The sequence below is a fragment of the Panulirus ornatus genome, chromosome 32, assembly GCF_036320965.1.
Source record: "Panulirus ornatus isolate Po-2019 chromosome 32, ASM3632096v1, whole genome shotgun sequence".
NCBI classification, from domain to species: Eukaryota; Metazoa; Arthropoda; class Malacostraca; order Decapoda; family Palinuridae; genus Panulirus; species Panulirus ornatus.
The window spans coordinates 16,337,781-16,481,959 of NC_092255.1; the positions used below are offsets into that span (position 1 = coordinate 16,337,781).

Below are 144,179 nucleotides of genomic sequence, written 5' to 3' on the forward strand. Positions count from 1 at the left end.
TTTCCAACTAGTATTGGCCACTACTATATTTTACTACAAGTTATGTAGCCGGTTTCCTTTTAGTGTGCGAGGGCGTGCATTTGGAAGACTTACGGCCTCCCTAATATATATATATATATATATATATATATATATATATATATATATATATATATATATATATATATATATATATTGCGCAATGAGTACACTGATAGATAATGCCTTCTAACAGCAAGGATTTGAACCCCATGTATGTAACCAAATGGTAGGGTGTTCGATTCCTCACTATGTGGTAGGTATGTGCTGATACTCACGAGGATAGAGACGACAAACCGGAGCGAGCGTTTGTGTAGAACGTGTATGACAGACGAGAGGATTGTGTACGTATATATGTGTGAGTTGGCGGCAGATATGGTGATATGGTATTCGGCTTCCCGTGCCGTTTCGAAGCAGCAGCAGCAAATGTGGACAGCGTTGTTCACCTGCTACAATACAATTGTGGTTCATGGGAACGCCACCACATATACATAGGAAAGACTAGCAGTTGCCTTACTTTTAGTCCAAACTGACGACTGGTGGGCCTGAGCCATTGTGGATTTCAGGTAGACAGCTGTAAATCATGTGATAGACTTGAGATTATCTTACCAGCTATGGTCTCCTATATAAGTACAAAATTTAGGTCAATATTATTCGGTCCAAGCTAGTAAGCATTATCATTCTGAGTATGCTGATGAATATCTTGTAAAAGTATTGCGAATACTGTTTTATTACATCCACAGAAAGTGGATAACCACATTTGTATGAAGTCGGTTGCCGATAGGACCTGGTAAAGTGGATTTCAGAATCAAAAATTTTTTTTAATCAAAACGTCACACTGCTCCCCTTGCATCCATCGCGTGTGGCTCATCCTAAGCATAAGCCATATTTTGCAAAAAAAAAAAAAAAAAAAAACCGAAGGCTGCCGTTTTCAGAATGCTGATACCGTGTTTGTAACATAGGTTAATTGTTAAGCCCTAACGCACCTCCACAACACTGTAGAGCTAAGGGAAACCCTTGCTGTTGGAGAACTTGTTATTCATTGGTTAACAAGACGTCTGGGTTTATCGTTCAGGCAGCCGTGATCCTCAGGGTGTTGAAAATTCGTAGATAATGCTGAACATATCTCAGAGGATTGTAGTTGATACCAAGAGATGAAAATTCTTTCCTTGAACTTATGATCTCGAATTCTTTAGGACTGAGCTGGGCATTAACAGTATCACATCCCGTCCCAACAACACTGTGCAAGCATGAAGTTCCAACCGCTGCAGTCTTAACTCTGCGGTGATGACAAATCTAGCATGTTTTAGTGCCTCATCTACTGGAGATTTTGCGAGATACTAATACTTTGGCCAAGACCTATAATGACATTTGTAAGGTCAGTGGGCTTTGCTAGAACACTTTCGGAACTATGTTGTACTCGCTCCGTAGACTATATATATATATATATATATATATATATATATATATATATATATTATATATATCATTAATTCCTTCGTTTCCGTGACTAATACGTAGCTTCTGTGCTAAAGCTAAGTCCAATTGTAAGATTCCTTCCATGAACTTTCTGTATGAGTTCAAAATCAACGGTAAGTGAAATACAGGGTTGAGTATTCTTAGGTGACATTAACCACGCAAGCATCATGTACGCTAAAAAAAAAAAAAAAAAAATAACACTAAACATATACAATGTTCCAGGTGTTTCGCTAGACTGGCTTTACCAGTTATCTGTGCCCTCAGCACGTACCAAATGCCAAGGAAAAACCAAGACTGCCAAAAGAACGTTTCGTTTATTCTTCTTTCTGCTCTTGGCACAGAACCATCTTTTCAAATATTCTTTGGTCAGCCTTAGAAGTATTCTCTTTGTCTTAATAATTGTCTCTTACATTACAGCAAAACTCTTCAGTTTAAGACTAACGTGTCATAAAAAGACCTTCACCCCTCAGGATGGATGAACAGCATGGTTTGACTGTGGACCGAACACCACAACCAGGATTCAGCCCGATGTGCTCGACCCTGGGCGGACCATGAATGCGTTGAGGTTAGGAAGCCTAACTACTATACCACGGACCTGTCCATCAGATGGTGTCCATACCTGCCTTCGTGTGTTCCCGTGAGCTCCTCAAAAACAGATCCTGATCCAAGGTAACGTATTGTTCTGGAGGCCAATTGACAACTAAGTTGCGATACATTTACATAATTTTTAAAACGGACATTTCTGTTGTGGATGGCAGGTGGCCAACCGTGTCTGCAAATATACTATTAGTCTCTTGATGAAAAGATGCAAGCTTCACCATTTCAACAAGAGGATATACCTTATTTTCTGGTGAGCTGGAATATGCTCTAGCAACCGCACTTGGGATGGAAGATGTCAATATGCTTGGAAAAACACGAACGCTTTCAACCCATTTTTTTTTTTTTCAAGGTCTTCAGTAGAGTGCAGGGTAGAGTGTCTCTCCTCCTAACCTATGGATACAGAGGAGCAAGATCCAGTTCAGTTCAAAACTGCACGTTTAGAGAACAAGGAAGCAGATGTGACTTTAGTACATGACTGGAGCCTTCAACATAAGAAAAAAAAATTGACTCAAAAGTTTGCTCCGAGTCTCAGCAAACCTTGTTTTTTTGGGTAATGGATCAAGATTATGCCACTGATGCGAGCAAAGGATCCATACTTACCACCAATAAAAGACAATAAAAGAATACATGAGACAGTAATGTACGATTAAAGATTTGAAGGCTGTTGGGTCCAGTGCTGTTTGTAAATTTCACTTTTGAGCTCGGGTCACGGAAATATATGATCACCTGATAGTTCATAGATCCACATTCACTAAATGTTTCAAGTTTCTTTTTGCTAAGACGACTACTTCTACCGACAAGTTGTTTGTTCTGACAAACTCGGTGATCAGCTGTGAAATAAAATCTAGATTTGCTAACTTCGACGTAAATCTATTTTGGTTAAGGAAGTGGTCTACTGTACTTCATTTGTTTTCGAGATGGACACGTTTTTGAAAATGGGTTTGAAATGAATGATAGTATTTCTTATAGAGACGTAGCATAGTCGTCAGGAATACACATGGAAGGTGGCTTCATTGGTATGCAGACAGTTGACGCCAGTAATGATAGGACTGTACATGACTCATCAGTCATGTACATACATACATATATTCGTCTTTTACATTTGCCACATTGAAGTACTGAATCGTCTGTTCGGAAATACAGTTCATGCCAGAGACGTATTCCTTTACAGTATCATGATTATGATTGATGGTAAGAAATAACAGTTTTAAGGTTGGAGAAGTAATGCTGCGGGAGCCGCCACCGTCGCGTGCCTGTGAGTGTGCGGGAGCCAGACGGAACGTCGGGCCGGGTCGCTAAGGAATCGATGATTCAGCCCCGTTGTCGCCCACAGCGCCTGCCTCACGCAGGGACTGCCTGCACCTGCTGGACCTTCTAGCCCTGTCGCCCTTTTATTTCGTGTATTTTCATGCTTTTCATTTTGAGTGTGGTGTTTCATGCTTTCCATTTTGTATATGTGTGATTAGTGTTTCGTGCTTTTGTATATGTGCAGTATTTCATGTAGAGTTTGATACTTCTCATGTTTTATGTAGTTTCATGCTTTTCATTTTAAAGTGGTTCATAATATCAACGTAGAGTATTAGTGTTTCACTCGATATGTTTTGCATGTGTTTCTCGCTGTTTCTCTAGCGTCTTAATCACGCCATTCACCTAGTGTTTGAATGCTTCGTGCAAACGATTTTGTGAGTGCTGCAGAAATCTGAGACAACAGATATTGATATATGACATGATTTAAGATGGTGTGATTTTTGTTTTGTTTTAGGAGACTGAGGTATTTTGGCTTTAGGCTACCGAGGACTTCCTCTGGTAATCTTTTGTAACCATTCAGCTATGGTGCAGTGTAAGATTCTGGTTTGAGTCACCAATATTCTAAAGCATATACAGACTACCTTCTTACGGGAGACTGTTTTTAGAAAATGTACGAGCAACAAATGAAAGCTAGGGTCAAGTGCACATTCGACAGTAAATATAATTAAGAAACTCGCACGCAGGAACAGGATTATTGTGAGCTTATTACAGATAGGATACTGTTTGTGCTTTCGCTACCTTCCTAAAGTAAAAGAGTTTGCATAACCTAAACCAGATTCGGAAGTGGGAGGGACGTCTGACAAGCAAAGGTCACGGGAGGTCATCCTATAAACTGTCACATAATAGTCAAAAATAGTTGGGAGCCTTAGACTGACTGGGAACACAACGCATGGATATGGCTTCAGGCGGGCCAGCCGTTTGGTCTAGAAGACATACTTTCTCGAGTCCTAACGGTGTGTTCCCCTTTAGCTCGCCCGTTTGAACTTTGTCTAGGAAGGCAAACTTTTCGTTTTACTTAGAAGCATGCCTTAGTTGCTTTGTCTGACCTTGGTTATTTGGGTATTACGGGGAGTTATATATATATATATATATATATATATATATATATATATATATATATATATATAATTTCCTGACTCTTGTGTATACACACACACCTTAACCTATGCCTCTACCTTGAGCTGGGGTGTCCACGGCGTCGTTGGACTGGTCATACAGGGGTATAGCTAACAGGTTTAGCTGCGTAGTCAGGTACGCCCTGTTTGCCATAACCTTCCCGGCTCTGTGTGAGATCCATGAGTCCCCTCTTTTCCTGACCTGGTCCTGTACAGGACTCGAAAGGCCTCGTTATGCTAGGTGGTGCCATACCCTCGCAGGGTCTCACAGCAATGCTACTTTTACCCCTCCTTGATTGCTAGTGCCTCCACTAGCTGCTCGAGATGGGCCAATGTGCCTTCTACGAAATTGGCTCCGCTGAATTCCTACGAATACCCAGGCATGGCTAGCTCCTGGCGATAATTTAGAACGCCTCTGAAATTCAGGTTTCTTCCTTCAGGACTGGTTACTGAGTTGTCCCTATGTTCCTGATATCGTGGCAGTGGCCAAGTCCCTGCTGGTTCCCACGGTCCTCATCTGTCCCTGCGGTTTCTATTTGTTTGCTCGTTTTTGGTCCACCCTCTCCCCTTGTCGGCCCACCTTCTCCTCCTGGTGACGAGCCGCTTGCTCAAGTCGTCCTACCTGCCTACCCTCCCTGCTGATCCCGCCGCCCTGCCTGCTGCCCCTGTAGCACCTGTTTCAGAGCAACTTTTGTGTGTTTTTAGTGCCTTCCTGCCTAGTCCTGCGATCTGTTCTTTCTCTATGCTAGGCCATATGGATGTTGCTGTAAATCCCATGGTTAACATACCTTACCTCGTCAACTTTGCTAGATAACTACGTCTGACATCTGCTGCCATCATATATCCGTTACTCGGTTAGGTTTGGATATCTGTTGCTGTTGCTGAGTGAGGTTGTCACACATCTACCGCTGATAATAGGTTGTCAAACATCTGCTTCGGTATCATGAAGGCTTCCTGCACCTGAACCGTCCAGTCATCTGGCCCCTGGCCACAAGTCTGTACTCTATGTGGATGTTCCGACAACTTGGCTTTCTTTTACCCCAAACTCCCGCAACCAGTTTGTTGCACTAGTCAATCTCACTTTAGGCTGTACCGCAGATTCTCACTGCTGATGTAAATTTTTGGTCAAACTGAAGGAAAAACAGTCCTAGGTCTTTATGGATCCCTGCATAGACAACATTGAGCTTTACTGGAATGACGAAAAGTTTACATAACCCTAGTTTAGAATGGCAATCACTCGGGGTCTCACCCTCCTCGACACGGTTTAGTTACTTGAAAAAATCGCCTATTGAAATTACCTTATTTTTAAGCACTCTTAGACTCGTAATGGGAAGTTAGGCAAGAGAAGTGAACAGTGGAATATGGGGTAGCACTCTCTTCAGCAACAAAGTTGAGGAGACGACGAACGCTAAACAAATAGAAATCAAATGACAGTATCACTTATTGCGAGAGGAGTGAGGAAGAGAGGCGAATGTACTCGAGGAGGAGCTTGAGTGGTGCGTCAAGTTTAATGCAGTGATAATGATAATAATAGTAATAATGATAATAATAATAATGATAGTATGATTATTATTATTATTATTATTATTATTATTATTATCATTAGCAGTAGTAGTATAAGCCCAAGACCCCTTTTATGGGGTTCTCAGGGCTTCGAGGCTGCTTAACAATGGAAGCAGGGAAATGTTGGATTCCTTTAGAGCAAGAAGTTCCTGAACGAGACTTAATAGTCCAATTCCGTCAGCTACCGAAGTTGACTTTTCAAACTGGTTGTTACCATAAACAGGAGTAACGTCAGACCACAGCTAAGGTATACTTTATCCTAGAATGTCGCATTTGTGGACAAACTACTTTTGCCTGAGCAGCCTGAATAGTCTGTGGTTCAATCATCTCTTGCCGTATCCGTTTTCTATCTTACATCTTAGTGTCAGTCCTTACAGTGTTACTTATTGACCCCAGTACTGTTAAACGGGCAATTTCATGCTTTTTTTTTAAGTTACTCAAGTAGTTGTTTTGCTAGTAGAGCGTAGAAATGCGGTAAACTGACAGGAGTTTACTGTTTGTCTGAGTTACACAACAAATGTATGTTGTCTCTCTCCCAAGACAGACAACAGGGTGAGTGAGCGAGACTAGACACCAAGATGGCACATTTAATGACACTTCCTCACCCTGAACTTGCATCAGTGACTGGGTCACAGACTAACCCACAGGGGCACGAATCAAGTTATGCGGCATTCATTCTGACGTTCCAAAACGTAATTTGACGCTTCACGAGGAAGGAATTGAAAGAATTGAAAGAAGGTCTTCTAGGATCCATCATATGTGCAGACGGATTGTTTTGTTGATACAACTCATACTCGGTGTACACTTATTTAGAACACTGGGAGATGTGCATATTTTTCCAAAGCTGTAAGCGTGAAACAACAAGATGTTGGTCGATAACGTCATAAAAGACGTTGCCCAGAGAAATCACAAACTCGTGCCAGGTCGATGTATAGGTTCATTCCCTCTAAGGTACACTGCCACAGTTCCTGTTGGTATTAAATCTTACAAAGTATCTATTTGTTCAACTGAACATCATTCTTCGCCTGGTTAGCAGCTATCTTGCGAATTATCCTTAAACACATTTCTGTGGTTGCTTGGCACCTGCTCCGACCTTATCATTGCTTACAAAATGGATGTGTACTTTGAAAATATTGTACATCGCTTCCAAGGGTTAGTGGAAGATGTCTTGTACAGATCCTACAACCTGATGGAATACATCATTAACTGTTATGGAATGAGAATAGGGTGTCGGAAGGCAAAGGAACACGAACCCAATTCTCTTATTGATTCCGACAATATCTACAGGTAAGACGCCTAACATGAGGCTCGGAAAACATCAACTGATATTCTCAAGGACGTAAAACTGGTGTATCCTGATATTCGCCAGTCAAAGGGCTGCTTCTTTACACACACACCAATGGCAACCGAGATACAAGCTGACTTGAAGGCAACACCTGGACCTCGTTGGTAAAGCACCTGGAACAAAGCTACATGTGAGCTATGTGTCCTTGTTAGCTTATACACAATGTTGATATCGTTCACAAAAGACGATAGTTAAGGGCGTTTGTGAAAATCTTTAGAAACACAGTCAAGTTGAAGTTGATGACATGTTTCATTAAGATATTTCACACCTTTGCGAGTTTTGGGTCGAAAACTAAAACGCCAGGAGACACACTCTGTGTCCATCGTGCTACTGGGTCCAAAATATTAACTGATGAAAATCTTTAGGCATTCGGAAACAACATTAACCATCTCCGTCAGGGTGCACACCTAACATAGAGTTTGGGAACTGGTATATCTGCGAGGCTTGAATGACTAGGAAAGCTTGGCAACGTATTTTGACGAAGCTTTGGATGAGCAGGTTTGGTAACTTGTATTTACGAGCAAGGCTTTGGATGAGTAGGGGCAGTCTTAGTATCACTTAAAAGACTATGAAAATGAATAAGACCAACTCTTGTACTAGTAGAGTATAAGTAACGGTAAAAGTAACAGCTCAAAAAAACAAATCACGAATTTTCATTCTTCGCTCTCTCTATATTCCGGTTATGCAGAATTTCTGGGCTTTGCATACTCTGAAATTCTACACCCGGGGTAAAAATATAGTGTCTAGGACCATATTGAAGACACATAGGCTTATTACTGGAGCTTTGTACCATATGATGTGTCTAAATCTTCCAAAAGTGACTCCTAAACCCTAAGGTCTATTAACGGAAGGAAGGTTTTTGGTAGCTGAAGATTTTGGAAGTTTTTTTTAAAGTTCTGTGAGTAAGGGTAATAAAGATGAAATTTAAGGGTAATAGCTCCTCGAGCCTATCCATGATGTTCCATCATTTATCAGTCAAATTCGATCCCATGATGAAAAAACGATGAAACTATATAAAAAAAAACTTATACTGTCCTGGTATGTGTTTCTCCACATTCTTTGTCCTATTCCTTCATAATGCAATTTTGATTCTGTAAGTAATAGATAATAGAGGAAAATCATAACTGTGCTTAAGATCTATGCAATGAAAAAAGTTTCTCATAATACTGAAAAAGAACTGCAGTATTATTAAAGAGGAGAGAAGAAAAAGACATCTTTGTAGAAATAACCTTTTCGTAAACATCGGAAAAGATACTCTTGCTAAAAGACGTCACAACAAAAATGTTCTCGTTACAACGATCTCTCTTATTTATTAATCATCAAATATACTGACCGAGGCTTTTGTATTATTGGCATCTGGTGGTGGTGGTGGTGGGGGATGGATGGGGGAGGGTGTCAGCCATGCCTGCAGCGCTGCAGAGGATACGATGTTTTAAAAAATAGATCTTCGTCGGGGGTTAGGAAATGTTAGTAAGTACTTACAAAATTGTTCACATCATCAACCAAATTTTATTTATTGTTGTTATATAGTAGTATCGACAGTAGAAAATAATAGTACTATCGCTTTATTTTCGTATCTTTACAAAACACGAATGAAAGTTGATGGTAATATCTGGTACCTGAGCCGAGTTTAGTTAGCTACCATCAGGCAGCTTGTGGGTCACTCCGGCACCCGCTGCTGGCACGAAAGGTAAGCAGTGTTAGTTGTGCTTTGGTGTTCGAGAATTCTTAAGGGTTAGGGGGATTTAAGAAAAGAATAATACGTTTGTGCACTTAGCCATTCTCCTTGTGCCTTTGTAAATCAGAAGTGCCTGACAGTTTGTAGTTCGGCTGGACGACATGGTTGAAAGATGGACAGGAGCTGGTGGCAACAGTATAAGCGCAAGAATATGGAACTTATCATAACCTTGTAGATGTGAAAACCATCCCGGAGCTAAATGAAACTTCGTCGTTGTAATGAGAAGTGTGCATCGATTTTGTGTCTAATTGAAATATACATCCGAAAATGCCGCATTTGCTCCACAGGGGCTGAGGTGCGACCGGCGCCACAGAGGACGAGTCGACACAGGTCAAGGTGTGAATGGAGCAATCCAGGTCACTGCTTAACAGAATCTCATCCTCTTCATCGCCTTCAGTCCCCCCCAAAAAAACTTTGCAATACTTGCAGGTTGGGAGACGCCCTGTGGGTAGGGGTATGTCTAAGCGAGCAAGCACCATTGTCTTGGCAGGTGCTGATTATCCTGACTGGCTTGAGAGTGAGTTTGAAGGTGAATTCAAGATGCGATTGGGTGAGCATTGGCCTAGATTGCTCCTTTTACTTTTGACCTATGTGGAACTGCCTTCTGTGGCGCCGGTAGCACCGGCCATTAGCCTGACACATGAACATATGTGGATTCAGATCTCGAATTGATTAGAAGATGCATAGATTTACCTACAGAAGAGGCACATTATATTGTGGTCTGGGGCTATTCATGGTCGCCATGTATTCATACAAGAATATAATACTGATATGGCAACTTTAACAGCAATGTGGTTTACATAGCTGCTGTGCACATTAACTGTGACAGATTTTTGTGATGCCATGGAATTTTGACAGCGATAGGCAATTGATAAGGCCATCATTGATTTTGATACTGTTGGGCTAATAACATAGCTGAAATGTATACTGAAAAATACTGACAGCTTTAGAAAGCTGTGGTTTACAAGAGTTTTTTTTCCAGCTTTGATATAACCCAAATTTTGCTATAGTACGTCTCGTCACTTATCGAAACTAGCTCTGGATATTGAGTGATTCTGTTCTTCAATGCTAGTGTTTAGAAACTTCAATTAAAGTTGCTGAACGTGGTTTGGAGCATTATAGTATACTATGCAATATTAGATAAGACGATAGTGGTGAGTGCTACGAGTGTCTGGGGAGAGACTTGTAAAGATTAACAGAACGTATGAAAATCTCTTAAAGCTCAATATTTTTGTCGAACTATACCAGTCACGTCTATGATTGAGTATTGCAACGACTTCAGATGAATGTCGGCATACAGACGAGACATAGTCATCCCCAACGCTTCTCACAATCAGCAATCCATGCAGTCAGAAAACCATATTAATGCTGGTATATTTCTTTTACAAATACCTGCTGCTGAGGAGACAAGGTGAAATTTTCATAGGCTCTATTAACTTTACAAGTGTTTACCATGAGTTAACTCCACGATTTTCCTGGTTTGCATAACCCTCTTCACTTTTTTTTTTTTTTCTAACACTGCAGGGTCAACTGAGGCCCTAATCAAGGCCATCCCATTACTGCTCTCTCTCTCTCTCTCTCTCTCTCTCTCTCTCTCTCTCTCTATATATATATATATATATATATATATATATATATATATATATATATATATATATATATATATATTTATATATATCGACCAACCCTCAGAGGTTGATGAACGGCTGGATTGACTGTGGACCGGCTTCCACCACCAGGATTCGAACCTTTGCCCTCGACACTCGGTGGCCCGTGAATGCGTCACGGTGCAGTATACATTATACATGACAGCTAGAGTGGATATGTGGAAGTGACGCCGTCGCTCACCTCATCCTTGGAACCTTGCTTAAGGGAACTGCAAATATTTAGGCATACGTACTTTATGTGAATCTTTTTGTAAATATATACATGCATGTTGTATTCCATATAAAGATTTTCATGATAAGATCTTGGAACCCCAAACTCTAGGAGTTCGTATAGCTTGAATGCTACGCTACAATCAGTAGCAGGGGAAGATTGGACTCCTCAAGGGAGAGTTCTTTGATGAGATTGTACTCTGAAGATACTGCCTCGCTGAATGTAACTTTTCACTCGGCGTAACTGCAGATAGGCAGAGTTTATTTATATATATATTTTTTTTTTTTTTTTTTTGTCACTGTCTCCCGCGTTTGCGAGGTAGCGCATGAAAACAGACGAAAGAAATGGCCCAACCCAACCCCATACACATGTATATACATACGTCCACACACGCAACTATACATACCTACACAGCTTTCCATGGTTTACCCCAGACGCTTCACATGCCCTGATTCAATCCACTGACAGCACGTCAACCCCGGTATACCACATCGATCCAATTCACTCTATTCCTTACCCTCCTTTCACCCTCCTGCATGTTCAGGCCCCGATCACACAAAATCTTTTTCACTCCATCTTTCCACCTCTAATTTGGTCTCCCACTTCTCCTCGTTCCCTCCACCTCCGACACATATATCCTCTTGGTCAATCTTTCCTCACTCATTCTCTCCATGTGCCCAAACCATTTCAAAACACCCTCTTCTGCTCTCTCAACCACGCTCTTTTTATTTCCACACATCTCTCTTACCCTTAAGTTACTTACTCGATCAAACCACCTCACACCACAAATTGTCCTCAAACATCTCATTTCCAGCACATCCATCCTCCTGCGCACAACTCTATCCATAGCCCACGCCTCGCAACCATACAACATTGTTGGAACCACTATTCCTTCAAACATACCCATTTTTACTTTCCGAGATAATGTTCTCGACTTCCACACATTCTTCAAGGCCCCCAGAATTTTCGCCCCCTCCCCCACCCTATGATCCACTTCCGCTTCCATGGTTCCATGCGCTGCCAGATCCACTTCCAGATATCTAAAACACTTTACTTCCTCCAGTTTTTCTCCATTCAAACTTACCTCCCAGTTGACTTGACCCTCAACTCTACTGTACCTAATTACCTTGCATTTATTCACATTTACTCTTAACTTTCTTCTTTCACACACTTTACCAAACTCAGTCACCAGCTTCTGCAGTTTCTCACATGAATCAGCCACCAGCGCTGTATCATCAGCGAACAACAACTGACTCACTTCCCAAGCTCTCTCATCCCCAACAGACTTCATACTTGCCCCTCTTTCCAAAACTCTCGCATTCACCTCCCTAACAACCCCATCCATAAACAAATTAAACAACCATGGAGACATCACACACGCCTGCCGCAAACCTACATTCACTGAGAACCAATCACTTTCCTCTCCTCCTACACGTACACATGCCTTACATCCTCGATAAAAACTTTTCACTGCTTCTAACAACTTGCCTCCCACACCATATATTCTTAATACCTTCCACAGAGCATCTCTATCAACTCTATCATATGCCTTCTCCAGATCCATAAATGCTACATACAAATCCATTTGCTTTTCTAAGTATTTCTCACATACATTCTTCAAAGCAAACACCTGATCCACACATCCTCTACCACTTCTGAAACCACACTGCTCTTCCCCAATCTGATGCTCTGTACATGCCTTCACCCTCTCAATCAATACCCTCCCATATAATTTACCAGGAATACTCAGCAAACTTATACCTCTGTAATTTGAGCACTCACTTTTATCCCCTTTGCCTTTGTACAATGGCACTATGCACGCATTCCGCCAATCCTCAGGCACCTCACCATGAGTTATACATACATTAAATAACCTTACCAACCAGTCAATAATACAGTCACCCCCTTTTTTCATAAATTCCACTGCAATACCATGCAAACCTGCTGCCTTACCGGCTTTCATCTTCCGCAAAGCTTTTATATATATATATATATATATATATATATATATATATATATATATATATATATATATATATATATATATATACACACACACACACACACGAATATAAGTGCATATGAACGGGCACTTTCATAGAACACATAATACCTTCCAACAGCCAAGATTTGAACCCAGGAGGGTATTATATATATATATATATATATATATATATATATATATATATATATATATATATATATATATATATAGATAGATAGATAGATAGATAGATAGATAGAATATTCATCTTCATGTGGTGTGCCGGATATTAGTACAGCTTCTCCAAAAGTATTACCTGTGTACTCTTGCAAAACTGTACACTGCTTCCTCTAACCATTAGTTAGTAATAAGAAATTCAGGCGGAGAGGAAAAGGATCCATAATATCATGGTCGCCAGTAGATGCTCGATGTGAGTAGCCTGGGAGTATATACTGGTTCGTTGCTGTTTCGCGGGCTGTCATACAGTGGAAAGGCAACGTGGCCGTTGTTTTGCAGCTTTTTCATTAATATAGCTTTTTTTTGTGTGCGTGTAGGCGCACGAAGTGGTATATTATGATAAAGTTGGAAAGTCGTCCTTGTTGGTAAGGCTGGGGTTGGGAGGTTGAGTTGAAGTGCTTGTTCACTCACGCATCTCTCATTCCCTGCCGATTGTCGGTGGTGCTGTAACTGTTATTTTTCAGCATCTGCTTGATTTCAGACGAGCTCCTGAAAGGGTAAGGGTTAAGATGAACAGGATTTGACTGCTTGCTGGAAATGTGTTTGTTATTGTTGGTCATTCGCTGTATCCGTTAAGACAGCGTCCCACATCTGTTCGCTTCCTCTACACCTGTGGAGCCAACATCTGGTTAGAAGATTCGCTATTGAACGTGGAAGCGGATTTTGTTCTCGACGTTTTTCTCTGTGGTGAAGTAAAGAACGGATACTTGATTTTCTGGCGAACGTGTTTGGCGCCTACGAATATTTATCACGTACGTTAAGACAATATATGTGTACGGTTCTCGATGTGGCACATTATGCATTTGGTTTAAATGGCTGTAGTTATTTCAGTGACTCGTAGTATTCTTGACGTTTCAGATATTGCTAATGTTTATGAGGCTGGGGTAGACAACTTCCTTGTGTTTACGAGGCTGGGGTAGACAGCTTGCTTGTGTTTATGAGGCTGGGGTAGACAACTTGCTTGTGTTTATGAGGCCGGGGTAGACAACTTGCTTGTGATTACGAGGCTGGGGTAGACAACGTGCTTGTGTTTATGAGGCTGGGGTAGACAACTTGTTTGTGTTTACGAGGCTGGGGTAGACTACTTTCATTTTAGAACTTAAGGGGTTTCCACTTAGATTTGATTAACTATGGTTTCAGTTTTAGATGCTCAGGTACTTCTTTCATGATACAGTTTTCATCCTTTCAACCATCTAATGATGCTTACAACGTCCTTCGTCGTGTACTCTGTATTGATTGAATTCCTCCAGTGTTATGCATTCATCAAACAATTTTCTACTATTTCTTTATATGTATTGGCATAAAGAAAATTACGTTTTTGGATATAGGAAAGGAAATTGATGTTTTTTTCTCTATTTTCTACCTCCATACATAGACATTCGAGGTCGTGATTCGACAGCAGGTGACCATAAACACCAACCAACATGAGGGAAATTGTTCATCTACAGACTGGCCAGTGCGGCAACCAGATTGGAACAAAGGTGAGAAAGTATTGATAAAGTGAGAGTCTTGGATGAGATTGCATAAAAGAAAATGAATATAATTAAAATGTTTAGGCACTGGTACCTCAAAGCATCATTTGTTCCATCCTACCATTTCCCTCTTCGTCTTCTCATTCGCCTTACTTCCCTCCATTATGGAGGGTAGACCAACGAAGTGATTTTTTTTTCTTCTCTCAACATCGACTGAAGTCCATACCATTTCAGCATACTGTAGTAGATTTTGTCAATTGTATTGTACATGCTACACTTTTCTCCTTAGACACTTTCGTTCCCCTTAGACACTTTCGCACCCCTTAGACATTTTCGTTCCCTTTTGACACTTTCGCTCCCCTTGGACACTTTCGTTCCCTTTGGATACTTTCCCCTTGGACATTTTCATTCCCTTTGGACACTTTCGTTCCCCTTGGACACTTTCTTTCCCCTTGGACACTTTCGTTCCCTTCACAACCAACCTGCCTCACACCACCTACCATCCTCATGCATTTCTTTTCCAACACATATCTTTTGCATACAAGGCCAAAGTAATGCAATAGTGACCTTGTCATCGGCAATGGTTTCAGTAGGACAGGTATTTAGCACTGGTTTGAGTTGGTGTCACCTTTTTTTTTCCCCCACTTTCTTGTAGTTGGATAGAGTGCAAAATTGTTGAGATAAGTTGATACAGATTTTTTACAGCATTTGCAAAGAAATCTGGAGAAACGGTAATAATTTTTGTGTGTTTTTGAAGAATGAAAGGCAATTTCCTTTTCAGTTCTGGGAAATTATTAGCGATGAACATGGTATTCAGCCTTCCGGAGAATACACTGGGACTGACAAAGACTTGATGGAACTTCAGCTGGAACGAATTAATGTGTACTACAATGAAGGTAACCAGGGCAAGTATGTTCCCCGTGCCATCCTCGTTGATCTAGAACCTGGAACAGTGGACAGTGTTAAAGCAGGACCCCATGGACAACTCTTCAGACCCGACAGCTTTGTATTTGGTAAGTTTGTCTCATAGTAAGAATCTAATGTCATATGTTTGCACTCATTTGTCTCACAGAAAGAATTTAATGCCATATGTTTGCACTCATTCGTCACAGAAAGAATTTAATGCCATATGTTTGCACTCATTTGTCTCACAGAAAGAATTTGATACCTTGTTTGCATTCATTTATCACACAGAAAGAATTTATTGCCATGTGTTTGCATTCATTTGTCTCACAGAAAGAATTTAATGCCATGTGTTTGTACTCATTTGTCACACAGAAAGAATTTAATGCCATATGTTTGTACTCATTTGTCACATAGTAAGAATTTAATGCCATATGTTTGCACTCATTTGTTGTACTAAGTTCAACGATGAGGTACTGTTTTCGAGATTAAAGTTTGAACTTTAATGATTCTGTTTATGTAATCCAGTATTTTTTCTGTTTTTAACCTGAATGATGTACTTTTTATTGTAGTTATAGCATTTTATCTATGATTCTTTTGTTTCTGCTTATCCATTCCCCCACCCTTTCCCCCAATCAAATTTTCAGGAATCCAGAGCAAGGTATTTTTTTTTTTCTTGGTTTGTTATGCCATGTCAAATCACTTTCAGGTCAGAGTGGTGCTGGAAACAACTGGGCCAAGGGTCACTACACAGAAGGTGCAGAACTTGTGGATACTGTCCTTGATGTTATCCGTAGAGAGGCAGAGAAATGCGACTGCCTTCAGGGCTTTCAACTCACTCATTCCCTGGGTGGTGGTACTGGATCTGGCATGGGCACACTTCTTGTTTCGAAGATTCGTGAAGAATTCCCAGACAGGATCATGAACACATTTTCAGTCGTCCCATCTCCTAAGGTGTGTTTGAATTTGAAGCCGCAAGTGGCCTCTTGCAAGGTTGATAAGTATGACACACACACACACACACACACACACACACACACACACACAAACACATATATGATAATCTTTCGTGCTTAATTTCATGTTATGTTTACTAGTTATTCAATCCATACATCTCTTAAAGAAATTGTATGCTATGTGCATTGCATCATCAGTCTGTTTTAATAACTCAAAAGTTGTGATCATGTCACCCCCCACCCACGATCCTGTCTTTCATGATGGGCAAATTTAAGCCCTTGAGCCCTTCCCTGTATCAAATGTACTTTCTTTTCTTTTTTTTACAACGGAGTGATTTAACGTGAGGGGCAAATTCTATTCTAGGCCTTACGTAGGATGTGAACAACTTGCTGAATATTCCCTTATCTGTGAACCTGTATACGATTCTAATATTTTTTTTTTCTTTTAGCAGTTGGTCTTATAAACAATTCTCGTAAGGTGGGCCATACAAGCGATGTGTGTTTGTTTTGTAGTGCATTTGTCATTGGAATGATGTGGTTGATTATTTCACTCAAAAGCATATCCATCAAGTAGTGTTGCTGTTGTCTTTTCCCTACAAGAATGTTCCCATTGCACTCACTTCCTAGTAAATTCCCTCAGGGGTTATTAGGGGAAAAAATCTCAACTTCAGCATGGACATCTTTTGGGAAATCCTATTCCAGTTGTTGCTATTGATTTGTGTTTTTCTCTCTCTCTCTCTCTCAGGTTTCAGACACTGTTGTAGAACCCTACAATGCCACCCTCTCAATCCACCAGCTAGTTGAAAACACTGACGAATCTTACTGCATTGACAACGAGGCCCTGTACGACATCTGCTTCAGAACACTCAAACTTAAGAACCCCACCTACGGCGACCTTAACCATCTCGTTTCCCTCACCATGTCTGGTGTCACAACGTGCTTCAGATTTCCAGGTCAACTCAACGCAGATCTCAGAAAATTGGCAGTGAACATGGTGCCCTTCCCACGTCTCCACTTCTTCATGCCTGGATTCGCTCCCCTCACAGCTCGTGGTTCACAGCAGTACCGCGCCCTCACAGTCCCAGAGCTTACACAGCAGATGTTTGATTCCAAGAACATGATGGCTGCTTGCGACCCCCGCCATGGACGATACTTGACAGTTGCTGCCATCTTCCGTGGTCGCATGTCCATGAAGGAGGTTGATGAGCAGATGTACAATATCCAGAATAAGAACTCTTCCTTCTTTGTCGAATGGATCCCCCACAACGTGAAGACTGCCGTATGCGACATTCCCCCTCGAGGTATCAAGATGGCATCCACCTTCATTGGCAACTCCACCGCAATCCAAGAGCTATTTAGACGTGTCAGCGAGCAGTTCACCGCTATGTTCAGGCGAAAGGCTTTCCTCCATTGGTACACTGGTGAGGGCATGGACGAGATGGAGTTCACCGAGGCTGATTCTAACATGAATGACTTGATTTCAGAATACCAGCAGTACCAGGAAGCCACTGCAGATGATGAGGCAGAGTTTGAAGAGGAAGGGGAATATGAAGGGGAATACGCCTAGAATGAATGAATCAAAAACACTTGTCATATAGTTTTTCTTAGCTGATAGTTAGTTATTTCACACCTTTCCCAAATTCTCCACTGCCATCCCAGAGTTGCTTCACGAGTTATCTGTGATAGTGAGGATATCACTGCCAGTTTCAAGCATGGGACGAAGTCATGCAAGGCTCAAGCTAACAGCAGTTTTAAAGGAACTTACTCCAGATGAAGCTCAATTTTTGATGTGTAAAGTGCAGGAGTGGAGTGGGCTTGTAATGTAAGATCATATTGTTAGTAGATTTTCCGTGTACTTTTAATCCTGCATTGTACATTCTCCATATTATTTCATGTATGAATTGTAATTGCATGTTGTTTTATCTTTTACTTCTGTTTTTTTGTTTGTTATACTTAATGCCTAGACCAGTAAAAGGCTTCATTGATGTATCAGAATTAAAGCTAAAACATGACCATGTAAATTATGCATTATACATTACTTTTACGTAGATCAGATCTGAAGATCAATTTTCCCATTGTTTTATTGTTGTCATGTCAGATTGACCAGGTGTCGTCCTGGTCCTTTTATATGATGGTTTCCAGCAAAGAGCAATAAGAGCTTATGCAAAAATTTTTGCAATGTGTGTATCTCTCCTAGCATTTTTACTTTAATGATGCATTGTACATTTTTTTTTATTTCATATTGTATGAATCTGATGTGAACAAGTTATATCTTCCATTTCTATTTTTTGTAATGATTTCCCAATTTTTCTTGCATAGTTGGCACAAATTTTGTAATCTGCCTGCCAATAAATGCATTCCCTAAAGATGAAGTTCTTTACTTTGTCATCCTGTATGTGCATTCCTTCCTGATCCATTCACAGCGAAATCATGTGTGAAGTATGAAACATTTTCTATCTGACTACTGATGTTGCCTGTCTGTATACAACCTAAAGTATTCGAACATCGCTAGAATTTTTATTAACTTAAGTTCAATGCCTTTTAAACACCCTCCCTCTATGCCACTCTACCTTCTTACCTTAGTTATCATACTCTCCCTCTCTGGCTCTACACCATCGCACACACCTCTATACCACTTTCCTCCCTCTTGGCCACTATATTCTGTACACCACTATTTCCTTCCTTTATGGCCTCCAGATCCTTCCCTCCCTCCCTCCCTCCCTCCATCCCTCCTTTCCTGGCTGCTACACTGAACAGCAACACTGAACTCCCCTATCCCTTGCTACCACATGCTGAGCAGTCGATGAAATTTTTCAGTGTAAACCACTATTCCTGCCATTTTTCCTCACCATACCTCCTGTATTTCTGTCAACCTGTCCGTTTGACGAGAAAATGTTTTTTCCAAACATTTTCGTCTAGGCATTATCTATCATACAAAGGAAATGGATGAATTATTTGTCTGAATACATGAGGGTTGTTCATACACCACTCATATACTATAACAATGTTACTTTACATCCTTTCAGACACGTTTCTTACTATATTTCATATAATTTCCTCTGGTTGCTCTGTCCCTACATCTCTAGAAGAACTGTCTATCATCGTTCTTCTGTGTTAAAAACTTGAAGTCGTGATCAGGTCACGCCTTACTCTTCTCTTTCCCAAGCTGGACAAGTTCAAAGCATCTAGCCTTTCCCTGTAACTTTAGCTTTCTTAATTCTGGCACCATCTTTCTTGCCCTCCTCTGAACTTCGTATATTAGTTTTTTGTGCTTCTTTAGCTGCAATGACCAAAACTTGGGAAGCATATTTTAACTATGGCCGTATGTAGGGTATTAATAGTTTGCTAAAAAAAATTCCCCATACTTGAAGGCTATTCTGACATTTGCCAATATACAGTTTGTCACCTTAACTATTCTTCTATAATGAGACACTGGCAGCAGGTTAAGAACAATGTGAACTCCTATGTTCTCACAAAGTTCTGAAACATATTTCCTGGTTGATGATAGTCCTAATGAGACCTTTTTTTTTTTTTTAACTTTGTCTCATCCTATTCCCTTTGCTTGGACTTCATTTCATCAATTATGTACTAGACTAAATTTGGAGTCTGTTTAGGTCCCCTTGTAAGTCGATGTACTTCCTCGTTTTTCACTTTTCTCGAGACATATGCGCACCATTTGCAAACCTATTCAGGAAGGAGTTTATACCTTCAAGGCAAGTGATTTATATAAATCAAGAACAGGGATGGTCCGGAACCAAACCCAGTTTCACTCCACTGATTACCTTATCCTATTTGTGGAGACCGTCGAAATGGGACAACTGTAGATCATGTGTAATCACATAAAAAAGATTTTCCTCCATATTGGATGATTGCTTGTATTTTCAGTTCCAAATCGAGCGTCTTCCTCGGCTTTTTGCCAGACCTAGAGCGGCCCATCCACAGAAAAGTGAGAAGTAAGCCTGACTCCTTTTCCTAAAATAAGTTATGCGAGCGTCCTTTGAGCAAACATTTTTCTTATAGACGAGATGCTAGATGTTCAGCTTTATCTTTCGGCAGTGCTAAATCTCTCATACAAAGTAGACGTGATACAAGAAAAGGGCTTGCATTTTCGAAATCAGCGTCCAAAACTATATATCACGTACCCCAAGAGCCATGTGTGATGAATATATATTGACCAGTGAATTATCAAACGACGCGCCATAGGGTATATAAATAGCTGGCGGGTGTTGCCCCCTAGCGGCAGAATACAAAATCAAGATCCCAGATAGTATTTTATATTTCGTTTCTTTCAGTCATTCCATGCATGCCAAGCGGAGTTTTGTGGGTTTATGACTTCCTCTATAACACATAAAACTTGTATAAAGGTACAAATGAGCTAAAAGAAATGGATATAATAAGATTTGCGCAACCAGAAAATAGACTAACATGGACGGCAAGGGGTGAGACACACACACACATAAGAGTTATGTACAAGGTGAGTGTTACTCTAGTTGTCCCTACATTATGGCGGGAATTCCGCCTTACATGGAAGATATACATGGCCGTAATCCCACTATATGAGGTACTGTTTCCGTTAACGTTGGAACATGAAGCTCTGTCAAATTATAACATACAAATGTGAAAAGTACAGCATGATAAACTTCAACATGATATTACGTGTGCATAGTTCCATCAGTGACAGACGTGAAAAGCATTGGAACTCGAGTTTGAGCAGTTCTACTTGTGAAATGAATTCTATTGGGAAATACAGAATAATACCAGTGTAGAAACTAGCATTCATGAGTGAATATTTTTAGCGTACCTGAGCTGAGTAAGGTATCTTTCTGGAAGCCACTGCTGAGCGGGAACCACACCTCAAGTTAGTAATCTTTTCTGTTTCAATATCACCAATGCTTTCATTTCAACTACATCATCATATTTCAGGTGTTTGGATGATGAACGTTTCCACATTACCGCGAAATGATATTTCCGAGATAATCGACCCTCGTGGTTTGGCAAACTTTTCCTAGAATTGTTGCCATTCGAGTTATCTCTGCTCCTTGATTACCCTTAATCAACCCAGAGTTAGAAGAGTAGGTGTGGCTTCACGATGATGGTCATATAGAATGAGGAGTTGATAGGCCTAAAGAGTTAACAACCAACCACCATCACATACACACAGACACACACATGCACACACACACACACACACACACACTGCCAAATAGCAATTTTCTGTACTATTACTAACAAGAGAAAGTGAGAGGAAAACAAGGAACTTTGGATATGTCAATATGAAAGAATGACATCATTTTCTCATACGTTTCTTTGTATATATTTTTTCAACTTTGCCACCGTCAAGCCGTGTTCCTTAAACGTTCACGGTTTACCTTACGAGAATGAAAATTAAGTTAGATGATGTTTATGTTGAATATTATTTTCTTTATTTAGTAATGATACACGTTTCTAGTTCAGTATTTTTTCACCGTACGCCTTCATCAAATATAGGTGTCCTTTATTATGCATTAGAACACATTTTATGATGTTTAGTGAATGTTTGTGTATTTGTATTCATATTTGATTAGAGGATATATTATATTTTTAGATTGGAAGACATCATGGAAAAGAAAAATAATTGCGTGGAGCGAGAAAATGCGAGAGCAGAAGAGCAAGCATTTTAGAGAACAAGATGATTACCTTGTTAAGCTGTCAATTGTTACCAACTGTCATTCTTTGTTTTGTTAGAATTCTCCGATCAAGAAGTTTCCATAAACTTACTGTATGGAAACCTCTAACTGATGTTACTATAAATTTTTTAGAAATGTTCATGTGAATTCACAAGTATACTTTTTTTTCTTCAGAATAATGGTTATTCTACCAGAATGGAAATATTTCATGTCTTATTTATTAGATAGGGAGGCAATTTATTCAAGACTTGGACAGGATATCTCAGTAGGGTAGACAAAAATCTTAAGTTTAATCTTTTATATATATATATATATATATATATATATATATATATATATATATATATATATATATATATATATATGTGTGTACAGAATGGAAAAAGGTGAGAACAATGGAAGTAAGGGGAGTCGGGGAGGAATGGGATGTATTTAGGGAATCAGTGATGGATTGCGCAAAAGATGCTTGTGGCATGAGAAGAGTGGGAGGTGGGCTGTTTAGAAAGGGTAGTGAGTGGTGGGATGAAGAAGTAAGAGTATTAGTGAAAGAGAAGAGAGAGGCATTTGGACGATTTTTGCAGGGAAAAAATGCAATTGAGTGGGAGAAGTATAAAAGAAAGAGACAGGAGGTCAAGAGAAAGGTGCAAGAGGTGAAAAAAAGGGCAAATGAGAGTTGGGGTGAGAGACTATCAGTAAATTTTAGGGAGAATAAAAAGATGTTCTGGAAGGAGGTAAATAGGGTGCGTAAGACAAGGGAGCAAATGGGAGCTTCAGTGAAGGGCGTAAATGGGGAGGTGATAACAAGTAGCGGTGATGTGAGAAGGAGATGGAATGAGTATTTTGGAGGTTTGTTGAATGTGTCTGATGACAGAGTGGCAGATATAGGGTGTTTTGGTCGAGGTGGTGTGCAAAGTGAGAGGGTTGGGGAAAATGATTTGGTAAACAGAGAAGAGGTAGTGAAAGCTTTGCGGAAGATGAAAGCCGGCAAGGCAGCAGGTTTGGATGGTATTGCAGTGGAATTTATTAAGAAAGGGGGTGACTGTATTGTTGACTGGTTGGTAAGGTTATTTAATGTATGTATGACTCATGGTGAGGTGCCTGAGGATTGGCGGAATGCGTGCATAGTGCCATTGTACAAAGGCAAAGGGGATAAGAGTGAGTGCTCAAATTACAGAGGTATAAGTTTGTTGAGTATTCCTGGTAAATTATATGGGAGGGTATTGATTGAGAGGGTGAAGGCATGTACAGAGCATCAGATTGGGGAAGAGCAGTGCGGTTTCAGAAGTGGTAGAGGATGTGTGGATCAGGTGTTTGCTTTGAAGAATGTATGTGAGAAATACTTAGAAAAGCAAATGGATTTGTATGTAGCATTTATGGATCTGGAGAAGGCATATGATAGAGTTGATAGAGATGCTCTGTGGAAGGTATTAAGAATATATGGTGTGGGAGGCAAGTTGTTAGAAGCAGTGAAAAGTTTTTATCGAGGATGTAAGGCATGTGTACGTGTAGGAAGAGAGGAAAGTGATTGGTTCTCAGTGAATGTAGGTTTGCGGCAGGGGTGTGTGATGTCTCCATGGTTGTTTAATTTGTTTATGGATGGGGTTGTAAAGGAGGTAAATGCAAGAGTCCTGGAAAGAGGGGCAAGTATGAAGTCTGTTGGGGATGAGAGAGCTTGGGAAGTGAGTCAATTGTTGTTCGCTGATGATACAGCGCTGGTGGCTGATTCATGTGAGAAACTGCAGAAGCTGGTGACTGAGTTTGGTAAAGTGTGTGGAAGAAGAAAGTTGAGAGTAAATGTGAATAAGAGCAAGGTTATTAGGTACAGTAGGGGTGAGGGTCAAGTCAGTTGGGAGGTGAGTTTGAATGGAGAAAAACTGGAGGAAGTGAAGTGTTTTAGATATCTGGGAGTGGATCTGTCAGCGGATGGAACCATGGAAGCGGAAGTGGATCATAGGGTGGGGGAGGGGGCGAAAATTTTGGGAGCCTTGAAAAATGTGTGGAAGTCGAGAACATTATCTCGGAAAGCAAAAATGGGTATGTTTGAGGGAATAGTGGTTCCAACAATGCTGTATGGTTGCGAGGCGTGGGCTATGGATAGAGATGTGCGCAGGAGGATGGATGTGCTGGAAATGAGATGTTTGAGGACAATGTGTGGTGTGAGGTGGTTTGATCGAGTAAGTAACGTAAGGGTAAGAGAGATGTGTGGAAATAAAAAGAGCGTGGTCGAGAGAGCAGAAGAGGGTGTTTTGAAATGGTTTGGGCACATGGAGAGAATGAGTGAGGAGAGATTGACCAAGAGGATATATGTGTCGGAGGTGGAGGGAACGAGGAGAAGAGGGAGACCAAATTGGAGGTGGAAAGATGGAGTGAAAAAGATTTTGTGTGATCGGGGCCTGAACATGCAGGAGGGTGAACGGAGGGCAAGAAATAGAGTGAATTGGAGTCATGTGGTATACAGGGGTTGACGTGCTGTCAGTGGATTGAAGCAAGGCATGTGAAGCGTCTGGGGTAAACCATGGAAAGCTGTGTAGGTATGTATATTTGCGTGTCTGGACGTGTGTATGTACATGTGTATGGGGGGGGGGGTTGGGCCATTTCTTTCGTCTGTTTCCTTGCGCTACCTCGCAAACGCGGGAGACAGCGACAAAGTATAAAAAAAAAAAAAAAAAAAAAAAAAAAAAAAAAAAAAAAAAAAAAAATATATATATATATATATATATATATATATGAAGTCTGTTGGGGATGAGAGAGCTTGGGAAGTGAGTCAGTTGTTGTTCGCTGATGATACAGCGCTGGTGGCTGATTCATGTGAGAAACTGCAGAAGCTGGTGACTGAGTTTGGAAAAGTGTGTGGAAGAAGAAAGTTAAGAGTAAATGTGAATAAGAGCAAGGTTATTAGGTACAGTAGGGTTGAGGGTCAAGTCAATTGGGAGGTGAGTTTGAATGGAGAAAAACTGGAGGAAGTGAAGTGTTTTAGATATCTGGGAGTGGATCTGGCAGCGGATGGAACCATGGAAGCGGAAGTGGATCATAGGGTGGGGGAGGGGGCGAAAATCCTGGGGGCCTTGAAGAATATGTGGAAGTCGAGAACATTATCTCGGAAAGCAAAAATGGGTATGTTTGAAGGAATAGTGGTTCCAACAATGTTGTATGGTTGCGAGGCGTGGGCTATGGATAGAGTTGTGCGCAGGAGGATGGATGTGCTGGAAATGAGATGTTTGAGGACAATGTGTGGTGTGAGGTGGTTTGATCGAGTGAGTAACGTAAGGGTAAGAGAGATGTGTGGAAATAAAAAGAGCGTGGTTGAGAGAGCAGAAGAGGGTGTTTTGAAGTGGTTTGGGCACATGGAGAGGATGAGTGAGGAAAGATTGACCAAGAGGATATATGTGTCGGAGGTGGAGGGAACAAGGAGAAGAGGGAGACCAAATTGGAGGTGGAAAGATGGAGTGAAAAAGATTTTGTGTGATCGGGGCCTGAGCATGCAGGAGGGTGAAAGGAGGGCGAGGAATAGAGTGAATTGGAGCGATGTGGTATACCGGGGTTGACGTGCTGTCAGTGGATTGAAGCAGGGCATGTGAAGCGTCTGGGGTAAACCATGGAAAGCTGTGTAGGTATGTATATTTGCGTGTGTGGACGTATGTATATACATGTGTATGGGGGGGGGTTGGGCCATTTCTTTCGTCTGTTTCCTTGCGCTACCTCGCAAACGCGGGAGACAGCGACAAAGTATAATAAATATAAATATATATATATATATATATATATATATATATATATATATATATATATATATATATATATATATATATATATATATATATATATATATGTGTGTGTGTGTGTGTGTGTGTGTGTGTGCAAAAAGTACACACGTAACGAATGTACATAATATACAGGTAAAGTATGTAGGAAACAAACAATCTAAAAACTTTCAAGCGTTTCCCTGTAATATATTGTCGAGATTGAGTCACTCAGTCTTGACAGTGTAATATACGAAAGCGCTAGATAATTTGCATTTGCTGCCTCTGTGGTTTTTAATGCATACCTAATCTTATCTTTCACGCAGCGCTGTGAGTGGGTTGAAGTGGAGTTGCTTAGAGGCGTACGCCCTGTCAGCACTTAAGACCTGGAAATGTTGTGTCTATAATTCCTCATTTTCACGTATGGAAAGAACTTTCCCATCTCGACGAAGGTCGTATCATGGAGTGGTCTACGGGTAAGTAAATGGAAGTGTACGATAGCAACTGATAACAGATGACCCGGTGTTCTGCTGATGGAGGTTATCTAGGTAGACTATCTAATCCGAACGAGAGAGAGAGAGAGAGAGAGAGAGAGAGAGAGAGAGAGAGAGAGAGAGAGAGAGAGAGAGAGAGAGAGAGAGAGAGAGAGAGAGAATTCTGTTGTTGGGATCGGATCCACCCACCACCCATTCCTGCTCCTCAGTGGGATAGTATTGACCTAGTAAGCCCGTCCTTCATCCCCATTAGGATGTTCGAGGGCAAGAGGCCATTACTGACCCCAGGGCTCAGAGTGTGACAAAGTACATTAAGGTTCAGTGTACTTAAGAGAAACTTGTGGACTGAGGCAGTTAGGGGTAAAAGTGTACAGTGTGGGAACTATTAAACAGGCTGGCATGGTTAGAGTTTGACCACAGCGACGTAAGTGTGTGTTGCGGCTTGAGGATAGAAACAAGTGAACACCGAATATATGGGAGAGAAGATGAAAAGGCTGCGTAGGAAACCCCTGGGGCGCCCTTAATGCGCACACATAGAAAAGCTTTGGGTCTACCTTCCTTCAGCAGGAAAGGACGTAAAGGTGTTAATAACAATTATTTTACATTTATTGTATTATTATTATTATTATTATTATTATTATTATTATTATTATTGATATTATTAGTAGTAGTAGTAGTATTACTATTATTATTATTATTATTATTATTATCATTATTATTAATTGTGTTGTTATTATTAAGAGATCTGTGCTGGAACCTGGAGTGTGAGCTAAGAAGAAAATGGCCTCATCCTCTGGAATAACTCCGGACGAGCAGCGGGGCCTCTGGTATTACTGGGCGCTACGGAGCTGTGGTGAGAAGGTCTTGGTCGCTGTCTTGCGCTCGGCCTATCGCGGAGGCTCGGTGGAGATCAAGGACTACGTCGCCGTTGTACTTAGGAAGAAATCCATGGGCGTCACTGAGGATAATAAGGAGCAGCTCTACAAGAAGTGGTGTATTGACGAAGAACTGAGGAAAAAGATCAATGGCGGTTGGTCGTTTAACGACTTCGACATCAATTCCTTGCATAAGTTACTTCGCATCAACGACCTGTGTGACTTGCCAAGCGATATCAGAATCTGGAAGGATGAGAAAAACAAGTTGGAGCACGGGATCCAGTTCCTGAAAGATGAACGCAACACCCTCTCACACCAGAAACTAGTCACGTCAGAGACGGAGTTTCTTGAAAGGATGGATAGACTTACCGTTCTACTGAAAGATCTCCTTCAAGAAGCTGAAAACCGTTTCCCAGCGAACAGCTCGGCGAACTTCGGTCAGCTGTCTACCATTATATGCAATGATATCAAAAATATTCAGGAGACTTATATCGTTGAAAATATGGACCCTGCGAAGAACGAACACTACCAGAAGCTGCAGGAGATCAAAAAGCTTTTTCGTAAACACGAAGAGAAGGATGTTTGGGATGATATCATGCAGAGAACCTCTTCCGAATACAGTCAACTGTGTTGTGTGGTGCTGGGCGATGAACTGTATGTTGAGCCGCATCGCGTGTTCGTCCCCGTGGAACTAGAGCAAGACGACGCGGTGCACACCAAAGGGAAGAAGACGATCATCACCCACGACCAGCTAGTGACCGTGAAGAAACCAGACAGGACAGATCCCACAGTGGTTATTCTCAAGGGGAATATCGGAATAGGGAAGACTACCATTATGAAGGCAATCACGCATCACTGGATAAACAAGACGACTGAATTTGACGGCCTGTCATCGTTCCATTTCGTGCTGTTCACATACAGCAGAGACACCAACAAGAGATGCCTCAGCGACCTGCTCAAACACCGTTTATCCAAGACGGTGAGGCTGGTGAGTGATTGTGATCGACTGAAGGAGATTGTGTTGAGTAAGCCGCTGATGATCATTGTTGACGGCTATGAGGAGGCCAATGACGCGTACAAGAGTCTGTTGAAAGAGATCCTAGCCCTCCCGGGACACTGTATCAAAGTCTTCATCACGACACGACACGAGGATCCAACAGACCTGATGACCATAGTGCCCGAGAACAGAAGAACAACCCTGAGAGTCCTGGGCATCGATGAGAGGCAGGAGCGTTCCTTTATAACGCAACTTCTGCGAGTCTTTTCCGAGGAGAGGCGGAGGCTTGGTGAGGGACCATTGTTTGTTGAAAACCAGGAGGCCGACATTACCCAGGAGATTACAAAGAAAACGGATGAATTGATAGACCTTCTACAGGGCATGGGGGAAAGTGTGCGGAACGTGTTGCACAGACCTCTAAACTTGTACATGCTGGTGCGTTTCTGGTACACAACTTCTGAAGAAGTCACCTCTCTGACCTCAGTGACTACGCTCTTCGAAGCATGTCGTGTCCTCATTCGAGGTTCGGTCATTGACAAGCTCCTGTGGAGAGATTATAAGGAGTCTAAAGCCGAGGCCTTGTGTGACGAATTCCTAAGTCATTACGATGAGTTGCTGAGGGGGGTTGATTTGGAGAGGGAAATTGGTGAACTGAGGAGGAAGGTTTCGGATATGAATGTGCCAGATGACGTGAAGGAAGAGTTTCAGTCTTTCTTTCTCCTGCTGTGCGATGAGAGCTCTTGGGAGAGATACAAGATTTCTTAATTGCACACCCAACCCGCTGTCAGCCGGAGAGCAGTTGCATGTGTGTGTGCCAACTACGGATTGCACGAGGCAATACAGACGATGATATTGGGTTGGAAAATCCTTTTCAACCATCTCTCAGCCTTAGTGTTTGTGAAGACCATAGGATACAAATCGGGTGTTAGATCCCCTTTGCTCTACCATACGAGTCAGTGGTAGATACTTTGCTCAACCGTGCGAGTCAGTGATAGATACTTTGCTCAACGTACGAGTCAGTGGTAGGTACTCTACCATACGAGTCAGTGGTAGATTCTCTGCTCTTCCATCCGAGTCAGTGGTAGATTCTCTGCTCTTCCATCCGAGTTTGAGGTAGCTACTTTGCTGTACAAGCAGAACGTTTTGTACGAGTTGATGTGAGTCGCTCTTTCAGGAAACTGGAAAAGTCTGAAGAAAAACAGAGAAGAACAACACTGGAAGGCGCTTTCTCCCTCCTTTCTACGTTCACTTTCAAGAAATCCAGGAACTCGAACTCATCTTTCAACACACCCTGGAGTGTTCTGTAAAGACGAAAATAAATAGATGAAATTATCCCATGTATACAACTGGAACAACTTCCACGAAAAAAGAGTCGTGGATGATTCCAGTAGAGGAACAGTCTTCAAGAGTGTATGCGGTTCTAGTTGCATGGGCGAAATCGACGGAGCTAGGATGCTGCTGCTGCCAGAGTCTCGGACGTTGCTGGAACTCCCGATCGGACGGGAGGGCTGACCGACCCCATCTCACCAGACGACTCCTCAGTCTACAAAGAATGGCCAGACGAGTGAGTATACAAACTAGACCTGTTGTAATGTTGTAATGAGAGAGTATTATTGATTCATTGTGATTATTTTTGCACTTTTAGGGAGGGAGTTTTACACTCATGAGTCTCCGACCATTATCTTACTTTCACTTCCCTTTCGTTGAGTTTGTTCAAGATGTCCACAGCTCTGTTCTCTCTAACTTGAGAAATGCTCTTTCACATTCCTCCCCACACTTTTTGACTCTTCCAGCCATGCGATCTTGTTCTGTATTCTCTTATTTCTTGGCGTCATTTCTTAGGAACAAGTATATCTTTTTTTAATCATTGTTTCTCTTTATCTTTCTCTCCTTCTCTGCCCAGAGGTGAGGTCATGGGCAACTCACTGGACGGAGGAGAGGATTGCTGCCTCCCTCATGAGCTTCGCGGGAGAGGCAAGGAATCACTACGAGCCGTGTGACACTCGGAGCCCACTACTTCCCGCAATCCTCTTCATCCTTGGGCCTCCCCCTGAGGTAAGGACACCAGGGTATCACTTGCATATTCCAAGGTTAGGGGCCATAATGTATGTCCCTCTAGAACATCTCACGGGTCATGTGCCTGAAAGTAAATCTGACGTTGGCAGAAATATAAGTTTGCCTCCCTGACGATCTCTTTAATTTCGAAGGCATGTCAACCACCCGACTCCTTATGATTTTTACTCCTGATGTAGTGCTCATTGTCTGGCCTGCTTGATACCCTTCCTATCTTTGTGCCTGTCTCTGGCGAAGGGAGAAGGGTGTCATGAGGTTGGGGACTTGGCTGATGGGTGAGGAGGAGGTCTTAGGGACTTGGCTGTTGGGGAGGACTTAGAGACTTGGCCGATGGTTGACGAGAGATATGCCTTAGGGGCCGACGAGGAAGGGAACTGGGTGAGGGATGAGGAAGCAGGGACTTAAGTGACGAGTGATGGTTGTGGAATCTGTCTGACGGGTGACGAGACAGAGACGCAGCTGATGGATGACGAGGCAGGGATCGGGCTGACGGCTGAGGAGGCAGGGACTTGAGGCTTAAATGTGTGTGATGGATGTTGTGTGTATGGGACCTGGGTGACGGGTATTGTGTGTGGGACCTGGATGACGGGTGATGCGTGTGGGACCTGGATGACGGATGATGCAAGTGGGACCTGGATGACGGGTGATGCGTGTGGGACCATGGTGACGGGTGATGCGTGTGGGACCTGGATGACAGGTGGTGTGTGTGTGGGACCTTGGTGACGGGTGATGCGTGTGGGACCTGGATGACGGATAGTATGTGTGGGACCTGGGTGACGGGTGTCGCAGAAGACTAAGCAACAAATGAAGGACAGTGAAGGGAACTCAAGAGACTGGTAGCATAATGTGGGTGACGTAAGAACTGGGTCACGGGTGACAGATGACATGGATGTGGGGTGATAAAGGGATATCTGAGTGCAAAGCTTTAGCGGGTAGATCTGGGTGATAGTTTGTACAGGGCCGGTGGCAGTGAGGACAGTAGGTGTAAGAGCGGTGAGGTGAGGTGAGGTGAGGAGCCGTCCCACCCCACAGAATGCTCGGCCCTCCCTCGCTACGATGAACTAGGCTACAACTATACCAGAGATTTCGCTTTGTGACTGTGGTATTACCTGACGGGTGGGACGGAGGGAGTTTATAACGTGCGACATGTGGATCCGACACCAACCCTCTCCTTCTACCTAGGCTGGTTGTTGTTATTAAGTCACCCTCCCATTCTCCCCAGAATATGAAACTGACGAAGACCTGGGGTGGTTCTGTACACGCCTGAAGGAGATGTGTGTTTGTGTGTGTGTGTGTCCCTTCGAGGGATGAGGCTGGCACAGCTGTCTAGGTGGTACATCCACTCGACAACAAATCTCTCTACCCAACCTGCATCAGTAAACAACAAACCTATCCATCTCACCTGCATCAGCCAGCGCCAAGCCCATCCAACCTCACCTGCATCAGCCAGCGCCAAGCCCATCCAACCTCAGCTGCATCAGCCAACGCCAAGCCCATCCAACCTCACCTGCATCAGCCAGCGCCAAGCCCATCCAACCTCACTCACCTGCATCAGCCAGAGCCAAGCCCATCCAACCTCACCTGCATCAGCCAGAGCCAAGCCCATCCAACCTCACCTGCATCAGCCAGCGCCAAGCCCATCCAACCTCACCTGCATCAGCCAGCGCCAAGCCCATCCAACCTCACCTGCATCAACTGGCGTCACCGAACTTACATCAACTAGAACCCCAGGGACCACAAGATGGTGTGGGACACAAATGAATGTGTAAGATATCATTTACATCATCTTGACTCCCATCACCAAGGTTTCAGTTGGACACAGTGTATGGTAACGGTTGGTAATCTTAGTTCCTACCAGTGTTGAGAAAATCTTCCTCAAAAAATCAGTATACGTGGATGTATTAAGGAAATGAATAGATATGCCAAAGTTAGGCTTGCTTTAAGAGTATGTGATCCACCCAGATCAAGGTGCACAAAGTTAGGCTTGCCCTACAAGTCTGTGTTCTATCCAATCAAAGTTGACAAAGGCTTGCTCAACGAGTATGTGATCCGTCCAGGTGTACAAAGTTAGGCTTGGACGAGTATGTGATCCGTCCAAGTGTACAAAGTTTGGCTCGCTCTGCGAGTCTGTAATCCTTTCAAGTTAAAGTTCAAAGTTAAGTTTGCTCTACGAGTCTGTAATCTATTCAGGTCAAGGCGTACAAAGTTAGGTTAGCTCTACGAGTATGTGATCCATCCAGGCCAAGATGATCAAAATGTGAAAAATTACCAGGCTAAAACACACAGGCCTCATTGTCTGAAAAGAAAGACACCATTTTTAGAGAGAATTGTGCTAAGTATAGAACAAATATGATCATCGGAGAGAGAGAGAGAGAGAGTCTGTTGTACCTTTGTCGCAGTTTGTGCTGATAAGAAAGAACTGCTTGTGGACGCGTAGATAATGAAACTGATATGTGGTGAATTCAAGGTAAAACCCGGGGGGGGGGGGGGGGGGAGAATGGTGGCGGCCTTTAAAATGGCTAGACACGAGTAACGGTAAAACAAAATACCAGTGCAAATTTTGCATCAGCCTTTTGATGAATGTGGCTGTGGTATCGTAGCGTGCAAAATTTGCAAGTTGGAGGCATAATTGAAAAGTTGGAAGATGAAATGTAAAAAGATGTAATAATTAACCATTTAGCATTATGTTACTGAGGCGGTGCTAGTAATCATATTATACTGCTTAAGTTGTAAAATCATTTATCCAACGAAATTTTAGAAAACAACGTTTGGAGATTGTGAGTGACAGTGAAGTGGGTACGGGCGACCAAAGTATGCCACTGTTGCGACTTTACCCCACAAGGTGAGGCAGGAGAGCGCACAGTAAAAACGGATTATAATCCATAAATCAAATTGTTTCAGAGAGAAAGAGAGAGAGAGAGGTATTAAAAAAACAATTACTTTAACCCTATGTCTTGAAAAACGCGTACTGTGTATTATATCCTGTTCTGATTTGCATATATGTATACACACATTTATAAAATTTGTTGTTCAGGCACAGAAAACGTAGATAAAATATTTTGATATAAAACCTGTTTTTATATAAAAGATGCATCATATGGATTGAATTGCATGTACTTCTTTGGTATTAATAATTGTATGCTTCGTGATTGCTATGGTCTCGGTAAAATTCTGAATGTTTTTTGTAGCAAAGATATATATTATTTTGTATTAAAGCGTAATCAGTGTTTGTAAGATTTAAGAAATATATCTTTATTCACTGTGTTCAGTTTATGAGTTAGAGTGCGATTTGTATGGTCTTTTATATATTTATGCAGTTGTGAGTGTTACCTCGTGATAAATTTGGAAAATGATAAAAAAAGATGAAACAGGTTTCATTTCTTCCCTAAATAATTGACAATTCTGAGATCACATCCCAAAACTTGATCACGCAGTGGATGTTGTAGCCATAGGTAAGAAAAAAAAAGATAAATGCAGGTTAAGAAAATTAAAAATGGTTATGAAAAAATCAAAAACCTTTTCTCTTCAAGGTGTCCCGCAAACAGAAGTATTATCCTAGGATTTTATTTTCAGAGATGCTGGGGTTAGGACCTACTAACCTGTTTTCATGGTGGAGATCCGCCCACTAGCATACCCCATCCGTCTCTTATCTTCTTAAATGAATAGCGGTACTTCGCTCTTTTCGAGCCCGCCCTCAGCCAATCAGAGACCGCTGCAGAACTGACGCCTACTCCTCCTCCTCTTTGGAGTATACAGCACTAGTGACCAATACCCAGGCTCAGGGTGAGTGCACATATCTCTTGTGACCAGCGCCCGAACCCAGGGTGAATACAAACTGCTCTAGTGACCAGCACCCAGGCTCAGTATGAGTATACACGGCACCTGTGACCAGCGCCCGGGCTTGGGGTGAATACAAACTGCTCTAGTGACCAGCACCCAGGCTCAGTATGAGTATACACGGCACCTGTGACCAGCGCCCGGGCTTAGGGGAAAGACAAACCGCTCCAGCGACCAGCACCCAGGGTCAGGGTGAGTGTTTGTGGCTCCACTTACTACCGCCAGGGCTGAGAGTGAATGTACATGGCTATTGCGTACGGTCTTCGAGCTTAGGCCCGGCATACGGGCTTACGTTCCGTATACATATACTTTGGGAAGCAAATGGTCTCATTCCTGCCTCTTGTGGCCTGTGGATGATCTCGGGTGAATTATTAAGTAGCTGCTTTGTGACCGGCGCGTGGGATTAGGGCGTCACACGGGTCACTGTGGACATGATATGGGCATAGGACATATGTAAGAGAACGTCAGCCAACACAGGTTACCTATAATAAGTACATCAGATGCCTCGATCATCAGTGATTTTCATTAAGTGTGGAGGAGGGCAGCAGGACATCTCTGACCGGCCTCGTTGCTAAGTTGGTATGAGTAGCTTTTCCTCAGCAGTCGAAGTTCATAGAAACAGATATGTTGTCAGGTTTTGTAATCTCTTCTTGAATAGTGAAAAACTGGAAGCTGTGGATGAATTCAAGCATTTTTCGAGTAAAATTCACTTGAAAAGCATAGGAAACAGAAGTAATGATTGTCTCGTATGCTGCGGCGATTTCTTAGAATAATTACAAATTACGGGTTGGTTACGACTAAAGTTGATTTAGTTACTTCAGTAGGACAAGATAAATCAACAGTTCTTTGCCATGGTCCTGAATATCTATAAATACTGTTATCAGGAAGCTTTCCTCAGCGTACACACATTTTGCAAACTGGGATCGCTTTCCATAGCCTATACCGGTTCCGTAACAGAGGGCGCTTAGAGGCTTGCACTATACAGATTCTAAACGAAGAGTGCTTTTCTCGGCCTAGTATTTTCTTAAGATAAACAGTGCCATTTATCTGGATATTGCCCTGTACGACTCCCAATCCAATGACAAATTTGGTTAAGTTACCATTCTGGGTGCATGTCCCTTTTACCAGTTAAACCGCTGACGACTACACTATAACCATAATTTCACCATCACTTTCACACAATCACATTGGAACATGACAGTCATCACCACCACCGCCACCAATGACGACGCTGCAACTACCACACTGGTGTCCCTCCCATCTCCTCCAGATTGCCTTTGTGTCTCCTGTCACCAGCGCAGATCATAAATTACACTGCAGACGTTCCTCCTCCAGCAGGTAACATGAAACATGAATTTCTTGTACAGAAAGTTAACAAGACTCAACTGCTTCGAGTGACACTGGCTAAAATTGAGTAAGTGCTAGCGAACGAAAAGACATTTCAAATTTAATTTTCTTAGAGCAGTTTTCATTCTGAACTGACTGGCCATACTAGGTTAGGTTAAGGAAATATTTTTGAATGTTATGATATTCCGCGATGTCTTATTCGATATATAACAAGCATAGAAGACTAAAGAAAATTCACCGTTGTGGCGCTTGGGCGATTGAAACCGAATAACATACTAGAGGAGCTATTTAGAACTGGCTACGATGCTTGATAGCAGAACGTATTAACAAAAACGCTACACACTTATGCAAGCCTTCTCTCACCTAAATGTATTACAAAGTTGAACTGGGGGGAGGGGAGAACAAGTAACACAAAGAAATACAGGGAGAAATGGCATGTCATTACTTGAATTTAACCACTTTTACGGCTTCCCAAATGTGAGATGTTGCACATGTCGAAATGAGGTAGATTATATGCTCATTGCGGAAAGAGGAAGAGTACCAGAATGAAGGGAGAAGGGCAAAGGAGATGATTTGGAGTAAATTGGATCTTCAGCATAAGAATTAATAGAATTAAATGTTGATAAGAGATCATTTATTTAGAGGAGAAAGAGGGTGAGCGAAAGGATGGAACCCTAAGGGACACGCACTGTTGATAGAATAAGAGCAATTACAATAGCAATGGAACGTCCAGAGAGGAGGAAACATTATTTAGAGAAAAACAAATGAAGGAAGCACAAACCACACCCCGTCAAACGGTTTGCAGATTTCGAGGGCAACGGGCAACGACAATCGTGTCTCCGAAATCTTTGAGAGACGAGAACCAGAGGTAAGTCGCATACAGAAATAACCAATGGACTTAGCACTGCGACAGTGATAATGGTAATTGGAAAGAAGGGTGTGGGATTCTAAGCGCTTGAGACAGTGATCCTTGGGGAGTTTCAGAGACTTTAGAGAGCAGAAATGAGAGGAATTCTCGGGGGGGGGGTTTAGAACGGTCTCCTTTCTTAGGGAAGGTTTGCACCAAGGCATTCTTCCGGAGAGTAGGAAAGTCTAGGATTTTAGACGAAAAAGGCGAGCAGGAGTACGAGCTAGCTCATACACGCTGGGGTATGCCATCTGGGCCATACAACTTGCGTACTTGGATATGAAAAAGGACACTGGAAGCCTTTGTAAAGTGGTATGTATGAGGTGGCATAGATTTAGTAAGAGGAGGGTAGGGGAGGATGAGTAGATAGTGAATCATCCATTGTTGAATTAGAGGAGAACAGTGTTCTAAAATTAGTGGCTTAATCAGTTAGAGAATTAGGTGAAACCTATTCTGCTTTTATTTCTGCTCGAAATTAGATAGATTGTTAGAGAAATTTTTGGTAAGGGACCAGAAGACTTTGTCAGTGGAAGTCAGATCAACACACACACTTGTTTGATGATGTGCGCGACTTTACGAAGAATATCTTTGTAGTGATTCCGAGCAGAAATGAAAGCAGGTCTCAGTGGAAAGGAGGAGCTTTGTGATCCAATTTGCTATGTTCCTGATGCAACAGGCATCGGGGCAGGAGAAATCAAACTATAATTATAAGAGGAAAAAGATCTGGTGGAAGAAGGGATTTCGGAGTCCATTCTTGGTAGGATTGCCTTTGCTATACGGTCAGCACAGCAAAAGGCCATCACAACAAACAAAGCAGTACCCGATCCAGGGAAAGTCGGTGAGCATGTTGCACATTGATGGTCGCTGAGCTCTCCCAAAGTGCCAGGATTGGCGTTTAAATTGGATGAGGCAGGTACAGGAAGGGCGTCCCAAGTGGAAGTAGTGGCAATAACATTTTGTTTAGAGAATCCTAAGAGTGTAGAAAATGGTTATGTGCATAATATTTTCATAATCTTTAAAATAGTCCAAATTTCCTGTATCTTTAGTTGCAAAATGACTTTCATATAAAACTAATCATTGGTACAATGTGATTTGTATCAGCGGGCTCAAATAATCTTAGTTACACTATTACATAAGATCTCGTAATGATTGTTCCAGGTTTATGCCTTATGATCTTTGCTTGCTAGATGACTGAAGAAAGCTGATATTACTGTCATCTCTACCTGTCAAGTTTCCCGTTCATATGTCGTAAGTTGTATACACATAGTAAGCACTTGTGATTAGAGGTTTCTGTATAATTTGCACATTTGGTTATTACATCGAATAAGGCTTAATTTTGGAGAGCGAACTTGTGAATGCACACTTTACGAACAATCGAACTTGTGAATGCACATTTTACGAACACACTTTTTATAGTAAGTTCCTGAAATGGGTATCCAAATTTGTTTCGAAAGCATGACAACTTCCCTTATTAGAACACTTATGATTCTGTAGGAAGGATTTGCTGACACACCTACTTGGTATTAAAATGTTTTGATATATATATATATATATATATATATATATATATATATATATATATATATATATATATATATATATATATTCATAAACGAGCCAATTTTCAATGATAGTTAAAATGTAGAATTAATAATAAAGCATACAATAACAACAGTTGCACTTGAGGCTAGGAACGGAAATCTAAACTGATAAACCTAAAACCAATAAAACCTTCTGAAATCTCAAAGAAAAAAAATTGAAATGCCTTTATGAAACCTAATTTATTGTGAAGCAACAAAATTTAACGTCAGAAATATGTTCTTACATTTGATATGTGGTGGGATGTACCTAACCCATGTATGAACTTAGGTCGAGGGCGTTCACAGCTCGGCTTTCACTCTGGCGAGTTGAAGCGACCAAGCATGTTTGGGTCGCTTTGGAAAGAAAATGGTTTATTTCCCATCCAAAATCTTGTATATGTTCAAAAGGAGAGTGTGTCATAATTTAGAGTGAATAACGAACAAGTTAAGTACATACCATAGATAAAGGTGATAAAGAGGGCTTGGCAGCCACAGAAGACATGGAACACCAAAAAGCACTCGAGACCCAGGACAGAGTACGTAGCTGTTAATTTTGTTGTGGTTATTTTTTGCCTGAGAAATTTAACAAATGTATCGGTCTCTTGAGTCAAACGGCATTTTGCCGACGTTGAGTATTTACCCTTCCGCCACTTTGTCACTGAATTTTATACGAACCATCATCCACCACTGGGCTTTGGAGGCTGGTGTGTGGAGCCCTACCGATTGAGGATTAGGTTGATTTGGTTTGACTGTTTTACTGCGTTGGTAATTTTCTCTGCTCAACCCCACTGGCTTTTGTAAAATTAGCGTTGATAATTTTGTGTATTAGAATATGAGTAATTATTTGCTCTGGTTGTCTCACCTTAGCAAGGATTTTGACATATTACCAGTTACCCACACATTGAAACTTGGCTTCCATATTGAGTAATGTATGATAATATAGTGTTTAATGAACACAATAGGAGTTGCATAATTTGATTTAGTTTGATTTGTTTTATCATACCGTTTATATTGACATTAGTAAATATAGCTATGTAGGGGAAGTGTGGGGTAAATTTTAACTTGCAAAAAATCAACTGAGCCTTTGAAAACCTCACCTAACCTTCCTAGCAGTTGAGATATAGTGTGAGATATTATGGTTGAAATTTACTAGTCACAGTTGCAGACGAATGTCAACAGACGACAGACTAAACAACCATTTGTGTCTCTGCTGTAAGTACTTACTGCTACAAGCAGAGATATTTGGGATCTTTAGGACTGAAAGTGAAGGGCATGGTTTCTTTTACATCCCAGTCTTCTCTTCTTAAGTGTAGTCTGGAGCCTGCCACAACTGGTCTTGACTTTAACCTTCGAACCTGTGGCAGCTGACATGACGCTGTACCCCTGACCTGACCCTGGGCTTGGGAACTGTTTACTCATCCTTTACGACTCGTGACTTTTGCAAACTTTGTTGCTGTGCTGAGCCTTTTTACTGCCCTTTAGGAGCAACCCAATACCTGTCACAATTGCCAGAGCAGCTATTTGCGGTAGACAATCTGGATGAGACTGGAATATAACTAAGAGAACTCCAATCAGGACAGTTATTTGTTGGAACTCTGTTCCCTCAGTAATCTGCTTTTTTTCTGTGAGGCCAATGTAGGCAGATGAGTTCCAATGTAATCTTGAGCCAACATAGTCTGGTAACATTATATGTATAGACACATATATATTATCCCTTGAGATAGGAGAGAAAGAATACTTCCCATGTATTCCCTGCATGTCATGGAAGGCGACTAAAAGGGGTGGGTGCTGGGGGCTAGAAATCCTCCCCTCTAGTTTGTACTTTTTCCAATACAAGGAACAGAGAATGAGGCCAAATGAGGATTTTTCCCTCTAAGACTCAGTTCTCTGTTCTTGACACTTCTTTACTATATGGGAAGAATGTATGTGAGAAATACTTAGAAAAGCAAATGGATTTGTATGTAGCATTTATAGATCTGAAGGAGGTATATGATAGAGTTGATAGAGATGCTCTGTGGAAGGTATTAAGAATATATGGTGTGTGAGGCAAGTTGGTAGAAGCAGTGAAAAGTTTTTTCGAGGATGTAAGGCATGTGTACAAGTAGTAAGAGAGGAAAGTGATTGGTTCTCAATGAATGTCGGTTTGCGGCAGAGGTGCTTGATGTCTCCATGGTTGTTTAATTTGTTTATGGATGGGGTTGTTAGGGAGGTGAATGCATGAATTTTGCAGAGAGGGGCAAGTATGCAGTCTGTTGTGGATGAGAGAGCTTGGGAAGTGAGTCAGTTGTTGTTTGCTGATGATACATCGCCGGTGGCTGATTCATGTGAGAAACTGCAGAAGCTGGCGACTGAGTTTGGTAAAGTGTATGAAAGAAGAAAGCTGAGAGTAAATGTGAAAAAGAGCAAGGTTATTAGGTACAGTAGGGTTGAGGGACAAGTCAGTTGGGAGGTAAGTTTGAATGGAGGAAAACTGGAGGAAGTAAAGTGTTTTAGATATCTGGGAGTGGATTTGGCAGCGGATGGAACCATGGAAGCGGAAGTGAGTCACAGGGTGGGGGAGGGTGCAAAAATTCTGGGAGCGTTTAAAAATGTGTGGAAGTTGAGAACATTATCTCGGAAAGCAAAAATGGGTATGTTTGAAGGAGTAGTGGTTCCAACAATGCTATATGCTTGCGAGGCGTGGGCTATGGATAGAGTTGTGCGGAGGAGGGTGGATGTGCTGGAAATGAGATGTTTGAGGACAATATGTGGTGTGAGGTGGTTTGATTAAGTAATGAAAGGGTAAGAGAGACATGTGGTAATAAAAAGTGTGGTTGCGGAGGAGGGTGGATGTGCTGGAAATGAGATGTTTGAGGACAATATGTGGTGTGAGGTGGTTTGATTAAGTAATGAAAGGGTAAGAGAGACGTGTGGTAATAAAAAGTGTTGTTGAGAGAGCAGAAGAGGGTGTATTGAAATGGTTTGGTCACATGGAGAGAATGAGTGAAGAAAGATTGACCAAGAGATATATGTGTCAGAGGTGGATGGAATGAGGAGAAGTGGGAGACCAAATTGGAGGTGGAAGGATGGAGTGAAAAAGATTTTGAGCAATTGGGGCCTGAACATGCAGGAGGGTGAAAGGCGTACAAGGAATAGAGTGAATTGGAATGATGTGGTATACCGGGGTCGATGTGCTGTCAATGGATTTGAACCAGGGCATGTGAAGTGTCTGGGGTAAACCATGGAAAGTTCTGTGGGGCCTGGATGTGGAAAGGAAGCTGTTGTTTCGGTGGATTATACATGACAGCTAGAGACTGAGTGTGTATGTAAGGATTATTGTTGGACTATTTTTCTGACTGTTAAACGGACTATAACAATACTCCCTGTAGATTGTAGAACAGATTATCTTTATTTAGGGTATGTTGATTATTTATTTCTGTTTTTTGGTTTAGATAATGAATAGAAAAATTCTGCATTTGATGGTTATGATACTGCAAAACATCCCATGTAGGAGTCGTGAGTTCAATGCAGATTGCCTGTATATGCACATTTACTTCTTTTCATGGGTTCACAATAGTGATAGTGATTTTTAATCAAGTGTATCTTGACTGGATATTTTCTGATATTCAGCATGGTCAAGTCCAAGGGTTGTGCTGGTTATACATGAGTCACTTTCAGATCTCCAGAACTTGTTACAGTTTGTATTGTGGATTATCTTTGATATTTGATTTAGAGTGTTTTTCCGTGAGTGGGATATTTAGTCATTAAATGATTGCCTTTTTTATCATCACATAGTACGAACTGTTTTGTTGGCATTTAGCTAAAATGATGCTTTAGATTTTGACTTAGACCATTATATATATATGGGTGCTATTGACTTAGTACTTTCCTTTTTTCAGGACACATCTTATGTGTGTGGAGAATGCTTCCAACTGTTTACCTCTATGGAGTATTTTAATTATCACCAGTGTACTTCAGTAAAGAACAGTGCCATAAATGAGCATCAAGAAATCGACTACATTCCTGATTCTCTAACTTCTCTAGATGAAAGAGGTGGGATGTTTAACATCTATGTTTTGTTGCAGGCAAACCCAGCACTTGAAATGTTCATGAGACCACTTGTATACGGAATATTGTTTCAGAAATTTTTTCTGATAATTGTTTAACATTTGGTGTTAAGTACTATGCAGTCTTCATAAATGTAGGACCATAGCTTTAGTTAATGTGATTTTCATTCTTTGCATTATTAAACTGAAATTTAGACATTTTTCTTCCTCAGTTTTTACAGTTTTTATGTTTGAAGTAGGAAGTGATAAGGAATTAGGAGTAGATAAAATATGAAATAACGCCCATGAACAAGGTGAGAATCCAAAGCTATTCTCAAATTTTTCAGAATTAAACTTTTAGTTAAAGAGCTCCTCATCAGGCTGAGAGATTCAGTGGGAAGCTTCATTGAAAATGATGGAAAAATATCATTGTAACCAAATGAGTTTAAAAGATCAATGAAGTTGACAGTGAACAGTTTTTTGAGAGGTGTAGAGATAGAGCAACCAGAGGGCATACATGAAATTAAGTAAGAAATTGTAATAATGCAAAGAATACTTGGATAGTATAAAAGTGGTAGGTGAATGGAACTGACTGACTGAGGACATTGTTAATGTAGACAACATACATAAGTTTAAGAAGTTGTATGACAGTAAGTGTTCAACAGATGGGTCTTCATAAAACTCCCCCACCCCCCCAAGTATAGTACAAAAGATGATTGCAGTATAACCCCAACATTAATGATGTGGGCTAGGGAATTAGAATCGTAAAGTATTGAAATTGATAGAACAGACATTGTAGCTTGTTAAAGGATGTTTATCCATATAAGGAGCATGAACCTGATGAAACCTTTCTCCATATCTAAGTGATGTCCAGAAACACTTAACAGTCTGCTGAAAATGTTGAAATGATGATTGGGAGAGGATATAATTCCATGAGAGTACCTGAGATCATATGTTGTGCCTGTTTTTAAAAAAAGACACAAACATATGATACATTTGATATAGTGTATCACTGTAGCACTCTTGTGAGAGATTCTATATTTCTGCATATGGTATTCCAGATTCATTAATGCACCATACAGTGGCATCACTTGCTAGAGTTCAGAATACAATTGCCTCTGATTCACACTGAGAGGACAGAGAGAAAGTAATGGCATGGCTTATGTCAGCATGAGAAACAGAGCAGTAACATTTGGAAGCTTATGCACCATTTTGGCAGCTACTAATATATGCACAGGCATTCAAGATTTTCACACTGTGGGTGTTTCGAGTGGAAGTCTTCCTGTGTCTACTGGTATTTATTTTGCAGCTTGTTTTTTTAATTATGCTATGTAAATTAAAAGAAAATCTCTGTTTCAGATTATGGAGGAGCAGAGAGTGAGGCTGCCATGGAGGAGGCTGTGGCTAGTATTCTTGGGGAAAAGATGAAGCAAATGGATCCTCAGAGAAATCTTTGTCCTTTGGCAGCATATGATGGACCTATAGTAGAAGTGTGCCCTGATCAACATACAGACTCCGGTATTAAAGATATGCATGTTGAAGAAAATGTGATGGAGGAGGGATCATATCAGTCTGAGGACCACATGAATACCTTTGTGAAATTTGAAGGTGATAAAATGACAGCTAGTCCATGCCAATATGCAGAGCAGTCCATTGAACACATGAGTATTGTTGATCATAGTGCAGAACCAGTGGTAGAGCACCTTGTTGAAGATATAGAACCAACAGTAGGAAATGCTGAGGAAATGCAGATAGGTCCTGGCATGATAGTGGAGAGTGTGGAAATACCCTCATCTAATGTTTACATCTATGACAACCCTGTGTATCTTAATCGCTTAATGAAGGATAACACATGTGGTAAACGAGTTAGACATGATGCTCCTTACATACACCGATTAGGTTAGTAGCTCATTGTTGTTCACTATTGGAAGATTCAAATTAGAAAAATGATACTTTTATGGGAAAATCAGCATAAGAGATGTTATTTTAGGTATTTGTAACATACTAGTAGAATTATAGTCAACATTGAGAATGGCATGTTTGAATGTTAACAGAGTAACATTACAGTTAAAGCCCTTAAAGCTTTCCATTAACAACAGATGTGGTTTACGGACAGCTGAGTATATAAAAGTTTAGCAGTGTGGTGAATAACCATTCAAAAAGATACACATAAAGAATTGTCCTTTTGAAGCTTCATTGTGACACCTTTCTTAACTAAAATGATTTTAAGCTCAGCCATTTGTTTAAGAAGGGTTTCGGGTTAGGTTTCCTTTCTTAACAAAAGAAACACCATTTCAGTCCAAAAATCTCTAATTCCCTGAAGTTTTGATGGATGTTTTTTGCTTATTGTAAGTAGGTAAAATTGTAGAAAAATGAAGATGGTACTTGAGATGGATGGTTGTAGATGCAGGAGCTCCAACCATGAGTTGTTGGTGTCTTGCTGGAAGATGATAAACTGCAGACATTACCAGTTTATATTCATAATGAAGACATGAAGTTGCAGTCATATTGGAATGAAAGTTGTATGAAACAAAGATAGTAAAAAATTATGCTAGGGAATCGGCTTATGACCAGCATGACATGCAGTGAGCGAACAAAATCCAGTTGAGAAACGGATTCAGGATCTGATGGAGAGGCAGTATATCCCCAGTTTGATATTGATTTGAATGAAAGAAATATCAGTTGTATCATATGGGAAATGTGTAAAGAATATCCTTGATTTGAATGAAAGAAATATCAGTTGTGTCATGTGGAAAAGGCAAGAAGAATTACCTTGTATAAATTGAGCAACTGCTCTCTCAAATGCTCATGGGGCTCTGCTTAGGGTAATGCTTTTTTCATCTAAACCCACAATTCTTTCAGGACCTTGGGATGATAAATCAAGCCAGATTCTTATTCAGCTTTTAAGAGAATACCCTGAGGCATATTTTATTTTAGGCAAAAATTGTAAGAGAACAGAAGCCTGGGAGCTGATACGTTACAAACTTGTTGAGGCTGGCTACCATTTTACTGTGTTACAGGTAAGGGAAAATTTGATAATAATATTTATAGATTTTGTAGTGATTACATGTCAACCTCTATCTTTGTGTTTGCATGTAAGATTATTGTACAGAGTAAGATGAAAAATAAGCTTAACAGTCGTCTTTTGTGGTCTTCCAAAGCATTCAGACTTATTATCCTACCTTACTTTCCTGCCCTGATATCCCCTCTATGGTAATTTTGTAGTGCTTGGGATGTTATGTGTGTGTGTGTCTATCTGGGTAAGTGCAGGACAGCTGCATCTTCAGTGTGGAAGTCGTGTCCAAGTTATGAGGATCTTGTGATGTTGAATCTATGTTTGTATGTGTGCTCGTATCAGTTTTGTGTTAAGTGTGTGATTTCCTCCTGCCCCTTTATTTATTTTTTCCTAATCCTTACTGATTTTTTCTCTACATAGGTCAGACAACCAATGTTAATGGGCCCTCGTTGTCTTTGTAATTTAAATCCATCATCTCACAACACTAGCAAATAATACAGTGATATTGCATATAATGGATAGGCAATCAAGTCTTATGCTTTAAGTGTGTGAAGAAATGTATGTAATATTTGGCTGATAGATAGTGTTGTACTCTCTAACAGATCCGCATGCGATGGCGTGAATTATGCAAGAGGTATCGGAATATTGTCAACCACAATGAACTTCATGAGAACAAAAGAACCTGCCAATATTTTGATGAACTAAATGACTTATTTGGTATGTATAGATATTTTAAGGCAGGGATGGAGATATAAGGTAATAAAACTGCTGATTTGCATTAAAGTACTTTAATTGATATCACACTTTTTGGAGGCATCTTATAACCAAGATAATTTATTTGTAATATGTAGGCAAAAGATGTAGCTGAAAGTGTCCCAGATCTGATGGTATATTACAAAAGACCTTTAAGAAACTGGAAAACCTTGATTTCCTTGTGTGAGATACCTCTTCACCATTGAGCTTGGTATTTTTGTCGTGGGCCTGATGCAATTAATGCCTCCCAATCCAAATGCCAACCATACAATGGATTGTGATCGTATAGTCACACTCGGCCACTTGCCAAATTACCCCTCCTTTTAGGTTCTTGTGTAGGCTCAGTCAGTGTTTACAGTGCTTAAGGGAACTTTTAGACGTACATATATTAATCGGTCATAGATCACTTCTTCATTGGGATGTGGTTCTGTGCCAGCTAACTCGGGATTTGATTCACCATGCAGTGCAACCAAATGGCCTAGGAATGTGGAAGAGGCGAGAAAAATGAAGACCAAAAAGTTATGGACAGTCCACATATGCACAAAAATGTGGGGAGGCAAGAAAATGAACTAATAACATTAAGCATTTTACTGTAACTATTCTTGGTGTTACAGTTTCCATGTGTAAAAATGCTTTCCTTAGTGTCCAGGGCTGAAATAGACGTTATATGGATACTTTATGTTTTAGAAAGAGGTCTGATAGTTCTCCTTTTCCTAATAACTGAGGTAAGACAGGTAATAACCGAAAGTAAAGTCTTTAGTATTGAAATTGATGAAATTTCTAGTACTACAGTTGTGAATTCTTAGTGTTTAAGTGCAATTTTTCGAATCATTAAGTGTTTTGGAGTGATTGCTATAGAATTTGTAAAATCCTGTGTTTCTAGAGGCCTAACTCAAAAGATAAGATTTTAATAACATTCTAAATCACTCGGTGTATACCGTGGTATATGTTCAAGTATGTGTAAAATACTTTGAGCATGGTCAGTGATCAGAAAAAAAATTCAGGTTCCAGCAAATAGAAAGCCACAAAGGAGGGAATGAGTGGTGATCATCAGATTCAATTTCAGCTTATTGGATTTATCCCCAAAGGTACGAATTTGAGAGGTGACTGTCAGAAGGCACCTTGGTGGTGATGTATTTAGCTAGCATTGCTGACTACTGATCCACTGGCCTTCGTTCATTCCCCAGCTCCTACTTCCATTGTCTACAGCAGTTCCCTTTCAGTACTGGAATCCCTAGTTTCCATGAAATCATATCCCTCTTCCTTTACTGATCCACATTTTTGTCTCTTCTCAGCTTTCAATTCAAATCTGAAAAGGATATTTTTGTAGGGCTGATATATTGAATTTTAATGATTCTAAGACTGCTTCTCCTGCTTATGTTTTTAAAATTCCTCATGAGTTTCCTTTAATGGATGTATGGTTCTACCACTCATTGCAGTAAGCATACTGGATATTTGTATGACATTTAATCTGTCTTGGAAACCTTTGACTGCAGAAACATTTAAGTTGTCATTTAAGAAACTGGTGGTATTTTTCAAAAGCTGATTTTTTTTCCTATCCTATTTTACATAGGACTAATTTGTCTGTATGGAACAGAGATCTATCTGAGGCAGCTGGAACTCCAAATACTTAGTGGAGCTGAGTTTAAGGCTGTCTGAATTATCAGCTTTCCAAATATGTCCTCATAATCCTGTCTACTTTCCACATACCATCTTTTGTCTTTTCTCTTTCCTGATATTAATTTGGTATTTACTCCTGAGATCTGCTTTTTGCATACTTTTACTATCAAGTAGGCCACTGCATTCACAGTCACTGCTCAGCTGGTAGCAACATAAGGGTGGGGCTTTATGATGAATGCTTTCCATATACTACAAAGCTTCTAAATTCTGTACCTTTTCATGTATATCCTGTCCCTTTTTAAGAAGGCATACTTTTCATTTTTTTAAGGCTTGGCTTTGATTAATACTCTCAGAAAAGAAAAAGCTGTTTTGGGGACTAAATATACAACTTTTATGTGTGAAATTAATTCTTAAGTGAAAATCAGTACAATATTCAAGAAAGTGTTAACAGCTACGATAGACTTTAAAAGGTTTTCCATGACTGAGATCGAGAGAGTGAGGAATGATAAATAGTTTTAAGACAGAAAAAGGAATGCTGAATAAAGAGAACTAGAACTTTTAATGAAAAATAAGCTGTGGAGGAGTGGGCTGGGAAGTTGAATGAGATATATGGAAGAACACAGCATGAAAGTAATACTATTGCAGAGAAGCATGTGCATTTATTTATGACATGAGCACTTAAGGAAATGTGAGGATTACTTGAGGAGATGATTTTGCTCAATGATTTTATTTCTTTTCTAAAGGAATATGGGATTCTCAGGCTACACAGCTCCTAATTCAACAGTTTGGCACAAATTCTGCCAAACGACTGGGTCAGAATGGAGGTACACGCATGAGGTACAAGGCATGGGAACAGGTGCGGGAGTCTCTTTCAAAGCATGGATATAAGTGAGTATTAATTCGGTTCTCATTTTGCTTTTAGTGGTAGAAACTGTATAAGTGAAAATGGGGAAAAACTTATGTGTTGAGAGAGGAATCATCAGGAATACTTGGTTTGAAAGAAAAGCATGAACAAAGGGGTAAGTGGCATTCGGTGTATAAAGGCATTATTAGGTCATTCATAGATTTAAAGTCAAGCAGAGAAGAGGTTGTTCAAATATAAAGATGCTAAGAAGAAATGTAAGTGGAATGTCTGGTCATTTCTTGGTGTAGGCAAGCATGAAAGTTTGTCGAAGGTATAGAAAGAAAGAAAAGAAATAACGTGTCTGATGGAAGGGGTGAACGTGAACTAATTTGGAAGAGGCATGTGCAGGGATGTTGAGATAGTGATTGATTAAGTAAAAGTAAATGAAACTTAGGGGAGTGAAAGAGTAGAAGGTATTTAGGTAAGCATTGCTTAAATGTGTGGGTGAAGTGTATGGCATGTGGAAGTATGAAAAAGGTTAAAGGATGGGGAAAATGGGGAAATTATAGCGATAGAGAGAAAAGGTATATGTTTGGACAGTACCTACAAGGAAAAAGTGCAAACAGTTGGGAAGGGTACAATAGAAAGCATTAGAAGGTCTAGAAAAAGAGAGCAGATAAGGGACAGAATTAGAAAATATCTGTGAATTTCAGGGAAAATGATTTAGAAGGAGGTGAATGATGTAAGATCAAGAGATTGTATGGGAACAGTGGTGAAGAGAGTAGATGGGAAATGGTAGCTAGCAAAAGAGAAGTAAGGAAGAGAGATAGTGAGTATTTTGTGTTAGACAACAGGGAGACTTTTTTCATTTCAGCACACTGAATGTAAATTAAAAATTGCATTTGAGTGAGTTGAGGGGCTTCATACTCTTAAGCTGCCTCATGTAAGTGGGAGTATAGTTAGAGACAGTAAACAGATAATGATATACGTCATAATAGTTATGCTAGAATGATAACTATTTTTTCCTCATCTTTACAGATACACAGCAGATCAGGTCTATGGGCGATGGAGTGCATTGGTAACATTGTATCGGAGAATGATTGAACACAACTCTGATGCGAACAATGAATTGATGACTGTTGCATATCAAGATGCAATAGAATCTGTTTACAAATATGTTCCAGAAAGGAAAACGAAGTTAGCCAAGATCCGGGAAAAACATGGCCAGTCATCTAAAATATTTAAGAGTATCAAAATTTTGTTTTCTTATTGTTTTTGTAAATTTTTGGCTGGTAATATGAATGGAAATCTGATTACTAATTTGAATTACAAATGAATTCTCTGACCTAAAAGAAATTCACTGTTTCGCAGAGAAATGGACTCTGCCTGTTGAACGAATCTTACTCAGGGGCTACAGAGAGAACATTGAGCTTTTTATTGAAAATGGGAACAAGAAAGAAATTTGGGAGCAGATTGTAAAGGTAGGAGAAAGTTTCAGATTGCTTTGTTGCTGCAGGCTTTTGCATGCAGGGCAAGGTAGTGGAAGATAATAGTGGTGTTTTAACACTGCTTCTTTGGTTACGAAAGCTAATGGAGACAAAAAGATTGTTGTGAAGATAGATTAGTTTTTTCGGACATGTTAAAAGATTATATATTGAAGGTGCATGATACCACCCTTGACATTTTAAGACTTGAGAGTGGAGTAATCGGAATAGTTTAAGCTGGAAGGATTGTTTAAGAAATTGAAGTAACAAATCATGAAACATGTGGAGGTTATGAATATTTCCCTGGTGGAGGCATGATGGCATTAGAGCTGGGTAATGAGCTTGTGACACAAGTTCATTAATTAGATTATTACTTATTGTGAAAAAAAAAACTTGTCTGAGCAAGGGATATGTATAAAATAGGGAGCTAACAATGTATATGGCCATGGTATAGTGCTGAAGCTAACATGTAATTTATGCAGAGGAGACAGTAAAGTGGCAGCAGAGAAATGGTGCATGGGGCAGATAAGGGGGTGAGCCTCAATATATAAATTCACTCAGTGATGTTTATCGTCATCTCTGGTTACTGATTACATATTTATAGATATTTAGGGGGCACATTCTGAGGGGAGGCAAGTGGGTTAGGTTTCCCTCCCCAGCTTTTCAGTATACAATATACATGATTATTGTATGACCATCAGCAACTCAAGGGTGGGCTATTTTGATACCTGCTTCTTTCCTTACATGTTGAAGCTTTGGAACTCCCCTCCTTCTCATGTCTTTCTCAAAATTTACAAATACTTTCCGTTGTCTTTTCTTTTTCCATTCCATAATTCTCTCTGTATTCCAGTTAAGGCCTGGCCTTGATGTGGAGTTTTGCCCATGACTGGAGCCTTCAACTTAAAAAGGAAAGAAAGAAATTAATCTATGCATCTCCAGGAATTCCTATCATGGAGGTGGCCAAAGCAAAAGTGTCTCCATTTATCTTTGTCCTTACATGTCTTGTTACACACCATTCCATGCATTCTTCCAAGGTGACCAAGGGAGCATGCAGTAGCCATACAAATGTCAAAATATTGGCAGGAGATATAAAGAAGCCTGCCACCATTAGCACTTATATGATGACTCCTGAAGCCTTCTATGGAAGTCTCCACATGAAGCCTCCTGGAGGTTAAGGGTTAAAACAGCTTTCTGCTCTGTGCAGAGATTTTTGGCAGTATCTTTCTCAGCAACAGTGTAGATGACAGGATGTGGCTTCTCTTTTCCTCATGAAGCTATTCATAAGAGTGCTAGAGCTAGATCTAAAGCTGCCAGTGTTAAATCTCTTGTTATTAACTCTTTATGGAAAAATACAGGGTGTAGACAGTGATTTTATTGCTTTGTTATTCTTAATCTTCAAGGGAGTAATTCAAGAGGGCTTTACAGCTCTTACCTATCTGTTCTTAGAAGAAAGACCATTATGCATCTAAGTCTGACTACCACAGGCAGAGCTACTTCATCAAAAGGCTACCTCCTCAAGGCCATTCAGGCAGTGTTTTCCTCAATTCTGTCCCTTGCCATTTGAAGATCATCTTTTGATATGATTTTTTAGGGAAGTTTGACACATGAATATATCTAGTGTTTAAGGGGTCAGGGATGGATTTGCAGATGTAGCACCCCTGCTAAGGATAAGTTTAGAACAGCCTTTCCTACTTGTGTACCCATGCTGATTATATCTTACAGCTTTTTTTGTATTAATGTTTGCCCCATTACAGTTTTGCTTATTTTATCTACATCCATTTCTCTCTTATATTTTTAGCACAACACTCTAGATTCTTCAGTGTGTTCATTGAATATACCTCAGATACTTTGTGGAAAATTTTGTGGTCACTAGCAGTGTCCTCTGACTTCTTATAAACCCTGTCTTCCAAGTGATGTACTTGAAGAAGCTTATTAGATTTATTGATAAAGTGAGAGCTATCAGGTATAAGGTACTTAATTGCTCCATGTATCATCACTTTCACTTAAAAAACCTTCAAAATCAGTCTTTCTTCACCGTCTCAATTGCACTTCTCATCCTCCTATCTACTTGCAGGTTGTTGAATTCCTCTTAGATGCATTAAGACTGGCAGCTTATAGAAACAGGCTTAGCTTTGTTGTTTATCCTATCTGTTCTGGCTTAGGGAACCTTTCTTGGCTGGTTCATGTAGTATTGCAATTCTTGATATGCCCCATAGTGTTTTGATAGCCTTATAATTAAGTTTTTTGTTTTAAATATGCCTTTGCTAGAAGGTCTGTGATAAAGTTTAAGGTTGACTCTTTCACTAAACCCAAAAATTGCCTTCCAATATACTGACCTCTTAATAAGAGTATGGCTTGTGTTTGGTTAGAAAAAATTGTATGGTGGATTTCCAGGCCAGAAAATATGGCAGCTGATGCTCAGTGGTTTCTATTTACATCATACCTAGCATCTGTTAGCTTGAAATCCATGACTTTCTCTCTCTTAGCTATACAATGATTTTATTGGCCTTCCTCTTTAGAAAATCTTTGTCTTTCTGCTTCTGTGACATCAGTTAATAAGTTTTTATTCTCTTGTGCTATCACAAACAGCCTCATTAGGACTTGGTGGCCTGTTGCTGTTTGAATGCAGTTACTTTGATTTATATGAGATTTGTTCTTTCTTAATTTCAAATGATCCAAAAGATGTTCAAGGACCCCCTGAGCATTTTTCTCTTTTCCTGTTTGCTATATTAGGTATTTTCCTCCTAAACTAATCTTGAAAGTCATGGAGTGCTGCTGGTATTGACTGTATCCTGCCTGCTGTTGATGTGTGTGTATTCATTTACCTGTATAAGATTACAGCAGTTGAAGAGTGTGGAGAGAGAGAGTAATACACTTGTTCCCCTCCCATGTGTGTGTGAAATTATGATTATACATGTATATCACTGTGAAATACATTAGGGTTATCAAATGCATAATTGTATCATTGAATACAGTTACTGGAAGAAGGAGGTTACCACACCACCACAGAGAAAGTGAAAGCACGTTTCTGTGAGTTATCTAAGCAGTATGAAGCCATGCTGCATCATAATTCCCAGCCTGGCACCCTTTACCGTGAGTCCAGGCACCATGAGATCTTGGCTGATGTAAGTTTTGTATTAAATTTATTGCTTGTTTCTTATTGTGATGAAATTGTCAGTTATGATGATGATGCACAATTTTCTTTTCAGTCATTCCATTGTTGATGGAGCAATATTCTATAATTCCTTTAACATTAGTGTCCCTCAGTGTTTTGACCAAGTGAGGATTTTCCCTCTAAGGCTAAGTTCTTTGTTCTTACTGCTACCTTGCTAATGCAGGAAATGGCGTATGTGTATGAACAAGAAGAGAGTCAGTTGTTGTTCGCTGATGGTACAGCTCTGGTGGCTGATTTGTGTGAGAAACTGCAGAAGCTGGTGGCTGAGGGCTGTATGATAAATTGTGTGAAAGAAGAAAGCTTAGAGTAAATGTGAATAAGAGCAAGGTTATTAGGTACAGTAAGGTTGAGGGACAAGTCAATTGGGAGGTAAGTTTGATTGGAGAAAAACTGGAAGAAGTGAAGTGTTTTAGATATCTGAGAGTGGATTTGGCAGCGGATGGAACCATTGAAGCAGAAGTGAATCATAGGGTGGGGGAGGGGGCGAAAGTTCTGGGAGCGTTGAAGAATGTGTGGAAGTCAAGAACATTATCTCGGAAAGCAAAAATGGGTATGTTTGAAGGAATAGTGGTTCCAACAATGTTATATGGTTGCGAGGCGTGGGCTATGGATAGAGTTGTGCGGAGGAGGGTGGATGTGCTGGAAATGAGATGTTTGAGGACAATATGTGGTGTGAGATGGTTTAATTGAGTAAGTAATAATAGGGTAAAAGAGATGTGTGGTAATAAAAAGAGTGTGGTTGAGAGAGCAGAAGAGGGTGTTTTGAAATGGTTTGGTCACATGGAGAGAATGAGTGAGGAAAGATTGACCAAGAGGATATATGTGTCAGAGGTGGAGGGAACGAGGAGAAGTGGGAGACCAAATTGGAGGTGGAAGGATGGAGTGAAAAAGATTTTGAGTGATCGGGGCCTGAACATGCAGGAGGGTGAAAGGTGTGCAAGTAATAGAGTGAATTGGAACGATGTGGTATACTGGGGTTGACGTGCTGTCAATGGATCGAACCAGGGCATGTGGAGTGTCTGGGATAAACCATGGAATGTTGTGTGGGGCCTAGATGTGGAGAGGGAGCTGTGGTTTCGGTGCATTATTACATGACAGCTAGAGACTGAATGTGAACGAATGTGGCCTTTGTTGTCTTTTCCTAGCGCTACCTCACGCACATGAGGGGGGGAGGGGGTTGTTATTTCATGTGTGGCGTGGTGGCGATGGGAATGAATAAAGGCAGACAGTATGAATTATGTACATGTGTATATATGTATATGTCTGTGTGTGTGTATATATATATATATTATATATATGTGTACATTGAGATGTATAGGTATGTATATTTGTGTGTGTGGACGTGTATGTATATACATGTGTATATAAATGAATAAATAGATTTTTTTTTTTTTTTTTTTGCTTTGTCGCTGTCTCCCACGTTTGCGAGGTAGCGCAAGGAAACAGACGAAAGAAATGGCCCAACCCACCCCCATACACATGTATATACATACGTCCACACATGCAAATATACATACCTACACAGCTTTCCATGGTTTACCCCAGACGCTTCACATGCCCTGATTCAATCCACTGACAGCACGTCAACCCCGGTATACCACATCGATCCAATTCACTCTATTCCTTGCCCTCCTTTCACCCTCCTGCGTGTTCAGGCCCCGATCACACAAAATCTTTTTCACTCCATCTTTCCACCTCCAATTTGGTCTCCCACTTCTCCTCGTTCCCTCCACCTCCGACACATATATCCTCTTGGTCAATCTTTCCTCACTCATTCTCTCCATGTGCCCAAACCATTTCAAAACACCCTCCTCTGCTCTCTCAACCACGGTCTTTTTATTTCCACACATCTCTCTTGCCCTTACGTTACTTACTCGATCAAACCACCTCACACCACACATTGTCCTCAAACATCTCATTTCCAGCACATCCATCCTCCTGCGCACAACTCTATCCATAGCCCATGCCTCGCAACCATACAACATTGTTGGAACCACTATTCCTTCAAACATACCCATTTTTGCTTTCCGAGATAATGTTCTCGACTTCCACACATTTTTCAAGGCTCCCAAAATTTTCGCCCCCTCCCCCACCCTATGATCCACTTCCGCTTCCATGGTTCCATCCGCTGACAGATCCACTCCCAGATATCTAAAACACTTCACTTCCTCCAGTTTTTCTCCATTCAAACTTACCTCCCAATTGACTTGACCCTCAACCCTACTGTACCTAATAACCTTGCTCTTATTCACATTTACTCTTAACTTTCTTCTTCCACACACTTTACCAAACTCAGTCACCAGCTTCTGCAGTTTCTCACATGAATCAGCCACCAGCGCTGTATCATCAGCGAACAACAACTGACTCACTTCCCAGGCTCTCTCATCCCCAACAGACTTCATACTTGCCCCTCTTTCCAGGACTCTTGCATTCACCTCCCTAACAACCCCATCCATAAACAAATTAAACAACCATGGAGACATCACACACCCCTGCCGCAAACCTACATTCACTGAGAACCAATCACTTTCCTCTCTTCCTACACGTACACATGCCTTACATCCTCGATAAAAACTTTTCACTGCTTCTAACAACTTGCCTCCCACACCATATATTCTTAATACCTTCCACAGAGCATCTCTATCAACTCTATCATATGCCTTCTCCAGATCCATAAATGCTACATACAAATCCATTTGCTTTTCTAAGTATTTCTCACATACATTCTTCAAAGCAAACACCTGATCCACACATCCTCTACCACTTCTGAAACCGCACTGCTCTTCCCCAATCTGATGCTCTGTACATGCCTTCACCCTCTCAATCAATACCCTCCCATATAATTTACCAGGAATACTCAACAAACTTATACCTCTGTAATTTGAGCACTCACTCTTATCCCCTTTGCCTTTGTACAATGGCACTATGCACGCATTCCGCCAATCCTCAGGCACCTCACCATGAGTCATACATACATTAAATAACCTTACCAACCAGTCAACAATACAGTCACCCCCTTTTTTAATAAATTCCACTGCAATACCATCCAAACCTGCTGCCTTGCCGGCTTTCATCTTCCGCAAAGCTTTTACTACCTCTTCTCTGTTTACCAAATCATTTTCCCTAACCCTCTCACTTTGCACACCACCTCGACCCAAACACCCTATATCTGCCACTCTGTCATCAGACACATTCAACAAACCTTCAAAATACTCATTCCATCTCCTTCTCACATCACCACTACTTGTTATCACCTCCCCATTTACGCCCTTCACTGAAGTTCCCATTTGCTCCCTTGTCTTACGCACCCTATTTACCTCCTTCCAGAACATCTTTTTATTCTCCCTAAAATTTACTGATAGTCTCTCACCCCAACTCTCATTTGCCCTTTTTTTCACCTCTTGCACCTTTCTCTTGACCTCCTGTCTCTTTCTTTTATACTTCTCCCACTCAATTGCATTTTTTCCCTGCAAAAATCGTCCAAATGCCTCTCTCTTCTCTTTCACTGATACTCTTACTTCTTCATCCCACCACTCACTACCCTTTCTAAACAGCCCACCTCCCACTCTTCTCATGCCACAAGCATCTTTTGCGCAATCCATCACTGATTCCCTAAATACATCCCATTCCTCCCCCACTCCCCTTACTTCCATTGTTCTCACCTTTTTCCATTCTGTACACAGTCTCTCCTGGTACTTCCCCACACAGGTCTCCTTTCCAAGCTCACTTATTCTCACCACCTTCTTCACCCCAACATTCACTCCTCTTTTCTGAAAACCCATACTAATCTTCACCTTAGCCTCCACAAGATAATGATCAGACAACCCTCCAGTTGCACCTCTCAGCACATTAACATCCAAAAGTCTCTCTTTCGCACGCCTGTCAATTAACACGTAATCCAATAACGCTCTCTGGCCATCTCTCCTACTTACATAAGTATACTTATGTATATCTCGCTTTTTAAACCAGGTATTCCCAATCATCAGTCCTTTTTCAGCACATAAATCTACAAGCTCTTCACCATTTCCATTTACAACACTGAACACCCCATGCATACCAATTATATATTGAGAGTGCACATAAGTGAAGACTGGAGGATATATGGTCAGTGAGCTAGTAGTGACATCATTGAAAGAAGTGGCCACCCTGTAAGGTAATATATGATTCCCTGTTTGATGGATGATTATGTAATCTTATTTGTAAGTTATGCCATAGTTTTCCTTATTATGTTTTGTACACTTATTCCAAAAAAGCAATTTTCTATAGTGAATATTTACAAGAGTAGAGAGTGCCCACTAGCACCAGGACTTGGTTGATACGGAAGATTGTACTTTCTGTACTAGGTATTGTAGTTGCTCTCAATCTTTGGTAATTTTTTTGTTCATTGAGTTTGTAATCTGGGTGTATGACATGATCTGAGATTTGGTAATTTTATTGTTTACTGAGTTTTGTCATCTGGGTGTATGACATGATCTGAGATTTAAAAGTTCTTTGCATTTTTTCCTTTTTCCACGCCTGGCATTCTGCTATTCCTACATAGAGCTTGAATCAGCTACATGTTATGAAATTACTGTATGTGATATTGATCATGTAGCACAGTGTGGAGCAAACTGGACTTTTCATAGAAATACTGACAGTTTGCATAAATTTTTGTATAAAACCGATTCAGATGTTTTTTACAAACTAATCTACAAAAGAAGAAGGAAAGCAAATGCAAAAAGTGGACTGCTTTTACATGCACATAAATGTAGCGGGGGGCTGGAAATCCTCCCCTCTCATTTTTTGAATTTTCCAAAAGAAGGAACAGAGAAGGGGGCCAGGTGAGGATATTTCCTTAAAGGCCCAGCCCTCTGTTCTTAACGCTACCTCGCTAATGCGGGAAATGGCGAATAGTATGAAAGAAAAAAGATATATATATATATATATATATATATATATATATATATATATATATATATATATATATTTGTTTGTTATGCTCGTATGTCTTTTCCACTCTTGCAAATGAAGAACAGCCTCATTTGTGCATATCCACTCAAAATATATCATATGTATTTGTACAATGAATATATTTTGGTTTGCTTAATGAGATAGTAGACTACTGAAAAGTGCTCAGATTTAGATGATTGACTATTTTGTACAGTTTTGTGAATGAAAAGTATCATATAAGGAAATGAGAATTAAGGATGATTTTCACTCTTTGTTTACAGCCATCTCCTTGAGCTGAATTTCTGTTATTTTATGTTCATTGATGATATTTGATCATGAAAATTTTTAAGGACAGTATGATTATTTGGTGGCTGTTGATATTATGTGCTGGTACTGCTAAATGCGGTTAGCATCCAAAGTGATTTTTCTGTAATCTCAACAGGTACATGCCAATTTTTCTTTTTATTGATCAAATGTGCATGATTTCACTGTACAAAATAGAGAAAAGATAGATTTTGGTTAAAAAGAATTTGCTTTCAGTATGAAGGGTATTGTTTATTTTACAGATCTACAAGCATCATAACTGCTGGCCCCATGATGGTTCAACTATGAAGTCTGATAATTTCAGCTCACTAAGAATGCGACAAAGTAGGTATCAAATATTCACTTACGTATTTAATTTGATTTTTCTAATGTATTTTCTCCATAAGAGGTATAAACTGCATATATAGAAGAATTAGAGGAGCTTATGTTTTCGGTGTTAAGAAGGTTCTTCCTTTTCATACAGTGGTGTTAGCTTATGAGAGTTGGCTATCTCGTTCGAGATCTTTATTTCGTACAAACCATTAGGTCCTTATGTGGTTGTATGTAATAATGCAAGAGATCAGAAACTATTACATTAGTGTGGCAGGAGTGGAAAGATGTGTACAGAAAAAAAAACTTCACTTTTCATGCTCATAAAAAGTGTAAATGATTTTAGGCATGGATTTGAAGCAAAGTATTTATGAATTTTATTCTTCATCGTTCCTATGTAACTGCTTTTAACTATTCTAATTGGTTAATCCTTCCATGTGTTGACAGTCTTGTTGGAGAAAAAGTACTTCGCATTTAAGACAAAACATTTGCCCATGAGTTTGCATCCAGTATTACCAATGAAATCGGCAAATCTATCCTTAAGTAGCATTTTAGTTTAAGATCATAGAAACCTTTGATAATTTTGAATTCTTGTTTTAGATCATCCCTTAACCTTTTCTCCTCTGTGCTAAATGAATTTAAGTCATTTAGTTAGTTCACATAGGATTTGTTTTCAGTCTGTGAATCATCTTGGTAGCTTGTTTCTGTATCTTTCCAATCTGTTTATCTTAAGTAGGGTGACCTAAACTGAACACATTATTAAAGATGGGGCTTCAATGAATTGTAAAGTGGCAATAATTTCCCCATACTTAAATTTGAAACCACGCTTGTAAATTCAAGAATTTTGTTTGCTTTTTCTTACTGCCTTACTGAATTACTTACTTAGCATTTGCTTACTAGAACTACTGGTTAAAATCTCCCACTGAAAAATTGCAAATTTTTTTAGTTGATCAGAAAGTCATGTTTACTTCTGGTATCTATTCCAGGGGCTTATAAAGAGCAGTTCAGATGTGAAAATTCTGGTTACAAGGCAACAAGTCTTGTACTCGCATGCCTCCTTACTTTGAGGTGTACATTGAGTTTATTTCTCTATTCATGTCTACTTTTTTTCAGCAGCACATTGGGTTTATTTCTCATGTTTGTCTACTTTTTTGTGTTGAAGACATCTATACTGTTTGGAAAATGGTATGCAGGTGTTATTGTTGGTAATGAATGCAACAGTTCAGATGTGAGAAATGTAGGTTATGAGTCATACTGACACTGGTTAATGCACATTATGGTAAGTACACATCCAGTCTCTTCTCTTCTCTTATCTGTGTGCTAAGCATTGAAAAACAAATCAGCACAACGTCAGACAGTAAGTGTTTTGGGCCACTAGCATTGGGCACTCTCCTGTCTGCCATATCTACCTCAACACAGTGAAATTACTTCTAAAATTTTACCCTAATTATGGATCCACAAGAGACCCAAAATATTTGAAGAGTATGCAGGTGTTGGTGTTGGTAATATGGACAAGCATTTAGGAAAAGGAACAATATGGATGTGAAAATTCATGTAATGAGATGTTATTGTGTTTTCATCAGCATGATGGGTTTATTTCTCATAATTCCGCCTACTTCTCTGTGTGCAGGAAATCCATAATGTCTGGGAAATGACATTATGGTGTTAGTGTAGGTTATGAGAGCAAGCATTTAAGGAAAAGGATCTGTTTAGATGTGAAAAATGCAGGTTTTGAAGTGTGCAGATGATGGTTGAAGTACACATTAGTCTTTTCTTTTGACCTAGCTGTGCACTTGTTCAGTGAAAAATTGGTACAGTCAGTGCCTTAGGCCAACAATCTTAAGAATTATTCTTATGGCTATGTATACTGCAGCTTTGTAGCTTAATTTTTTTGTCTTTTTGCCTTCTTTTTTGTTTGGAAGATGTCCATGATAGTGGGAAAAGGTCTGTAAATGATAGTGATGATGTTGCCAAGCAACATGCTCTGTGGAAGGTATTAAGAGTATATGGTATGGGAGGTAAGTTGACAAAAGCAGTGAAAAGTTTTTATCGAGGATGTAAGGCATGTGTACAAGTAGGAGGAGAGGAAAGTGATTGGTTTCCAATGAATGACGGTTTGCGGCAGGAGTGCGTGATATCTCCATGATTGTTTAATTTGTTTATGGATGGGGTTGTTAGGGAGGTGAATGCAAGAGTTTTGGAGAGAGGGGCAAGTGAATGAGAGGGCTTGGGAAGTGAGTGATATGTTGTTTACTGATGATACAGCGCTGGTGGCTGATTTGAGTGAGAAACTGCAGAAGCTGGTGACTGAGTTTGGTAAAGTGTGTGAAAGAAGAAAGCTGAGAGTAAATGTGAATAAGAGCAAGGTTATTAGGTACAGTAGGGTTGAGGGACAAGTCAATTGGCGGATAAGTTTGAATGGAGAAAAACTGGCAGAAGTGAAGTGTTTTAGATATCTGAGAGTGGATTTAGCAGCGGATGAACCATGGAAGCGGAAGTGAGTCGCAGGGTGGGGGAGGGGGTGAAGGTTCTGGGAGCGTTGAAGAATGTGTGGAAGGCGAGAATGTTATCTCAGAGCAAAAATGGGTATGTTTGAAGGAATGGTGGTTCTAACAATGTTATATGGTTGAGGCATTCACGATAGATATGGTTGTGCGGAGGAGGGTGGATGTGTTGGAAATGAATTGTTTAAGGACAATACGTGGTGTGAGGTGGTGTGATCAAGTAATGAAAGGGTAAGAGAGATGTGTGGTAATAAAAAGAGTGTGGTTGAGAGAGCAGAGGAGGGTGTATTGAAATGGTTTGGTCACATGGAAAGAATGAGTGAGGAAAGATTGACAAAGCGGATATACGTGTCAGAGGTGGAGGGAATGAGAAGTGGGAGACCAAATTAGAGGTGGAAGTACAGAATGAAAAAGATTTTGAGCGATCAGAGCCTGAACATACAGGAGAGTGAAGGGCATGTAAGGAACAAGGTGAATTGGAATGATGTGGTATACCAGGGTCGCGTGCTGTCAGTGGATTGAACCAGGGCATGTGAAGCGTCTGGGGTGAACCATGGAAAGTTCTGTGGGGCCTGGATGTGGAAAGGGAGCTGTGGTTTCAGTGCATTACATATGACAGCTAGAGACTGAGTGTGAGTGAATGTGGCTTTTGTTGTCTTTTCTTAGCACTACCTCGCACGTGCTTGGGGGAGGGGGTGCCATTTCATGTGTGGTAGGGTGGCAACGGGAATAGATGAAGGCAGCAAGTACGCATATGTACATGTGTATATATGCATATGTCTTTGTATGTATATGTATGTATACATTGAAATGTATAGATATGTATATGAGCGTGTGAGGGCATGTATGTATATACATGTGTATGTGGCCATTCTTTTGTCTGTTTCCTTGCGCTACCTCGCTAACGCGGGAGACAGCGACAAAGTATGATAAAGTAAAAATATATAACAAGTATTGGTGAAGTGAGAGGGAGATGGAGTGAGTATTTTGAGGTTTGTTGAATGTGTTTCATGATAGAGTGGCAGATATGAGGTGTTCTGTTCAGGGTGGTGTGCAAAGTGATAGGGTCAGGGAGATTGGTTTGGTAAACAGAGAAGAGGTAGTGAAAGCTTTGTGGAAGATGAAAGCCAGCAAGGCAGTGGGTTTGGATGGTATTGCAGTGGAATTTATTAAAAAAGGGGGGTGACTGTTGTTGACCAGTTGGTAAGGATATTCAATGTATGTATGCTTCATGGTGAGGTGCCTGAGGATTGGCAGAATGCATGCGTAGTGCCATTGTATAAGGCAAAGGGGATAAGGGATGAGTGTTTAAATTACAGAGGTATAAGTTTGTTGAGTATTCCTGGTAAGTTATAATGGAGGGTATTGCTTGAGAGGGTAAAGGCATGTACAGAGCATCAGATTGGGGAAGTGCAGTGTGGTTTCAGAAGTGGTAGAGGATGTGTGGATCAGGTGTTTGCTTTGAAGAATGTATGTGAGAAATACTTAGAAAAACAGATGGATTTGTATGTAGCATTTATGGATCTGGAGAAAGCATATGATAGAGTGGATAGAGATGCTTGTGGAAGATATTAAGAGTTATATGGTGTGGGAGGTAAGTTGCTTTAAGCAGTGAAAAGTTTTTATCGAGGATGTAAGGCATGTGTACAAGTAGAGAGGAAAGTGGTTGGTTCTCGGTGAATGTTGGTTTGCGGAAGGGGTGCGCAATGTCTCCATGGCTGTTAAATTTCTTTACGGATGGGATTGTTAGGGAGGTGAATGCAAGAGTTTTGGAGAGAGAGGCAAGTATGCAGTGTGTTGTGGATGCGAGGGCTTGGGAAGTGAGCGAGTTGTTGTTTGCTGATGGTACAGTGCTGATGGCTGATTTGGGTGAGAAACTTCAGAAGTTGGTGACTGAGTTTGGTAAAGTGTGTGAAAGAAGAAAGTTGAGAGTAAATGTGAACAAAAGTGAGGTTGTTAGGTTCAGTAGGGTTGAGGGACAAGTTATTTGGGAGGTAAGTTTGAATGGAGAAAAACTGGAGGAAGTGAAGTGTTTTAGTTATGTGGAAGTGGATTTGGCAGCGGATGGAACCATGGAAGCGGAAGTGAGTCACAGGGTGGGTGAGGGGTCGAAGGTTCTAGAAGCGTTGAAGAATGTGTGGAAGGTGAGAACATTATCTCAGAGAGCAGAAATGGGTATGTTTGAAGGAATAGTGGTTCCAACAATGTTATATGGTTGCGAGGTGTGGGCTATGGATAGGGTTGTTCAGAGGAGGGTGGATGTGTTGAAAGAAATGTTTGAGGACAATATGTGGTGTGAGGTGGTTGGATCAAGTAAGTAATGAAAGGATAAGAGATGTGTGGTAATAAAAAAAGTGTGGTTGAGAGAGCAGAAGAGGGTGCATTGAAATGGTTTGGTCACATGGAGATAATGAGTGAGGAAAGATTGAAAAGATGATATATGTGTCAGAGGTGGAGGGAAGAAGAAGCTGAAGACCAAATTGGAGGTAGAAGGATGAAGTGAAAAAGATTTTGAGTGATTGAGGCCTGAACATACAGGAGGATGAAAGGCGTGCAAGGAATAGAGTGAATTGGAATGATGTGGTATACCGGGGTTGACGTGCCATCAGTGGATTGAACCAGGGCATGTGAAGCGTCTGGGGTAAATCATCGAAAGGTCTGTGGGGCTTGGATGTGGAAAGGGAGCTGTGGTTTCATTGCATTACAATATGACAGTGAGAGAGTAAGTGTGAATGAATGTGGCCTTTTTTGTCTGTTCCTGGTGCTGCCTCACTGGAAGAGGGGGGAGCGGGATGCTATTTTGTGTGTGGCGGGGTGGCAACAGGAATGGATTTGCAAGTATTGATAAGTACATGTGTATGTATGTATATGTATGTATACATTGAAATGTATATGTATGTATATGTGCGCGTGTGGGTGTTTATGTACATACATATGTATGTGGGTGGGTTGGGACATTCCTTGTCTGTTTTCTTGCGCTACCTTGCTAATGTGGGAGATGGTGGTTAAGGATAATAAATAAAATTAAACCTAGCTGGAGGGGGGGGATGCTATTTCATATGTGGCAGGGTGGCGACGGGAATGGATGAAGGTCCATACATGCACAGGTACATACATACATATACATATCAATGTATACATACATATACATACACATACACAGACATATACATATATACACATTTACATATTCATATTTGCTTGCCTTCATCCATTCCTGTTGTAACCCCGCCCCACAGGAAGCAGCATTGCTGCCCCACTCTTCGGCGAGGTAGCGCCAGGAAAACAGACAAAAATGGCCTCATTTATTCACACTCAGTCTTTAGCTGTCATGTGTAATGCACCAAAACCACAGCTCCCTATCCACATCCAGGCCCTGCAGACCTTTCCATGGTTTACCCCAGATGCTTCACATGCCCTGGTTCCGTTTGTTGCCATATTGTTCCAGTCCACTCTATTCCTTGCATGCCTGTCACCCTCCTGTATGTTCATGTCCCAATCTCTCAAAATCATTTTTACTCCATCCTTCCACCTCCAATTTGGTCTCGTGCTTCTCCTTGTTCACTCCATTCTGACACTGATATCCTCTTTGTCAATCTTACCTCACTCATTCTCTCTATATGTCCAAACCATTTAAACACACCTTCTGCTCTCTCAACCACACTCTTTTTATTTCCACACATCTCTTACCCTTTCATTACTAGGGTTAGGGAAGAAAGAATATTGCTCATATATCTCCTGCAAGTCATAGAAGGCAAATAGTAGGTGGGAGCAGGGAGCTGGAAATCTTTCCCTCTTGTATTACTTTCCAAAGGATCAAACAGAGGAGGGACCCAAGTGAGGAAGTTTTTTCTTGTAAGACTCGAGCATCTGTTCTGGATGCTACCTTCCACACACTGGAAATAGCGAATGTATGAAAAAACATGCATATGTATGGTTGCATTAAGTAGCTTTGGTTACTCTTATTTACATTTTATCTGAGAAAGGTTTCTCTTGAAATGCTGATTTTTTTAGTCAGGAATGATAAGTAGGTCAAACGTTTTGAATTTATGCAGCTTGACTGAGGACAGGTTAGTGTCATCAGTACTTTTTTTTCCACACATAGATTTTCACCGTTTTCCACATAACAATGCAGTATTATGAATGGGCAAAAAATAGCCTCATTTGTTCACATCCACTACATCCACTCTCTTGCTTTTATGTATCATTCACTGAAAAAAGAGCCCCTTACCCACACCTAAGCCCCACTGACCTCTCTGTGATTTCCCCTGACTGCTTTTGATGCCATGTGGCAGTTTGTTCATTGTAGCATGCACATATTGATTGGAAGTTGTTTCACTGACAAGAGCTCTTGAAATGGTTTTCTGAGCATTTTGTGTTTACTTTCAGTGGAAAATAATGTGAAACTCAAAATAAGTATTCTCAGTTATTGGAGAAATATACATTATTATGTGTACATTATTTGTTAGATTTGGTGAACTTATTGTTTTTTAAATTTCATAGATCACCAGTAACCCATCTGAACTAGTTAGTTATTTGACAGTAACTGGGATATGTATATATTTTAGTTAAATTTTCTTTGGAGTCCCTCTCTAACCTTGATGCATTATTTCAGTGAAAGCTCAGATAATGTGGAGCAATGATGAGTCTCGAGCAGTTCTTACTCTTTATCCTCAAGTATTGATTGATCACTTAAGGAATGGTGACCAGCCTCCTCTAGAAGAACTCTGGGTCCAGCTGGCTAAAGACCTCTTTTCCACATACAACTTCTTCAAACAACCATATGAGGTATGTAAACCACTAAACTAAGCTATGCAGTGAATATTTATAAACTTTTCCTGCCGTTCAGTAACTGGAATGATTTTTTATTTCAGTTAAGGTTATTCACTGACAGAAATCTCACCCTTGGTTAGAGCACATCATTGTCAGTTGATGAAAGAGAGTACAGTTTTGTCAAAGAACTTCTTGCTTTCATGGGGTTCATCTTGGCCTTACCACTGGTTGTAGTGCAGCTTTGGAGCTGCAGGGTGACATGTCCTGGGGTTTTTGTCCCAAGACCTCTTTTTGAAAGGGGCCCTAGAATTGTATGATTTTTTTACCTTACTTTTATCTTCCTGTCCCAGAAGTTCCTTTTGTGGAGTTCCCACAGTGTTCAGAAAGCCAGCTATGTCCTTTGGGAGGGACCATAGGTTAAGGAGTGTGGTGATGTTGCCTGTACGTCCATGTGATGGGAGTGCAGGACATTTTAAGAGTAAATGTTCTTTGTCTTCAGCATGGAAGTTATACAGATGTTTCAAAAAAGACAAAACATGCAAACTGTTTATGTAACTAGGGAGGCCCAAATAATGTTAGTGGTGAACTTGAAGTGAAAAACAAATCAGGTCTTCTTGATATTTTCTATGGTACTTACTTCAGCCATTCTGTTTGGTAAAACATTCCATATATGAACATTCCTGTTGAAGATAAAGTACATGGATTCATATGAGGTAAATTGTGTGCCCATGAGTTTGTATCCATTACAACAAGTATAATCAGATGAATCAAGTCTTAAGTAGCTGCTTCGATTAAAGTTATGGAAGCCTTTGATGATTTTAAATGCCTGAATTAAAACACCTCATAATCTTCTCTTTTCTAAGCTAGATAGATTTAAGTCATTTATTCAACTCTCAAGGAATTGTTTTGCAGTCAAGGAGTCATATGGGTAACTTGACTCTGTACTCTATCCTTTCTATGGCTTTTTTTTTTTTTTTTTTAGTAAGGTTACCAAAACTGAATACAGCATTCACGATTTGGACACACCAGTGAAGTGTAAAGAGTGAGGATGATTTTCCTTGACTTAACTTTGAAAGTCTTATCTTTGAATCCAAAGGGGGTCTTGTGATGTGTTGAATCCATGTTTGTTATGTTAAAGGTATGGCTGGTGTCCAGAGCACAGATGAGAAAGTGTAACTTTTGTTTGTCTGGAATAATGAGGGTAAAACAAAATGAAAATACCACTTTTATATTTCCAGATAGAAGAACATATAGCGTTACTACGACAGGGATATAAGAGACAAAACCCTTTCTCCTTCAGAGCAGAGATGGAATTTTTGGAAGAAACTGAGCATACCCTATGCTTTTCACCAGAGTCACCATCGACATTGATTTCTCACCTAGTGCCATATTGGAGTCATTCTGCTGCACACTGTTTACTTGACCTTATCATACATTACTGCCAAGAGGGAGCCAAGCTACTTACTGAGAACACATTTAATATAATCAGTGATGAAATGGAAAATCTTGGATACAGGTAAAGATACCTGCATAATTTTTATAGTATTAATGTTTAGTAATTCTTTATCTTTTTTAATTTTCATCATTGTTATTGTTGAAGACTCCAAACTTAGTGAATCCTGTTTTGGGAGGGTGCTGTCCTACAAATGGTGGGAAATGGTATTGAGGAATTTACTTCAGCCTTTAAAAGTGATACGTTGAATTTTATCAGAAACTTTCATGTAATGTTGTAAACTTCAAAAGGTTTTAGGCTTCTTGATAATGCTAACAGAAAAGGAATGTTTAAGTATGGAATTGATATTACTCTTCATTATTTTCATGAAATATGATCCCCATATATCTATAACTACTGCAGGACCAATTTCTATGAAAGAATCCTGGTGTTACTTAGGACCTCTCTGAAGGTTCCTACTGCCCAGGTTGCATTATTTCCAGTAGCAGGGAAATGTAGACTCTTTTGTAGTGATAAGGTCATTATTAAGGCTGTACTCCCAATGATAATGAAATATGGTGTAACTGTCATCAAGGTCCTTTTCACTAGATGTGGTGATGTGTCATACTATAAGTTTTATTGAAATTTGATAGGTTCACACTTCTTTACATTAGTTGTAGTTGTAAAGAATGTAGATAAAAGAAAATTGAAGAATCTCTCATCACTTGATATAACATACAGGTATACTGCTGAAGAATGCCGGCAATATTACTACCTACTCAAAAAAATTTATAAGAAAAAAGCCGAGGCTTTGAAAAAGGACAGAGAGGTGTATAAACTTTACCCGTATACGGACAAGATGAATGAATTGAGAACTGTAATATCTCAGGCTGAATTTACAGGTGAGTTATGTATTGGCAGTTTCTCCATAGCAATTATATATAATGATTAATCATTGGAAACTTAGTTATTGATTATAGAAGAAAGTCCTACTTAAACATTTTCCTATAGCGACACCTTTATGATTGAATATTTATAGTAGTGTAATAAGCACATGATACAAAATTTGTGCCTATTTTTACAGTTGCACTTTTTCTCATGTACAAAAATTTTCGATATTCTGGTATACATAAACTTATATAGGTATCAAATACATAAAGATAATCATTAATACTCATAGGTTACTCACTGTCTTATAACACATTACCAGTCTCTCAAAATACTCACTCTGTCTCCACTCACATCTTCCTTGCCCATTACCACTACTCTGTTACCTTCACTAGTGCTACCATTGGCTCCCATAGTTCTTGCATTAATTATCTCCTTTGAGACCATTTTCTAATTCTCTCTAAAGTTTGCTGAGTATCTTTGAACCCAAATTTCGTATGCCCTCTTTTTAAGCACTTGCACCTTCATTTTGCCCTCCTGCTGCTTTCTCTTGTACATCTACCAGTCTATTCCTCTTCTTTCTTGTAGGTAAGCCCAAACATCTCTATTTCTTCTTTCGCTGACATCTTCCACATCCTACCACTTACTACCTTTTCTCACATGCCCACACCTTACCTTCTGCATTACCCCTGGACCAGTTTCTATGAGAGTCATGGTGTTATCCAGGACCTTTTTAAGGCTCCAGCTGCTCAAGGGTTCACTGCTTTCAGTAGAAGGGAAATAGTAGACTCCTTTAGAGTGAGTTCTTTAATGAGACTGCACTTCCAGTGATATAACTTCTTTGAAGCTGACTTTTCACTTTTAAGTATAATCTTTGTGCAGATGGAACACAGTAACTATCTATCTATATCTCTGATGCCTGTTTCCTCTGAGAACACCCAAAGGAGATGCTACAGGGAAAGTCTCTGTAACTGGTGAACTCCAGTACCATTTTTAACCTCTAGTATCTCACTTTAACAGGCCACTGGCAGAGGGCAACTCTAGCCCATTGTTATCAGAAGCTTCTACCTAATGTTCTTAAAGGCCCAGTAGTGCCTGTGTATATTTATTCTTTCTTTTTTTCATACTTGCTCACCATTTTCCATATTAGTAAGGAAGTGCTAAGAACAGAGGAAGAAAAGGCCTCATTTGCTTATATGTATATATTTATCTCTGATATCCATTCCCTTTTAGAGCTCCCTCTAGGGGTGGCCATGGCAAAAGTCTCCACAACTGTTGAACTTTTTTATATATTTCCCGCATGAGTGAGGTAGCACCAAGGACAGATGACAGAGTCTTAGAGGGAAAAATCCTCACTTGGCTCCTTGCTCTGTATTTTTTTGGAAAGTAATGCAGGAAGGGATGATTTCCAACCACATGTTTATGCCCCTCCAAGTCGCCATCTTTGACACATGGGAGATGAGAGGTTGACAAAGAAGATATATGCATCAGAAGTGGAGAGGACAAGGATGAGGAGGAGGAGGCCAAGTTGTAGCAGCCTGAACATTCAAGGCTTGCTTGGAGTAAAGTGGACTGAACCAGGGGAAAGCATGGAAAGGTCTATAGGGCCTGGTTGTGGATTGGGGGGTTTAGTTTCAGTGCATACACTTGACAGCAAGAAAATCAATGTGAGGGAATGAGGCCTTTTCTTCGTGTGTTCCAGGTGCTACCTTGCTAACACAGGCAACGGCGAACAGGTATGAAAAAACTTTATCAATAGTACTTTGTAAATTGTAAGTTGCCTGTTTGAAAGGTAAAGATGAATTTTTCATATTATCCATGTACAGTTTGTGTGATCTGTTGTATTTTGAATTCTTTTCATGTTCTTTCTCTCTCTCATGTGTAGTCATTATTTCGTTTGTAGGCAAGGTAGTGTCAAGATTAGAAGACTAATCCTTCAGTCAGCATTAAGAGTTGAAGTCTAAACCTTAGAGGGAAACACCTCAACTGGCTCCTTTTCTATTCTATCTTTTAGATATTGAAATACAAGGAGAGGGTTTCTTGTTCCTCTAGTCCTCCCATTTTAGTCACCATCTATGACACAAAGTTAATGTAAGGGTAGTTTTCTCTCTCCCATCCCATGGATATTTTTTTATATACCCATACTTTGGGCAAAATTAAGATGTACATGTTTCAAAACTTTTGTAAACCATGCTCTGCTTATATCCTACATAATTTTTTTGATGAAAAGTATATCATGTGATCTATACTCAATGAAACATCACTGTGACTTAATTAATTTATGGAGAGGTTTTACTGTACATTTCAGCATGCTGTGATTTTTATTTTACCAAAATTTTCATTCCTGAGATTTTAGGATAGAGCAACAAACTGTTTAATCAAAATTTTTCCCACAGAAACTGATGATGTATATCTGAAGATAATATCAGCAGCTTCATCAACCATAGAAGAATTTCAGGAGGCTGATGAGGAATCTAGGTGTGAATCAATGGAGACATTTCTTTTGAAACTCAAAATGCATTTGATGCATGTAATTCATATTCGTCCTCCACCACCTATTAAAGCTGTGAGTGTTATATTTTTTCACTTTTCTTTGTAATATTCTTTTAGTGAGTTTTTTCTCTCTGTGTAGTAGGTGGTAGGCAGCCACTAACCAAGGAAGTGTTACCAGTACTACCAGCCTGGGTATTGGAGGGGAGTTAGTGATGGCTGTGCGGTGAGTCAGCAATTCGTTAGCTAGTAAGTTTCACTACTCTCACTCGGGTATCTGTTTTTCTCTCTGTCTCACTCACTCATGGGTTGCTAGCTTTCAGTCTACAAATAAACTGTCTCAACACACACAGCAAGTTACACACATGACTTGCTCTTCATAACTCTTGATCTTATGCGGTGAGTGCTACTTTCTCGGCCAGCCTTTTCACAAAATCTCTTATATAAGTCCTTGTGAGTGAGTTTTGGTTTGTCCCACAATCTTTAGAGAATATCCTGACCCCCAGGAGTCAGAATCCTGTAACCCACTACCTTTTGTTTATGTTATTGATCCTAACCTATCACTAACCTTACATTCAGCAGTTGCAGCTAACTAGCAGGCCTTTTGGGATGGTACTCCAGTGGATCTCTGTGCCCCCAGAACCATTTTTTTTTGCAGTTTAGAAGTAAGATCAATTAAAACAGATTTTAATTCTTGGCTGGGATTTACCGAAAGTAAATTGCTTTTCCCCATTTTTTTTTTTAATGGAAAAGATTCTTCTTATATAACTGGTTTCTCCAGGGCTTGATAATGCTTGTAGTCTCTAGTGGGACAACATCATGCCAGAGGCTCCTTCACCTATGCTGATGCCTTAGTTTATGCCTGAGTCTTTTCTAGACCCCCTATGACTGGGGTTCCTCCACCTCAGTCATAGATTCTAGATTTTATATCTATAGTGTTTCTCAAACCTTTTAAAGGCAAAGGTTAGGAACATGTTAGCATTTAATATTATACATGACTTTTGCAAGTGTGAGAAACTGCAGAAGCTGGTGACTGAGTTTGGTAAAGTGTGTGAAAGAAGAAAGTTAAGAGTAAATGTGAATAAGAGCAAGGTTATTAGGTACAGTAGGGTTGAGGGTCAAGTCAATTGGGAGGTGAGTTCGAATGGAGAAAAACTGGAGGAAGTAAAGTGTTTTAGATATCTGGGAGTGGATCTGGCAGCGGATGGAACCATGGAAGCGGAAGTGGATCATAGGGTGGGGGAGGGGGCGAAAATTCTGGGAGCCTTGAAGAATGCGTGGAAGTCGAGAACATTATCTCGGAAAGCAAAAATGGGTATGTTTGAAGGAATAGTGGTTCCAACAATGTTGTATGGTTGCGAGGCGTGGGCTATGGATAGAGTGGTGCGCAGGAGGATGGATGTGCTGGAAATGAGATGTTTGAGGACAATGTGTGGTGTGAGGTGGTTTGATCGAGTAAGTAACGTAAGGGTAAGAGAGATGTGTGGAAATAAAAAGAGCGTGGTTGAGAGAGCAGAAGAGGGTGTTTTGAAATGGTTTGGGCACATGGAGAGAATGAGTGAGGAAAGGTTGACCAAGAGGATATATGTGTCAGAGGTGGAGGGAACGAGGAGAAGAGGGAGACCAAATTGGAGGTGGAAAGATGGAGTGAAAAAGATTTTGTGTGATCGGGGCCTGAACATGCAGGAGGGTGAAAGGAGGGCAAGGAATAGAGTGAATTGGAGCGATGTGGTATACCGGGGTTGACGTGCTGTCAGTGGATTGAATCAGGGCATGTGAAGCGTCTGGGGTAAACCATGGAAAGCTGTGTAGGTATGTATATTTGCGTGTGTGGACGTATGTATATACATGTGTATGGGGGTGGGTTGGGCCATTTCTTTCGTCTGTTTCCTTGCGCTACCTCGCAAATGCGGGAGACAGCGACAAAGCAAAAAAAAAAAAAAAAAAAAAAAAACATCAATACAGGTTGGCCAGAAATAACTGTCTCTCCTGGAGAATTTTATGTCTTGAAAGTAACTTGAGCTTCATTAGATTTCTCTAGCCCTTGTCTCCTTAGGACATTGTTAGAATTGCTTTTGCATTTTGAGAGTACCTTTCAAGAACCTCTATATTTGAGTTTAGGTTTTCTTCCTAACAGGTATAATTTGAGATTTACTTCTCTGTTCCCTTCTCTGGAGTCAGGTTTTGCTTTTTCCCTGCAGCCCAAGTGAGAGCTTTCAGTCTTAGATCTTCTATAATGTAGTATTTTTCAGGCACTTATCTCTTCAACATCTTGCATGAATTTATTTCTTGCAGCTTTGGAGAGCTAATAATTTTCATGCTTCTTTTAGAAAGTACAACTTGTCTTTTCTATGGGTTTAGATTAACCAAAACCTCAGTTTTGTTTAGAGTGAAATGGTCTATTACTGTAGTAACTTTTTTTTTTTGATACAGAGATTAGAGGGCCACTGCACAAGAATGATGGGTAGGTAACAAAGTGTTCTGCTGTTTTGACAGTGGTTCTGTTGATTCCATTTTTATGGAAAACCTTTTTCTATTGTCCTTCTAATTCACTTTGGAAGTTGTTTTGGTCTTGATTAATACTCTGAAAGCTTTTGTGTAACCACCAGCATACATGTGCATATACTCCAATGCTCGTAGGATAAGCTACAGAGAGAAATCTGGATTTGGAAAGTTGAATAAGTTATTTCTTTGAGGTGGTGTCCTGCAAGCAATTTTTCTTGATTTTATCACTTTGAAGGGCAAATTATTTTTTTCCACACAAAAAACTTTCCCTCCACCTTTTATGACTGCCTTGGTTGGCACCTATGATCTGTGAAATGTGTAAGCTTCAAGTAGCTGGTGAGAAGCAAGTCAGTGATATCAGTCTTGTGATGGTTGGTTACTGGCTAAGGGTAGGCCTGCAAATATGATGCTTGGACTAGACAGGGCTAGGAAGGGTCTTGACTGGTACATATCCAAGAAAAGTATCCCATGCTTCTCTACTTTCAAAATCCATATTTCTCACTGTTTAGTATTCTTTTCCATGATACACCTGCTGTAAAATCAATTGTAACTTCATTTCTTTCTCTCTCGGTATGATACATTTAAGAAACTTTGTTCAAGATTTACAGATGAACTGAACTTGTATTTTCAACTTATGCTTATCAAACATTTTCTTTGTGTCCATATGATAGGCTTTGGAATATTTTGGTGTTGTTATTTTTTATTGATGGCCTTTGGCACCATTAGTGGGGCTTTAAAGTAAACCTTCAATTTGGCACTTTGATTCTGGTTGTCGCCATGCCACGCTAATGCCTTTGGCGCTACCAAAGGGGCTTCAAGGTAAATCTTCAATTTGGCACTTTGATTCTGGATGCTGCCATGCCATTCTGATGGCCTTTGGCACTGCCAAAGGGGCTTCAAAGTAAATCTTCAAATTGGCGCTTTGATTCTGGATGCCACCACACAACTCTAATGGCCTTTGGCACTGCCAAAGGGGCTTGAAAGTAAACCTTCAATTTGGCACTTTGATTGTGGATGCTGGGGTCAACTTGCTGTTAATGGACTGAGCTAGGGCATGTGAAATGTCTGGGGTAAACCATGGAAAGGTATGTGGGGCCTGGATGTGGATAGGGAGCTATGGCTTTGTTGCATTACACAGGACAGCTTGTGTATGGATGTGAGCTGATGTGACCCTTCTTCGTCTGCTTCCTGGCGCTACTTCACTGATGCAGGAAGTTGTGGTAGGAATAGATGAAGGCAAGCAAGTATGAATATGTACATGTGTATATATGTATATGTATGTGTATGTATATATATATTATTATTATATCTTTTTATTATGCTTTGTCACTGTCTTCTGTGTTAGCGAGGTAGCGCGAGAAAACAGACAAAAGAATGGCCCAACCCACCTACATACACATGTATATACATAAACACCCATACATGCACATATACATATCTATACATTTCAACGTATATTACCTATATATATATATATATATATATATATATATATATTTTTTTTTTTTTTTTTTTTTTTTTTTTTTTTTTTTTTTTGTCGCTGTCTCCCGCGTTTGCGAGGTAGCGCAAGGAAACAGACGAAAGAAATGGCCCAACCCCCCCCCCCCCCCATACACATGTACATACACACGTCCACACACGCAAATATACATACCTACACAGCTTTCCATGGTTTACCCCAGACGCTTCACATGCCTTGCTTCAATCCACTGACAGCACGTCAACCCCTGTATACCACATGACTCCAATTCACTCTATTTCTTGCCCTCCTTTCACCCTCCTGCATGTTCAGGCCCCGATCACACAAAATCTTTTTCACTCCATCTTTCCACCTCCAATTTGGTCTCCCTCTTCTCCTCGTTCCCTCCACCTCCGACACATATATCCTCTTGGTCAATCTCTCCTCACTCATTCTCTCCATGTGCCCAAACCATTTCAAAACACCCTCTTCTGCTCTCTCAACCACGCTCTTTTTATTTCCACACCTCTCTCTTACCCTTACGTTACTTACTCGATCAAACCACCTCACACCACACATTGTCCTCAAACATCTCATTTCCAGCACATCCATCCTCCTGCGCACATCTCTATCCATAGCCCACGCCTCGCAACCATACAACATTGTTGGAACCACTATTCCCTCAAACATACCCATTTTTGCTTTCCGAGATAATGTTCTCGACTTCCACACATTTTTCAAGGCTCCCAAAATTTTCGCCCCCTCCCCCACCCTATGATCCACTTCCGCTTCCATGGTTCCATCCGCTGACAGATCCACTCCCAGATATCTAAAACACTTCACTTCCTCCAGTTTTTCTCCATTCAAACTCACCTCCCAATTGACTTGACCCTCACCCCTACTGTACCTAATAACCTTGCTCTTATTCACATTTACTCTCAACTTTCTTCTTCCACACACTTTACCAAACTCAGTCACCAGCTTCTGCAGTTTCTCACATGAATCAGCCACCAGCGCTGTATCATCAGCGAACAACAACTGACTCACTTCCCAAGCTCTCTCATCCCCAACAGACTTCATACTTGCCCCTCTTTCCAGGACTCTTGCATTTACCTCCCTTACAACCCCATCCATAAACAAATTAAACAACCATGGAGACATCACACACCCCTGCCGCAAACCTATATATATATATATATATATATATATATATATATATATATATATATATATATATATATTCACATGTACAATTCATACATGATGCCTTCATCCGTTCCCATTGCCTCCCCGCCTCACATGAAATGGTACCCACCTCCCCCTGCACGCGCACAAGGTAGCACTAGGAAAAGACAACAAAGGCCACATTTGTTCACACAAATTTGCCATTTTCTGCATTAGCAAAGTAGCACCAAGGACAGATGGATCTTTCTTTGTCTGTTTCCTGGCTAACTTTGCTGACGCAGGAAATGGCAGTCATATGTAATAAAATATATAATAGATATTGTACATTAGCTATTTTTGGACATGAACATAGTTCTTATAAAACAGTTCAAAAACATGTGATTAATTAGCAGTTTATTCGTAAGAATACAGTACAGCATTAAAGCTAAGGGTCGCATGATTTGTTTTTCAGATTGCTCTTATTCTTTTAAAATTTTTGAAGAGAGAGAAGGATATCAGCATGCTAAATGATGGTACAGATGTGAAGAAGCTTACTGCTATCCTACACCCACACATAGATATATTGACCTTGATCTCACGTAAGTTTCAGAAAGGGCAGAAACTGTTGGTAATTTTGCATACAAAATGAATGTGGCATGCATTACCACACATTCAGAGTTTTGTGTGTGATACTGATGGAACAAAATTGTGATTTGTGGCCTGAATTTTAAAAATTTTTGTTTTTATGATTATAGATATTGTTAGAATATGAATGATCCTTATATCATGGTTGGTTGCTCTGAATGTTGAAAATGAAAGATGCATGTACATGTATTTATCTGTTACATGCTTTCTGAGATGAATTTGTACATCTACCATGCATGTATGTCATTTGTTCCAAGGAGTTCATATAACACACTTGAATATTCCCTTACTGCATTTTGTAATTGTGTGATTGTTATTTGAGTTCTTATTTGTCAATATGTTTATCCTACATATGTATGAGGGATATCTTTACAGTCTTGATAGTTGCTAGAAGACCTAGTGAACCTGTATATGTGCAAATACATTTCCACATTTTTTTTTTACATTCCGATCATTAATCTGTCACAACAGATCTCTTTAGGGCTGGATTTATTTATGTGATGGCCCTAGCACATAACATTTTGGCAACCCTGTCTCTAGCTCTATTATGTTTACATTATTCAGTGTTATACATGTGATATGTTTCCCATTTTAGAAAGTTAATACAAGGATTGAATCAAGGCATGTGAAGCGTCTGGGGTAAACCATGGAAAGCTGTGTAGGTATGTATATTTGCGTGTGTGGACGTGTGTATGTACGTGTGTATGGGGGTTGGGCCATTTCTTTCGTCTGTTTCCTCGCGCTACCTCGCAAACGCGGGAGACAGCGACAAAGTATAAAAAAAAAAAAAAACGTGATATGAATTTACATATGACAGAGTTGAGTGGAATGCTTTATGGGATGTTTTACGGATATATTTGTTTGGGGTACAACTGTTGGATGGTGCGAAAGTCTTCTATAGAGTAGCAAATGCATGTGAAAAAGTGGAGGGAGAGTTGAGTGAAAGTTTTGGCATATATGTGGGTGTGAGGCAGGGCTGTGTAATGCCATCATGGCTTTTTAACATACATATGGATGGAGTGATAGGTGAAAGCAAAACTAGGGAACATGGGTGTAGAGATGGAATGTTTTGAGGTATGGTGGCTAGTGACAAACCTGTTCGTGGATGATACTCTGTTGTCTTCTGAGAGTGAAGAGGAGTTGTTGGAGGTTGTAAGTGTGTTTTATGATATGTGTAAGCATAGGCGATTGAAGGTAGATTCAAGTAAAAGTAAAGTAATGGTGCTTGAAAGGAAATGTAGTGAAAGTATAGGTTTTGCAAAACCCTGTAGAGTGAAAGAAGAAAGTATACTAAATGTGTTTGTAGAAAGTATCTAGGAGCTATCTTGGGTAAGTTTGATGATATGAATGGAGAGATAAGGGACAGAGCAGTACAGAATAGAAGAGTTATTGGGTCCCTTAGTAAAATATTGGAAGGTAGAGGTATAAGTATGAAAGTGAAGAAAGGATTAAGGGGCGGCATAGTCCTCCTGATCCTAACCTATGCAGTGAAAATATGGACATAGAATGAGTCACAGAGGTCAAGAATCTGAGCTGTGGAATTGAGCTACTTGAGAAGAGCATGTGGTATGACAAAATGAAATGATGAAAGATATGAGTGGGTGTATGAGAGATGTGGTATGGCAGGGAATGCAAAGGGAATGAACTATGGAGTGGTGGAGTGGGTGAAATGTAATACTTTGTTGTGGTTTAAGCATGTAGAAAAGAATGCAATGCAAGATGGGAAGTTTGCAAGGAGAGCATATGATAGTACACTTAAAAGGGTTAGTGTGAAAGGAAGACCACTTCTGATGGCCTGTTTATATGTTATACTAAACTATTAAGGTGTGATATAGCTGCACTGATAGTTAACGATCTGTTTCTGACATGAAGGGTACGTAAAGGCAGTTTAAAAACACAATAAAACATAGCTATATATTTTTTTGTTTTTATGATAAGGAACATTTACAAAGTGCAGAATGTAAATAGAAGCTGGACCATCATGTACCAGAAAGCTTCGTTGTTGCTGCTCTCTTAGGATGTACCATAGATAAGACATGAGATCTTATTGACAATTCTAGCATAGTATGGTGCTTAAGTACAATTCTGACTGTTCAATCAATAAATTTCTTGAACTGATTGGTATGCTTGTGGTGATTTGCTACAGATGCCATGATCCCATCAATAATATTATTATTCCTGAATTGAATTGTGAAAAATTAGAAAGAAAATGAATTATGTCTGTGACTCTTCCTGGAATCTTCTGGATTCTAGGCAGAGGGCAAGTACTTGACCTGTATCTCCATGCAATGAGCAATTTGTGATTATGCTTGAACTATCGAACTATCATACCCTCAACTTTGTTTTGAGGTTGGTGAAGAGTAGGACGGAACCTGCTCTTAGCTTGGATATAAGTGGGATGTTAAGATGTACTCCTATCTCACCCAACCGATATGTTTTTCATCATGGGTATGTGATCCATTTTTTATGTGTATATCTTCCTCTCTATTCCTACTTCCATAAGGTGTACATTTTTAGGAAATTGATTTTGTTGAACTAAGGTCCTCAACTCTGCAGGCTGGCATAAAGATGGGATGCCCATTTGCCTTGGATAGCCATGAAAATTTTTTAGTTTGACTCAAAGATAATGTAGAGCAACCTCCACTGTGCTTTTGCTCTCTAATGGGAATTTTGTATACAAGAATTACTTTCTGTTGTTGTTGATAATTTGGGTTATTTTATATGCTTGTTGTCTGAATGTTTAGTTAGGATGATTGAAACATGTGTTTTCGTTTCATCTCTTGTCAATCTTAGAAAGGTTTCTCATCGCAAACTGATAATTTTCCAGAAAATGGACTTCAGCAGCTATATCGAGAATCACAGACACAGCCAGGAGCTGTTAAGAGAAGAAAGAAGAGAGGGGAGATGCTACTTAGTAAGTTGAATTTGTATAATTCTAATATTCGTATCAATCTTGTTCTTTGTGATAACAAAAAGCATTATAATTTCTGGAAATTTTGATAAAGGATGAAAATTAATGTATTGATAAGTGAGGGATATTACACAGATTATTTTATATTATTCTATGAAATAGTAGAGTAGTCCAGAACTTTATAGGACATTTTTTTTTTTTTTTTTTTTTTTTATACTTTGTCGCTGTCTCCCACGTTTGCGAGGTAGCGCAAGGAAACAGACGAAAGAAATGGCCCAACCCCCCCCCCCCATACACATGTATATACATACGTCCACACACGCAAATATACATACCTACACAGCTTTCCATGGTTTACCCCAGACGCTTCACATGCCTTGATTCAATCCACTGACAGCACGTCAGCCCCGGTATACCACATCACTCCAATTCACTCTATTCCTTGCCCTCCTTTCACCCTCCTGCATGTTCAGGCCCCGATCACACAAAATCTTTTTCACTCCATCTTTCCACCTCCAATTTGGTCTCCCTCTTCTCCTTGTTCCCTCCACCTCCGACACATATATCCTCTTGGTCAATCTTTCCTCACTCATCCTCTCCATGTGCCCAAACCACTTCAAAACACCCTCTTCTGCTCTCTCAACCACGCTCTTTTTATTTCCACACATCTCTCTTACCCTTACGTTACTCACTCGATCAAACCACCTCACACCACACATTGTCCTCAAACATCTCATTTCCAGCACATCCATCCTCCTGCGCACAACTCTATCCATAGCCCACGCCTCGCAACCATACAACATTGTTGGAACCACTATTCCTTCAAACATACCCATTTTTGCTTTCCGAGATAATGTTCTCGACTTCCACACATTCTTCAAGGCCCCCAGAATTTTCACCCCCTCCCCCACCCTATGATCCACTTCCGCTTCCATGGTTCCATCCGCTGCCAGATCCACTCCCAGATATCTAAAACACTTCACTTCCTCCAGTTTTTCTCCATTCAAACTCACCTCCCAATTGACTTGACCCTCAACCCTACTGTACCTAATAACCTTGCTCTTATTCACATTTACTCTTAACTTTCTTCTTCCACACACTTTACCAAACTCAGTCACCAGCTTCTGCAGTTTCACACATGAATCAGCCACCAGCGCTGTGTCATCAGCGAACAACAACTGACTCACTTCCCAAGCTCTCTCATCCCCAACAGACTTCATACTTGCCCCTCTTTCCAAAACTCTTGCATTTACCTCCCTAACAACCCCATCCATAAACAAATTAAACAACCATGGAGACATCACACACCCCTGCCGCAAACCTACATTCACTGAGAACCAATCACTTTCCTCTCTTCCTACACGTACACATGCCTTACATCCTCGATAAAAACTTTTCACTGCTTCTAACAACTTTTCTCCCACACCATATATTCTTAATACCTTCCACAGAGCATCTCTATCAACTCTATCATATGCCTTCTCCAGATCCATAAATGCTACATACAAATCCATTTGCTTTTCTAAGTATTTCTCACATACATTCTTCAAAGCAAACACCTGATCCACACATCCTCTACCACTTCTGAAACCACACTGCTCTTCCCCAATCTGATGCTCTGTACATGCCTTCACCCTCTCAATTAATACCCTCCCATATAATTTACCAGGAATACTCAACAAACTTATACCTCTGTAATTTGAGCACTCACTCTTATCCCCTTTGCCTTTGTACAATGGCACTATGCACGCATTCCGCCAATCCTCAGGCACCTCACCATGAGTCATACATACATTAAATAACCTTACCAACCAGTCAACAATACAGTCACCCCCTTTTTTAATAAATTCCACTGCAATACCATCCAAACCTGCTGCCTTGCCGGCTTTCATCTTCCGCAAAGCTTTCACTACCTCTTCTCTGTTTACCAAATCATTTTCCCTAACCCTCTCACTTTGCACACCACCTCGACCAAAACACCCTATATCTGCCACTCTATCATCAAACACATTCAACAAACCTTCGAAATACTCACTCCATCTCCTTCTCACATCACCACTACTTGTTATCACCTCCCCATTTGCTCCCTTGTGTTACGCACTTTATTTACCTCCTTCCAGAACATCTTTTTATTCTCCCTAAAATTTACTGATAGTCTCTCACCCCATCTCTCATTTGCCCTTTTTTTCACCTCTTGCACCTTTCTCTTGACCTCCTGTCTCTTTCTTTTATACATCTCCCACTCAATTGCATTTTTTCCCTGCAAAAATCGTCCAAATGCCTCTCTCTTCTCTTTCACTAATACTCTTACTTCTTCATCCCACCACTCACTACCCTTTCTAATCAACCCACCTCCCACTCTTCTCATGCCACAAGCATCTTTTGCGCAATCCATCACTGATTCCCTAAATACATCCCATTCCTCCCCCACTCCCCTTACTTCCATTGTTCTCACCTTTTTCCATTCTGTACTCAGTCTCTCCTGGTACTCCCTCACACAGGTCTCCTTCTCAAGCTCACTTACTCTCACCACCCTCTTCACCCCAAACATAAAAATCAAGTCAATGCTTTTTACTCCTTATAAATGTGACTTATCTCAGGCTACCTGTCAGGTATGAGACTATAGCATTCTACAGAGATAAAACAACACAGTGTAGTAGAAATGGATATATCACTGCTCAAGATATGCTGCATCTTCTCCAAGAAATTGACTGATTATTTAGTGGATGAAGAGTAGGACTCTGTAGATCTTTTCCTGATGGTAGAACCAGTTAACAGTATCTTTTTGAGGTTCTGCTAGTCTCAGTACACCATCCAACCTTCTCGTGTTGGTGTGAGACAGACAAAGATTACAGGTGAAAGAGATTTAGGTAAACCAATAGTGAATAATATATTCTAAAGAAAATTGAGTGCACACCACATTGAGGCTATGCTATTGAACAGAACATTCTTCTAATTATGTATGAGTTGTTTGTTGATGAGCCTATGTTAGTGAATCCTGAACTGTACTGAAATTCATGGGAAAATTAATGAAAATTTTGCATTGTTCTTGAAGATGTAGAAATATTCTGAGGACTCCATATTGCTCATGGAGTTATGGTTGCAAAAAATACACCCCTGAAAAATTTACTATAGAGCTTAATGAGCAGCCATGATTATGAAACATGAGATATGACAGTATTGCAGTTTGAAGAGAAATATGCCAACAAATAAATTCTCTTTGATTTAGGCTTGAGTACTTGAATACTGAGCTGCTGAAAGTGCTGTATGCCAGAATTTGATCTCATCATCAATGAACAGCTATCTCTATGCATTTGGTACATGGCATCAAAGTAAGGTGAATTTGGGGTGATGTTCTGGCACCTTGTAGACATAAGGTTAAACTAATTTTCTTATGGAAAACCATATCTGGCAAAAATCCCACTTGAAGTACTGTACATGACTTCCCAGGTGATGTATTTCTAACACTCACAAAACCACATTTAAAGAAAGGTAATACTATAACAATGGACAGCTGTACCATCTTGAATTTGGCTGAGGAATTCAGAGCTGAAAAAACAACTATCCTAGGAAGTAGCAAAAAGCAGAGACAATAAAGGAAAGCCATTTTACTCATCTGAGATCTATTAATCTCCATCTGATAGCACATTTGCAATGTAAAAGGCCAAAAATGCGAAGATTGTTCAGCATCTCAACTCAGTGCATAAGATTGTTCCAAAAAAGAGCTTTGAAAAATAGTGAAGGACTACATCACTGTACAGGTAAAGTTGCTGTGAACAGTTTTGACATAATGGCTTGGTACCACCAGGCGATAGCCTGACTTTGGAATGTTTGATGCTGCTTGGTGGAGATGAGGATGAGTACTTGTAGAGGTTTCAGGAACAAAGGAATTGTTTTAGGTGGAATAAGGTTCGCTGATGATACAGCGCTGGTGGCTGATTCATGTGAGAAACTGCAGAAGCTGGTGACTGAGTTTGGTAAAGTGTGTGAAAGAAGAAAGTTAAGAGTAAATGTGAATAAGAGCAAGGTTATTAGGTACAGTCGGGTTGAGGGTCAATTCAGTTGGGAGGTGAGTTTGAATGGAGAAAAACTGGAGGAAGTGAAGTGTTTTAGATATCTGGGAGTGGATCTGGCAGCGGATGGAACCATGGAAGCGGAAGTGGATCATAGGGTGGGGGAGGGGGTGAAAATTCTGGGAGCCTTGAAGAATGTGTGGAAGTCGAGAACATTATCTCGGAAAGCAAAAATGGGTATGTTTGAAGGAATAGTGGTTCCAACAATGTTGTATGGTTGCGAGGCGTGGACTATGGATAGAGTTGTGCGCAGGAGGATGGGTGTGCTGGAAATGAGATGTTTGAGGACAATGTGTGGTGTGAGGTGGTTTGATCGAGTAAGTAACGTAAGGGTAAGAGAGATGTGTGGAAATAAAAAGAGCGTGGTTGAGAGAGCAGAAGAGGGTGTTTTGAAATGGTTTGGTCACATGGAGAGAATGAGTGAGGAAAGGTTGACCAAGAGGATATATGTGTCGGAGGTGGAGGGAACGAGGAGAAGAGGGAGACCAAATTGGAGGTGGAAAGATGGAGTGAAAAAGATTTTGTGTGATCGGGGCCTGAACATGCAGGAGGGTGAAAGGAGGGCAAAGAATAGAGTGAATTGGAGCGATGTGGTATACCGGGGTTGACATGCTGTCAGTGGATTGAATCAAGGCATGTGTATGGGGGTGGGTTGGGCCATTTCTTTCGTCTGTTTCCTTGCGCTACCTCGCAAACGCGGGAGACAGCGACAAAGCAAAAAAAAAAAAAAAAAAAAGTTAGTGAAAATGATTGAGCTTGGAAAAGAGACTTGTGCAGAGAGTTATAAGAAGAGATTGAGTATAGCATGGATAGTCAGAGTGATTGGATAGTCAGAGTGATTGAAGTTAGGTAGTTGGTGAGAATTGGAAGATATTTACAGAAGCTCTGCTTACATATGCAAGAAAAGTGTATGGTATACAGAAGTCTGATCATACACCTTTGAATGATAGAACTTTATCATATACGCTTGTAGCTGAAGTGCAGGAATATGGGAAGAATGTTTTGCTCTGTAATATACATTTAATGTCACAAACTTCATGTGGATTAATCCAATTATATGAACAGAGAATACAGAATATCAATCATAATTCAAAGTACAGGTACATTATGACTGAACATTTTATTTATTTATTGACAGTTGTTGGATGTCTTGTTTGTAACTGTACAAAAAGCACTCTACAGTTTTGATTGATTTTATTGATGGTATGATTCATATTTCTTTTGTTTAGAATCTGCTTCAATACAGTGGACAAATGACAATATATGCATCATGCTGAATGCTGTGAAGGAATGGCAGCTGTTGTGTCATGATGATGCTGAGTTAACAGACAGTAGAGCTGCTGATCAACCTCTGTGGAATGAGGTGGCATACAAACTGAGTCGACGCTTCAGGAAATGCCCTAATGCATGCCAGACATTCTTCGTCAGCGTAAGTAATTCTTGTATAGTGTTACCATAGGGTGCACAACTCGAGAAGTATTCTTTATTTAAAGCCTTTCTCTCAAATGTCTTTTGTTAGTCAGATCAGCTGCCAGGTGTTTTGAACAGAGAGCATAGGAGCTGCTTTTCATCACAGAGGTGTGTGACTTTGGGAAAATTGGGCCATGTGAAGATTTCAGAGAGAAAAGAGTCTCTGCACTTGTCTTTAGAAGACAAGTACTCTGGAGTACTGAGGGCTTAGGTAACTGGTACTTTTGAGTGGAATCATCCATGCATCTTTCCAAAACATTAAAATTATCAATTTTTACATGTATGTAATATGATTATGGCATTGTTAATCTTACCTTACTGACTAAATTAGAAAGCACTTTTAGGAAAAACAAAGGGTTTTGCTCAAGCATCCTCTTCACAAGCTCAGAGCAAACTTTTTATTGTATTTCAGTACTGCTTAGAAGACACATAGTAATCTTGTGTTTTTATATTTTTTTCAACTCTCTAGCCAGGGATAGGAGTTAAGTCCAGGTTTGGAAAGACTAAGTTTAGGTTATTTAAATATCAAATATTTTTGAAAATATGTCTTGATATGAAAGTTTTATATCTACAGATGTGTCATGATTATGCAAGGCTGAAGTTATCCAAAGGTGTCACAACTACAGCTTCATCAATATGGTGCAAAAATCAAAAAGTTCAAGACCTTCTACACACCGTCCTAGAGCCTTTAGGGTCCCATGATGCTGAATGGGATACTCGAGGTTGGTGCACCTGTTAAGTTTACCTCAAGTTGACTGAAATGGCTAGTGTAGACTGTACCATATCCTATAAGCAAGGTGTTTATGGATTGTTTGTGTTTACAAGGAGGGAGTTTTACTTTCTTAGGGCTGCACCTCTTAGCCTTTACCTTCCGTCATACATTTTTTCTTAGTTTTAATTACTCTGCCTTAGATTTTTTTTCATTGAGATGCTTGTATTCATCTCTCTATTTCTCTCTTGGTACATAAATGTTTTTTTCAGATCTTTTCTGAATAGACTTCTGCTTAGTTTCATACTGAGTCTTCTAATTAATCACTTCCTGTTTCAAAAAATTGCTGTGTCATCATTGTCACATTAATATAGGAACATAGAAATTGCTTGAGACCATGTGTCCCAATCTCTTATGCAATAAGAGCAAGTCCATGGATGCTATCCTTTCCATGTAGCTTTCTTCCTATACTTCAGTTATAATCTTTGTTGCCTGCAACTTAAGATAGATTTAGTACTGTATCATCCCAAAGGATATTTTCATATATACACATATTTACTTTGTCTACCTACAAGACGATAGTCATTACTTAGCCTTATTTACTTCTGTCCCATCTTTGTATCTTTACATTTGCTTTGGTGGAATTTCATAAGCCATGTATTTAACCAGAGCTGGAACTTGTCAACAAGTGATGTACGTTCAAGTGAGTAAGTGGAATGTGGAATGTGATTTTTACCAAATGATAAAATTTGATTGTGCTCCTAGGAAGAGTGATGTATGTATGCTTGATTTGTAGGAGATGAAAGGAGTTTTTACACTCTTAAAGCCCCATCTCTTGAACAATGTCCACAATGATACAACTTCTTAAATTTATGAATGCTGTCTTGTTTTATACTCATGTGATAAAAGTATGTGTTTAAATATTTTACAACAAATTTCTTGTTTAATTTCATACTGTGTCCTCTAGTTGCTCTCACCCTTGTGATTAGGTCACCCTCGCTCTTCTGTCTTCTAAGTTAAGCATATTTAAAGCATCTGGTCTTTCGCCTTAACTCAGCTTTATTGATTCTGGTAACATCATTTTCTCTCCTCTGGACCTTCTCTGTTTGCTCTTTGTCCTTTTTAGGTGCAGTAAAAGAACTTGAGATGCATATTCTAGTTTTGGCTTTACTGTATGTAGGATATCAACAACTTGCTAAATATTTCCTTTTCAGTATTTCAGTGTTTCTAAAGTTATTCTGATATTTGCCAGAAGACTGTTTTTATCCATAACTGTTCTCCTATTGTGGGACTCTTACTGACAGGTTAAGGATGATATCAACTCCCAAGTCCTTTTCACACACAGATCATGAAGCTGAGTCCTTATAGTAAATCTGTTTTGGTTTTGAGACATGTTTTTCTTCGTGTGTAGGATCTGTGCTGGACATAGTGGAACTGAAGAGCCAGTTTCATAGTTATATGAGCATAGCATAACACTTCTTGGATGTTGGATGCGAGCTACATTCGTTTCTTTAAAATTTAGTTCATTAGTTTTGGCTTGTTCAGTGTGGAACCTGAGTACTGTAGGTTGATTTGTTAGCCTTACAACTGAGGAGAAAGCAGCCACCTTACTCTCATAGTTTAGCATCCATCAGTGGCTGTCCAGGTGTTATTACTGATAGAACGTTTATGGCTTATATTTTGTACCTTCGGAAGTAAGCCTTATGATTACATTTGATGTAACTTTAAAAACTTTGAGAAGGATTTGGGTGCTTGAAAAAGGTGATATATCAGTCATCACTATAGTACTAAGAGAATAGTATGCTTGAATTGCTGTGATTTTTGTTTTCTTTCCAGTATTTGGTTCCATATCTAGTTTATTTAATCTTCTTGGATATGGTGTGATTTTACAGGCATTGTTACTTAACACATTTCCCTTTTTTGTGATGCCATTTAGCTTGGATATTTTTGACATGCAAACAAAATGGCTTAGTATTTTGCTCCTCAGATGCATGGTGGGCAGGTGAAGCTGGTGGCTGGAGTCAAGATGAAACATTAGAGTTGCTCTTCACTGTTAGAGAGCTGTGGTCAGGAGAGCTGAAGATGGATTGGCAGCTGGTATGTGCTTTATATTCTATTAAAAGAGTAATTTGCATGTTCTCTTAATTACTTCCATCAGTCTATCTTCTTGTATCTAGTTGCTTTTACATCCATTATCTGGCAAATTATCCCATGCATTCTGACTTTGAACAGCTGCACTTGCACTTACACTCTTTTATGTTTGCACCAACCCTACATCCTTGAACCATAGTTTTCTTGGTCCATTTATTCTGTATGCCATCACCAGATCATACACTGTTATTTGTCATCTATTCATCACCTGACCTTTCCATTCCCATTTTTCATTCCTTCCTCTCCTATATTGTCTTACACTTGTTGGTAACACTTGTTGGTATGCTTTAAATCAGAAGTGTATCCCAGAAAATTCATCTTCACGATTTTTCTCTGCCTTACATTTCGTTGGTGCATGCTTTTGCTGTAGTTCAAAATACATGGCTGAGCTTTTTCTTCAGGAAAGAAGTGTTTGATATGCAAACCTTCAGATTTGACTATCGTTTTAGAACTTTTATGAATTCATGCCACTTGCCTACCTTTCAGCACTTCCCCAATATTTCAACATCCATTTTTTTGTTTTAAGTATTTTGATAGGCATTTGGAATCTTAAGCACTCTCCAGTTTTCACCATCTTAGCATGTTTCATTTTGTAAATCTCCCTTTTTATACCACCATTTTGCTTTGTTACCTAAATATTCAACCTTTTCTACTGTGTATTTACAGATTTTCTTTTTCAGTGGTATCTCCATCTTGCACTGTTCCATTGTTGTATAACATTACTCTGTTACTTTTTTTGACTTCCATTATAACTCTATAATCATAGAACAATTATTAATTAGCCATGGAAATATAACAGTCTTGTCTCATGTTTTAATCAGATTATACTCATCCATCATTGTTGCTATAAATCATACTGAGTAACGATATGAGGTCAAAAATACAAGTTTTGAAGAATAAAAAACTGTCTCTCTCCTGGGCGATGTCCTGTGAATGTTGAGAGACTCTCTATGATTCCTGGTATGAGGTGAATGCCTCTGACCCCTTGCTAACCACCTTGCTGGCTTGGTCTGGTTGTGCACACCAACCATTCAGCAATCTGCTGGCCATTGGTGCTGACCCATCTCTTATAACTTGGAACATAGAAGTCAGCCCATTAGTGGCCGTACTTTGTTAAGAGAAAACTTTTTCAGAGTGCAGGGGAAAAATAGGGCTGGACACAACAACCTGGAAAAATTTTCACTAAGTGCTGTAGCAATACCTTACCTTGGATGTTGAAGGCTGACCTCATATGGGACTGGGATTGCCACCTTTAAGGCAGATAGACCCTACTGTGCCTCAAAATACCTTCTAAGGTATCAGTTTTTACTTATTTTTTTCGTTTGAGAGAGTTTGTCTAACTCTCCTTCTTCATGTTGGCATGCTCTGAAAGCTCTTTGTGTAATGTGACCTTGTAGAGAAATGTAATTTTTGAAAAATGAAAACTTTCTCTAAGGATGATGTCCTGCAAACACAATTTATCACTCTTCTTAACATTTATTTCTCTCAAGGGTCAGATCGTACCACAGACCTTAAGAGGAGGGTTAGAGAAGAACTGTCTCAGTACAGGGGATAAAGTAAGACAGAGCATATTACCTTAAGATTCATCTTGTGGCACACTAGGATCAATTTGTCCCAGAGTTGGATGCCAATGCCATACAAGACCAACCTTTGACATTTAGAGTAATTCATCATTAATGTAAGTTGTAGAGAAATGTCAGATATCTTCCTTTTTTTATATGGACAATGAAGAGGGTGTTTGTTGTCATGATTATAAGTTTTGTTAGAGTTGACACAAAGAAAAAAAATTTGGAATAATTTTTTTTATCAGTTGTTTTTCATCAAACTCGCTGAATTTGGAATTTTCTTCTATGGTTGTTTGGTGCCTGTGTGATGTCCTTTAAATGTTTTGGTCGAGATAGATGGAGAAATTTGGATCTGTTTTTTGAATAGTGTACATAAGTATTCTTGTGGTATTATTCATTGGAATATCAGTTTTCCCTTTTTTTTTTTACATGAAATTCATTGAATGTGTCTATCTAATGTTCCTGCCTAATGTCCCAACCCACTACTTCTAACTAATGCTCGTACCTGCTACGTAAACCTAATGTTTTGACCTAATGCCCAGTTTAATGTTCCTGCTTACTATTTCTATCTATTTTTCCTACCATTTTGCCAAAAGGCAAGGCTAGTGCACAGCACTTGCCTCAAAAAAATCGAGAGTTAGCAAGAATGAGTTGTGTGAGGTAAATGTTGTCAAGTGTCATGTGTGACATGGAGAGATCATGTTTTTGTGGACAGAATGCCAGCAGTCCACATGTGAGTGAAGCAAAAAGAAAAAACATCTGCCTGGGTCAGAGGAGTGCATCTCAACAACCATTTAAGTGTTAACTCACTGAGCAGCTATCACTAACCCTCATGAAACCCAGGCAGCTAGTATCAGTTGCCTTCTAACTAATACCTTAGTTGTTTTACCAAATTCATTAATTTATCTCATCTGATCATTTGATGCTTCAAATATGTGCTTTTACTTTTCCAAAGGAAAGTAACTGATTGGGATTTTTTTCTTTTGATTGTGTACTTTAGAATCACTCAGGTGTTAGCCATAGGATTATCAATCTTTTTTTCTAGTTTTTCATCAACTTGGTTGATTTTCTGTATATGACCATTTGGTGCCTTTGTGAAATGTTCAGTTTTTTTTGTCAAAAGGTATTGAGAAATAATTTGTTTCGATATATACTTAACAATAGGATTTTTTTTTCTGTTTATATATGAAATGCATTGATTCTTTCATATGTGGTCATGTAGTGTATGTGTAATGTGGCCTTTTTTTCTGAAATAAATATAGGATTGTAGATTAGTATTTTTTGCCAATTTGAGGTGGAGTGATATTGCAGATAAGTGTTGTAACAATGGAATGTGGCAAACTAAATTGTGAAATCCTGTGTCCTTGGGGAAAACCAGGATGATAATGAAATTTGGCTTTCCCTAATTATTCCATTAGAACATGGTTTCTCTGTGTTGACAAAAGAGTGTTTTCAATGAAAAAGAAAGAATTTTTTGTAAAGAATCTATATTTTGGCCACTTGGTGGTATAACAGCTAGTTGCTAAGGAGCCTGGAACTTTGTTTCTTCACAATTGAGGGAATAGGACATAATTTCCTGTATGCTGTCTTTTTGTGATTCAGCATTTGTTTCTTAGCATCCCATTGGTGACATTTCACTAGCTACATATTTTGAATGGATAGAGAGGCACTTTGTTTTGGCAGTTTGGCTTTCACTTGAGTCTTTACCTAAGCTACCATAATTACAGTATGTTACAAGACTCTTAACATCAGAGTCTGCATATAAGTGTAGAAATAAACCTTTCTTGATAAAACAGTTTTGCGTGTTACTAACTTCCATAGTTTTTTTGCAGATAAGTCTTATGATGAATGCTGGAGGATATCACCGAGAAGCAAAATGTTGTTACAATAAATTCCATCAGCTGTACAGTGGGTATCAAAGAGCATTCACATACAACCAAAAATGTAGCATTCGGGAACGACGGCGACCACCTTTCTATTTTAAGATCCACTCCTTATTTGGGTATAGGGATCATGTTCCACGATATCATTCTGGTGAGTCTAACTGAGGAGGCCAATTGAAAAGACGAGTAATGAGTTTAGATATCTTAAGATATAGAATAATTTAAGGTAGTAATAAGAAAATTAACTTGTATTGGAAACAGTATCATAGGAAGAAAAAAAATTATGTGAAAATATTAACTTGCATTCTACTTATGGATTCTGTCAACCCAAGTTATGACTAGAATAATGCTATTGGACAGAGCCAAAGACAAGCAGAGAGAAAAACTTGGATATTGATGAGCAGGAAGTGATCGAGGTGTTGCTGGCTGGATTGAAGGACATGAAGAATTTTGCCTGTCACAGTGTTCCTCGTCAACCCCTCCTACTAGCACTTGCCCAGTCTCTTGATAGCCAGTACCAGCCTCTATCTCCTACTTTCACACCATATCAGTATGTATCACATCTCAGAGGAATTACATAGTACACATTCTTTGTAATATGAGTTTATATTTTCACCTTTGTTGCTGTATTCTCAACAGGAAAGCTGGTACTGTTTAGCAGTATCACATATAGATATCTTAAAAGCCTTTGTAGGGTTTTTCAGGCTTCCATGAACTTCAGTTATGTAGGGTAATGAGATTCATTATTGTATATATAATTAGGAAATTTTACATTGTGAAAAAATAGAACTTAATATTTCTGGCATTTCAATACAAAAATATGGTTTTGTTTTTCTTTAATGCAGAATTTGGCATCTCTTAGTGCAGCTCCACTGTGCCCAAAGAGAGACTTTCCAAAAGGGTACTGAGGGGCCATTTGGTCCAGACATTGATGGGCTGTGGCAGAACCATCCTAATCCATTAGTGGCATATGGCTTTCATGCAGTACCTCTTCCTGGATGGCAATCGGTATGTACATTTATGATTGTTTTTTACCCCACTGACATCTAATCATCAGTAGCATTAATTCTTGTTTCATATTTCTTTTCCCATCCTTACTTCAGTATCCTTGCAGAAATTTCTGCCATATTTTTTCTTTTTATAATCAGTATACTTCATTGATGATATTTTCTTAACAGCAAAATGATGTGTACAATTACTAGCCACATCAGATGCAGTGTTATTAATGTCGGTTGGACACTGACAACCCTGCCTTCACTTTTGCTAGAAACATTTTCTGTTTCACCTTGGTCAAGTTTCAATGCCAGATGAATCATTGTCTATGTAACCACTCTCCACACAATCTAAAGACAATTCATCAACGTATATTTCAGGATCATCTGCCTTGTCCTGCCAGGAGATCTAATGGATGTGCTGAGAATTGAATTGTTTAGAGACAATGTTGTTGTGAGGATTTGACTGGGAGAGTAAGGTGGTTCAGGGTAAGATGTGTGAATATTTTAAAAGGCTGTTGAAGGAGAAAGATGTTTCATGTTTGAATGTGGTTTGGGCCCTATGGTGGAAAGTGAGGTAAGATTGCGAAGAGGTTAGGTGCGGAGGTAGGGAAGAAGGGAGAGAGTGCACCCAAATTGACTTGTGCAAGATGGAGTTTGTAAAATGATTTGTGTGATCGGGGCTGAACTCATGGATAAAGGGGCAAGAAAGATGTGATTGGAGCGATGTGGTCATCCGGGGTTGAGTGCTTGTCATGGATTTGCAGAGGCATGTTACGTTCATCGGTTAAACATTGGAAAGCTGTTAATGATAATGTAATTTGTCTGTGTGACGTTATGTATATTACATGGACTACTTGGGGGGGGGGGTTGGGCATTTCTTTCGTCTTCTTCCTTGTAAATCTAGCTACAAGTTGCTCAGTTTCCTTGCTAGAAAACTCATGAAAATGTGCTGTTATTGGCATGGCTGGAGGATGACTGACTGAGAACTTATTGTGCATTGCCACTTATGCTACCACCCAGATTTGGCTCACGGCCTTGATATTTTGTGACTATATCTATATTTAAAGGAGTTCATCTTGCTTACATATGTGTTTGGAGTATATGGTTTTATACAATTGTGGCTGTTCAACCCTTTCAGTGTTGCTGTCCTTGATTAAGGCAGATATAGTTGGATGCTACTGCCCTCAACCAAGGCAAGTGTTTATCTGCCACAAGTTGAATTTCATGCACACTGTAGGTTATGTTTGCTGGTAAGAGAAGGTAATTCAATCAAAGGTTGAATCACTGGAGCTACCTGGAGACCTCAGTAATCTGCTGGTGACCACACTGGATGGTTGTGTGTCTTTATTTGGGTCTTGCCACACCATGGTTTCCAATGCCATGATATTGTTTTTCTCAAATTTCTCTTGTGCAACTCATAATTCAGGTAAAAAAAAACTGGTTTTGATAGCTTTTCTGCATCTTATTATATTGATGCAAAAAAAGTTATGTAAGCAATTCTAACTTGCTTCTTATGAAGAATTTAATTTTGATTAATTAGAAATGGTTTAGCTCTCTCGAGAATATTAGGACTGTACAGTCAAAGGGTGAAGTTCTGTATGCTCTTGGATGCATATAGGTTTTTATCCATAGGCTTTGAAGGATGAAAGATTGTTTCTTCACCATAGAATGAGCCCTATTTGGTTTTCCTTCCCTCTTTTGTTCTTGAAAACTGTTTCTTTATTCCTGGTATTAACAGGTTTGAGGTGCAGATGCTGGCTATTGGTGAATGAATAGTGGTGGCTAGCTGCACCCCTGTCTCACCTTTGTGCAACTTACTGTATGTTTGTACATAGTGTAATGGTGGATGGAGGGCTTGAATCTTCATGGATACACTCATTTTGTGGGAAGTAAATTTGTTTTAAACCCTACAAAACAAATGCTCTCTCAGAGAAATGGTTTTTCATCTTTCAGAATGTCATGTTTTTCATCCACATTAAAAGTTTTAGACCATCTTAAATGAAAGGCTAATGTTGCATGTTACTGTACTTTAATGATAAACCTTATATAAGGCACCCTACCAATCACATTCTTTCTAGCTGATAATGTATCAGTCGTACTCTTGTTTACCTAGTCATCTCTATACCTTTGCCACATATATTTAAGGAAAACTCTGTAATGAAAATATGTAAGCAAGACTGGTACCAATAAATCCATACATTCACAAATTCTTTCCTTTTTGTCATTTTCACATGGATCCAGTCACCTACTTCAGTCTTTCTAATACTACTGTCACCTACTTAACAGTCCTTCTAATACTTATGTCACCAACCTATCCATTCATTCCACCAACCATAATGATCTTTTCTGGATCATCATCCTTAGTTGTATGTTCAAAGTTCTCTCCAGGAAGAATCCTTAATATCCTTATCTTTTTATTGAATGGCATGTACTTTTATTTGCAGTGTAATTTTTACTTTCATATTTCAGTTTGCAGCTTGAGATGGATAGTGAGATACTTATGATGAAAGATGAGTAGTTTGAAATGACTGATTGATCTTACAAAATGAGTTATTAGTTGCACTTGATGTTCTCCATGTACATTGGGATGGAGTTCCTAAGACCATTTGCCTACCATTAGATTTCTTGTAGTTCTTTATATTCCAAGGTTATCCTTCATTCACCATACTGGTATTTTGGAACTCGTAAAGGCCAATCAGCATGAAGTCCAAGTTTCACTTTACCACACTGGACATGGTTTGAGGCTGTGCATGAGTTAATTTGAGCTATATGCACTTGATGTTTCCCATTAGATGGGCTAGAGCTCCTAACTCTTCACTCATCTTCAGATTTTGTGCAGTTCTTTGTATTCTGTGTTCCTTCATTAGCCATGATAATTTTTTTGGAACATTTAAAGTCCAGTAAAAAAAGATTTATGTGAAATAGTTGTTTTTTTTTTATGTATCAGGTTAGTGACTGGAGTATGGAAGAACTGAATATACTAGTCAAGACATCTGTTGAATGTGAGATAAATCCTTCAGAAGATAGGACTGTGGGTAAAGCAATCAGTGAAGCTCTGCAGACTGAGGGATATGATAGAAATGTATCATCTTGTCAAAAGCAGTGGCAATACATGACAAATGTCAGAAGACATGGTGGTTACCAGCAGTATAACGACCAGATAAACCTTGTTCACTTGCTTCAGACTGAACTATTTAGGAAACAGCCTAGTAGTTGGAACCAAAAGGAAAAGAAAAATATTTTATGTGAGCAAGAAAGTTTATATAAAAAAACAGATGATGGTGCACTGGAATATGAAAAATCAAATGAAATCTCTAAACTGACAGATAATACAGTGCTTCAGAAATTCAGAGTCCAACCAGGAAAATCCCCTTATCAATACCCTCACATTTCAGAAAAGAATAGGATACGAGTGGAAGTTTTGAGTGTTACTGAGGCAGAAAATTCCAAAGTGGTAGAATGTATAGCAAAAGAAGTCCAACCAAATGAAATTATAAAGCTCCACTATCCTCTCGCTCATTCATTACCTGCTAACGTCAAATACATCAACATCCCCAGGATGCTGGTGTATCCTGCCTATGTAGCCCCTACTGGTTTAAATTTCTCAAAACTAAGGACTAGAGAAAATAATAGTGCACCATCCAACAGCCTCTCAGAGTTAAAACTGAAAAACAAATGGAAGGTTACACAAAAAAACTATGAGGAAAAGTCCACTATGCAGGCACAACAGAGTTTTAGAGAATCATCTCGGGATCAACAGAAAAGGGAACTTTGCAAATCATCAGCTAGACGAGTAAAAACACACCAAAGAATATCCTCTCTGCTCTGGCTGAAAAAGAGGGAATCCTCAAGAATGAAATTAAAAAGACTAAGAAGAGGGTCTCAGTTGCAATTAAAGAAGTCAAGAGAAGTTTCAAAACTATCATTGAAAAAGAGGCCAGGGGAAACTTTGAAGGGCCATTTAGGAAACAGTATTTTGGAACCTCAAGAACTAGCTTTAAAGAAAAGGATCCAAGAATCTTCAGGTTCATCAGTCAGAAGGCCAAGGGAATCTTCCCAAGTACAAATGAAGAATGCAGAATGTAGTTCACATGTAAGAGTGTATAAGAATAAGCAAGATTTCCCCAAAGTGCACATCAAAAGCAAACAAAAAGATTTGGTCCAATTACCACTGAAAAAGAGGACAAATGAATCATCACATAAACAGTTGGAACTATTCTCTCCACAGATGAAAAGCACAAAAAAGTATTTTCCTAGTAGTAAAAAACATGATACCACAGACAGTACATATGACCAGTGTTATGTTGCTAAAGTTAGTAGTGAAGAAGGAGAAATAAAAAGCAATGGGAAAACAGAAGAACAACAAAGAAGAAATATGATAGACTTAATAAAGCAATACCACTGTCATTTTAAACAAGAAAAGGATAGACTGCTAAATGCCTTCCAAGAAAGCCGCCAGCAAGAGTTGCTGGCTCTTGAATGCATATTATCTTTAATTCAAGAAATCACTCATTTTAGTTCTGTATCCTTACACTGATATTCAAAGTGGGCTGTTTCATAATTAGTGATCATTTATTACCAGACATATTGTTTAAGAAGTCTAATGGCAATATCATAAACACATATCATGAAAACTACACATCTTTTTTTAGGTTCCACACAAGTGGAGTATGTACTGTCTACTTATGCAGCTCAAAATTAGGCCCCTTAAATGTAAGAATAAAGAAAGTGAGTCAATTCAATATGATAGAATGTATTATTAGGTGCAAGTAACACGTTAGATTGAATTTTACAAGTGACAGACTCAGTAGGTTAGACATTACTGTGAATTTCCTTTGGAAAAAAGAGATAATTGATTCGTCCATATCAGTGCCTCTGTAGCTAAGGTGGACAGTTTTGTCGTTTGTTTCTCTTGATTTTATTATTTGATTTTAGAGCTTTATTGTTTTATCTATGTTAAAAGGCATTTATACCTGAAATTTTTATGAAAAATCTTTGCTGGTTAGAAACTAATTGCCGTTATATTTTGATATATAAACTTAATGTAAGGAAAAGGTTTATCATTCATTCTAATCTAAATTCTTTTTCATCAGGAAGGCAAATATGAGTAATATAGTGTGAAGCATCATCTGTCATTTTGATTTTAGTTTTTGTGAATAATATGCTACAGTTTGAATAAATAGTATTTTGTAAATTTTTTATTAGAAGTTCTGTCCACGTAAATTAAGTTACATTGATTTCATGTTCCTTATGGTATTGACAGCAGAGGTAATAAACTCTTCAAAAGGATCCTTTGGCAGAGCTGTTACAATATTCATAACTCTTATTTTTCATTATTACAGTGAAACCATTAAAGTGAGAAGAAAGTGAAACCACCCATAAAAATATGATGTACCTTAGTTATTATGCATAAGCCTAGTTATTATGTACAAAAACAAGACTGATAAGGTATTTGCTAGGGATGCCCTAGATATTATGCATAAGCCTAGTCAAGGTTAACTTGGGTATTAATCAGGGATACCCTAGTTATCATGCATAAGCCTAGTCATCATTTACCTCAGTATATATGGAAAGGTTTGTGGGGCCTGGTTGTGGATAGGGAGCTGTTGTTTCAGTGCATTACAGATGACAGCTAGATAATGGTTATGGGTGGATGCAGCCTTTCCTCATCTGTTTCTGGGACTACCTCACTAATGCAAGAAACAGCAATCGTGTGCAAAAAAAAATATATGGATATGTGGAGATATAATGAATATAATGAAGTAATAGCAACAAGCACAGGGTTTGACTGTAAGTAAAAATAAAGGACTTTTGAGGAGCAGATAGATTAAATGTAACATATACTTTGGAGAAATTTTCAAAAGAAGCCAGTCAAGATTTTAAAGAACAACACCTTTGACATTTAAGAGAGTGACAGGAATCATAAACACTTATTGCTAGAGGTCTACTCATTAGTATGTGGTACTCCTTTGACTTTAGAAAACCATACAAAAAGACAGTCCTGTTATTAAGAAATAGTCATTTTACTTTATAATTGTATTTGCTGCCACTTAGGGACTTATTTGCTCTTAAAATACTATTAGGAATTTTAAATTTTGGATTGGCAAAAATGTTATTGGCCTCTGTATTAGTCTTTCAACACAAATAAACAAAAACTTTTTGTTAGGAGTGAAAATGAAAAGTTATTGAGGGTTTTCCAGAATAGCATGATGCTAAAGTCTATCAGGTACAAGAGGAGAGCGCAGGTGATTACAATCACACCAGTTCCCTGCCATCATCCCTCAGTTGTCTGTATCTGTGCCCTCTAATATCAGTTTGAGTCTGCACACCATCCCAGCCTTTTTGTTGATAATTGCATCACCTAGATGTGTAATATATCAAGTAGTTGTATGTGGCACTGAGCTTAAGCACTGTAATTATAATGACACCCTCTTATGTCTTACAGCATTTGCTTCCCTTAACTGTACTGGCAGTTACACTGTAAGAATAAGGCATGGTCCATACTTCATGTAAATTGAACCAATGTAGAATTACAATAAGTGCATAAAGCTAAAACACAGGAATTATATAAACATAAAACAAATCAAAGCACATCTGGAAACTTTATCAGCCTCTGTAAATGTTTTCATACATTGTATGATGAATTTTTAATTACATTTTCAGAAGGACACTGATAAGCAGGTTTATTTCAAGGGCAAAATGATGACGTTTCCAATAGTATGTGAGTCATATGAGGAAAATCACGTTTTGTTGAAATAACTTTTCTGAGCAATAATGCCACTGGCTTTGATACATGTTTGTCCTGTAGTAGATGGTTCCCATAAATTCATTGTACCCTGTTAATTTTGTTTGGAGTTCAAGCAGTAAATTTTTGTCCAAAAATCCCATTCAAGAATTCTGAATTGCTAAAATATGTTATCTTTGAGCAAAAATGTGGCAAATATTGATATTTGGCTGCCATATTGAATGTATGCAACTTAGATGGATTTTTCACAACAGGAATCTTTAAGGACTGAGGATGTTATTCTGGTGATATCACAAAAATGCACTATGGTGAAAAAGTATTGCTGCAACTTGTTCCAAATCAAAACTTACTTCATTCTGAACTAAAAGGTTTACCAGCTATTTCTGGTCTATCATCAAGAACAGGTAGACATTAATAAGCTTCAATTTGAAAAAAATTCCCAAAAGTGGCTCCACTGAAGGTGATCATAGGTAAGAGCATGAGTTCTCAAACTCCTGCTTGACGATCCACTTTGTCAACGACCATCCATTAGCAGGTTTTTTTGCCTGAATGAATCTTCAGGAATGAAACGGGTACCATAGATGCTTGACTTCTTTCTCCAGGGAAATGGCAACAATATTATCATAAGCCTTTGAACTGCAGTGTTAAGAGCATCATTATCTTGATCTTAGTTCCATGTTGATGAGGGAGCCATGAATTTCATGGGCTCCCCTGAGAGGTGCTGATTTCTTCTTTTCTTGTAAGAGATGGTCAGTGATTTCCAGTTGTTCACACTGAATGTTATGCATGAGTCCAGTGCTTAAAGCTTTTTTGTCTTCAATTTTCTGCCATCTAATTCTTTGTTTGTTGGATATATCCATAGTATTACTGATTGCTGTTGCCTTTGTGAGTGCTTTCTCAATTAGATCCTTCCTCTCATGCTTAAAGAATAGGTTTAAGTCACTGAACCTAGGTGAACACAAATTGAGTCCCATGCCAGGCTTCTGAAGGAAATGCTGGATATCATCTGTCTTTCAGAAATGGAAGCCAGAAACAAAGACATGCAATGAAGATGTACCTTAGAATGGGCAACAGGAAGCAGACAGCAACAATTATAGCATTGGCTGACTACATATGCCACTCATAAACCATCCACTATAAAGTCAGGGGCACAACCATATTTCACGTGTACATTCGAACACTCTCACTTTTCATAGGCTACCCTACTCAGGCAGGGGCATGGGCACTTGCTCATATGTAACAGGGCTTAAAATTAAGGTCTGCAAAACTGTGTCACATGTTAAATTAAACTCATGCAATGGGATTTAAACTGTAATAAACTTCTTAAACATTGATTATTCTTATAGGGTGCCTCTGAAATCATTGTGCTACTGCCTCAAAGGTTAAGTTCCCTGGAGTGTGTGGCACAAGTAAGGATACTTGTAAGAATGTGGATAATGTATACAGTTTCTGCTAAACTATTTTCAGTATTTTGTGTAACTAGTCTGTTTGGGTTAAGGTACTGAAATTAAAAAGGAATCTATATTAGATCTCAGGCAACCTTTTGTTTTTAGTCTAATTGCTCAGATTGCACAATCTCTCTCCTGCAAATTATCACCTAGGTTAATATGCTTGGGACTGCACTGCCTCCCAATTTTTGGAGTCATCATTACACACCCTTAGTACTTCTAATCTTACAGAATCTTTCTGTTACCAGCTGTCATGGCAGCTTTGCTTCAGTTGCTCATCTGATACCACCTTATTTCATTAACAGGTTTCCTTATGGTTTCAAAGCTCTTCCAATCGTTAACAGCTGTCATAGTTGGCTCCCATCATCTGACACTAACATCTATTCTCATGGACTTGTCAGCCTAAGGTACCTTCCATCAGTAGCAGCTGTTGCTAAGGGGTCTTTGCTATCTCTTGTCATTACAATTTGTCGTCACGGGCCCACACTATCTCCCGCCAGAAGCCAGCAAATCTTGACAAAATTATGTTGAAGCCATGGCAGTGGAGTCGATGGAAGTAAGGCCAAAAAATCTGTAGGGTGCTGGTAGGATCCAGCTTGCCTACATCATGAAGATAAGTTATATTGGTGTTACATGGTACATTGCACTGTGGGTGACAAATATATGTAATAGCTATTACAACACGGGAAAATTCTTGATTGAAGAATGCATTTTCAAGAGAAATGTAGATCATGTGATTGAAATCAATTATTGAAGGATACTACAATTCATGATGACTATTTAGTTTATGAACAGAAAAATTAATTCGACTAACAATTCACTTTTCTTCTTGTGGAACAAGAGCACAATTGAAAAGATGAAAATGGGAAAAGGAAGGAGGGGGAAAAATGATCAAGAAGGACTTGGAAATCACCATGTAAATGATTTCGATGAATCCTCATGAGAAATTTTTTTTCAGACTTATGTTAATAAGAAAATATGTCATTTCCACTCTATGGTTGGTGTTTGTGCTTACTGTATGGATGTACCCAAAATAAACAAACCTTCTGCAATGGTGAATGTTGTTCATTCATGACAAACTTACATCAAAGCAGCTAGGGATGAGAAGATGTAGGTTTTGTGACCCATGCTATTTTCATGCGGGAAATAAGGGCCACAGAGCCAAAATTTACTACATATTACAAGAGAAGGTGGATAAGATGGTTGAAATACAGGTAAAGGATCTACAACCCAAGGGAAAGAGGTGCAGTAAGTATACAGGAACCCCTATGGCTGAAGTCATTCCTTGATGAATCTCGATTAACATTATGATTAAACAAGATCACTTTGCACTTACTCCACCATTGTGGCAAATCTCGTCAGATATTCGTAAGTACTCTCTTATATATATATTTTTTCTTTCTTATTTTTCATACGTATTCACCATTTCCCATGTTAGCGAGGTAGTGTCTAGAACAGTTGAGTAAGCCTTGGAGTTTTGGAAAATCCTCACTTGGCTCCCCTTCTCCATTCCTTCATTTGGAAAAGTAAAAACTGGAGGGGATGATTTCCAGCCTGGACATATGGAGAGAATGAGTAAGGAAAGGTTGACAAAGAGGATATATGTGTCAGAGGTGGAGGGAGCAAGGAGAAGTGGGAGACCAAATTGGAGGTGGAAGGATGGAATGAAAAAGATTTTGAGTGATCGGGGCCTGAACATAGAGGAGGGTGATATGCATGCAAGGAATAGAGTGAATTGGAATGATGTGGTATAACAGGGTCGACGTGCTGTCAGTGGATTGAACCAGAGCATGTGAAGCATCTTGGGTAAACCATGGAAAGGTCTGTGGGTCTGGATGTGGAAAGGGAGCTGTGGTTTCAGTGTATTACACATGACAGCTAGAGAATGAGTATGAATGAATGTGGCCTTTTTTGTCAGTTTTCCTGATGCTACCTCGCTGAAGCAGGGGGTACTGATGCTGTTTCCTGTGTGGCGGGGTAGTGCCATGAATGAATGAAGACAAGCAAGTATGAATATGTACGTGTGAATATACATATATTATTTATTTTTTTCTATTATACTTAATCGCCATCTCCCATGTCAGCGAGGTAGCGCAAGGAAACATGAAAGAATGGCCTAACCCACCCACATACACATATATATATACATAAACGCCCACACATGCACATATACATACCTATACATTTCAATGTATACATACATATAAATACACAGACATATACATATGTACATGTACATATTTGTACTTGCTTCCTTCATCCATTCCCGTTGCCACTCCGCCACACATGAAATAGCACACACACCCCCCATGCACGTGCAAGATAGCACCAGGAAAAGACAAAAAAGGCCACATTCGTTCACACTCAGTCTCTAGCTGTCATGTGCAATGCACCTGAAACCACAGCTCCCTTTCCACATCCAGGCCCCACAAAACTTTCCATGGTTTACCCCAGATACTTCACATGCCCTGATTCAATCCACTCTGTTCCTTGCACTCCTTTCACCCTCCTGTATGTTCAGGCCCCGATCGCTCAAAATCTTTTTCAATCCATCCTTCTACCTCCAATTTGGTCTCCCACTTCTCCTCATCCCCTCCACCTCTGACACATACATTCTCTTTGTCAATCTTTCCTCACTCATTCTCTCCATGTGACCAAACCGTTTCAACACACCCTCTTCTGGTCTCTCAACCACACTCTTTTTATTACCACACATCTCTCTTACCCTTTCATTACTTACTCGATCAAACCATCTCACACCACATATTGTCCTCAAACATTTCATTTCTAACACATCCACCATCCCCCATACAACCCTATCTACAGCCCATACCCTGCAACCATATAACTGTGTTGGAACTACTATTCCTTCAAACATACCCACTTTTGAATCACTTCCACTTCCATGGTTTCATTTGCTGCTAAGTCCACTCCCAGATATTTAAAACACTTCACTTCCTTCAATTCTTTTCCATTCAAACTTACATCCCAATTAACTTGTCTCTCAGCCCTACTGAACCTAATGACCTTGCTCTTATTCACATTCTTTTTCAGACTTTACCTTTTACAAGATCATGATGGATTTCTATGGCCAGCTGCTTGATGTTGTGGAGAAGGTGCGGAGAATTGTTTACAATGTCCTGCAGGAAGTCCAGTTCTGACAGTTCCACATCCAGCTTAACATAGTCTATGACATGTCCACTTAAGCCTAGTCGCTCTATAATATTTTCATACCGATCCACAGGGAAAGACTGCAATGATGAATAAAGAAAAGAAAGTTCAGTTGCTTATACAGCATTCTCATCTTGGTCCATTAGAAAGGACAAAACATGAAAGGAACATATAAAGTGTCAGTGCATATAGAGTGCCACTGTGATCAGTTCATGGGCTGGGATGTGGGTGAAAGTTGTCTTCATAAAGGTTGGCTGTTAATGTGTGAGTAAAAGATATGACAAATCTGTTCATACAGTACTTGATACCATTGACCAGGGAAAGACTTGGACCTAATTAGGTTGATCTGTTCCTTAAACTTTCCTGATACTCCCTTTGATGTAATGAAGATGGTGCCAACCAAATTTAACAAACTGATTTTATGACTGATTTTTAGACCACACCACATAACAAAATGAAAAGGCACTGAGGAAATGTTGAAAGCAAATTCCAGGAAGGCCTTAGGTATGAATAGATGCTTACAAATGAAGACGGAAATAGATGTTGCATCATCATCAAGGATATGTGATATATTGAAGGTGAAAAGTGGTAAAATATCAACAAGGATAGTGTAGAATACAGTATGACCATGCGCTGGATGTCCAGCAGTATATATGCTATGAAAAAAAAAGGGTGAAGGTATGGTTAAGAGAATCAATGAAAATAAAACTGGTATAAGTACATAACCATAAAACACTGAACATTCTTGTTGTACATGTGGACAAGTATGTACACCTACCAAGGTGGCAAGGAGCTGAATTAGAGAAAAAGATCAAGCAAACAAATAGAAAAAGCATTAGAATTGGTCCACATTTGCTCAGTAGCGGTGATTAGCACTTGGAATGAATTTGTACATTGGGCTAGACCTGCAGTAAAAATAATGGTAACAGAATATGGAAAGAAGGAACAGGTTTTTATTTTTGGAGGGGTGTTTGGGATATCCCAACAACTGTGAGTATGTGTTTAATTGCCTATATGCTCTGTATAGGGAGGAAGTTTTACACTCTTGGGATCCCATCTCTCAATATGGAATTAGGAACTGAGACAGAGATTATGCATTGATCACCATGGGTACCTGGTTAAAATCAAAATCCAGTGGATTCCTGTTCATGCCGATCTTCTTTTGGCCCTGGAAGTTGGATATGCCCAACTTCAAGAACCACACATTGGTTGATCTGTGATGGTCATCCATGCCCATCGTCGGGTCAAAGGCATACACCTGAAAGGATTATGATAAGGAAAGTATGAATGGACTGTAACATCAAGATGGCATTTGGAATGGCTTTCGGTCATTAATGGTTTATGTGGGAAAATGTTATATTTTCACCAGTGCTCTTTTTAGTCATACATTTATCATGAGGAAATCATCCACCTGTCATAATCAGTCAAATGTGTACACTAAGTTTACCCTAGCACAGTTGGGCACAGCATACATTTGCTAAGGGAGCTGATATCATTCGCTGGATCATTTTTTTCAAAAGATGCTGAAAATGAAACTACTTTTTTATAGTGACCTTGAACAGCATCTATTAATTATCTCAATCCTTTAGCTATGTACAGTAACCACCATCATAACATATATCAAAACGCATTCAAAAGCATTGCTGTTAAATGCAAAATGAACCTCCACAGTGTGTATCAGTATGAAAAGTAGTCTTGCTGTACCTTTCGGTTCCTTTTTACTGTTTCCCACTCTTGTTACCGTATGTCTATTTGGTTTGAATTTCATCAACCATTTGTCAAATCAATCCTGGAGTTTGTCAAGGTCCCTCTGTAAGCTGATGCAATTCTTCTGACGTACAACTTTCCTCATCATTCTGGTAAAAGTCGTTCACATAGATGGAGAAGAGCAATGATCCCATAAGAGAAACCTGTGGCATGCCACTGGTGATCTCAATCCATTTCAAGAAGGCTCCTCTAACATGCGTCCTTTGTTTCCCTCCACAAGAATAACATGTCCAGTGAATGAACCTTCTTATTCCAGCCAGAAAATCCACCTTCTTTACCATCTTCCTTTAAGGCATAGCTGTTGTCAAATGCTTTCTGGCAATCTAGATACAGACAATCCACCCAGCCTTCTCCTTTATCAAAAATGGAGCTCATTCTCTCGTAGAAATCTAAAAGATACAGTGTTCATGATCTCCTTTCCCTGAAATTGTGCTGTCTCACTGTTTATGATCTTTCCCTGAAATTGTGCTGTCTCGCTGTTCATGATCTTTCCCTGAAATTGTGCTGTCTCGCTGTTCATGATCTTTCCCTGAAATTGTGCTGTCTCACTTGGATAGTTTCATCCCTACAGGAAAGTCATCCATTTGCTTCTACTTATCTTTTCCTGTACTTTGCAGACTATGATCATCAGGGAGACCTATTTGTAGTTCAAAACCTGCTTCTTGTCTTGTCTTATAGACACTCACCTAGCATCTTACTTTTTTCCAGTGACATCTTGAACAACATTTCAAGCTGTTTGTCAATTATATCTGCATACATCTTCACAGCACATACGAAAAAAATAATTATCAGGACCCTGAGCCCTTAGTATTCTGCTTATGTCTTCTCTGTATATATCAATGTTTTCTAATGTCTCCTCTCCCTTCCATATCACTGTTGCTGGGGCTGCAATGCCTTCCATTATGAAAATGTTTTGAGCTTTTTCAGTTCCTTGCATATCCTTACATTCTCCTCCATTACTTTTCTCTTGGATGTAGCTGCTCTTTTGCAGATAATTTACCTCAGATTTTTGGGAAAAGTTTTGGAATATCTCCTACCTGGTTAACAGTATTCTTTTCAAGATTTCTTTTTCCTTTCTCATCCTGCTATACACATTTTTGCTCTAATACCTGTTGGCTGTGTCTTCCCCACAGCACATCACGAAGTTTTTCACTTTTTGACATTTATTAGTAAACTACTCATACTTCTTTTTTTTCAACCTTTCCTCTGTATTTGAGGCTAAATGTATCAAATAATTCTTTGTAGATTTCTTTGAATTTTCACCATCGTGTCCTGGTTCCTGAACTCCATTTCCCAGTTTATGTTACCGTAGAAACCGAGTTCCTTTTAGTTTCCACTTTACGTATCCACTCTGAGTCTCATCTCTGCTCTTGTTGCTTCTTCGTTTACCACATGGTCAGTCGGCGTATTGCATGATATTCTCAATGTCCATGGTATTACAAGTGAAGAAAATACATAGTAATTATTGTGTATTGGTTCCTCTAATGCTAGTGAGTTCAGTGTCATGCTGGTATAGGAAATTTTCCTCTATACACCCTTGTGAACTTGTACCTTCTTGAATACATATCATTATGAGAATCCAAAGAACCCCAGTCTCTGTATATATGAAATCCCCATTACTGGTATTTTACCATTTGTGAGAAGCGAGTATTTTACTGCTTTCTGTATCATCATGATTGTTCCTTCACTGCTATTGTTTTATTTTTTCTTCCTCACGACTGGAGTAAGTATAATATGCACAGTTCTAATAATAACAGGTATGTGTATGCTTTTTGCGATAACCATTTGTGTGTTATGAGAGTTTCACGTCAGCGTTGCCCGTCACTTCATATATATATATATATATATATATATATATATATATATATATATATATATATATATATTTATTTTCCAAAAGAAGGAACAGAGAAGGGGGCCAGATGAGGATATTCCCTCAAAGGTCCAGTCCTCTGTTCTTAACGCTACCTCGCTAACGCGGGAAATGGCGAATAGTTTGAAAGAAAAAAAAAAAAAAATATATATATATATATATATATATATATATATATATATATATATATATATATATATATATATATATATATATAATGTCTCGACTTTTAATTAGGATCACACACACACACACACACACCCTATCCTAAGGTAGGTGCTCATTTATTGACCATCTCTGAGGGAAAGCCTGGCTATGGAACGACTGCCACACCCAAGACTCAATTGAACCCAAGCGCTTCCGTACGTGAATCATGGACTTCGCCGCTAAGCACAACACTATAGACCCGTACGTATATGACTGTGTGTAGGTCCAAAACATTTCACTGACCTTACAGCCAAACTTGTCCATATCATCCTCGAAAGACCACTCGTTGTTGACCCCGAAGGATAAGACGACGCAGTTCCCTGGCCTTATGTTGAACCTCTCGTCTAGACACACGTACTTCATGCCATCGCCAGGAGCGGACAGCCAACCTCCCATCTGTGCCTGTGGATGGTAAGACTTTATTAGGTGGAAGATGATTATCCACTTGAGCAGCATACAGTAATATTAAGAATATCCTCGGGAGTATTATGTCTCCCACCAGCTAGGGTGAAATCCCCCAATTGCTTGAATCTGTGTCTTGTTGGTCCGGACATTTCCTTGTTTGTCCAAAGAGCCGTTCTTTCAGTAGAGCGAGAACTCAGAACCAAGACGGGTTGATTTGATGAAGGAACAAGTTTATGTCCGTTATCATGATTAGGTTAATAACATTCCTCAACATCCGTTCATAACGTTATCAAATTTGTATTTTGCGTAATGGTAGTAAGTTTTGTACGTGGTACTATTTGCTATTTTCGGCTGCTTTCATTTTGTAGTTGGGCCTCCGTTTGAACTAGATACTTGTTAGGAAAGTTCTTTTGATGGTGCAGTGTCGTCAGTACTCTGCGAATCACGCTTCCACATACTGGCTGACAAACTGATATCTTGTGTTGCCGCAGAATATCAATACTTTTTATGTATTCAGAACCTGATAAAGATATAGATGGTATTATTAACTCACGTCATGGGCCAAAGGCCAAACACAGTGAGACATTGGCATACTTCGCGACCAAGGCCATGTGGTCTACCACGACCTTTGACACATGTCGCAGATATGATTCACTCCATCTCGGAAATTTAAGACCTGCAGTCTTCTATCTGAGAACGAGGTTCCCTAGCTCTGTAAACAAGGGGAAAGAGAAACATAGATGGTATTGCGGAGTGATCCTTTAAAGGTTTCAGAGGGCTGTGATAATTGCTCATTCATTGTTTATTACATGATTATCCTTGAACTTTATGGTAACTGCGGTAGAATTACTAATTTCCTTATCCAGTAATTTGAGGGTTTATGGTTCATGACACCTATCTTTCGATGAGAGGGGCCAGGTATTTCCAGTGTGCATGTAGATCTTATACTTGAAGGGAGGTGACAAGACAATATTAGGTCAATGAAATTATTGGTTTTCTCATTACTTAAGTGGTTTTTGAACTCCGTCACGAAGCATCATTATGAACAGGATGATATCAAGATCATGGAATGTTTAATGGTAGCAAACATGTGTACTTGACATATGCGTCCCCGTCGGTGACTTTAACTTACCCAGTTGTGACAGTGAGTCTGCGCAGTGTTGAGGTAGTCGTTGTACTGAGATATGGATGTAAGGGGAGGGATGGGGCATCTCTGGTCGCAGTGGGCAGCATGGCGCTCAACTGTAACCATAGTAAGAACACATATCTTCAATTTATCCATAGTTTGAATCGATTCAGTACAGAATACGTTGCAGCACTTCACTCACAAACACACTGATGGTGCTCCAGCTCTGCATTGTTCACGTCCAGTCGTATGCTCATACCTTTATAATGTGATGAGACCTCCATAGCCATCTCGATACATTACTACCACACATACTACTTCCTCCTCCTCTCATTATTCCTTTGATCACCATCCCCATTCCCTAACATTGCCGCTACATACCATCAGTTCCTGTTTATATGTGACATTTCTATGACACTTTCTGGCATTCATTTTTTTTTATGTACTTTCACCGTCATAACTTTCGCACTTTGACACACTGCTATGAGTTCCACTGTCCATTATACTGGTTAACAGTTTCCCCAAGTCCATAATACCGGTAATAAACTGGTACCACGACTCTCACTGCTCAAATTAAAATCATCCATTACTCGGTGACAGCACCGTACAAACTGACATTAACTTCATTAAGTCATTAACTTCCACTGTCTAAACTAAAACTACCATAACCCCCTTTAACTATCCTAGTAAACTAAAACTACCATAAACTCTACCTCTCGTTGCCCAAAACGCTACACTGTAACTTCCATTGTTCAGTGTGCTGCCGTACTCTACAATGTTTACTATGTACAGTGCTTATATCCTCTCCACCTACCACCGTACATCCTACTGTCCACCATAATTACCCTAGCCATCGAAGGCCAGAGCACTTCTAACAAGCAACAAACAATGAGGTACTTACAGATGCTGAACATCAGACGTCCCAGCTGCGGTGTACTGCAAATAAACATGAACAACAATTGAGTTTGTATATCTAACGTTTGTTGCTCGTTGTCTCTCTCACTTCCTACATCCTCACTTTTTTATTTCATTTATTTATTTTTTTCATTAAGGAGAACAATGTCTTTGAATGAAAGGAAATAAAGCATTATTTTACTGCTCTGTCAGACATGATTTAGCTCTTTTGTATTGAACTTCGTACAGATTTTTCCCCTGCGAGTTTATTGGTAGATATTCAGAGTTAGTGCTTTGTTGGAGGAGATATTCAGAGACTGGTAACATTGAGAGGCGGTTGTTTTGGGAAACATTTAGAGACTGGGCTTTAAGGGATCCTGACAAGGTGGTGACACCAGCTAAATCAAGCGGGTGTCTTAAACTTGAGAAAACACGCCGTTTGGCTGATGCTCATATAAAGTTGAGTGACGGGTCATTTAGACCTTCGGGTATCTGTTAGAAAAAAAATGTATTTTGCCACTAGAGAGTCTGTCTCGTGGCAGACTGTCTAGTCTGTCTACGATTTCTTTGGGAGCTGGGTAGAGTAGAGATGGGGAAAGGGAAAACACCTTGCTTTATCCCTTCATCTGAAGCGTTATACGTATGTTTCCCAAAATGTCAGGGTCAGTGATTCGCCACACACACACACACACACAAGACATGGGGACGCATGAGCATTTCCTCGTACCCTTACAAATAGGTCATATTTTTCATGTAATCAAGAGGTACAGACAACTGAATACCTTGTCTCATGACCATCTTATATATGCTCTCTCTCTCTCTCTCTCTCTCTCTCTCTCTCTCTCTCTCTCTCTCTCTCTCTATTATTAACCCTTAGCCGGGTTGGATATGACCATGTCAGGCTCGTGCGTGATCCATAGTCAGCAACATTAACCACTACACCTCCCATGTTTCTCAGCTTATTGTATCAGAGAACTATCACTCATATTTAAGTATTTACCTTCTGTATCTATAAGACTACAACAGTTACATACTGAGCACTCTTATCTGAAAGCCTATGAAAACAGTACATCGATAAACAAGAGATTTTAGTCACTGGTCAGGATATACGTATATGTTCCAGAGTCACTGCATCAATGATGTATCTTTGGTATAGACGACCGAGTTGCAACCAGACCTTACTTTTTACTGTACAAATTCTGTAACGTCTGAGCTCTTTAGAGTTCTGTGATATGAGAATGGTCGACTATTACCGGTAAGAGATTCATCCGATTGGCTTACCCAATGATGGTGATGAGGATGCAGCTGCCATACAGCAGAGCGAAGACAGACGCGAACCAGAGGAGCCTTTTCATGATGGATCTCAACCTTTTGGGATCTTCGTGGTCACCCGTTGGTGAATATCACCTCTGCAAAGGATAAGTGAATGGTGTACGTCCAGCTAACCTCTGTATTTTCATTGTAGGTATATATATATATATATATATATATATATATATATATATATATATATATATATATATATATATATGCTGATAGCATCGAGCAAAAATGAAAAACTGAGTCCCAAGTGCACCAACGTGTCATTACAGCTCCCCTGACGATGTAATTACACGCAAGTGCACTTAGAACTCATCGTGTTTCATTTTCCTCGTGGTTATCAACAAATACTAGATCACGCGATCACCGCGACCTAAAGACACTAGACAATGAATTGCACAATGAAACGATATCACAACGTTTTGGCGATGAGTAATACAGGCGGAGAAAATGATAAATTTAGTAGAGTAGGTCGCCATGATGTGATAAATACGAGTAGATTACGTTGTGCGTTGTGGTGCGAAGCTTAGATGGGTTACGTGGGTTTCCTCGGTGTTAGGTGCGTTAACTGATAAGAGCGTTCCTCGCTTGTTCCCGTCTTGTACGCCTGCAGAGCCTAGTGTTTCTCGTGGTAGATGGAAGGGCGTCATACAGTGGCAGGAATATACTTACATTCACCGGGGCGTCATACAGTGGCAGGGATCTACTTCGTACATTCACCTGCCTGTTGATGTGAGGAGGGATCCAGGTCGCGAACATATACAGCCTCCATAACTTGTAGCATTTTTTTTTTAAGTCGTTGTAACGACTTAAGGAAGCTACAAGTTTTTGAAGGATTTATCTGGGAATATTATACGGTGGTATGTGGTTGTAAAAAAGTGCAGTCAAACTTCAAACTGGCGAGTCTACGTTTGTTGTGGGTTTGGGTGGAGGTGTGAGGCGTTGCGGCCGGATGATATTATGATTCAACCTGCAGAATAACGGCAACCAAGCCGTTATCTGTGGTTGATCTGTCATTGCTCAACTTCTTTGTCAACACTGATGATGAAAATCATGTTACAGGCTAAGATAGGAAGCTGCAGGAGTGTTTGAGCGATGAGTTAGAGATACATATGGCACGAGAGTTATATGGGAGGGAGCAACGATAGATTTTGACCCCCCCCTCTGTCGAAGGGGGGAGGGGGGTTTGCTGCTCCTGTGACCCCCCCTCAGCACTTACTTCTGCAGCCCATTAACCAGTCCGATGATACGAACAATTGACAGCAATAGATATGTTAATGAAACCTAATTCTAAATGTTACATAGTAGCACTGTAGAATTCAAGTGATTTATAAGGTGTTGGCATATCAACTGATGTATATGGAAATGAAACTACTGTGGCCAACAGGCCATTATTGGAAGTCGAATGAATGACTAATAGTGGCTATAATCTTGTAATATGACAGTGTACGGTCGGATAAAATAGTATTTTATAAAAAAGAAAAAATGAGCAAAGAAAATGGAAAATATGAGACGGATAATCACAAATTTATGAATGATCGCCTTTTTTTTAAGAGTTCATATTCTCCGGCGAGAAATAACGGTGGGATTCAGCTCCATTGCCGGTGTGAGGGTCAGTCTGGCTTGCTCTGTGATGAACGTAAAACGTGCAGAGAGAAGCTTCCGAGATCCTCTTGGTACTGGCGTCTCATCTTTTTATTGACCCGGTAAGGCCTGTGTATTCCATTATAGCACCCTGAAGTGAAGCAGCGCAAAATGTGTTCATTTAGTGAATAGTTTAGTGTAGAAATATGTTGGGCCGTATCATTTTATATGGTAAGCCATTATAAGTAGGGAAGCTTAGGGTGGTAACTGGTAACTACTTTCTTAACATGGACGTGGGATAAAACTGTGTTAGGATAAGCTATGTGCATTTTAGGCGTAAGACTTGGCAGAACGACCGACGGAGTAGTTGAGAGCAGACCAGACGACTCTGTCCAAACTTGTGGTTTGTAAGGCACTTAGAGAGGAAGGGAAGGGAGTTACTGGAAATTCAGTTTTTAATTGGTTCAAGTTTTGTGTTGAAAGGCGTTCTGGAAACGTGTTTGGTGCCTTATTAATGATACCTCTCACCCCGAGACTTGGGGTTTAGATATTTTTTTTTTTTGTAGGTTAAGATAAGGAAAAGTAGGTAAGTCGGTGTATTCTTGCATTCAATGCTGTTCCCATGTGGAATTGGCATGGGTTAGCACATTGGTGAATCAGTGTTTGGTTTTCATGAATACCTGTGGGTCAGAGGTGGGTATGATAATAGTCCGTTTTCTTTATCGTTGGGTGTGGGGAGGTTGCTAATAACGTCGTTCACAAGTTCCCTGGCCACACGGAAAACGGCCCAGTGTTCATCTGGAGATGGGGTTGTAGCTGTTTGAACAATATTTTTTTTTTCTTACAACGATTTCATACCACTTGTTTAACGCGTTGTCTATATAATTCATCGGTGTTTTGCCGTTAAGGTGGTCGATGCTGTGAACATATTAAGTTGCTGAAGATGTCCCAGTTTGCGTGAAGCGATTGGTATCAGTGATTTATGCTGGATGTTTATTGATGAATATTGCTGGTTAGGTCACCTTGACGAACGTGGTTATTGTAGTGGGTTTGGTAAGAGAAGTCTGAGCCCCGATGTTGAGAACCGAAGCCTTTATCATGGTCGTGGTATATCTGCCTGAGGTGTTTGTGGATGAGTGCCCGAAATGTGTATGCCTAGCGTTGGTATTTAAAGGATCTTGTAATCTGTTAACGTAAAGCATCCCGCCCGAGAGGCGCAGGGATTGTAGGTTGTTACGATAGTAACAGATCGTAAAAAAAGACGTTAGATTTGACGGATAAAGTGTCAAGAGTAATGAAAGTTGTCGAAAATTTTGGCCTAGCCTTCTGCAGGTGGACGGTGCCGCGCTTTTGTCCTGGACTGTTCATAGGTAAGGTCATACACCGTCATATTTCACGCTGAACTTTGATATGGTGCGTTGTGAGCAACGCTGAGAAACCGTTAAGTTTACATCAGCCTGCTGAGTGAGCCAGACTCGGAATTGTGTTGTCGTGTGCATATGTCATCCTCGTCTGGGATTAAGAACATTTTAAAGGTGCAAGAGTGAAAGTGAATTTCTCCATGAGATTTATGTGATCCATCGTTACTGTAGGAGGAGATTCTCATCATTATTTTTTACTCATAAGGCATCACGTTAGGTTACCAAGAAAATGTCCTTGCGCTAGAACGATATTTTTTTGTTTTTTAGTTTTTCTTAACGCCGCTGGTTCTCACCGACCAATGATTACCATGATCATTGGTCTTTTGTTTTATTGGCGTGATATCCTTCGTTGATTGTGGTTATGGTTGTATCGTTTATGATTGCTTAAGGTAGATTTGCCACGTAATTTCTTTAATGTGCCATACTGACGTCGTATTTGTTTTTTTCTTAGTGTTTTCATGAAGTTATGTCCCATCCTTACCGTATCGGAAAAGCTTGACAGTCCCAGACTGCTCAGGTGATTATCACAGTTCAAAGGGTACGCATCAGCTTGTAGTTCGTGTCTGTTGGGCCCCTATAGCTGCTTCACAAAGTCATTGCATTAATTTTTCCACTGTTCAAGGTCTCCCATGTCACGTCATACTGAGCTCTTCGCCAACAAACGTACCTTATAATGTAAACATGTACGTATCTTTTTTGTGCCCATTTCATTTTGGCATTACTATATTTATTCCACACACACACACATCTGTGTGTGTGTGTATGTATCTCCCCTGATGTGATTCTTACACGAAAGTGCACTGGGGAACTTATCGTGTTTCACTTCCCCGTGGACTCGTAGGAATATATATATATATATATATATATATATATATATATATATATATATATATATATATATATCATACAAACCTCCAACAGCCAGGATCGAATCCGGGACCCTTGTGCAATAGGCGGGAATGCACTATGTTTGTGTGTGGAAGGTATTAAGAATATATGGTGTGGGAGGCAAGTTGTTAGAAGCAGTGAAAAGTTTTTATCGAGGATGTAAGGCATGTGTACGTGTAGGAAGAGAGGAAAGTGATTGGTTCTCAGTGAATGTAGGTTTGCGGCAGGGGTGTGTGATGTCTCCATGGTTGTTTAATTTGTTTATGGATGGGGTTGTTAGGGAGGTAAATGCAAGAGTCCTGGAAAGAGGGGCAAGTATGAAGTCTGTTGGGGATGAGAGAGCTTGGGAAGTGAGTCAGTTGTTGTTCGCTGATGATACAGCGCTGGTGGCTGATTCATGTGAGAAACTGCAGAAGCTGGTGACTGAGTTTGGTAAAGTGTGTGGAAGAAGAAAGTTAAGAGTAAATGTGAATAAGAGCAAGGTTATTAGGTACAGTAGGGGTGAGGGTCAAGTCAATTGGGAGGTGAGTTTGAATGGAGAAAAACTGGAGGAAGTGAAGTGTTTTAGATATCTGGGAGTGGATCTGTCAGCGGATGGAACCATGGAAGCGGAAGTGGATCATAGGGTGGGGGAGGGGGCGAAAATTTTGGGAGCCTTGAAAAATGTGTGGAAGTCGAGAACATTATCTCGGAAAGCAAAAATGGGTATGTTTGAAGGAATAGTGGTTCCAACAATGTTGTATGGTTGCGAGGCGTGGGCTATGGATAGAGATGTGCGCAGGAGGATGGATGTGCTGGAAATGAGATGTTTGAGGACAATGTGTGGTGTGAGGTGGTTTGATCGAGTAAGTAACGTAAGGGTAAGAGAGATGTGTGGAAATAAAAGGAGCGTGGTTGAGAGAGCAGAAGAGGGTGTTTTGAAGTGGTTTGGGCACATGGAGAGAATGAGTGAGGAAAGATTGACCAAGAGGATATATGTGTCGGAGGTGGAGGGAACGAGGAGAAGAGGGAGACCAAATTGGAGGTGGAAAGATGGAGTGAAAAAGATTTTGTGTGATCGGGGCCTGAACATGCAGGAGGGTGAAAGGAGGGCAAGGAATAGAGTGAATTGGAGCGATGTGGTATACAGGGGTTGACGTGCTGTCAGTGGATTGAATCAAGGCATGTGAAGCGTCTGGGGTAAACCATGGAAGGCTGTGTAGGTATGTATATTTGCGTGTGTGGACGTATGTATGTACATGTGTATGGGGGGGGGGGGTTGGGCCATTTCTTTCGTCTGTTTCCTTGCGCTACCTCGCAAACGCGGGAGACAGCGACGAGGTATAAAAAAAAAAAAAAAAAATATATATATATATATATATATATATATATATATATATATATATATATATATATATATATACCCAGAGAATCGAAAACCGGTCCATCTGTGAGGCAGCCAGGTAGCCTAACCGCGGCACAAATTTCCATGAAAGAGTCCTAGTGTTACTTAAGACTTTTCTTAAGGTTCGTGCAGCTCAAGGCTACGCAACTTCCAGTAACAAGGAAGTGTAGACTCCTTTGGAGTGAAGACTTTTTTTTGACGAGACTGCACTCCCGGTGTTACAGCCTAGCCGAAGGTAAGCTCAGCATTCACTTGTGTTTTAATCTCGAGCAGGCAAAGTTTGGTAGCTCCTATACGAATACATACATATACCAACCATTAACACCACGAACGAGAGATTACTTACGACAGGGCTGTATTATGACTAATCTTGAGTTACCAAATCTAAGAAGTGTTCACAAGAAATACATAGAACTATGCAACAAATGTTAAAGCAATATATACAGAACAGCGAAGTTAACGTTACGAAGCGCTTGAAATGTATGCACAGGAACACTTGCCAAACATTTGTTTACACTTGCACGTTGCTGACAGAACAGTTTCAATGTATTGGATTTTATAAGATTTGATAATGAATTGGCGAAATTTATTTTGGTTCTAATGTATAATTTGTGTTGTTATCGCTACCCGTACCCATTTTGCCGACCAACTCCTAAGGGAGGATGAACGACTGGGTTTGAATGCGGACCGACTGCTGCGACGTTGTGCGGGCTCGAGCACAAGCGTCTCCGTGAATGCGCCACGGTCAGGAACGCGAGCCGCCACACTACTATAATTTGATTTTCGTTGGGTAAATACCTTATGAAGTTGGACGAGGCAGGTAGGGGTGGTCCATGATAGCACAAGCAACACTTAAACAACAGAACTAGCGAACAGTAGAGAGAGAGTGAGTAGCGGCAGCAGGAGCGGCGGCGGTTGTAAAAGTAGCGTAGGATCAGCAGGTACACCCCGCCACAACCTGTCGTGTTGGCACAGCCGAAGGGCAAGTCGAGTCCGAGTTGCGCCTAAACTATAAAAGCTACTGTTAAGCCAACCAACTCGGCCTCTGCCTCTCCACGAATCCGCATCTGGAGATTGTCTTGATAAAGTGAAGTTTATTCGCTTAGTTTGTTTCCTGTCTCGGGACGTTTTAAGGAAAATTTCATACCGAGTTGCTCACCAGGAAAAAGCCAATCCAATACTCCATGAATATCCTACCACCTCCCATCCCCTTGGTGTCCTTCCTTTCTCCGCCCCTCTCTCTCTCTCTCTCTCTCTCTCTCTCTCTCTCTCTCTCTCTCTCTCTCTCTCTCTCTCTCTCTCTCTCTCTCTCACACACACACACACTTGGAGAGTTCGGCGGAGTCGCTGGGCTTCGCGCAGCCCAGTCAGTCGGGTTTTTCCATTACCCTGAGTCACCTCCTTGTAATTCCAGTTCTCCTCAGTTTCCCTTGTTTTGTGGGAGACTGGTGTTTATCACGGGCTTTTATCTGTTCGGGAGAAATATTATACAGTGTCAACCTTTTTTTTTTTCTTTCTTTTTCCGGTGGTAAACCTGAAGGCACGAGAAGAAAAGAGATGTTTTGTCCAAACCGATGTCACGTGGTCAGAAAGGTAGCAAGAGTCCTGAAACAGTAACGAGGGTTTGGTCAATGGGCCACACGGTAGGCCTGAGGTTCGAATCTTTATCGCCCGAAGGTAAATCGTTATCATGATACAGCTAATTGACCAAGTTAGAGTCGGAGAAGGGCAACTCAGATGGGTTATCAGCTGCCTGGCTGGAGGGAACAAAAAGCAGTAGGTTAGGGGAATCCTTCTGAAGTTAGATGCGGGTGGCAAGTGGGATCCCCCCAAGGGCTCAGTGCTGGGGGACCATACAGTGCCTAATATATATATAAATGATTTGCTAGACATTGTTGTTTCATGCCTTAATGTATTTACTGATGATTCAAAAATGAAGGAGATGCAAGATGCTGCAAAGGGACATAGAGAAGATCAATCAGTGGTCAGAAAAATTGCTTGAAGACAGAATGGAGCTGAAACAGACCAGACGGTGAGTATATCCTAAGGTGGAAGATGTGTACTTGAGCAGGTATATGGTGCTGCTTTAAAGGGTCCAGGGGACTGAAAAAGAAAAACAAATTGGTGCCAGAACTAGGAAGGGGTAAGCCTCAGAGAGAGAGAGAGAGAGAGAGAGAGAGAGAGAGAGAGAGAGAGAGAGAGAGAGAGAGAGAACCTAACTCAATTGGAAGAGAGAGAGGAGTTAGGGGAGATTTCTCTAGAGTTCAGGACAACAACAGTCTAGAGCAGGTCTTCAACCTGAGAAGAAAGTCCAGTACAAGAACTGCTGGGAGGCCAGGCAGGAGAACACGGAGGGATGTGAGGAAGTTCCCCTTGAGCAAGAGAGTCGTGAGTCGTGGACTTGTGGAACGAAGCGGGACGAAGCGGACGTAAAGTATAGCTACGACTGGAAGATTTCAAGAGATTGTTTTGCTTTATAACAGGAAGAGGCAAGGCCCCACGGGTATAAGGCTTCCCCGTCTTTAAGCACAGACTAATACGCTATGACAAATAATGTTTAACACGTAGGCAATACTGGTGCAGTGGTAAGCGTTAGCCTGCACAGTTCTGTAAATTGGTTCGAATCCTGGACTCGTGACAATATGATAATTCGTGAGGATTAAAGGCTGCTGAATGAATGATTTCAAAACATATCTTGTTCGTCAGATGTGCATGTTAGAATGGGGGTCATAATGCAAAGAAATATATTGAGTTCATATTAATGTTTATTATAACGAGCAAATGTATGGTTTACATCATTGTGACGTGTGTTATATGGCATTGGGATAAGCTTTTGGGCATGTGTTTGAGGGGATGGATCCAATCCTGATCAGGGAACAGGAAACATTTACAGCCACGAGTTTCAGTGACCCAGTGTGGCTCAGTGATATAAGTGGAAGTATAAGAAGTTCTTAACGTCTCATTCTTGGCCAGTGTTTGGTGGAACCCTGCGTGTATAAGTGCATTACGTGAACGGAACTGAGTCCGTTAAGTGAACTTGACTAAGAGCGTTGGGTGAAGCGAACTGCCGAGGACAAAATCCTTTCAGTGAAAGTAGAATAATTTGTGATATTAGCGATCGTTCGTGGGGCATATCACAACAGGTCGACTAGCTTTTGCGAACGGCAGACCCTGACGCCTGATTTTGCCACCCATCATGAGGTACATAAGCCTTGCTTAGGATGTTTACAATCTCTAGTTAACCGGCAAAGTTTTCTGGTGGTATTATACTTATATACTTCATCTGTTTCCAGAAAAAAAAGAACGATAGATAGAAAACAATAGGCTATCCATAGGGAAAGTTTCAGTGGAATGCATAACCGGACAAAAAATGAAATCCAAGTTGATCATGGGTTGAGTGAACATGGTACACTTCAACGCGCACAGCCCCCGGTCTTCCCATCTTCCCCCCACGCACGACGACGCCATATATTGCAATCTGTTCGACTCCCTACTGCAAGCCGTCTTGGTCTTGCCGTAGCCATTGGTCGGCCCTCTACCAGAACACCCAAAAAAGGTGCTGTTCTGGTGAGCTTACTTCCTCCCTCCCTTCTCCAGTGGCAACTTAGGAACTTCACACACTAGGACAGCATCCAGTAAGAATTCAACTGTGAAGTGACGTTACTTCGTCTTGATCGACTGTTGTCATGCTATCAGCTGAAAGAACCACCCAACCTCATCTGCCCTCCCGAGTTTAGCTAGGTATATTTTTGGCGAGGCGTATATAAGGGTGGAAATATTGTGGATACATAAAAATACTGTTCAGCAGCAGGGGAGCAATCAAGTTATGACGCCCTTGTGACACAAGCAGAAAACGAAAATGGAAGTCAGGCTGGATTTGCCGAGAGAGAATGGGCTCGTTACTGAAACTGAATTTGAAGGTATTAGAACATATTACTTTTAGTTAACGTGTGTTTTGCATTAGACACTCGACTAATTAAGTTTCAGGAGCTCATTATGCGATTCTATTCAGTAGCGAGTCTTGATATAGTAAGATTAGAAAACAGAAAGGACATTAAGCTGTTTCATATTGTAGGATTAGTAGTGCCCACTGATACCGGTAGGTGGTGTTTTCAAATCTGTTATCATAAGCGATTCCCATTGTCACTTGTGTGGTTTAAAAGTTGCGGGCGTAGCTGCTTACTGGAACGACCAAAACTGCCGAGAAGCTGACTTTACTTTTATTGGTCTCCAAAGTTTATTTCTAGTAGAATTTGTCATTTGATGTATGGGCAGGGACTATAATACTTTATATATATATATATATATATATATATATATATATATATATATATATATATATATATATATATATATACACCATCCAATCCTCTTAGAACCTTTCTCAGGGAAAGTAACTTACAGAAGAGAGCAGTTCAAGTGCTTAAATATCTCATTTTCATTGTCCTCGGATGAAACTAATATGGGTCTGCCGGTATAGTTACTTTCGTTCCCTTTAGTGGTGATGCTATATCTTCAACTTATTAGAATGTTATCGAACGTTTTCCCATTGTAAATGGTTAAACTAGAAACGGAAAACGAGTTGTGTCGTCAGTGGCGGGGGAAAAAATGAATAAATGGTTTAAGATCCTTGCCATGGCTTCAAATAGTCTCGAACCGTCGCCGTTTACCATAGTCAATGGACCATGTCTTGGTTATGACTTCTTAGATTCCTCACGGTTACTGAAGTATTCGCTTCCTTCTGACGTTCACGTTCACGCATATCTCTTACATTTTCTTTTTTGCGTACTTCTTTATTAGAAAACAATCATTTATTTACTTTATCGTTCGACCATTTTGGCTTAGTTTTGGAAAATGACAAGTTCCCTCTACTTCTTTGAATGTTTTACTGGGGCTTTTCTAAACTACGCCCATATCGTTTTCGCTGATGGTATCATCTCATAACTGCTTGTCAAGAGCAATGCAAAGATCACTGAAATTTACGTCTATTTTTTTTTTTTTTTTTTTGCGACTTTACGTTGACCAGCATTGCGAGAGGGGTTCAGAGGTAGCAAAGTAATTTACCCGTGATCACTTGTACAAAGCTTTCCTCCTACGTCAGCATTATATAACTAGAACTAAATCTAATACGTTCTTGTCATAGGTAGGTTTCACAACGAATTGTGTTAGGGAACTGTCAAACGGGTTTAGGTACAACCGATTCTCGGAAATACTAGGAAAGAATCTCCCCTTCTAGACACTAGTATAGTAAAAATCTCCCGCTATAATTGAATCCTGTTTATTAAAATTTTCCGATAACTGGTCATAGAATTTTCGTTTTTCTATGGTGTCTGTGCGAGAGGCCTGTACAATAACCTTACTGATTTTTATTATGATTATTTTTCATTTCCACAAAGGCAGAATTTGTATTATACACAGCTACAACGTCTTTCAGAACACCGCGTACTTTATTTCCCTTATGTCTGTTAGTGTGTAACCTGGAACTGCGTGTTCGGGGAGGACATTTCTATTATCAAACATGTAACCAAGATTTAGAGACACTTGAGGACACCATAATTTTTTTTCTAGTGCAAATAGCCTCTTGGAAAACTCGTTTCGTTCAGTATACGGGATTTTCTGATGCGTGATTGAAGCTTATTTGCAAGAATTACGTACGAAGGGATAGAGCGCGCGAGCAAGCCTGGGGTTCTGGTTCGTCAGCAAGTGATGAGGTGATGGAACGAGAAACGCGGAGCGGACTGTGAGGGAACCGAACAGGGCTAAGCGGTAGATAACAGTGGGCGGTCGAATATCAGATCCTCGGGCTATTCTTGTTGACACTGGCTCGTATCAGGTTTTATTCTGCCAAAACCAACGACAACAAACTACATAACTCGGTCGTAACGTGTGTGCATAATATGGAATTGTTCGTGAAACTACCGGCCTGTCGTTCTACTATACTTTTCACACCCAGACGACCTGTAGAGATAAATACCTAAAGCTTCTACCAAAAGAATAAATCTATGGAGGTCAAGGTCTTTGGAAAGCAACCCTCTTGATCCAGGCCAGGTAGTTAGGCTGGTGGATGTTGACGTAGAGTCCAGGGTAGTCCTTGTGGCCACAGCCATAGCCACGGGACACGATGCCAGCCAAGGTGTAGCGCCAAGCTGAGTTGAGGTACACGATGGGTCCGCCGGAGTCACCCTGGCGGAGGAATACCAAAAGGGGCAAGATTACCAACACCGCCTCTCTTGCTCTACCTTATACACAACAGAGGGAAGCACGCGTTGTTTAGTTTTACTCTCGGCAGCAAAGGGAAGGATGGAAATTTGATCTGATATCCGAGAACATGAAGCTATTTCACTTATACACTTAAACATAGCAAGGGGAAGGAAGCTAGGCTACTACTCTCACACGCTATTACACAAGATCAAGAATGTATCTCGGCTTCTCAGCACAGTGCCACAGTGGAATCAGAACCTTCTAAGAGAACTTGGGATCATCTGGTGCTATTAACAGTCCTCATTCAGTCCAACAGATTACAACCTTCAGTACACAAATATCGGCAGTGATCCATACAACGACAGCGTCCAAGTGCAGTGTTTGGACATTGATAAATAATTCATTACCTGACAGGCGTCTCTGCCTCCATTTGGGTCTCCTGCACATATGGTCTCGTCACTAATGCCCCGAGGCCACGACTTTCTGTACTCACGAAGGCTGGAGTAACTCGCGTCACATCTTGAAGAAGGAAACACCGTCACATTCACCTCCTGTAGTATTGAGCTGGGGAAGCCATCTGAGGATCACAGGGAGAAGACGATTATTAAAGAGTGCTTGGAACACACCATTCTGTGGTTCTTCCTGGTAATGACTGATCATGATGGCGATGCACAAAACAAGAAATCGATTGATTACTGTACGTAATTTTCCCTTTTCCCGTTCGTGCTGAACTGATTTCTTTTTCCCTTGTAATCATAGCCATAGTTATGCATTCGAAGTAGTACTATTAACACAGCAGATGCTCTGTCGTTTAGATTATTTCCGGTAAATGGCCTCTCAAAACCAAAGGCATTTTTTTAAGCATACAAAGAACGGTTTCGATGAATGTAGCTAAAGACTCGTACTGTATATATATATATATATATATATATATATATATATATATATATATATATATATATATATATATATTTTAATGATACATTGCGCTTTGCATTTGAGGAAGCCACACTATTGATCATTTGGTAAGTTTTGTGAGCCTGATACAAAAACAGGGCTTTTTATTAGCCGCTCCTTCCCAGACCTTATAATTGCAGCTTATCAATGCAATAGTCGAGACGAATTCATAATCGTAAGGTGTCCACAACCCTTCGGGAAATTAGGATGTGCGCAACTTGCCAGGAGTGCACGAACGTTCAACTCTTACCATACAGTGCTAACAGCTTAATCAGTCTGGCTTGACTAAAGATACTAGCTAGATCTTCTCTCGTTGAGTCCTGGGCTGTTATATTTTTTGAAAGATTTCAGAGCAAGGAGTAGTTCATTTATAGAAATATGATCACAGTGTGGACCTCCATTTTTGGCATCTATTCTGTGCCGATCCTGGCGTCTGCATTGCAGGAAACGCTGATCGTAAGCGGCTACAGCTAACAATGCGTTCGATTTTTTTTTTCATTATTTGCCGGTAGTTGTAACTATGTCAGTCTGGGTCCTCGATATAATGCCGCCTTCTTCAGCGAACAATCTTGCTGGTTTGTATCATCCTGGATCAAGACGTGACTGATGAGGGGTGCGTGTCCCTTGTTCAGATTTTGATGCCTAGCCACCGTCAAGGAGTCCCTAACTGTAATTCTGATTGTTCTTGCCTGAGTAAGACCTGTTTTGTTTGTTGGCAGAGAACTTTGATCAGGGGGGACACCTTGTCGAAAATCACGTATCTCCTATTTACGTTCTCGCGATGGAATTCGATAGCCAGTTGTCCACGAAGGAGCTCTTGTGTTTTGTGGAAATTTGTATCATAGGAACAGAAGCCTCATCGACCATTGAGAAATGGTACGGGTTACACTGTAGACTTTCGTATATATATTACCTACGAATATATCCAGGACGGTCCGACTTGCGAAAGACAACCACACTTGTTTCCTTTAGTTAAAGCTAGACGAAGTGATTTGTGAAAATATCGCAATGGAAAGACAGATTGGGAAGGTGATGTTTCCCATGGAGTCGTCATAAGTAACCCCGTTCAGTATATCTGGGAATGACAAAAGGTAGGGCTGTGGCAATGCCAGCCACACACTCGTAACCTCGCATCCTGGAAACGGAGAGAGAAGAGATTGGTCCATAGAGAGAGAGAGAGAGAGAGAGAGAGAGAGAGAGAGAGAGAGAGAGAGAGAGAGAGAGAGAGAGAGCTATGCTAAGACAAGATGCTTAAAGGAAATCTTCCTTCGTTAGGGTCATACTTGAGTTGGTTGTTTAGCCTGTCAACGTAAAGCTACAACCACCGACCGATAAAATCCTGTTACCGTCACCAGGTGTTGATAAGGTGGATTCCAAGCTCATGTACACTCGCTATCATATACGCGTGGCTCATTCTGTACGACACTGTCGTTTGGTTGGGCTTTAAGGGATTTACTAACTACCTACATCCACCAACCGAAATGATATTTAACCATCAAGTGTTATGGGTGATTTAAGACTACACACAACCTCTGTGTGTGTGTCCCTTGCATGACTTAGTGGGTTTGTTGGGTTTAACGGCCAGCGACTCATGAGGAAGGTCATTAGGCTTGGTGCATGACTTGCTTAGTTTGAGCGGTGTAATGGCCAGCGACCTTGGTGCGTGATGTAACAACATGCAGAGGTTTTACAAAGAATGGGTACAACAAAACACTAACACTCAAGGAAAATAAATATGATTCAGCTTCCTTTTGTTGCTGTAAATGGCTCGGCATTAATGTCTTAAGCAATATATATATATATATATATATATATATATATATATATATATATATGCAAACTTGCAGGACAAACTGTGAAGCTGTGTAACTGACCGTATAAGGTGTTGCCCCAGCCAGTTAAAGTGACTTCCTGCCCCGTTACGTCAGTGTTAGCATCTTTTCCCCAAGGCAGACACACGGGACTTATATACTTCTGAAAACGAGAAACTATATATTAGCTATGTGTAATGAGATGAATATATTATTTCTCCTATCATTAACTTCACTCCCAATTTTCACTATATGTGTATATGAATGTGTATGTATGTGTATATGTATTTTTTTAGTTGAATTTCTAGGAATATTTTAATCTATCAAGAATGCTGAATAGTCTTAAAAGCTCCAGTGCTTGGCTCATAAGCCTGAATTTTATAATCCAGTCCAATTTTCACTGGATGAATTTGGTACATACAGCCTGACACGAAAGGCGTCAGAATCAGCAATAACTCGGTCAAAACAGTGTGCATTGTTGTACACTAAAAATTCGGAAGAACGAGAAATCATTATCAGTGGACTAACGTGTTGACCACGAGTTGGTATTAAAAGAGTTCTGGCATTTTTGTATTATCACTTCCTCGGTAACATACACAGGCTCAGAAGTTGATAAGTATTAACCTCACAAACTACAGATTCTTTTGATTCTAAACAAAGGAACTTCACACTGAACGTTGAAGATGTCGGAGTTTGTTTATCCCAATATCGTCCAGTGTCGCTGCGGTAAATGTTTTAAGTGACGACTTGCTCGTAAGGAGAGGACAGGAAAGCGAACATAGCTTTATTGGTATATTCACATGCAACTTAAAGGCAACAAAAGTTGTGAATTGGAGTCTCTGGTAACTTGAACCAGACAAATAGGCGAACTGACCTTCAGCGTGACCTTCGTGTCCAGCCTCAAGAGAGCCAGGTCGTGGTAGGCTTCGGGGTGGGAGTAGTCGGGGTGCAAGACGGTCTCGGCTATGCTGTAGTCCTCATGATCTGCGCCGTCGAAGTTGTCGTAGTAGTCGTGTTCCCCAAGACGCACGATATCAGGTACCCTGAAGTGATGGTTGCACAGATTTTGTGAGCTATAATCCTCTATATGATGATGTATCGGTAAATTCATACCCATAAATAGGGATACTATAAAGATTGTGAGGAGGGAAATGTAGGGCGTAAGTAGAATATTATAGGTCATCCGTCATATGCCGAGTGGCTAGGATGATATAACTTCAACAACAACAACAAAATCTGAACGAGTTAGTGAGGGAGGAATGGTGGGATTGTTTTGGTGCAGGTGGCAGGTAGCGATGGTGGCGAGGCTTGTGGTGTGGGATGAGGTTCAGATGATGCCTGGGTTGAGTTGGGGTGATCAGTATGTGTTGAGCGCCTTTTCGAAGGTGATATCAGTGGGATGGAAGATGATCTTGTATGCTTTTGTATCTCATTTTTTGTAGCTTTTGTTGTGTTGTGAAGAGCGGGAAAGGTTGAGTTGTATCAGTAAAATGAAAATTACGAACATATTTTGAATTAGGATGCAGGCCAGTCCAAATGTCCTGAGTCGAAGAGGAATGTAGAAATAATAGATTAAAGATTTGTTACTGATGTGTTTCATCCAACCTGGTGTGTTGTGTTAACCAAAAGCTTATTGGACAGCACAAGCTGGAGGGGAGTGGGGCTAAATGAGACAGCAGTAGACGGGACATGGATGGAAGAAAGAACCTAGTCTTTGGGCAGTGTTGTACATGAGAGGCAAGCAGCTACACAAGCAATCTGCCAACTCGTACGAAATGATATTGAAAAGATCATTTGTTGGTTCACCCATTGTTTAGCGTGCAAATGCAAACCAAGCGACAGACGTATGAATATGATGTAAATTCCCCGACATTTAGGCTTAATAGAGGCGTAGGCTTTTTACGACAGCTGCATCGCGGTTACATCTATATGTTGAGCATATCACAATGCACTGCGTTTGTTTTCGTCCGCTACACACGTGCTGACTAGTTCGATGGTTGATTAAATCTGTCTGCCTTAGCTATAGCAACAAGGTTCTATGTAGATTATGTCTTCAAATCTGAAATGAAATACTGACATCATAAAAAAGTTTTGCTTAAAAAAAAAAGGCCTCTGAGGAGGCATAACACTTCTGGGACACTTGCTCAAAATTCAAACCCGCCATGCTCTCACACCCAAGCCGTCATGATAGATAGGTTAAATTACAGTTTTAGATGAACTAATTTACAAGCACACTCTTTTCCTCAAAACAAAAATTGCTTTCTGGCACTACAAATCACAAAGCAATAGGTTGTCAGCTACTACAAATCGCTTGAAGCCAAACTTAAACAAAACTTGTTTTACGAACTGTTGGGGAATAGTCAAAAGGGGTGATGTCATAGTTTGTTTTAAAAACAGGCAACATGATTAACTATATATCAACTGTGGAATTCGCTAGCTCTCTATCACTGGGATATTTAATTATTAATCACATCATGGGCAAAATCTACCATCTCCACTCGTCCAGTCTTCCAGTCCTCTCCTAGCCTTCCCATCAACCTTCGCCTAGTGCATTTCGCTGCCCTTATTGTGGTAGGATGACCGTACTGGGGTCGGATAATTTTCGTCAGAATATACAGGGCATTTTTTTTTAACAGAACGCTGGCAGTATACATGACTTTTCAGTACCCCTGCTAACGCATTGAATGGCCTCATGTGTTTACTGCTTGTGTGTCACGGGGAGAATGTTTTACAATCGTGTTGCTTCGTCTATTAACCTTCTCTTCCCTCTTTGATTGTAGTATGTAAAGATTTAGTTAGCATAGGATTAAATATAATTCCTCATGCATTTCTGCTATTAGATAGGTAAAAAAAAATATATAAGGTTTGCACATGCATGTATGCAATTTATCTTTCATTCCCAAAATAAGCTTCAGCTTCCTCCCTTCTACAAGTTACGTAAAGATAAGGATTTGTCACTTACTTTCGGAGGAAACAGTGTAGGGCAGAGAGAACCCACTGGTCGTTGATGAGAACACCGCCACAGAACCAGTCGATGCCCGAAAGGTCTTGTCTCCCTAGCAGCGCCTGTTGAGACGAAAGGTGACGGCAAATGTTTCACTGATTCTTATGTCTCTTGTATGTCATACTGTCCATCATCTGTCTATTGTTTTTTTTTTAACTTATTTTCTTTTTAAAGCGATGGGTAATGTCTCATTCTCAAGCTTTTATGTATCCTTAACTTACCGCTGGTGTCGAGGTGTGAACAAGTTCGGTCTTCCGTCAGGACAGTTCATGATATTCACATTGCACACCAAGTTGAAATCATTAGGCGAGAGAGAGAGTCTACTTTGCATTCACCCTTGGAAGCCTCGCCCACACAAATGACGCCAGTATAAATAATACACTACTCGTCTTCATCTCGCCAACTTCCGTAGTACAAACAGCATTTGGCTCTCTGACTACTTCCACATCTGTATTCTTTATTGTCTTCCCCTCGTACTTTTTTAACAGCTGTGCTTTAGATCATGCTCACTAGCTTCACATCTGCCATAGACGTCTAACTGCATGCCTGTACCATGTCAATTTTTTTTCGCTTTTCATAACTTTTGCGTATTGGTGACATTGCATGACACTGAAACGCTCCCATGCTTACACTGTTCACTCGTTAATTTCGGGTCAAACATTACCCTCACTATAAAAGCTGTAAAATTAATTAGTCTTCCATGCATAAGCGAAGACAAAAAATGAATTGATAAATGAATAAATCTCAAACTCAATCCTATCCTTTTCATCTAATGTTCATTAATATATATATATATATATATATATATATATATATATATATATATATATATATATATAGCAAGTTCTTAACCTTTCATCTTTTCAGTACAATATTCATTTAGCCTCAGTCCTCCTGACCCCGTAACCTTATTCCTTTACCTCCACGTTCGTTAATTTTTTCTTTCGTGTAATATCTGTTGTTACGTACCCTCTTCCTCCTGTACATTTCACCTTCCCTCTTTACCACAAGCAAATACACTTTAGCTAAACTTGACTTAAACTAGTACATCCAAGCATATGAACACACCCTGATACACCCTAACATACGTAGCACATTAGCCAGTCTCGCATGCACGTTTATATGTATATATATAAAGTAACGAGATAATTATACACGAACATATATAATATCCCGTTTTTATGAAAATATTTAACTTTATGTAGTTTCTGTGACTGTATACCCCATGTAAGGCTGGGTTTTCCTCTAATTGTAATGCATCGCCAACCACGTAATCAAACACGACGCTGTCACAAGAGAGGTAGCCTCGCTTCCACCACGGACCCAGTCACTTCCATTCTCACACGACTTCTATTGCAGTCTCCTTCCAGGTTGTTTATGAATATGGTTTTACTGAGAACGATAAACTAAGCTGAAAGGAACACGTCAGCGCTATCATTTTTATTTACTTTTCTCAAGACTACACCTTTCCCTCCTGCGTCAGAGCTCATGAACAGCTACACAACTTTTATTCTCTTTGATCTAGGCCTTTACCTCTCCTGCCTTGCTTTCCCTCCTCTTCTTGGTCGACCACAGAAAAGGGGCAGCGAATGTGCTGGAAGGACAACATCTCAAGCAGTTGAGAATATCGTGAATTGAAGCCAGACGACTGTTTTATACGCCTTTCTCTCCGTTCCTCTCTATGTGGCGCCAACGTTCATATGAATTCTGTGTGCTTTCGGCTTTAACCTTCAGAGAAATCAGGAAAGCGTAAACTGTTATCGTTAAATTTACGAACCATCCAAGGCCAAGCGCTTTTATTGGCTGGCACTCCGCCAACTGCTGCAAAGATTCCTTGCTCCTGCAGGACTGCAATTTCTTCGTATAATTTGTCTACCGCCTCTTGGGGAATCCCGGGGCGAATGGTGGGCTGGTGTTGGCTCGCGGCGTCCGCCGTCCGATTGGGAATCTCCGGCCGTAGGATCTGAGCTTTTTCGGGGATCCATTCTTGTAGGATCACAGAATTCTGGGGGTTTTCTCCACATTCTGTAAACCATAGGTCAAGTCACTTAGTAAGATGATTCAATGATACTGTTTAGGTGGTGTTGATAAGACTTCGTTAGCTGATACTGACGAGACTTCTGATGTGTTATGATAGAACGAATATAGCAGGATATTGTACCAGCTGATTTTACAATTATAGAAGCAATTATAGAATTATTGAATATAATAGAATTATTAGCAGGAATTATTTTTTTAATTTGTACATATGAACTGTTTATTTACCAACTGAAGGCCAAATGGTCACTCACCAAAGTTGACGATGGGTGTAGAGGCGTCCACATCATCTACAATATTCAACCCTTAGTTAGTCACAACAGTTGTAGTGGATGATAGAGATATATTCCATCCTCAACTCTCCTTCCACTACATAATTAAACTTTAATGATAAGTATGTAACATGTGTCTCTATGCTGCCCCACACTAACTCCCAAATGATGATAGGTTTGTAACATGTGACTCTGTGCTGCCCCTCACTAACTCCCGTAAGACAAAGGTTACTGTGGTAATGTCGGCCTCCACTTCCGTCTACTGTCATTTCCCTCTGGTTACGTTATGATGTTACTCTTTCTGGTGGCGTGTGTCAGTCTTGCTAATGTCTGGAGGCAGGTGTCACCCCTGCTGCTGCTGCTACTGGGTCATTATCATGTCAGTATTTCTTGGTTCTGTGAAACTGTCAGGTGTCGTCACGTACCGTGTCAGTTAACATTATTTCATCGAGTGTTACTGGTCCTATGTAGTTCTTATTCTTAATTCCTACGTTACCTTACGTAAATAGTGAGTACCATTACGTATAGTTTTTAGACAGACCACATTGACAATACTTCATTAGAGAAAAGTACTTAAATTCTATTTATTTTTATTCTTTTTATGTTCATTGTAGAAAAAAAAATGTCGATATAGTCAGACTATATTGGAAGCCTTACATCTTTAACCTCCATTTGTCATAAAGACTTACCTTCAGAGATAGGACAGCAGACGATAGGAATATCTCCATCGAATCCACAGTGGTCTGGAGGGGTGTGGTGGACGGTGTTGAGAACACCCGGGCAGGAGTGGATGTCGACACACTGGCCCCGCCCTCCACTCCGCGTCTCACAATCGACCGTTTCGTCTTCCGGGAAGACGGTATCTAAAACGACGGTGATTTACGTCAGTTAACTGTGGTGGTGAAGGACAGTCGAGTGAGTCAACCACTTGCACTCTAGTTTTTTTTATTTTCTTAGTTTCATATCCCTGCAACTGACATAGTTCGTTGGTCTGGTACTACAGTAGGTTATTGGTTTTGGATATCGGGAATCGAAGGAGTGAAATGAACAAGATTACAAAATTTGATATGTGGACATCTGTCGTTTCTCACGCAGTTTCTGTGCTGTAATAGATTGCAGATTAAAGAAAAACTGATCAAATAAATCGTGAGCGAGATGTACGAAAGCCAACTCGAACACACACACACACACACACACACACAGACGTAATCTTCATTGATAGATGTTGCCAGACTACATCAAAAAGGGTTCGAATGATGACATTATAAACGAATTTTTTATTTTTCTATTTCATGTAAGGAGAAGAATATTGCCCTTTATCTTCCCGTGTATCAAAATAAGTGTCATCAACAGACTGTCGTCAGCTTAGATTATCCGATGGAGCGTAGATTAATTGACCTCTGCGGGGGCGAGTGTCGAAGCTGGGGCGCGTGTTGGTAGTGGGCCAACGTTCCGATGAACGGGTTTTAGTTCGTGGTGGTGTGTGAGGAGATATACTAATTTAGATTTATATGTAAATAAATGAATATATATATATATATATATATATAATATTTTTTTTTTTTCTTTCATACTATTCGCCATTTCCCGCATTAGCGAGATAGCGTTAAGAACAGAGGACTGGGCCTTTGAGGGAATATCCTCACCTGGCCCCCTTCTCTGTTCTTTCTTTTGAAAAAAAAAAAAAAAAAAACGAGAGTCCACGGGGAAAATGAAATACGATAAGTTCCCAAGTGCACTTTCGTGTAATAATCACATCATCAGGGGAGACACATGAGAGAAATATAAGTCGGTTGATATACATCGAAGAGACGAAGCTAGGACGCCATTTGGTAAACATGCGATTGTCCGAGACACACACACACACATACACACACGCACACATATATATATATATATATATATATATATATATATATATATATATATATATATATATATATATATATATATGTGTGTGTGTGTGTGTGTGTGTGTGTGTTTATGTATGTATGTATGTATGAAGAATGACATAGAGGCTGGAGAAGTTGGGATTGTCTGAATATCTCGAGAAAAGGATTGACAGCGTTGCTGACTTGTTGATTGGTTAGTTATGATTTTCATTGTGTATAAGCCGTCACGGGGAGGTGCCTAAGGACTGGCGGAATGCTTGTGTATAGTGGCGTTGCTATAAAGGCATAGAGGACTAAAGTGTGATGAGTGTACGTGTTTTGTATGGAAGAGTAAGGTGATTGGAGAGGGTGGTGGCATGCACAGGGAAGTAGAAGGGGATGTGTGTCGGGTGTTTTTGCCTTTTAAGAGTTTTTTTTTAGAGTAATACATAAACAGAAAGATTTCCATGTAGAGCTGGATAAGGCATGCGTTACAGATGATAGAGACGCAACGAACAGTTAATTCACCTCCCAGTCCTCTCCACCATCACTCGCACACCGGAGACTAGCTCCTCACTCCAATAATTCCTCCTCCCTCCCCTCGCATTTACCCTCATCACCACCTCATCCATGAACAGATTGAATAGCCATAGTGACATCACACACCCTTGAGGCAGACCCACCTTCACTTGGAACAACTCGCCTTCCCTCCCTCCATTCCTACCTACTGACACGCGTGCCTTAACACACTCAAGTAAGACTCCTCACTGCTTCGAGCAGTTTGCCTCCCACACTATGTGTCTGGAACCACAAGGCATCTGCATGAATCCTATCGTACGCTTTCACCAGATTCATAACTTCCGTATAGAATTCCCTCCTCTGATTTTTTTTTTTCCCACTCAAGTTCATCGGAGTAAACACTTGATCCACACATCCTTAACTACAGCTGAAACTTTTTTTTTTTTCCTATTCATTCTGATGTTTGTGCATCGCACCATCCCGGTCACCACAACCTCTCATTTACTTCTGTGTCCCGTGCCTTTATGTATAATGGTACGAAACACGTTATCTGCCAGTCCTCAGCCACCTCATCTTGACCCTTCGTAGACACTGAAAATCTTGACTAACAGGTCAGCAACATCGTCACCCGCTATTTTGATACATTCAGCGGCAAACCCATCCACCTCAGCCGCCTTCACAGTATCTCTTCAGAAAAACTTTTGCCACGACGACTCTCATGAGTATTCAGTATTGCCTCCACGTGCCAAGAATCACACATACGCCACCCTATTGTTTAACACATGCAACAGAACTTCATAATACTTGTTCCATCTTTTTACCTTTGCCTTGTCTGTTGCCACTTTCTTGTCTGCTCCCCTTACTGATATATAATCATCCCTGGGGATAGGGGAGAAAGAATACTTCCCACGTATTCCCTGCGTGTCGTAGAAGGCGTTTAAAAGGGGAGGGAGCGGGGGCTGGAAATCCTCCCCTTCCGTTTTTTAATTTTCCAAAAGAGGGAACAGAGAAGGGGGCCAAGTGAGGATATTCCCTCTAAGGCTCAGTACTCTATTCTTAACGCTACCTCGCTAACGCGGGAAATGGCGAATATGTATTGTGCAAATGACTGGGAGATGTATAAAAGAAAGAGTCAAGAGGTCAAGAGAAAGGTGCAAGAGGTGAAAAAGAGGGCAAATGAAAGTTGGGGTGAGAGAGTTAAATTTTAGGGAAAATAAAAAGATGTTTTGGAAGGAGGTAAAGTGCATGAGACAAGAGAACGTATGGGAACATCGGTGAAGGGAGCAAATAGGGTGGTAATAACAAGTAGTAGTGAAATGAGAGGGAGAGGGATCGAGTATTTTGAAGATTTGTTGAATGTGTTTGATGACAGAGTGGCAGATATAGGATGTGTTGTGCGAAGTGAAAGGGTCAGGGACAATGATTTGATAAACAGAGAAGAGATAGTGAAATCTTTGCGAAAGATGAAAGCCGGCAAGGCGGCGGGTTTGGGTGGTATTGTTGTGGAATTTATCAAAAAAGAGGTTGACTGTGTTGTTGATTGGTTGGTGAGGATATTCACCGTATGTATGGTTCATGGTGAAGTGCCTGAGGATTGGTGGAATGCATGTATAGTGCCACTGTACAAAAGCAAAGGGGATAAAGGTGAGCGTTCAAATTAGGGAGGTATAAGTTTGTTGAGTATTTCTGGGAAATTATATGGGAAGGTATTGATCGAAAACTTAAGGCATGAACAGAGCACCAGATTGGGGAGGAGCTGTGCGGTTCAGAAGTGGTAGAGGAAGTGTGGATCAGGTGTTTGCTTTGAAGAATGTATGTGAGAAATACTTAGAAAAGCAGATGGATTTGTATGTAGCATTTATGGATCTGGAAAAGGCAGATGACAAAGTTGATAGAGATGCTTTGTGGAAGGTATTAAGAGTATATGGTGTGGGAGGTAAGTTGCCACACCAAGTTGCTAGAAGCAGTGAAAAGTTTTTATTGAGGACGTAAGGCATGTGCTCGAGTAGGAAGAGAGGAAAGTGAATGTCGGCTTGCAGCAGGGGTGTGTGCTGTCTCCATGGCTGTTTAATTTGTTTATGGATGAGGTTGATAGGGCGGTGAATGCAAGTTTTGGAGAGAGGGGCAAGTATGCAGTCTGTTGTGGATGAGAGGTCTTGGGAAGTGAATCAGCTGTTCGCTGATGATACAGCGCTGGTGGCTGATTCGGGTGAGAAGCTGCAGAAGCTGGTGACCAAGTTTGCTAAAGTGTGTGAAAGAAGAAAACCGAGAGTGAATGTGAATAAGAGCAAGGTTATTAGGTTCAGTAGGGGTGAGGGACAAACTATGGGGAGGTAAGTTTGAAAAGAGAGAAACCGGAGGAAGTGAAGTGTTTTAGATATCTGGGAGTGGATTTAGCAGCGGATGGAGCCATGGAAGCGGAAGTGAGTCACAGGGTGGGGTAGGGGGCAAAGGTTCTGGGAGCGTTGAAGAATGTGGAAGGCGAGAACGTTATCTTGGAGAGCAAAAATGGGAATGTTTGAAGGAATGGTTGTTCCAACAATGTGATATAGTTGAGGCATGGGCAATAGATAGGGTTGTGCGGAGGAGGGTGGATGTGTTGGAAATGAGATGTTTGAGGACAATATGTGGTGTGAGGAGGTTTGATCGAGTAAGTAATGAAAGGGTAAGAGAGATGTGTGGTAATAAAGAGTGTGGTTGAGAGAGCAGAAGATGGTTTATTGAAATGGTTTGGTCACATGGAGAGAATGAGTGAGGAAAGATTGACAAAGATGATATATGTGTCAGAGGTGGAGGGAACAAGAAATGGGAGACCAAATTGGAGGTGGAAGGATGGAGTGAAAAAGATTTTGAGCGATCGGGGTCTGAACATACAAGAGGGTGAAAGGCGTGCAAGGAATAGAATGAATTGGAACGATGTGGTATAACGAGATCGACTTGCTGTCAATGGATTGAACCAGGGCATGTGAAGCGTCTGGGGTAAATCATGGAAAGTTTTTTGGGGCCTGGATGTGGAAAGGGAGCTGTGGTTTCGGTGCATTACGCATGACAGCTAGAGACTGAGTGTGAACGAATGTGGCCTTTGTTGTTTTTTCCTAGCACTACCTTGCGCGCACGCGTGGGGGAGAGGGGGGGTCATTTCATGTATGGCGGGGTGGCGGTGGAATGGATGAAGGCAGCATGTATGAATATATATATATATATATATATATATATATATATATATATATATATATATATATATATATATGTATGTCTGTATACGTTGAAATGTATAGGTATGTATATGTGCGTGTGTGGGCGTTTATGTATATAAATGTGTATATGGGTGGATTGGGCCATTCTTTCGTCTGTTTCCTTGCGCTAACGCAGGAGACAACGTCAAAGTATAAGAAAAAGAAAAAAATATATACATCAAATTCAGTGATAGTTTCAGTCAGTATACGAGGATAACTTTTCGCTGTATAGAAAACCATCATTTCGCTGTTTCTGATTGTACTGCTACCTTGAAATTGATGTAGCCATATTGAAAAAAAAGAAAAGTGACTGGGTTATATGTAATAGTATATTAATGTTATGAATTTGAAATTTCACAGAGAAAAAAAGAAATATTGACGACTCTTGTTTTACGGTACGAAACCGAGTTTAACGAAACTGACTTGCGTTGACCGTGCGCTACACTGCATTGGCGGTATGCACTCAGTCGAATCTGCGTTCTGCCCACAGTAGCTATCTATGTAGCACTGGTCATACATTCCTTACCCGGAGTCTGTGTGCTGCTGGTCATATACAAATGGAGTATATATTCTCTCTCAGGCCCCTGTGCTGGCTATAGTAACCGTGTGTGTTCATTGTATACCGTTCTAGGCCACAGTGTCCGTGTATGCAAGCACTGTTTTGGGCAACTTTCACCATACTCACCCCCAGGCCATGTGTGGACACCAACAACCAACACAACCACTACAAGCAACAAGAGCAACACTGGTGAACGACCAACCATGTCCCCACCGAGATTCACAACACAACTGAATTATAAAACTCGTCCTGGGAAGGTGTCGTTACAACGCCGGTTGCCATGTCGTCATATCTCAATTATATAGTTCATTTTAGCAATAATTATAGGGTTCCTTAGATGTCATGTCTTACGTACAGCATAGAACTGGACTAGGATGTAACGGTACTAAGAAAATGCTGGGAGTACATAACGAATAAAGGCAAGAGTTAGATTGTCAATACCGCGTAAAGCACCCTGGAACGATTAACTGAAATTTTGGAGAATCTTTTGTGACAATATATAGATTTAAAAAAAAAAAAAAATCCGCGAAGATAGTGCTAAGCTTAGCAAATGAACCGAGAGCAAGAGAAAACATCAACAATGTGCTGAAGGAATGAACGCGTTTTGCTCCGCCCACACTTCACTACACTCTCGTACTTGTCTCTGGAAATTATAACGTTTGTAACCTTGGCAAAACCTGCATTTCCGAAGAGACAAAAAATTACTGGGAAGCCACCTTGTGTGTATGTGTAACTATATTACTTTTGCTGTGGACAATAGTTACTAAAGACCGAAAAGTAAAAGAAGAGAAAAGATAATGTGTATCGCTTACGAAAATGCTAGCTCTTTAGAACCGCAGGTGAGGGCTTCAACCTCTCTCAAGGTCCTGCTTTCCCTCGCCATCCACAAATTTCTAGAAATCATTTAGCCTTTATCATATATATATATATATATATATATATATATATATATATATATATATATGTGTGTGTGTGTGTGTGTGTGTGTGTGTGTGTGTGTGTGTGTGTGACACTCAAGAAATCCTAACGAATAACAGAACTGTAAATTTAGAAAGTCTGAAAGACGGTACTGGGTACGATGACCGGTTAGGGTGGTGTCTTCTAGGCTAACGGACGAATGTGAACACACACACACACACACACACACACGGACCTTCGCGGTGTATCGGTTAGCGTTACTGACCGTCATGTATGCAAGGGCCGCTTGGAAACAAACCGGTATGAGGTTCGAATCCTGGTCGCGGCACCCGGTCCACAGTCCACAAAACTGTTCATCCTCCTTGTCGATAAAATGGGTGTTTGGCGCAAGCCAGGGTATGTGTGTGTGCATATGATGCCTACATAGGTGTAAAAAAAAAAAAAAAAAAAAAAAAAGAAATTGGTACATATGAACATATTTAAGAGACTGGGCAACATAGTGTGGTTATCACATACATAGTATGGGAAAGTTCCTCCACGAGTATAAGACTTCCTTCCCCCGAACAGTAGCACAGATTGAAATTACACTTTTTTTTTCTTTTTTATTCACAGCGGTACACTGGAGTGGGTGAAATATCTATTGCTGCACAGGATAAGTGAAAAGCCAATTTCAAAGTTCTCTTATGTTTTCCAAGACCTCTTCCCCATCTCTTTTTTTTTTTCCTAGAGAAGTCACGAAAAATAAACTGAAACATGTGCGTCTGTCTATTCCAAGGAAGAGCCGTGTGGATTTGGATTTGCCCACTGCAGTCTTAAAAAGGGCCGCGTCAAAGCAAAGGTGTTGAGCATCGCGATGCCTTAAGCCTCCAATAGGATAGGATCTCCCGTATATATTTATCTTCTCTGGACATAAAAAAAAAAACAGCAACAACAGCGTTCCTTTAGGTAATCCCTCAAATATTATTGATGTCCACTATACAGTGAATGTGTCTTCTGCACATCGTACGGATGCAAATAATTCCAGTACATATAGTAAGATGAAATCCAAAGATTATTATCAGTAATTCTTTTTCTCGAGGTTGCAATTTTTTGAGGCGCCCTTCCTTCAGAAGGCGACCTTCTTGATCCACGCGAGGTAAGGCGGGTAACGGAGGTTGACGTAGAGGCCAGGGAAATCCTTGAGGCCACAGCCATAGCCACGGGACACTATGCCAGCCAAGGTGTAGCGCCCAGACAAGCCCCGGGAAACGATAGGTCCGCCAGAGTCACCCTGGGGGAAAAGGAACTTGATATTAAAAGCTTGACAACACACGGGTACGTAGCTAGTCCTTTCGTATAGGTCAAGAGAGAGAGAGAGGCCAGCCCTGCCATTATGATATACTGATTCTGTGAACACCAACCACAGATTATTCAGTCTTTGGAGAGAAATGGAGAAATCTGTTTGCCCACAGATCCTAAAGCCGAGATAAGACTATGTTTCTCTCATGAATGGATCTGGAAAACAAACAAAACAAAAAAAGAACGTATGCTCCTGAGAGTCGTTCCTTACCTGGCAGGCATCTTTGCCTCCTTCTTCGTCTCCTGCGCAGATACTTTCCTCCCTGATGCCCCGGGGCCAATTTTTGGAGTAATGAGTCAGCTCGGAGTAGCTGGCAACACACCTTGAGGGTGTGAATACCGTCATACTCACCTCTTGTAACACTGAGCTGGGGGTGCCAACTAGAGGCCAAAAGAGAACGCGTCAGTCAGGCCTTATCATAGATATTCACATTAAAGAAAAAAAAAATCCATATAGTAATGTGAAGACTATATAGAAAACGTATAAATAAACCATAGAAAACGTATACATAAACTATTGGAAACTCACAAACACACACACACACACACACACGAAAAATAATGTATATAAACATCGTATAGAACACTAAACACTGTAAAGAAAACCCAACCGTATTTTGAAATTATGAAATGGCAATACAGTGCCTGCAAAGAGAGAGAGAGAGAGAGAGAGAGAGAGAGAGAGAGAGAGAGAGAGAGAGAGTTCATCTCCGAAGTGGCTGGCAGGACTTACAGAATTGTGTGTCTCCCCAGCCAGTAAGCGTCACCTTCTGTCCAGACAGTTCAACGCTGCTCTCTGGGCCCCATGGCAGACATACTGGGTTGATGATCGTCTGAAAAAAAAGAAAAAAAAAAGAAAAAAGGTTTTTATGCCTTATTCACTATATTTACCCCTGAAATAATAGTGGTACTTGTGTTTGCATCACAAATAAACATATAATTGTCAATATTTACGACATAGAGTAATCTACTCGGATTAAAAGACTTGTAAGTAGTAATATGTATTGTAAGTAGTAATGAAGTGAGATCATTGCGCGAGAACTTTTCTTGCTTGGCTGGACAACTCCCTCAAAAAAAACAAAAAAAATATCTTTCATTGGATTTTGACGGGAGTCTCGGGAAAATGGCACCTGTGGTATAAGTACTGAAGACTGTTTTCGAGCTTTCGTTCGTCGTTTTAACATAACTGGATGAGGGGGCGGGGGTGTACCATACAATGAGTTGTTGAGCTTATGAAAACCATCATTCGCAATAAGATTGTAAATCATTTACAGGTCTTACTAATTAATAACCTTGGGGATTTCTTGTTTTTGTTTTTTTTCATTGATGATCTTTCATGTATGACAGATCTACGTGGATCCTTTTTGATGTGATAAACATGCAAGGTAAAAGTAAATAGATGATCATCTATTTAGATTTCAAAGAGAGAGAGATAAAAAAAAAGGGACTCTGTAAAATGCGGCATCATAAATTGCTGGTATTTACATAGATGGGACTCTTATTTTTGCTGGGAAGGTGATTGTTTGAATGACCACAAGCGGAGGACAGTGATTTTAATGGTCTCCTCTTGGTAACAGTGAGACGTGACAAGGGGCGTGCCACAGGGATCAGTCTTGCAAATGATTAATATTTCTCGTGTACTCCAGTGGCACTGGTGATGGACTATTGGGAAGTGAAAAACTCAAGTCTACAGCTTAAAACCGACGTGCATCGCATGACGGACTGGATTCACGAGGTAGACCTAGGAAAAGACAACAAAGCCCACATTCGTTCACACTAACTCTCTAGCTGTCCTGTGTAATGCACCGAAACCACGGCTCCCTTTCCATATCCAGGCCCCACAAAACATTCCAGGGTTTACCCCAGACGCTTCAAATGCCCTGGTTCAATCCATTGGCAGCACATCGACCTCGGTATACCACATCGTTCCAGTTCACTCTATTCCTTGCACGCCTTTCACCCTCCTGTATGTTCAGGTCCCGATCGCTCAAAACCTTTTTCACTCCATCCTTCCACCTCCAACTTGGTATCCTACTTCTCCTCGTTCCCTCCACCTCTGACACATATATCCTCTTTGTCAATCTTTCCTCACTCATTCTTTCCATGTGACCAAACCATTTCAAAACACCCTCTTCTGCTCTCTCAACCACACTCTTTATTACCACACATCTGTCTCTCTTACCCTTTCATCATTTACTCGATCAAACCACCTAACACCACATACTGTCCTCCAACATCTCATTTCCAACACATCCACCCTCCTCCGCACAACCCTCTTTATAGCCCATGCCTCGCAACCATATGACATTGTTGGAACAACTATTCCTTCAAAGATACCCATTTTTGCTCTCCTAGATAACGTTCACGCCTTACAGACATTCTTCAACGCTTTCAGAACCTTCGCCCCCTCCCCCACCTTGTGACTCACTTCCGCTAACATGGTTCCATCCGCTGCTAAATACACTCCCAGATATCTAAAACACTTCACTTCCTCCAGTTTCTCTCCATTCAAACTAACCTCCCAATTTACTTGTCCTTCAACCTTACTGAACCTAATAGCATTGCTCTTATTCACATTTACTCTCAGTTTTCTTCTTTCACAAACTTGACCAAACTCAGTCACAAGCTTTTGCAGTTTTTCACTCGAATCAGCCACCAGCGCTGTATCATCAGCGAACAACTGACTCACTTCCCAAGTCCTCTCATCCACAACAGACTACATACTTGCCCCTCTCCAAAACTCTTGCATTCACCTCCCTGACAACTCCATCCATATACAAATTAAACAACCATGGAGACATCACGCACCCCTGCCGCCAACCGACATTCACTGGGAACCAATCACTTTCCTCTCTTCCTACACGTACACATGCCTTACATCCTTCATAAAACTTTTCAGTGCTTCTAGCAACTTACCTTCCATAACATATACTCTTAATACCTTCCACAGAGCATCTCCATCAACTCTGTCATATGCCTTCACCAGACCCATAAATGCTACATACAAATCCATCTATATTTCTAAGTATTTCTCACATACATTCTTCAAAGCAAACACCTGATCCACACATCCTCTATCACTTCTGAAACCACACCGCTCTTCCCCAGTCTGATGCTCTGTACATGCCTTCACCCTCTCAATCAATACCCTCCCATATGTTTTCCCAGGAATACTCAACAAACTTATACCTCTGTAATTTGAACATTCACCTTTATCCCCTTTGCCTTTGTACAGTGACACTATGCATGCATTCCGCCAATCCTCAGGCACTTCACCATGAACCATACATACATTGAATATCCTTATCAACTAGTCAGCAACACTGTCACCCCCTTATTTAATGAATTCCACTGCAATACCATCCAAACCCCCCGCCTAGCCGGCTTTTATCTTCCGCAAAGCTTTCACTATCTCTTCTCAGTTTACCAAACCATTCTGACCCTCTAACTTCGCACACCACCTCGACCAAAACACCCTATATCTGCCACTCTATCATGAATCACATTCAACAAACCTCCAAAATACTCACTCTATTTCCTCACTTCACCTACTTGTTATTACTGCCCTATTAACCCCATTCACCGATGTTCCCATTTGTTCTGTCTTACGCACTTTATTTACCTCCTTCCAAAACATCTCTTTATTTTCCCTAAAGTTTAATGATACTTTCTCACCCCATCTCTCTTTTTCACCTCTTGCACCTTTCTCTTGACCTCCTCCCTCTTTCTTTTATACATCTTGCAATCATTTGCGCTATTTTCCGGCAAAAATCGTCCAAACGCCTCTCTTTTCTCTTTCACTAACAATCTTACTTCTTCATCCCACCACTCGCGACCCTTTCTAATCTGCCCATCTCTCACATTTCTCATGCCACGAGCATCTTTTGCACAAGCCATCACTGCTTCCCTAAATACATCCCATTTCTCCCGCACTCCCCTTGCGTCATTTGCTCTCACCTTTTTCCATTCTTCACTCAGTCTTTCCTGGTACTTCCTCTCACAAGTCTCCTTTCCAAGCTCACTTACTCTCATCATTCTCTTCACCCCAACATTCTCTCTTCTTTTCTGAAAACCTCTACTTATCTTCACCTTCGCCTCTGCAAGATAATGATCAGACATCCCTCCAGTTGCCCCTCTCATCACATCAACATCCACAAGTCTCTCTTTCATGCGCCTGTCACTTAACACGTAGTCTAATAGCGCTCTCTGGCCATATCTCCTACTTACATACGTATACTCATGCATATCTCTCTTTTTCAACCAGGTATTCCCAATCACCAGTCCTTTTTCAACACACAAATCTACAAGCTCTTCACCATTTCTATTTACAGCACTGAACACCTTATATATATCTTTCTTTTCTTTTAAACTATTCGCCATTTCCCGCGTTAGCGAGGTAGCATTAAGAACAGAGGACTGGGCCTTTGAGGGAATACCCTCACCTGGCCCAATTCTCTGTTCCTTCTTTTGGAAAAAAACAAACAAACAAAAAAACGAGAGGGAAGGATTTCCAGCCCCCCGCTCCCTCCCCTTTTAGTCGCCTTCTACGACACGCAGGGAATACGTGGGAAGTATTCTTAATCCCCTATCCCCAGGGATAATATATATATATATATATATATATATATATATATATATATATATATATATATATATATATATATATATTATACATATAATGACCTCTATGGTCGATCACAATAGTTATGATAACCAGCTGGAGTGGTGGAGGTTGACAGGAGTACGAAATGTGTGTAAACAACTGACCTTCAGCGTGACCTTGGTGGCCAACCTCACGAGGATCAGGTCGTGGTAGGCCTCGGGGTGGGAGTACCCTGGGTACACGACGAGTTCGGCCACAGCGAAGTCCTCATGAGCCGCGCCGTCTGCGTTGTCGTCGTAGTCGTGTTCTCCCAGACGAATCACGTAAGTTCTATTTGATGGGTTGAAGTGTTTGTAAGATTCATTTATGCTTCGCGCAGGAAAACGACACCGTTAGCTCAAACTCTTAAATT

At 40.2% G+C, this 144,179-nt stretch overlaps 6 protein-coding genes across 9 annotated transcripts in view; 3 read left to right on the plus strand and 3 right to left on the minus strand.

Moving 5' to 3' along the window:
- The first annotated feature begins 9,068 nt into the window (after positions 1 to 9,068).
- LOC139759072 (tubulin beta-1 chain-like) lies at positions 9,069 to 18,964 on the plus strand. Its single transcript, XM_071681010.1, has 5 exons — positions 9,069 to 9,118; positions 14,641 to 14,746; positions 15,519 to 15,750; positions 16,350 to 16,594; positions 17,342 to 18,964. Exons 2-5 carry the CDS (start codon positions 14,690 to 14,692, stop codon positions 18,161 to 18,163), a joined length of 1,356 nt encoding a protein of 451 aa, XP_071537111.1. The 5' UTR covers positions 9,069 to 9,118; positions 14,641 to 14,689; the 3' UTR covers positions 18,164 to 18,964.
- Positions 18,965 to 20,975: 2,011 nt separating this feature from the next.
- LOC139759073 (uncharacterized) lies at positions 20,976 to 33,809 on the plus strand. Of its 2 annotated transcripts, none has more exons than XM_071681012.1 (5): positions 20,976 to 21,070; positions 26,329 to 26,478; positions 27,238 to 29,932; positions 30,272 to 30,423; positions 31,664 to 33,809. In XM_071681012.1, exon 3 carries the CDS (start codon positions 27,277 to 27,279, stop codon positions 29,131 to 29,133), a length of 1,857 nt encoding a protein of 618 aa, XP_071537113.1. In that variant the 5' UTR covers positions 20,976 to 21,070; positions 26,329 to 26,478; positions 27,238 to 27,276; the 3' UTR covers positions 29,134 to 29,932; positions 30,272 to 30,423; positions 31,664 to 33,809. The 2 variants fall into 2 exon arrangements, with proteins under 2 accessions (XP_071537113.1, XP_071537112.1); XM_071681011.1 differs by having other exon boundaries at positions 21,045 to 21,454.
- Positions 33,810 to 34,336: 527 nt separating this feature from the next.
- LOC139759076 (uncharacterized) lies at positions 34,337 to 97,402 on the plus strand. 2 transcript variants are annotated; one of them, XM_071681017.1, is made up of 23 exons: positions 34,337 to 34,470; positions 41,991 to 42,144; positions 43,497 to 44,036; positions 45,000 to 45,157; positions 45,756 to 45,870; positions 48,270 to 48,414; positions 49,409 to 49,617; positions 49,742 to 49,851; positions 52,830 to 52,979; positions 58,525 to 58,606; positions 65,711 to 65,883; positions 67,107 to 67,384; positions 68,042 to 68,202; positions 70,585 to 70,754; positions 76,279 to 76,405; positions 79,279 to 79,365; positions 84,665 to 84,864; positions 85,480 to 85,627; positions 87,602 to 87,711; positions 91,163 to 91,364; positions 91,574 to 91,763; positions 92,059 to 92,221; positions 95,156 to 97,402. In XM_071681017.1, the coding sequence occupies exons 2-23, from the start codon at positions 42,036 to 42,038 to the stop codon at positions 96,743 to 96,745; spliced, it is 5,217 nt and encodes a 1,738-aa protein (XP_071537118.1). In that variant the 5' UTR covers positions 34,337 to 34,470; positions 41,991 to 42,035; the 3' UTR covers positions 96,746 to 97,402. The 2 variants fall into 2 exon arrangements, with proteins under 2 accessions (XP_071537118.1, XP_071537117.1); XM_071681016.1 differs by lacking the exon at positions 34,337 to 34,470 and adding an exon at positions 38,422 to 38,648.
- A 3,315-nt stretch (positions 97,403 to 100,717) lies between these two features.
- LOC139759078 (probable methyltransferase-like protein 24) lies at positions 100,718 to 117,383 on the minus strand. 2 transcript variants are annotated; one of them, XM_071681019.1, is made up of 8 exons: positions 117,240 to 117,383; positions 111,126 to 111,253; positions 109,852 to 109,886; positions 108,957 to 109,066; positions 107,663 to 107,821; positions 104,687 to 104,830; positions 103,463 to 103,652; positions 100,718 to 101,001 (listed from the first exon to the last, which is right to left on the minus strand). In XM_071681019.1, the coding sequence occupies exons 2-8, from the start codon at positions 111,197 to 111,199 to the stop codon at positions 100,862 to 100,864; spliced, it is 852 nt and encodes a 283-aa protein (XP_071537120.1). In that variant the 5' UTR covers positions 111,200 to 111,253; positions 117,240 to 117,383; the 3' UTR covers positions 100,718 to 100,861. The 2 variants fall into 2 exon arrangements, with proteins under 2 accessions (XP_071537120.1, XP_071537121.1); XM_071681020.1 differs by lacking the exon at positions 104,687 to 104,830.
- A 1,811-nt stretch (positions 117,384 to 119,194) lies between these two features.
- LOC139759074 (venom protease-like) lies at positions 119,195 to 137,812 on the minus strand. The gene is made up of 9 exons (XM_071681014.1): positions 137,035 to 137,812; positions 131,413 to 131,586; positions 130,706 to 130,741; positions 130,192 to 130,439; positions 128,373 to 128,476; positions 126,285 to 126,453; positions 125,474 to 125,573; positions 123,050 to 123,219; positions 119,195 to 122,624 (listed from the first exon to the last, which is right to left on the minus strand). The coding sequence occupies exons 1-9, from the start codon at positions 137,111 to 137,113 to the stop codon at positions 122,451 to 122,453; spliced, it is 1,254 nt and encodes a 417-aa protein (XP_071537115.1). The 5' UTR covers positions 137,114 to 137,812; the 3' UTR covers positions 119,195 to 122,450.
- Positions 137,813 to 138,758: 946 nt separating this feature from the next.
- Positions 138,759 to 144,179, minus strand: part of LOC139759077 (clotting factor G beta subunit-like) — a 24,279-nt gene continuing 18,858 nt past the window's right edge. The window contains exons 6-9 of the mRNA XM_071681018.1: positions 143,932 to 144,097; positions 139,898 to 139,997; positions 139,376 to 139,545; positions 138,759 to 139,096 (exon numbers count right to left, since the gene is read on the minus strand). Of these exons, the coding sequence (XP_071537119.1) occupies positions 138,932 to 139,096; positions 139,376 to 139,545; positions 139,898 to 139,997; positions 143,932 to 144,097 (601 nt within the window). The 3' untranslated portion in view covers positions 138,759 to 138,931. The remainder of the gene's footprint in view (positions 139,097 to 139,375; positions 139,546 to 139,897; positions 139,998 to 143,931; positions 144,098 to 144,179) is intronic.

Coding starts and splice junctions, on each gene's coding strand:
- LOC139759072 (XM_071681010.1), top strand. CDS start 14,690: ATGAGGGAAATTGTTCATCTACAGACTGGCCAGTGCGGCAACCAGATT. Junction 14,747..15,518: donor GCAACCAGATTGGAACAAAG/GTGAGAAAGTAT, acceptor TTTCCTTTTCAG/TTCTGGGAAATTATTAGCGA. Junction 15,751..16,349: donor ACCCGACAGCTTTGTATTTG/GTAAGTTTGTCT, acceptor AATCACTTTCAG/GTCAGAGTGGTGCTGGAAAC.
- LOC139759073 (XM_071681012.1), top strand. CDS start 27,277: ATGGCCTCATCCTCTGGAATAACTCCGGACGAGCAGCGGGGCCTCTGG.
- LOC139759076 (XM_071681016.1), top strand. CDS start 38,613: ATGGAACACCAAAAAGCACTCGAGACCCAGGACAGA. Junction 48,415..49,408: donor CTTTCAAAGCATGGATATAA/GTGAGTATTAAT, acceptor TCATCTTTACAG/ATACACAGCAGATCAGGTCT. Junction 49,852..52,829: donor TTTGGGAGCAGATTGTAAAG/GTAGGAGAAAGT, acceptor CATTGAATACAG/TTACTGGAAGAAGGAGGTTA.
- LOC139759078 (XM_071681019.1), bottom strand. CDS start 111,199: ATGAAAAGGCTCCTCTGGTTCGCGTCTGTCTTCGCTCTGCTGTATGGC. Junction 109,887..111,125: donor ATCCTCATCACCATCATTGG/GTAAGCCAATCG, acceptor GTTTATTTGCAG/TACACCGCAGCTGGGACGTC. Junction 107,822..108,956: donor AGACTCACTGTCACAACTGG/GTAAGTTAAAGT, acceptor TACCATCCACAG/GCACAGATGGGAGGTTGGCT.
- LOC139759074 (XM_071681014.1), bottom strand. CDS start 137,113: ATGGTTGGTCGTTCACCAGTGTTGCTCTTGTTGCTTGTAGTGGTTGTG. Junction 130,742..131,412: donor CTGCTGTCCTATCTCTGAAG/GTAAGTCTTTAT, acceptor TGAATATTGTAG/ATGATGTGGACGCCTCTACA. Junction 122,625..123,049: donor GAGGCAGAGACGCCTGTCAG/GTAATGAATTAT, acceptor TTCCTCCGCCAG/GGTGACTCCGGCGGACCCAT.